This window comes from Manduca sexta, chromosome 26, assembly GCF_014839805.1.
Source record: "Manduca sexta isolate Smith_Timp_Sample1 chromosome 26, JHU_Msex_v1.0, whole genome shotgun sequence".
Classification (NCBI taxonomy): domain Eukaryota; kingdom Metazoa; phylum Arthropoda; class Insecta; order Lepidoptera; family Sphingidae; genus Manduca; species Manduca sexta.
The window spans coordinates 9,447,691-9,568,346 of NC_051140.1; the positions used below are offsets into that span (position 1 = coordinate 9,447,691).

Consider the following 120,656-nt stretch of genomic DNA (forward strand, 5'->3'; position numbering starts at 1 on the left):
AGGTATCTAATAATATTGTTAAGTTAGAATATATAAAAGTAACGATATGCCTGCTGATGTACTAACGAAGGCCCTCGGACCTCTAGCACACAAACGATGTGTAGTTAACTTAGGTTTAGAAACTTAATTATTTTGTTTCGTTTCTGTCACAACTGCGATTAAGGGCGGCTGTTGGAGATTGTAACCTTCGTCGTGACTTATTATTTTTTTTATATGTTCTATTTTTAGAACTAATTGTATTTTGTTTGCCATAGTTACTTCTCTTTAGTCCGAAATAAACACTCATGTCAATAACATCTTTTTACTAACTTTATTTAATTACTAAGAACATATACCATATTTACAACAGTTACGTTCCGTGGGAAGCTTTAGATGGCTACAACAGATGGCATAGGTATATAAATAAAAATATAAGTATTGTACATACATACTTTGTTATTTAAATTATACCATTAGCTTATTTTTTATCTATTTATGGCCGAATACCACATAAAAGATCATAACCGTATTCTTGGGAAAATTGACCAAACAGTTATTAGTTTTGTTATCAGAACAACTGACAGATGACTTACTGATTTAATTCCACTGATAAACAAGAAAGGTGCATTAAGAGTGCTTTCCGAGCAAACGGCCCTGAGCAATTCATCCAGTACTTGGCGACGCGCGAGATACAGGCGAGATATATAAAAATGAATCCCTATTTCCCTTGGTCACGCCATCGCGCGATGGGTGGACCGACTTCACTATCTTTTATTTGTTGTGTTTGTTATTGTCAGGAGAAGGTTCTTATGAAAGAAGAAATTCAATTTTTTGAGTTTCTTCTTTGCGCGGAAAATTAGAAAATTTTAGAAAACTCAACGACAATATTAATTTTACATAACTGTCAGTGGTTTGAAATAACTGTCAGCGATCGACAGAATGCGCGCGTGCATACATAGTTAAGACAGGACAACGTCTGTCGGGTCAGCTAGTTATTCAAAAAATACATTTTAGGTCTTTTTGAAATTTTTTATGAATGAATCGTATTGGTTGCAAATGGAAATCATGTGAATTAGGAGGAGTTTCATGGAGTCAACAATTTAAGTGGAATTTGCATTATGAAATTAACGAAATAATATCCGTTTTATAAAAATTTAAAAAATGAACGTAGAGATATTGAAGAAATTGTTTTTTTTTATTATACGTTTTTAATAGATTGCTTTAAAAATACTGTAGGCGCGTCATTTTTTCAGAGCTAGGACTTTAAGTAATGCGCTTTTTATATATTTTTGGAAACGTACGCATCAAAAATACAATAAACGCTTTCTAAAATTATGGAATTGAATAAACTTCTTTAATTCCTAATTATTAAAACTATTATTTGATAAGCATTGATTTATTTCAAGTTTAACAAACATATATACATATGCAGTATAAAGTTTTTATAATAAAAGAACATTTTCATATTTTATTTAAACCAATTTGCCTTTACATTTTAATTGAGTAGGTACTGACCAAATTGTCCTTAAAGCATCGCTTTCGACATTATTTTTGAGTTTTCACGCATATAGCCAAGCTCTTTTACGCCTATACTACAATACATATAATTATATTTGTATAAATGTTTTTCTATCCCTGAAAGTGCACCATTAATAAAATCAAATTATGTAACTCTTAGACTTTATATATTTTTAATAAACTTTTTATCTCTGATGGGTAAATGTTTCTCTAACAGACATCATATCTCCGCAAAATATATTTATTTCTGTAAAATATTGTTAACGGGAATGTTAACCGGTATTCTGTTAAGTGTAACAATATTATGCCGATGCCTCAAACATATTCTAATAAAATGTATAGTTTTAATCACAGGTAGTATATTTATGTAGGTTTTAATATTATATCGAAATATTACATTGTACGGTATGTCAGAAAAATCTATCAACCGTTTCAAAATAAGTTTATTGCGAGGCGATATAGTGCCTGGGGATGTAATTTTATAAACATACATTTATCGTAAAACTTTTTTACTATTTTTGAAGTATCACAATATAAAGTATCCTCAACGTACAGTTTTGAAAAAAAAATACTATTGGTATTCAAATTTAAATATTTCAATACTTTTTTTTATAAAAATCAATATAAGATAAAAAAAACATATGTTAATTGAATTTTAGTGGATTTTGTAAATTTTGTCTCCATGTTTTTTTATAATAAATAATATCTGAAAAAGGAAGTCACTTAAGTCATAATTGTTACAAATGCTTTTTAATTGCTACTTTATGACAGTACAGGGATGGCTCTACAAAAATAAATTTATCGACTTCTTTGAAAGCAGTGAAATTTTCGATTTGAAAAGTTTACGTAGTAGTCTAAATTACTACACAATATTTTTATATGATGCCATAAATTTCATCCATTCGGTGGTAATGTCGCACATGCGCAATAATATATGTTCACATATATGAGATGGATTGTATATTTAAGGCCTGCTTCACAGGTTTCAAGTAAATTTGTTGATAGTTATCGAATGAAACAGTTAATGTAGATAGTAGTCATTTTACTACTTTTTATTTCGAGTGACTTGTAATTAGTCGGCTTGACATTTACATGACAAGTAGCATTTACTCAACGCTGTGAAGCAGTCCCTTAATTTTATAAAAGCAATGCTCCATTAAACCTAATATTTCAAGCAGGATCACGTCCAGTCTGAAGCAACTCTAAGGCACTCCTCAGATTATTGATAGCCGTTTTAACATCGTCATAATTGAGAGCACTTCCAGCCCACTTGCAATACTTCTGGGCCTTCGCTATTTGATCTGGCGTCAGTTGCGGTAGATTCAACGAGCTGTCGCCGTAGAGTGTGGAAGGCTGCGGTGATTGCGGTTGTAGAGATGGATCGTAAGGCACGAAGCCACCCGGATTCGGATCGGGCGTGTATGGGACGGGTGGTAACTGAGAAGCAGCTCTCATAGCTGCATTTGGGTCTGGCAAGGAATTGTTGAAACTGCTAGGCGGAACAACTGGAAGTGTCGCTGGTGGAGTGGAGAACCCTGGAGCTTGAGGGATGTTCGCTGGAGCTGATTGGTCCTCGCTTGGTGCACCACCTTCACTTTGTTCCTCTTCTTCGGACTGCATTGGGCCTAAATATATCAACTATGTGATTTTTCACACTTTGGAAAATCAACAATAAACTGACACCCCTGGGTATAATTTTAAACAATTATAAACACTTATATGGACACTCACATCCTTTATAGGTAGACATAGGCGCAATTGGTGTACCCACTTTTCCGCCCTGTGTATTACGTCCTATTAGTAACGATGATAGGAGGCGGGGCATATTGACATATTGGGCACAAATTTCAAACTCCAGGCTGAAACTCAGTAGAAAAACCCAATATCATTTCCCCAACCCGGGAATTGAACCCGAGACTTTAAAACTGCAGTCATAGCGTATTACAATTACACCACCGAAAGCTTTATACTTATAGTAAATGCTATTTGACGAAAAATATTAAAACAAATATATACACGTATACAACAAATATATATAGGTAAGTGTCTTGATGTGTACCTGGTACTGGAGTTTCTCCATTTTTCAAGCAGTTGTGAATATACGCCGCCTTCCACTTGGCATATTTCCTATTTTGAGCAGCCTCCTCTGTTAATTCGCCGAATGTTGTCAGTACGTCGTAAATCATACCCGCAGTGTAAAAAGCCTTCACTATATTCCTGATAACAACAATTTCATTATATCTTTATAATTTTTTTTGTAATTAATATTATTAAAAATGTTAATCTATTTATTTTATTCGATTTTAAAATGCAATCTTATTTCTTACTTATATTCTAATTGCAGCAGTTTGGGAAAATATTTAAATGTTTGTATGTTTGTAACTTGTACTCGGCTGCTACAATGTCTGTCAAGCCTGCTAGTAGAAAGTAATTTTCAGAAACTGTGTACTTTTATATAATTGTGTACTTTAGTGTTCTTTCGCATACAAATAATTTGCAGAAATGGGACAGAGTATGCATATAATCACACTATATAAAAAACACTATTTGCAATAACTGCATAGCCTCATCATCATGATTATCATACACAACCTATAGAGACCCACTTCTGCGTATAGGCCTCTCTCATATCATGCCTCCTTTTTTGGTCTCGAGCCAATTGCATCCAGGTTTGACCTGCAATCCTTACAAAGTTGTCCACCCATCTTGCTGCTGGGCAGCCATTTATGCATAGCCTCATACACATTCTTCAATATAAATTTTAACATACTTACTTGCTATAATTCTGTTCACGATCTTGTTTGTCAGCAAATAAAAATAATCTCAAGGCATAATTTTCAAGATGAGCCTGTGCTGCCACCTCATTTGTTATGGCTTCATTATCCTTATGGGTTTTTTTTACTTCCTCCAACCAATCCATTAATGCTGAAAACCAAATATTTTATGCCTATAACATATTTATGTTCTATGTGACCATGTTCTTTAACTTACGTAACCTATTTAAAAAGACTGCATGTAGTAAAAAAATGCTTATACTAGTAGACTTATATCCAGCCACAAGCAGTTGGAATCATTAATGCCTAGCCCACAATTAGTATTTCATTACTTTCATTTGTATATATTTATTTGACTTCTAGAATTACCAAAATTAGTAAAATTTTAATTTCAATAGAGTTAATGTGTATTTTATATTTTGTATCAGGTACAGATCTACTTTCTTAGTTCCAAGGAGCTGATAAAACTATTAAAAAATCATTATTTATTTGCACTATCATTAGCAGTTTGAGTTGTAGTTAATACAGTAAAAGGTATAAGCATATAATCATCTTACCCATTAAAACTTTTGTTTCTTCTGGAGTTTTTTTACTAGTGAGCTTGAGGCCCACCTGTAAAGCGTGAAGCCTGCACCAATAAGCCACAACGGGATCTCTTGTGTCATGTTCCGTTGCTGTTTTTAAGTAATGCTGTATACTTTTCAAACTGGGTGGACACTCAGGGATATTTGCCATGGTTTACTGCAATACGTAATTATCGGTATTAGTTAATTTCGGGTCGATAACTTTACAAGTAACATTATTTTAAGTATTTGATTGCCGAATTAAGGTACCTTTAATGAACCTCAAGCACTTTGATTAATGTTAGAAGCAATTATCCTCAAAATTATTTGAGTGGATGAGTAATTCCGTAAAATATAAATATGCACACACAGTATCAACAAATGGCAGATTTCAGACCCCAGATGACAAGTGACAATATTTAAATGACAATTGACAGTTGACAGTAAAGGTGGTCGATACGCGTCTGAAAAACTCTGTCTCTGAACTAGGACCAAGAATCAAAGTCTAAGATGCACATACCTACCTATACTTGGTGAAATAAAAGATGAGCCCTGTTACAGCTGTCATAGAAATCTACAAAGAACATACCACTCATATAAAGCTTCATTTTCGGAGTTTGTTTTCGGACAGTACAATGGAGGTACTAGGTACTTACTCTAAGTACAATTACACGAAAAAATATCATACTTTATTGATGCAACTGCTGTCATAGTCACGCTCCTTATCAAGGAATATAATTTACCGATTTAGCACACAAAATAAATTGACAACAAATAATCATTTTAATAATTGATGTGTATAGCAAAAATTGTAACAAAAACGAAGCTATCATTCATTGCTCCTTAAAGAAGATGTCCCTTTGACAGTTGTCACAGGGCTCAAAATAAATTTTACAAAGTATACGCAATAGTTACCCATAATAAGTACCTAATGTAAATGGATTCAAAATTATGATATTTCTGCTAAGGATTGTTTGTCCGGTGTCATTGGTTACGTCTACGTTGCCCTCTGAAATATCTAAAAGCTTGTATATTTATTTAGCACTACTGTCACATTGCACAATGTGACAGTAGTGCTAAATATTGAAGGCTGAAATATTATTTTTGTCTGGAGTTTACTCCTCAATCAATGGTTTTCATTGTGGCGTTTGCTATACCAAGAATAAACCGTAAAAAGACTAATTGTAATCGTCATTTTAAGCTTTAAAAAATCAGCTAGGTTTCTCTACAGAATATAAACTAAATCTTAAAATTTTTAACAATTAATGTTCTTTAAAGTAGGTACCATCCCATTTTAGTCAAATATATTTAACAGGCGTTTACATGATAGGTAGGTAAATACTTTGCTCCCATGGAATCATTATATACTATGTAGTATTACTTAGTATTTAGCAAGTAGCAACATTCCTATAATTGTCATTTTGTCAGTTCAGAATTTGGAGTAAGCTGATGAATATTGGGCAATATTATTTTCTTTTTGTATATTATATAGTGTTATGAGACGTGACTTAAATCCGCTAAAAGATTCATTTTCATAAACACTTACAATATGTTCTAAAAATAATTATTGTTATGTGACGCGACGATACGTAAAAATATATTTTATTAGTATGTTTTTAATACAATTTGCATTGTCGTTTGCGAGCAAGAAAATAGTTTGTACAATATAAATATTACGTACATGTCGTTGTTATTCGAATTGTGTGAGACCACGATGCCTGTCCAACAAATAAATGTGAAGAACTCGTCTGATATAGAAAGTTGGGAATGGGGCGGAGGAGGCGGCAGAGAGACGATCCGAGCTGGGTCTGGGAGCAGTCAGACCTCGTGCAGTAACTCTAGCGGAGATATTTGCCGAATATGTCACTGTGAGAGCGAAGCTCACAACCCTTTGCTTGCGCCTTGTTATTGTTCAGGTGAGTTGTTTATAAATTGCACTTATTTTGTCAGAAATATAACTGATTCTTTTCCACAAACACAATTTCCTAGACACTTTTACATTATGCGTCTTGTTTGTAGTGACAGAAAATTATTATGCTATGTATTCTATAATTTCTAGGTATTAATTTATGATTTAGACAATAAAGACTTAGATATTAAAAAAAAAAAATATTGCCTTGAGTTAAAATTGATTGCTACAATGGCATGTTAGTGAATTACTAACTAAGCGGAAGTCATAAACTACTAAGTGTATTGTTCTTTTTCCTCCTGCCTTTATCTCTCTGTATTGAAAGTAGGTAAGCACTACTTAATTTTTATACATGTTGCAGAAACTATTTGGCTTGGTTGTATCACTAGTTGTTGTAAGATTCATTTAAATCCATGAAATATCCAAGATATATCATGATATGATAGATATTCCCTAAATCACATCATGTCCAAGTGAATATTATAGTATTTTAAAATGAAGAACTATTTTCATTTTATTTTTAATTTGGTGGCAGTTTTGCTTGTATGTATGTATTATGCCTCTGTAAATACATTTTCTAAATATTTTTACGAAACTTGAAACTCATAATGTTAAAAAAATGACACTAAATTAAATTATTCAATAATTTGCCACTAATACTTCGAAGCAGTAATAAAATTATGTGTGTTCAAACCTGATGCACTAAATTATTTTTTATTTGGGCCACGAGGTTGTCTTAGTAGTAAAGCCTTAGGCCCTAACATAAATTCATTGACTTAGTTCAGTGGCTAAAAAACAAAATTAAAAAGCAGTTTATTTATAAAGAAGAAGTATACACAAATAAGATAACGATTTTATTCTTGTCCTTGTTAAAAGAATAAGAAAAGAAAAGAAATAAATAGGGTTTCTCTTTTATAATTCAAATTAGTTAAAATAAATACATACGCATTATTTGAACTTCACTTATATATTATGTTTATATTAATAATTATTGTTAAACTACTTTTTCTTTACATGATTTAGAATAATAATTTAATATTACAATAATTATGTTATTTTATATCAGCTAAGAAATAGTAATGCATTAATATTTTTGAACAAAGGATCTATTTATTATATGTTTCTGTTTAAAAATGGCCTTTTTTACTATACCTGAGGGTAAGTGGAGTTGGGTCCAATAGAATGTTAACTGAAAAGAGATAGTTACCACGCAGCAGTGAACACAATCATGCCGACCTGTTGGAATCGGATATACACGGGCTGATCCTGGAAGATGAGACTTATATGTGGGCCACTTAATACTTTGTGTAGAGTGGTCATTTTACAGGTAGATGTTCAATATATCCAACCACCAGCACCATGATTGATGTAGATATACATTTATTCCTTGAAGTTGCTAGATGACGAGCATCACATCACAATGCCCTATACCTAAAAATTTAATATTTTTTTTAATAGAATCAACTTCATATACACAAGAAATAAAAAGTGTCACAAATTTTATTTACCTACACTATGCATAATATTATCATAATAAATGACATTGCCTAATTTTAGAATGAAATATTGTGAACTTTGTAACTACAAGAATAATTTTATTTATATATATATATATATATATATATATATATATATATATATATATATATATATATATATATATATATATATATATATATATATATATTAATAAAATTAATATACGATGTATCCATATTCAATGTATATGAATATGGATACATAATCATACATGCATATTGGACATATTCAAACACATGCCCTTGCTCAAACTATAGATTAGGCATCAACTAATTGTTTTTTACCACTACTCATGTATACTTACTATCTATACTATTATATAAAGCTGAAGAGTGTGTTTGTAAACGGTTAAATTTATGCAAAATTATGTATAATAAATATATTATAAATTTATAATACATCTGTCTGCCTGACTTAATGCGATAAACTCAAAAACAACCTAACGAATTTTGATAAAATTTGGTATGGAGATATTTTGAGACCTTAGGAAGAACATAGGCTACTTTCTATCCCGGAAAAATATATAGCGTGACTTTTATAACGGATAACTTTATCCCGGAAAATTTAATCGCGCGGGCGGAGCTGCGGGCAAAAGCTAGTTAATTATTTGTAAAAATGAGTTTCTTTATTCGAACGCGCTAATCTCGGTAACTACTGATTCAATTGGAAAAATATTTTAATGTTGGATAACCTATTTATAGAGGTAGACTATAGGCTATAACGCATATAACATAGCGCTATGACCAATAAGAGCAGAGCATCAATGAAGAATGTTACAAAAACTAGGAAAATTTATTCCTTGAGAGCTTCCGTTGCACACACGGCGTAAAAGGTTAAAATTACGCAACATGACGTTTACAACAACAATTCCGTCATACAAACATTTGTATGACGGAATTGTTCATCTTAAAAGTTCTAAAAAATATATTATAAAAAAATCCCGCGGCGCATCTGTCTGCCTGTCTGAACGCGATAAACTCAAAAACTATTTAACGGATATCGATGAAATTTGTTACAGAGATAATTTTAGACCCTGGAAAGGACATAGGCTACTTTCTATCCCTGGAAAATATATAGCGGGACTTTCATCCCGCGAAACTGTTTCACGTGGGCGAAACCGCGAGAATTAATATATAAAAATTTGTGTTAGACAAATAAAAAAAATATCAGTTGTTGCAGAAAATATCGTATTCGTTTTTATTCAAACTATTTAGTTAATTTATTTTGGGAAATACTCTTAATCTCTTATATTCGTTAACTCTTACGAATACTAGGTGGCAGTAGAATTTTGTGGACTTGATATTGTAGTGTGAAGTTCTTCTTTTGCATAATATCGAATTTACTTACGAAAATATTGGTTGGATTTTTATATCTTATTTGGAACAAGTATTTCAAGACGACTATAATAAAAGTAATTCTACTCAGGTGGCTGGATCTTTTTCTGGAATTAATGTCTACTGGATTTCTGTTTTTTTGCAGAATAAAAAGTAGCTTATTGACACTTACATGCTGACTTACGAGTTTAAATTTGATTCAAACCCATTCGTCGATTTATACGTGATCTATTTACATATACCGATCCAAGTATTATTACACAATTACAAGATTGTAATAAGTACATATTTTTAGGCAATTTTTGATTTGACAAAATAATTAGGTACGTAGACATTATTGTATACAGTTTTCTAAGCATAGACATTGTCTTACACGTGCCCTAGCTATAGCGTTATGATAAAGAAAAAATAAAATGTGTTAAGATGTTTATTTTCTCACAGCATTTTACTCAAATGTATGTAAATAAATAAAAGTTTACGTGTTGCAGGAAGCCTTAAGTACGTGCACCAGAGTTGTTTGCAGCAATGGTTGACCGCGTCGGAGACGAGATCGTGCGAACTATGCAAATTCAACTTTATCATGCATACAAAAATAAAGCCGTTCAACGAGGTATAGTCACGTTATGACATTCCTATCAATATAACTTATTATACATGTGTATATGCCTACACACACACAATGTTTTTACTGTGCAATTTGCGTCAATGCAGCGTCTCGCTACGTGACGATTATGTCATTTGGACAAGGTGACTGCTAAGATGTATAAAACATGATTTCTGCAAGTAAACATATTGTGCGAGGTATTTGTTGTAAATATGGATAAATGCGACAGTGGCGGCTGCTGGAGATGTCTGGCGTGGAGCGGCGGCGGCTGTGCTGCGCCGTGCTGTTCCACTGCGTGGCGGCGCTGTGCGTCATGTGGTCGTTGTTCGTACTTATCGAGCGCGCCGTGGAAGAGGTCAACCGCGGACTTATCGGTAACGACACATGTACATTGTACTGAAAAAATTCTTCACTCAAGATATATTGTTTGATTATAGATTTATTAAGAAGGAAATAATACCTATTCCAATATCTTGAAGTTATATGTTTTACGAAACTTATTTACCAGACAAGTATGACTAATTTATCCACGAATATTATTTAAGTACTTATTATATTATTTATTATTGAGATATTACTTCTACGAAAATGATAAGCTTGTCAAAAATAGTAGGTGTAGGCCTTTGTTGTGTATTTTATTATTGAAAACACGTGCTGATGTTTGGAGACGCGTGGGAGTATCAAGTGTGTAAGATTGTTAGAGATTAAAAAATAAACATTATTTAAATAACGTAACTTTTGTTACGAAATCCCAAAAAAATTGAATAGGAACTGTTAAATCAACCACTTACCTTGTGTAAACATCATTCGTTTAAGATACACAAAAATAAATAAGTTAATTACCCTACTAATATTATAAATGTGGAAGTTTGTAAGGATGGGTGTATGTATGTATGTTTGTTCCTCTTCCACGAAAAAACTACTTAACGGAATTGGATGAAACTTTACAGTAATATTGGTTATACACCAGAATAACACACAGGCTACAATTTATAAAGATGTTGGTAATTTGGTCATAATATAACGGTACATATCAAGTAAGTCGGCAAAAAATTATCTCGGAAAACTCCTTCACGCGGGCGAAGCCGCGAGCAAAAGCTAGCATATTATAAACTAGCTTCCGCCCGCAGCTTCGCCCGCGTGGATTTCGGACTTCAAAAATGGAGGAGGTGCTCAATTTGTCGGGATGTTTTTTTAATGTATGGTGGTATGCATTTTTATATAATTTTAAGGAGAACATTTCCGTCATACATGATTTCTGTGTAGCTTTAACCATTAAGGTTACACACGCGACGGAAGCTTAAAAAATGGAGTAACTTCTCCCGTTTTCCCAACATTTCCCTTCACTGCTCTGCTCCTATTAATTGTAGCGTGATGAAAAGTATACTATAATCAGCACAGGAGTATGAAAAATAATTGTACCAAGTTTCGTTAAAATCCGTCGAGTAGTTTTGGTTCTATAACGGTTAAACAGACGAGACAGATAGACAGACAGACAAAAATTTTACTAATTGCATTTTTGGCATCAGTATCGATCCCTAATCACCACCTGATAGTTATTTTGGAAATATATTTCATGTACAGAATTGACCTCTCTACAGATTTATTATAAGTATGGATGGATATATATTTTAGACGTAGTTAAATCGAAACAATACATAATTGAGGGGATTATAATCTAGTAGCGACATGTGCCGTACTTATTTCCTTGGGCAAGATATTTTTAGACCCATTGTCATTCCAATTACAATGAAAGTTAATGTTAATGGCTTCGTCGGACTCATAATTCTATACATAAACAATAATTACTAATCAATATTCCGAAAGGTTTAACAATAATAACATATTGTTAAGGAAACTCACTTACTGCATCTAGTTATAAATCAATCGTAACAAATAGTAATTCCTTTCTATTCGACAGCTAAAAGAAGTATAAAGAATTCCTTCTAATTACGTCATCGTCGTCTCCTCTACTGGTTAAAAATCATTGTTCGTATTCATGGGTGCATATGCCAGTTTCTATTCAAGAAAAAAAGCTTAAGAAAAGAGCTATGAACACTTGTTTTAGTTACAAGTCCAGTCTGCCTTCTTTCCTCATGTCACTATTTAGGAGAGCAGAAGTAGCTTAGTATTAACTACAATTATCCATCGAATGAGAGGCGCATAGGGCGCCTGCATAAAAAAAAGAAGCAAAAAAAAAATAGCAAGACATTAAATTATTATTTTAGAATAAAGAGGTAATTATATTCAAAAAAAATTCAATTTTTCCTTCGTAGGTAATTTGTTATATTTAGCCACCTTGGTTGTGCAAATTTGTCAGTTTTTATCTCCATGTAAGGTGTTGGTTAGGGTCTTATATCGTAAAGCACATTTTTATTTTTCAGCTTGGCCTTTTTGGACAAAGCTGGTGGTTGTGGCGGTGGGTTTCACCGGCGGCGCAGTTTTCATGTACATACAGTGCCGCCAATACTTACATCTCTGCAACCGCTGGAGAGCACACAACAGGTAACACTTTAACTCATTATATATTACTATTATAATCTGTATTTAAAAGTAGCTACATAATTATTTTCAAGGATATAAGCTTATAAAAAATCATGTATAAAATTCAGTACAATCTAGACGTATTGTATTGGTAGATTTTTCGTTTCCTCTTTTGTTCTCAAAATTTATATATGCCAAATACGTAAACTCGTTCAGGACAATGTGTGCCATGTTTTGTGCCGTTCCGAATGTTATCACCAATAAAAAGAACATTCTTAGCGTGCACTGATGTTTACGGTTTGTTCCGAACGGTAGTTGTAGTACAAATACGCATAATTGATATCCAAATCACCTTTACAAGGTAAGGCTAGATTAAATAAACGCTTTTTTTTTTATCGGATCTATGTACAATACGAATGGATTCAAGATGGCTACAATAACGTTTTGAGGCACTTTTAATGGTTTCTTGTCGGACAAATGTTCATAGTGTCGAAGTTAAGAACCATGATGCATGGTGTCAGATGTCAGTACAATGTGAATATTATTATTCGGCTCAGCGAACCAAAACGCATTTCTTTTTACAAATAACGAAATGTTTCAGCAATATTATAATATATGCCACGTAACATGACAAAGTTCTACGAATAAAAATCTTTTCATTTTGTAACATAAGTTCTATTGCCGGACTGTGTTTCTACGACAAGATATCGTTATTAAAGTAAATTTATCCTATTTCATGTAAAACTTTTAAATTTTACTCCACGAATGTTGGCTGTTATCAAAAGGCAAAGTTAGTGTTTAATGGTTGAAACTGAAACACTCATGTCATAAATTTTTAATTTCACGAAAACAACGTATAAAATATCTATTTCAAACGACTTAATTTCCGAAAGAAAGTGTTCATACTTGTATAGGATTAAACAAATTTCTTATTGTAAATATTTTCCCTATGGAAAATTCATAATTGACCATCGTTATTACAGCACGTCAAGGAGTAAGCTTTAGTATATTACAGGTGAGTTGTTTATTTTTTATGTAGAATTTTGCTGATACAAAACGCTCCGGAAAAGCTCCCCATATGCGGGTGTTCCCCGCCCGCGCGGCTCAAGCGGCGCGAGCGCAGTGCGCGCGGACAAGTCGTCGCCAACATCGAGCCGCCGCCCGCCCCGCCCGCCCCGCCCGCCCCGCCCGCGCTCTACCACGAGGAGGACGAGAGCGGCGGCTTCGAGACCTACCGCGCCAACCCGCGCCGCCGCCTCTCCACGCACGCGCCGCCGCCCACCGCCGCGCAGCCCGCGCCGCCGCCCGAGGACACGCGCCGCCACTCGGACTCGCAGCCCGCGAGCGCGGCGGCCGAGCCGAGCCACGTGTACCACATCGCGGTGGACCCGCTGGAGGCGGACATCCGGTCGCTGCTGGCGCTGGAGGCGCGGCGCGCGGCGCGGGCGGCGCGCTCGCTGCCGAACCTGCGCGCGAGCCGCGAGAGCCTGCTGCCGCCCGCCGCGCCCGCGCCGCCGCCCGCGCCCGCCGCCGACCCGCAGAGCTCCTGAGGCCGGGAGCCGGCGCCGCTGCTGCTCTACCCCGACGACACGGTGTACTAGGACACGTGTGGCGTCACGTGTGGCGATAGACCGGTGTGTTCGTGTAGCTCTGTGAAACCTGTAAATAGTTATTATAGTTCGGTGGTACTGTGCGAGTGTGAGACGTTGCGGAAGGTACGGTTGTGACGGCGTGACTCCGTAGTTTGTTGGATGTTGAATGGGTATAGTTGTGAGGAAAACGCCTGTAAAACTTCCTGAACTGTTTATTTGCAGTTAATGAAATTATTCAATACTGCCGCCCGTAATGCGTGTATATAATGTTGCAATTTTATCGTGAGTAATAATAGGAACTGCTCTCATTAAAGTAATTGATATCGACAGACGCAAATAAATAACGTGAACATGTGGCTCGGTTCGTGTCACTTGTCATTATGCATTATCACTCTAACATTAAACACATGACAACGTAATATACTAAAAAAAAGCCAAAAGTAAGGTAACAATGACGTCATTGTTATAGTATGTAGTTATATATTTCTTTTATATTCAAATAATTATGGTTTCCCATCATCGTATCTCATTATTTATTGTGATTAAAATATCGACTCAATCACTTTTGGATGGACAATCACGTGGAACTGTTAAGAACATACTTGAGCTGATTATTTTGGTATTTTAAAATATAATGGTATTTTAAAATACTTACATCATTTCGAACTTCACTTGTTAATTCTAATAAAACTGTTAATTTTGTTATTATCTTATGATCAAAAGGACCAAAAGATTTCGAGAAAATCGTCGTGATAGGTCGCAAATATTTGAAAGTGCTCCCAATGTCGGCTATAAACGATGCAAAGCAAGAGAGATCTTCGAATTCGAATTTTTAGGTAAGGTGCTATGTGTTAGTTCCACGGTGGTAATCTCAAAAAAAGGTCCTGCAGTTGCACCTTGACTTTGATAACGCACAGTGTGGGGCCAAATTTGTTCACTTCCTCAACCCCTTAAGGCGCCATTGAGTGCTCATATATATGGAGGATACTGTGTGGCATTAGTCCGCAAACGAGCTGTCAACTGCCACGTGACGTCATAGAATACTTTCGCAAAAACATTATGCAACACGATTCAATTCTTTTGTTTTTTTTTTTATCTCTGAGTAAAAGGTTATTAAAACTCGAATAGTGTGTTGGTAGTCTCGAATATTTACGCCGGCACCAAGATTGCTTTGCAACCATTGCTTTGAAATCTTATGGTTCTTTGTTACGATGTTATTTCTTTCATCACAATGAATGCGTGGTCGGTCAGATACCAAAATTTTGCAAATAACTTTACTAATGTAATGTTTTAAAGTTTCATTGTTATTTCAAAGTTTCTTAATAATTACTAAAGTTACAACTTATTCTGAGTGCTAAGTAAGCCATTTGATATGCCTACGTGGTCTAAGCAAAGTAAACATTTAAGGCACCGCATTATGTATGAACGAACTCTAAGTTAGCATTTTGGGCATGTCGCGTAATGTCCTTTGGTGTTATATTTGAAAGACGTAGATTTCGTATTGATGTTGTCAAAGAACTTGACTCTGTAGTCTGGACTAGAGCGAGGTGCAGGAGGCAAGTTGCTTGATTTACTAATAGTTCGGTCGATACGCCGTCTTTCCGCGAACATCTACAAGCGATAGGTCAAGTTGTTTGACTGCATCTATCCCTGTAGCGTTGTAATATATTTTAACCTGGTACAATTAACTGGAGAAATTCAACGTCCACCTTGTAAATGAAGGCAAAAATGCATTACATCATTATGACAATTCACAATAATAATAACTTATTTCGAAACTGTTTTATGATGTTCGGTTGGAATATAGCTATGCCTTGTGTGGTTATTTGTGTATATGCATTTCTTGTTATACAAATGTAAATGAATCATAATGCCAAGTAGACATCGAAATGATAGAAAAATAAATGAAATAATTTATTGATTACAATTCAATATGCCACTTCAATTTCATGTTAGGTTTCTTTGTTTTATTTATATCTTGGGCCTCTTCGTTAGTTTAGTAATCATCACATTTGGGCTAAAAATCAGTGCTATCATGTTTTTCTGTATCTCTTTGACCACCTCTTCGGGTATAGGGTTATGTAATGAATACATTTCCGTAGTTAGACATTCGGAAACCACACTGTGATTGTTTATATTCCCATTTGCGTATTGATTTCGCTGTGTCCACGCGAGCTAGGCGGCGCGGATGCTTCCTCTCGACCGCAGGAAATTAAAATCGCGCGGATCTCTTGCCGCGTCTAGAGTGTCGCGGTACATTCGCTTGGCGGAAATCGCACTTTCCTTACGTGTTGTATTAGTGTTGGATGGACTACATGTCTGCCATACTATGTGGGACATCATAATATCTATAACGAAAATAAGTACCAGGATTAAAAAAAACTACTCTGCCCCAAAATATCAAAACGCTTCATTAAAAATAAGAAATTTTCTCTTGGGTATACAGCGCGGAGACGTTAAGTGTTAACCATCGATTTTTTGCGTAATTTGTTCAAAACTAATAAATGAGTCATAAAGTAAGGCAAATAAATAAAATACAATGATTTCTTTCCATGTCATTAAATTTGTAATTACGTACACTCATGCCTTCTTATCACCAACTACTTCACATTAAACGATGTATAAACCTTTAGTAAATGAATAATTATAATCGGATATAATATATTGTATATTTTTGCTATTAAAAAAAACACATGTGAACACAAGTGGATGAAAGATAAATGTATGTAGGATTGTTTTGGATTTTGGATATAATTGTATATTATGTACATATCGTTTACCAGATTAACTTCAGTTCGTGGCTTTGTTTTATGTTAAGGTTATAGCTTAAGGTCCATTTTTCATACATTTTGTTTCACCTTTAATCTGGGTAACTAAACAAGTATTGACAAGTAAAGAATTTAAATTCACGTCTAGTTAGTGATTAGTTCTCGCAGTTGAAAGAAAAACGTAAAAATAATTAATATGCATGGATATTTCGGCCTTTAAAATTTTGTCATATTAAATTTCATTTCATTTCATTACACACTCGCATTCATAATATTGCGATTCGAGATAAGCGTAAACTCACTAATATTATAATCATATTTTCCTTTTCCTTGCTTTTTCGATTTACTCTACTCCTAGTTTTGATCTGAATATCTATAAGAGAAGAATCTGAAGGGAACCAGTGATGTTCCTTTTATAATGAGTTTACATGACAATTAAAAAACATAATTTATTTAATTTTTTTTCTGGAATAAAATTATTAAAATATAAATTTGTGAAATAAATATATATTTTATCTTTACAAACGCTTAAATTTTTTATTCATGTATTATTTGATGCTACTTTGCATTTTGCATTGCTGAGGGAATCCCACACATGTTCCACACATGAGCATAAATTTGGTTAGAAGGGGCCTATACAACAATAAAACTTACGTATTATAAGGGAGTAGGAACCGCCTGACCTTACTCTTAATTACATACACATTTGATTTTCGTAAATGTCGAACATTGTTTAATGTTCCTTGCTGTGCCAATTAAGTTCATTATTGTTTATCTATCGTTTCGTGTTGCGTGTAAATTACGCGATTTCGTTTTTATTAAAAGTCACGTTTTTTCTTAAAAATACCGGCACGTAGTTGATAAAGTGATTTATTTAAATAACTATTTTGCATAGCTGCTTCCGTATTTTATCATACAGTAATTCTACATTTATTAAGTCTCGCTTTTTTAATTTTTATAGTAAAATGAGAACAAACGAGCTGTTAGGCGCCGTAATATTATAGCAAGTTATCACCGACGGTAATGGGGGTCTTTAAGGCGTTGCCAGACAGTGCTCTTGGCATGCTAATTACTATAGCCCATATTTATAGCTGCAACTCAATTTCACTCTTAAGTTCGATATTAGTTGAGACGCTGTCAAAATAAAGTTAGTATTGTTGCTATTTAATGAACAGATAAACAACATCTGAAAAAATTCTTAGTTACAGCATATGAAGGATTTTGATAATTGGGTTTTGTTAATTAAATTCGCCCCCAAAACAGCTGAGAACAAGCTTCGTATTGACAACTTAGCATTGTTTATTCAACAGTTCAATGGATGAAATGTCTATTTGAGTTCCTACTCAAAGGTGAAATCGACTTAATATGGCTCCTAGACAATGTGTGGAAGACGCCAAACAGAAAGCAATACACGTAGCTTGTGGTGGTTTAAAAAGCACGTGTTCAATACGTGATGTGAATCTCACACTCAGCCACGCTCTCTATCTTGCAAGGCCTTAAGTGCTAGGGAAAATTCAATGGCTGCTGGAATGACTGTAAAAATATATTAAAGTTTTACAGATAGGGATTTTTGATCTCTAAAAATCCTAGTCGGTACGGAACGCACGAGCAATAAAAAAGTATTGAAATATTTTTGTAAGAAATCGACAATATCGTGGCGCGATAAAATCATTATGCCGCCGCGTTGAGAACAGCTGCGTTACGTAAACATTGGGCAATAATTTGAATATACGATTAGTTAAGTTTAATACAAAATACCTGCAAACCTGATTTGTATTGTTGCAGTCTATCAATTATTATTTTCCTGTCAATAATTAATGATTCCCAGAACTTGATCCATATTTAAAGACATCCTTATAGGTTATGTGAAATTAATTTTACATATACATATAAATCATGATGAAATTTTATTTTCGTTCTAATTTTCGTTCGCTACAATGAGTCTGTTTTATAAGCGTCGATTATATAGCATCAAGTTAACCACTAGTTCGTTTGTCACATTTACAAATACTGGCCACTGTTCTAAGAATGCATAATGGACATTTATATTAACAAAACATGGATAAAATCGCAGATCAGCTTTTAATGGCGAAAATGTATCCCTACTAAAACAGTATAGCCCCACAATAGTGTTTTCGAATGACTTCGATATGATATTCGAGTCTTGAAGATATTTTGCAAACATATACAATTACTGCAATTTCACATTTTTCACTAAGAGTAAAGTTCAGAGGCACACTAGTGATCAATGACAAACAGACCTTGCCTTGATGAATTCTATTTGGTTGAAAATTAATTTATGGTAAATATTGCGTACTACATACCCGTAACGTACGTTACTAAGATTCAAATATTGTATAGCACTGTGCAAAAAGTAGCACATAGTAATTATGTTATGTGACACTGATTAGCTATTATTATGTTTGTTTCTTCATATTGTTTTTAATTTTTTGTTAATTTCGCGCTAACAATGCTGTACAAAACCAAGTGCGTAGCTGACACGGATGACACCCGGAGCATGTTTACATGTTTAGCGTATGATTTTGCGAAGATAATTAGGAAATATCATTGTGTGCTGGTGAAATTGTAATTATTTTTATATAAAAGTTATATTATGTTAAAAACAATAGAATTAGACATCACAATCAGTAACCGCAAAAATCACATTTCTTGCTGTAAATATGATAATTAAATATCAGTATATTAACAAAGTGAATGAACGATGGATGGTTTATTAATTGGTGAGTCTGCATTTAGGTACAGCATTTTTTCATTCAGTTCAATCACATTTTTTTTTTCGATTGTTTACTGAGTTCGTAAACATTTTCTTGAGTATGATTCACACTCTATTAGTCGCCGGCGGACGGCGCAGTGAATTTTATAAAGTAATAAATGTAAGATAAAGGTTATATTTACTTGTGCCACATCGTCCACGTAGAGCGGAAATTAAATAACACGCATAAATAGGAAACTGAGAAATGGCAATGATATAAAATGTTAAATTATTCTTATTTGTTATACATGTTATAGCTATATCAAAAACTTGCCTAGTTTTTGTTTTATGAATTGAAAACACAAATTTGATTTAGATTATACAGCTTTTACGTCAAAATTGTCTAATACTGTAATATTATGTTGACCACGGATTTGAACTTTTCACACTATTCACAAGAACTTAAAACTGCTTAAATATGCCTTGAAGGCCTTTGTCTATATAAGGGCGATATATTCAAATATATATGTACCTATACAGTTGTGTTTACTGCACGGGTACGCCGATCCCCGAAGTGTAGTGTTCTAGAGATGTTTTTAGTATAATTTGTTTATTCATTTGTATTTATTCCTTTCAAATATTTTTTATGCCGTAAAACATTTAAGGTGAACTATAATCGATTTAAGAATTTTGGCCTTCATTTGCAGCTTCTCTTCGCCTAGGCGAAGTGTAACGCGAATGGTAACGCACTAGTGCGTTTCCATTTTTATTCTGTCCCGAATGCGATCGCACGCGGTAGCGCGAGCCCACATAGTGACCAAAAGGCAAGCATAGATTCAAGAATACTAAGTTCTGGGTGAAGAGGTGTGGTTCAAGCTTGCATTCAAAATATTTGGAAACTTTGCAAACCGTATCAATAATTTAATTATTTAGTTTACCATGAAACATATTTGAAATGTATTACACATATACGTTTTCATAATGCTTCATCGAATAAACATAAATACTACCCATATCAAACGTCAAACTTAAAAACATTTGATTTACTGATATTATAACAAAAAACTAATTGCACTAAATGAGTCTTTAGATTGTTTCATTTAGAGTTTCACAAGCCGTTCATAATTTTCATATTTATTGAGTATAATTAAAATTGTGTATTTGATGAAAAAAAAAACAGTAAATCATTTAGGTCAATTCCAATTGAATTTATGTTTATTTAACGAGAATTGGCCTTATTGAATTAAATGTATGTAGTTTAAATAAATAAATCAGAATTTTGGTGCTAAATGAAAAAGCTGATATCGTTCCAAAATCAAGTAACCACAAGATTTTTTTGTCATACAGAAAAAAGACGTCGATAACAACAATGTGATCTCCACCGTGTTGATAATGTGGATAAAATGTTTGGTCTGTGATAATTTTTATTTTGACCCATTCTTTAGTATTGGTTGTGTTCTATAACATTAATTTAAAACGTGTACAAGTATATCGTATTAACCTGATAATTCCAGAAAAGTAAATAATTTGTTTTACCTTACAGATATCTTGGCAACATATTAGCTACCTTGTCTTATAATGTCAGAATTAACAAGGACAAAACATTTTTGTGAGGTAGATCGGTATTTATTTACATTTGTGGAACTATCTGGAAAGTGTAATACTATGTATAGCATATGCTTGGTGTCCGAACTAATGGATAATGGAACACTCATTTTCGCTTTGACGATACGAAAATGGATGTTTCATTAGAAGATATTGTATTTTCCTTTAATAAAACATAGTTTTTCAACATATTCTTTAATAAATCAGATCTAAATTCTTTATAAATACAAGAGCTACGTTTACGTCTCATATCATTTAAGGCATTACGTTTCGTCGAAACTAACACTAATTGTACGATAATTTTATTCATCATAGAATTAAATAATAATTTTAGCTGTTCGCGGGTGCTTCGAGATGTTCTGGAGTTACACGCGCAATGAGCACTTAATGTTGTGTACTTATTTTGTGTATTTACATATCACGATGAACTATTTCGAATTTATGGAATATTACCGCTGTGTAAATTACGGCTTCGATGTTATCGGATATTCATTAGAGCGCGTGGTTACAGTCACTTCCTTCCTTGAGTCTTGTTCTGCCAAAATGATATGCCTGCTTGTTTAAATATCTGAGGCCGTTCTTGCATACGATACTCACAATATAATTTTACATCATGAGAGTCTCGGAGTACAAGAACGAGTTTAGGTAATCTGTAGAATAGTCTGACCAGGAAAATAGAAAACCTCGCCATGTTAAAAAGTATGGAAATAATTTCTTGTACTGACTATGTGAACTTTAAAATGAAAAGCAAAAGCGGCGACGATATAGCAGGTTTTTTATTTTGCTAGTCAGACTGTATTGATTATTGTTTTTATATTTATCCGTTTACAGGATTTAATTACTGGCTGATATGTTAATAACACACGGGCGCATATATTGAGATTCCATTTTTTTTTGCATATATTAAACCCGGTGTACCAGATTTTAGCTGGAATAGCCGCTATTTTAGTAAAGTTGTGTTTTATGTACAAATATACGTAAATGATGTACGCACTGGCGAATGTGAAAAGTAATTTCAGTACCTTGATGGCTTCCTCCCAATATATGCGCGCCTCGAAACCATTGCTATTTATAGAGAATTACTAATTTATATATTTTATTTTTAGGATTCAGTACCTTATTCTTGTATATTAATTTCTAGGACAAAACTGCAACCTTTGTTGCTTCCAATAAATTAAAGAATAGTGTATCATTTCTTATACACACGTAAGCCAGTCACAACATTATATAAGTAATTTTATGAGTGTTTGTCACCCACTGTAATGGCTGTTCAAGTAATACTACTTTGCTATTTTTAACTCAAAGCTTTTGACGGAAATGTAATAAAATTGTCGGTGTACGAGACGTTACCCATATTTGTATATTATGTGATGTGATACATAATTATTACTTATACCTAAGTTTTGTTCTCCTTTGCTCAAAATTATTTCCCCTTTCGATCTGCGTACTTATCATTCAAGAAATTTTCAAGACTGTTTTGTTGTGTAGCATTGTTTTCTCATCGGGTCATAAATATAGTTATTTTTAAAAATGTACACGTTTTTCATTTTAATTGTAATAAAACAACACAATAATTAAAAATAAATAATTTATTTAAGACACTGAACTTCATATTCTTGATTACGACCGGAGCTCTGGTCGAATTGACTAGACGGTACACTCAACTTTATTCTCATAGTATACATAAACAATTAATTATATTTCTGTATTTAACAGAAAATCAACACTTAGTAATAAATATTACACTTCTACTTAATGTAAATATAAATCATATAACTAATACTCGAGTATTAGAATTTAAATCCACCGAAAAATAATTATACACACTGTCAGGAAAAATATAGGTAGCTTCCTAAAATTATTTGTTAGTCTTATTCGTTGCTAACCCAACAAGTCGGTTTGTCTAAGATGTGGCGCCATCTAACCGCCTTAAAACATCCTAAATCAGTCGGGAGTGACCGTGGCACGGTGTGTGGTGTGTACACTGTACGCTGCATACTGTGTACTGCACGGGGCATGTCAGCTACAGGGCACGCGGCGTGCGCTGAGTGACCGCGGCTGGAGGCGTGCGGCGGGACTGCGGACGCGACTAGAACTCCGTGTCGCCGAGCACGTTGTACATGAGGCGCTTGAACGAGTTCGACTGCTGGATGTGCTCTTCGTGAAGAGAGTTTACCTGCAAACAACAGGAAATTCTAAACACTGCTTTCATATCAGACTATATTGGAATAACTCGAGGTTTGGCTGACACGAAGATGGACGCAACAATTGAATTATGTGGTAGATGTAGTGCTCGACTTAAATCTAGGATTGTATGACTTTCGGCTCGATGCGTAGGAGGATGCCGTCGATATCTTTTCACGCTTCCTCCCCTGTCACTGTATGTCATAGTACTTCAATGTAGTGAAGATTTGTCACCACACTTACAAGCTATAAGTTTCACGCGTGTTCAAAACTATCCGGATAAAACTTACAGCTTGCACGCATGTTTACATCTCCAATACTCAAGCTGTATGCAAATTACATCTTGCCTGCAGACTGCTTGCTTAATGGAAACGCGGCTTAATATAGCCTAAAGTATTGAACTTACGAAGGTCGTTTGTTTTCCGTGCGGCTTCGCGTCGAGGTTTTGTTTCGGAGGAGGCACCGGCCTCTGCAAACAATGCCAAGGTTTTTAACATAAATATTTGCTCATATTTGCGTTGTTCAAATGGAGAATTTTGAATTTGTTTACATTATAGTGTCAATAGAACAAGTAAATGGCGGCTAATTAAGTAATAGCTTAATAGGCTATGTTCCTACACCTAGGCTCTATGTATGCCTTTGTAAGTCATCGGCTTCGATTTATTTTTTGATAACAAACCATTTTATAGTCTTTATTAATTGTACGGGATTCGAACCTGTGCTTTCAGCGTAGTTGTAACAAGATTTGTTTATATTCAATGTCAGTACAAACGTTTGAGGTAAGAGCAAAGTGTGTACGAAGGAAGTATGTGTAAGTACCTTGTTGGCCGGCGCTTGGAAGACCTTGGTGGCGGGAGTGGGCACCTCTTGCGCGGGCTGGTCGCCGAGGCCGTCCTCCTGCAGCGCGCGGTACGTCTCCGACTTGGCGGGGTCGTACGCGCCGGGCTTGTTGCTGTAGTGGCGGACGGTGGCGCAGGGGGCGGGGCGTTAGTTTTTAGTCGGTTAGCGGGCGCAACACAATAATAGACAGAAACACATTAATCTCGATACCGTGGGGGCGTTAGGGGGCGCGGAAGCGGTTAGTGCGCGTACGGTCACGTTTAGTTGTGTTTGTGTTTCAGGAAGGAGAGGTCGATAAAAATACTAACATTAATCATGTAGAATAAGTTCATTATCTTAATTATTATTAAATAAGTATTTGATTACGTAAATATTAGATATATTACTCTTAACTACTACGGGTGTGAATAATGATCACCGCGGCTCAGAGGAGCGCGCGGCGACTGTTGGGCGTGTGAATGTTTTACGTTTAGATCGCAGATCGGTTGTCAACAACAACCAACAGGTCGACGACGTCACCATGCTCGACGATAAGTACAGAGCGTTGCATGATATAGACAGTTTGACAGACGAAAGGTAGCAAAATAATAATAAAATAAGCATTAATGCGTCATGAAGTTGGGCGTCGACTGTTGTATCGTGGTGTTTCTAGTAAAACACTTGCCTCTTGACAACGTGCGGCCGTCCGTAATGGCCGTTAGAGCTATGTAATTAAACAAATACTTTATTATTGGATTATATGTAGAGTGCACAAATATTAATAGAATATTTCTTTCGTGAAATACTTCCCTTTCTTAGTTTGTTTATCCTTTATCCGGTTTAGTAAATGCGATAAAGCGAAGGATACTTCCCTATACTTTTAAACTTATTTACACAAATATAATTCAGACGGTACTGTTGGGAAGGTTATTTTCTTAGATAACCGCTCGAATTGGCAATTAGCCATGTTGTTAACATTCAGTGCCAAGATATGTGCGGCCTTAGGATGAGTGACAAAAGTCGAAATATACTTGACATTGAAAATATGTAAAAAAACAGACTAATATTTCCAATTTTCAATTTATATGTCGAGATTAAAGTTGTAACTAAGTGAATTACTCTAGTGTAATACTCACGGCAGTGGCGATGTCTGTTGCCTGATCGAGTTGGCGATGTTTTGCTCAGAGTATAGGTTGATGGGCGAGTTGAACTGCTTGTGCACCATCTGAGGACACAAGTATCATAGTAAGGCACAGTATTCAATCCTATTGTCTTGAAACATCCAAAAATATAGAGAAAAACTACAACGATTACATTAAATGGCAAAGTTCTCAAAACAGGTAGATATATTATAACTTACAATTCAATTGGAGCAGAAAAATACATCAACTGATTGTTAAATTCGACACTATCCAGATACTAAAACAAAGTAAATAGTAGTTGTTCTTTATATTCAATCTTTAAAAAGTAGCGCAATGATTTCATGATATAAATATAAACCTTTCAACGTACGATATCGATGTACAACGATTCAAACGAGAAGCTCAAACAAGATGAATTATAGATACATGAGATGAGACTGGAAATATACTGCAATTCATGATATGTTTGGTGAGTTTCCTTCGAATTTCAAAGATTACCTATTGTCTTAATTATAATAATAATCGTTAGGTACCTTTATTTTCGTTAACATATCGATAGAAAAATGCTTACAAAGATACTGAAAAAAAATCGCGAGTACAGAGGATGGTTAGGATGTAATAAAACGTTCACGTATTATTGCAGTATATCACCAAAAGAAAAAGACAATGGCTTCGTATAAGAAGTTTGTGGCACGTCATGCTCAAAGCTGGCGTCATATAATCGCTTAGTAAACCACCTTAGGTCCCTCTTCGCCCACCACTCGCTGCAACACCGACTCGGCCACCTGAGTTTTCACCAAAAACATACTATTGTATATACCAATTTCATAACATATCTCATTCAATTAAAATTTAGACCTCCAGTGTAATTTGTAAGTCAATTAAAGGAAATTATTTGAATTTATACTCATAGTATTTGATCTCAAACACCTGAATAAATATTTTACCTAACAAATTTTGAAAAACTAGTTAGGTGATACTGAACAGTAGATTCATAGCCTTATTCAATATCAATTTTATGTACATATTTTTTTTATTTCATTATATTGGTAAGATTTATGATGAGTGTAGGTACTTGATTTGAGTGTGGTGTGTGTGTCCACATGTGTGCATGAGTATTGGTGGTTGAAGAACTTGGAGCAATGTTTCCACAGCATAGGGAGAAAGTAATCTTCTATACTTGGTTTTATACATTTTCTATAGAGCGATTTTATTCATATAAATGTCATTTAGATTCTTTAATTTTCGAACAGAGTCGAATGCAACCATAGAACTCAAGCATTAAAATAAAGTGTGCATTTATTAAGCTAAAATTGTATTAACCTTTGTGCTACATACAGTTATTATTGCTAAATTTTACTTATTATTACGATATAGGAGATTAAAATTATTTTTTTAAGCTAGCTTCGTGCATTTACGCTATGTGAATAGTATAGAATGAATAGTGTGCAATTTATAAAGCATACGTGTAACTGCTTAGTTTGTATGTACAGTTTAGTTTAATTTGGTGAAATTGCTACATTAATTCTTAATTATCTTAAAATTTTTGAAGACTCATATAATATGTGCATTACTTTTAAACCGTAAGGAAATTTAATTTAATGGGATTTAAGTACCTAATGAATCATTTAGGTAGGTACTGTAATTTTAAAAACATTAATAATTTTCTAAATCCAATATAGGTAACTAGTTAACCTGTTTCTTGACCTGTAGGTACTTACTTACTTACTTATATAAAATTTGAGCCTCAGAGAAGCACACATTACAAGTCCGTGTTTTTAATGGACACAGTATGTGCAATGATTTTTAATGTTTCTTTACACTGTTGTATTGCTTATGATTTATTTTATCTATAACAACACATCTAGACAAAATATTTACTCTACATTCTAACTTCTAAATGTCAAATTTTCACAAGGCGATAATGGATTGACAGATTCTAGAATATTCTACTTCTACATTATGTATACTGTGTTGTCCTACTGAAAAGGTAAGGGGGTTTGGTGTTACCTTCTGCCTCATAAGCGTATCGCGGTAGTCGTGGCTGGGGGGCGCGCGCATGGCGGGGTTGGGGTGGTGGCGCAGGTAGCTCTCCGTGGGGCCCGGCTCGCGGCGCACCTTCGCGCCCGGCAGCACCAGCGGCGTCGTGCGGTAAGGCTGTACAGACATGCCGTGTTACATTACTAACCTATATTAATAACTCTTCTAATAGTATAGCACTAGAAAAAGTAAATCCAATATTTTTATTAATTTCTTTACTATTCTAACCAATAAAGATAGCTAAGTATAAGTATTACCCATTCAGTAATTCATAGAAAGTACTAAGTACCTACTTTATAGGACGAGTGTCTTAAGTAAGCCAGTGGGAATCATATTAATTGAACCTTTCGTCATGATTATAATGTAGTTTCAAATAAAGGTGATGCAAGGTCGAAGTAAAGTAAATGTATTTCAGCATTAGCTATGTTTGCTTGCAACAATATGTATATAGTTGGCGAAATATTGGCACCGATACTCGAATCATAGCGAGTAATGTTTATTGAATGATACCAAATAATTCCAAGAAATTTAGTTCAATCTTTGCATAATCGTTGGCCGCCGGAAATAGGACTTGTGCGGTGTTGAGATTTTCTGTGGAAGTTTGGTTTCAATCCGGATTGACGTTGGCCTAAATCGTTTAATTAGTTTTATAATAACAGTTTAAGATAGACCAAAATTTAGGCAGAACAAGTTGTAGGCATAGCTAGTAAAAATACCTACACTTCAATACTTCGGATATATGTATAAGCCCATGCCAATGTCTAAGTCGGTAAAATTGCGTAATGCGTAAAATTTACTGTACAGTTGTTTAACTGCCGAGCTTTTAGAACCGTAGCGAGAATTTGCATTAGCCATTGATTCGGTTTTACTGAAACGTTCTAGAATAATGTTAGCTGACACCCACCGCATGTCGGGCGCGATAAAACAACGTTCACAATGTGCCTCGTAAAAAACACTGTAAACGTAGAGCTGCGATTTGATTTAGGTGTCTATTCATTTAGTATGTAGTCTGATTGTGAGTATATTTTTACGAATTAAAGACTTTATTCTTATTTATTCGTCTCCTTCAAAATCGTTTTTTTGTTAATTTTAGTATCAAAGCTTATGACGTTTCGATAAAATTATGGGGGCACCAAGTACTCTAGAATTATTTTGAAGATCACCAGGAATATACCTAGCTACTCACTCTTATTTGCATATGAGTTATGTATCTTATATAGACTACATATATTACATTAAGAAGTGTATATTAGAAAAGTTAATAAACGAAAGTTGAATTTGCACTTAACATGATCAAGATTGATATAAGCCAATCGTTTGAGCAGAGTTTCAGTGATTTTCCCTTGTTTATCCAGATCGTTTCATATACCTACTGATTTATATTTTAAGATCTGAAACATTTGTATAAGTCTTACAAATAATGTTCAGTAAGTGTCCGTTTTTAAGCTGAATTGCCTATAATAGCAATAAAATATTGCGGTTGGTGCATAGAATAACATAAACGCACACATTCTGTAGCACGGTTGATGTTCAATGATTAAGAAACATCTCCCTAGCGCGCTTTATGCGTCGCTTCTAATTATAACGCGAGGTTAATTCATGTGGGTTATGATTTCTGACCCTATTTCGTTATATTTATACTGTTCGCCATACGTTGGTCGCGAAAAACATCTTTATATTAAACTTCAAAGAAACAAATGGAAACCTATAACTAAACAGTTAATATGAAACATATTGTTTTTGGAAACCGTGGCAAGGACTCGATCGTATCGTAAATATGCCAAAGCACGAACAAGCTTGGTTTATTTGCGTCCATGTTTACAAGAGTCATAGCTTTCGTCACTGACGCAATGTTCTATGTTCGTCTATCTCATAATACACTGTAAATAAGAGTTTCCGTTCATTATTTAAATGTTATTGATAGATGGATTTTTCGCACGTTAAAAATATTTTAGCTTTAACTGATAAGTTGCATGGCTAACGTTAAATATATGTCCATACTAAGAAAATAACAATGGAGCCTTCGTCACATCAAAGGACTTCCAACATTAGTCATGACAGATGCTGTCATGACTAATAAATCAATCTTTCGATATGTCACCGATTCAATTGCAAATCGATAGCAATTTCTGGATGTAGCCAAATTGGCAATGTTGTTTGTTTTTGGCATGATCTATTACTAAGGAATTACGTACGTTCGCGTTAGACGCCCGCGCCGAAAGTTAAAAGTGGGTGTAAAAATGTTAGAGACGTGACATTGACGTTAAAATAGCAATACAGCTGACGATTTTATATCAAAAGGGGGTCGTATGATAAACTGCCAAAAGTCAAATATTCGAGGTAGGCTCCTCGCAATCAACTACATAGTAAAATCATAAATCATATTGTACCCACATGATGATATACAGATGCTTTCACAGTGATGTTATTAATTGCCGAACAAAGATTAATAGAACATTTAATGACTAGAAAAAAGTTGCTGAAGGCAGCCTTGGTACAATTCATGCTTATAGCGTTTTAGAATGAATATCTAGTATGTAGTATCTAATATGTACATGTTTTTTGTACTTCCTTTATAAATAATAGGTTAACAGCTAATAAACTGTAAAATATAGGTAGGTATTTTGTCCATTAAATTTATATTTTGCTAAGTAATCTTTGGTAGTTCTATACCCCGTTAGCAATTAGTGATGGTATATTGGTAAAAGACACTAATTGGGGTAATTTTCGTTTGAACATTTTCATATTTATTTATGTATAATCTGATTTCTGACGAAACTTTGAAACTTCGGTTAACTGTCCATCTGCTAGAGATGTCTCTACATAAATATGTATGAATATATTTATTAGATATTTTATAACTATTATCTCTGATGTTATAACATAATGTATAATCTTATCTTATCTTATTTTTATTATGGTTGTATTTATAACTTTTCCTTATTAATACATATAGTAAAACAGCAAAACCATTTGTGCCTGTACATTGAAAGAAAAGTAATAGGAAAGGACATGACTGAAGAAGTGTAATGTAGAACACAAATCAGTCGTTTTTAGAATTATTTTCTGTTTTTGTTTATTATCGCAACTACTGAAAGAATTTTCATGTACTTATCACTCCTTGACAGAGTTTAATTATAAGGAGAATATAGGCTTTCTTTCATTAGAATCGGATATCAGAAATATGTTAGAAAAGAGATGTGGGAAAAGACCTGGTCTATACATAAGGGATTGGATATTCAATTCTTCGATATACATATTACTCTAAAGGTACGCATTATGACATTTTTTTGCCGGGAAATATATTGTATATTCAGATCATAGGTAAATAAGATAAGATAAGTACTATCATCGTAGCAACTATAGGTATGAAAAAAACATTAATATATAACTTTTTCTCTACATTTGCATATGTATTTGATGCTATATTTATTTTTTTATAGTATTCATTAATATGAAAGAGAAAGCAAAATTAAATAATAGATACTTTTCGATGTTAATAAAAATTACCGCACAAAAAGTTAACGTACCTATGATTTAATCAGGGTTAGCATGTTGTCAAATGAACCATTTGGGAAAAAAATTACACCCACTCAAGAAACGACGTTGTTTGACACCTCTGTTCTGTGAACGTATTTCTGTTCCATGATGTCTACCATACTACATGTGTCTCTTTATAATTCACAAAATCCATGTGTGGGCAACTTAAATGTTTATCGAATAGTTGGCATAAAATTTTATTTCACGTATTCAGAATCGACTCTAACAATGTTGCCACTAAACCAACGAGAATTAATATTTTCTTTTGAACTAAGCACCGACATCCTGTTCCCCGAATCATAAAGAAAAATATAAATAATACTTATCATACGTTGAATAACTTTATAGGTAGATAATATTACTAAGGAATTATAATTTCTTTGACAATAATTTTAATGTTTCTTATATTATAGATCTACAATGTGGAGATTTTAAAAGTACACGTCGAATACATTTCTAGAGTACGTCGCATGTGCGTGCACGCCGAATCATCATAGAGATTATAGGAGATTTCAGAGGATTGCTCCGTTGACTATTGTGTTAGTGCAAGCTATCATTAAATGAATTATTTATTATATTTCTAAATTCTATCATTATTTATATAGACTTAATTATTTTATGTTTAAATAAAATATTGCAGACACGACGGTTATGACGACGAAATACCACCGAGAAAATATTGTCCTAAAACTAGCTCGCTATTACATCACATATTTTGTAACATTACGCGCTTGTCTCAAGTGTTCTAAAATTAGACAACGCCAGAATAACGTACCAGTTTAATATTCCCTCATTGATACACTGAATAAATCTCGATATGTGTGTTACTGAACCATCACGCGTTATATCATCATAAGGTTAAGAATAAGCGGCTGTCGCGGTTACAATAGTGCACGTGTGGCAGGTGTTTATAAACAATCGCACGCACCCAGTTGGTGACGACTTCTTCCTCAGGATGCTTGGGGTCCTGGTAACCGTTGGGGAAGAAGTTAGGGTTGACTGCCATTGTGGTATATGTGTACACGGCTCGGCACAGACGTGTGTCGTGCAACGGGTGATCGCGGACTGCCGCTCCAGCCGCTCCCTCACCAGTAAACAACCCGATCTCAATGCATTCTATTTTGGCAATATAGCAGGAAAATAAACGATGGCGTGGGCGACAGCCTCAAGCACGGGCGCAAAGCCTTGTGTCACATACTACGTCCATACTTTGTAAAAAATATTTGGATGCGTTACTCACGTCGCGTAAATCAGCTGTTTTATTTCTATATAAATCTAAAAGATCATGTATAATTATTGTTACGGCGCCATTAATTATTCATGTTCTAAAATTATAATTGAATGAAAGTAAAGTGTTGACCAGATCTGAGTCGGTGTTCATGGTATTTATACCTTCTAAGGTGTACCTTCTTAGCGGAAAATTTGTGACAACTTACAGATATCTACTAGAATTTAGTGACTAGATAGTGGAATTATAACATTGTTTTAATAAACGTTTTCCATGAATGTTAATATTATTAGTTTGTTATTTTACTAAAATAAACGAGCTCTCGGGGAATTGTAGGGTGTACCTAGACAATAATCATGTCTTATTATAAAGTTGGCTAGGAGAATCAATAATTGGAATTAACAAAGTAAAATATTGATCATCCTAGCTCACACGGAGTACTGGATCGGATAAGAAATACAGCCGCCGCAAACGACTATTATTGCGATTCGTGATTCAGAAAACAAATTTAGCCGCCGTCGAAACGTTCTAAAACTTCTATGAATTATAGCTACATTCCAGATTATTTAGCCTGCAACACGAAGGCTGCCTGAAGTATTTACGCAGTATCGTCTTCGTTCTAATTAATAAGTTAACATCATTATTAATATAAAGAAGCATTTTGGCGGGTGTCCAGATCGCATCAGGCGTCTGCTTAGTGTGGCTTAGTTAACCTACTTGGCTGAAGGCAGTGATAATTTTAAACCCATTCCACAGAAAAATTATAAAAATCAGTTGTACGATATCTTGTGTTATTTATTTCATATAGATTCTTCCAAGACTCTACCTAAAGTGGTTTCTAAAGATTATAAATTAAAATAAAAGATATTACGGTACCTACTGTAGTGCACTGTTACGGGAAATTCACAACTAAGGAAAATTTTAAAAAGAATTTTGGGCTTTCCATTTCATTCCAGATTGTATACTGAAAATAGTGCAAACATGATTTTCTGACTGTAGGTCAAACAAAACACATTGTGCGCAAGCGCAAGCGTCATTCCGTGCGACCGTGATGTTTGCTATGTTGCCACGTTGTCGTGATTTATTTGCTTCAGTAATGACAGATATTAGATAATATTTTGAAATAGTTGGAATGATTTTTTACGAGATTAAAGCCTTGTGCTAGAATTGTAATTCTGAATACCATCGCCTAATATAAATTTTGATGTAGTTGTTAATTTTACAAATTTTGCATATGAATCTATAGTCGCTATATTCGTTATAGTTACAGAATTTTTCGATAACTTACTAAAGTTTAAAATGAAATAACTTTTAGGTACAGTCTGTATAATTAGATAGAAATGTCTCATGGTAGTGTCTCATTTTGTTTTGTGAGATGGGGAATCAGTGACAAACGATGAATAGTGCCAATCTATTCTTTAACTAAATATATTTGAATTTTAAATTAAAGAGCATCTTATCTTTTTAATGGCTATATTAAACTATGATGTACGTTAAATTATTAGGTGAATGTACCTAACGAAACGAAAACACTACAAAACGTTACTGGCAAGAAACCAAATTAAATATGTGATCGAGCGCATGTGTGAAGATGGTCTGCATTAGTTTAAAGTGTGTAGTTAAAAGTCCATTAAATATATTCGTAATATCACGAACATAATATACTTTCTACACGTTTTATAGAAAAAATAAAAACGTATACGCTCCGCAGTAATTTGTTAATCCTTGGTTTTGTATTGTTAACGCGCATATTACAAACTAACGCCTTTGTCCGTAGGATAGGCAGAGATTTAGTAGTGCATCTATTCTTCATGGACTGTGGCGGTGTGGTTTATTTCTCAAGCCTTCATAAATCTAAGACATTCAATTCGTGTTCCATTCGTTTGTTCTACCTAAAGAACGAACCCCGATGCCAACTCCAACTACTAAGCTCATTTTTTTTAAATACATCATGTATTAGCAGTTCGTACGCAGATAGCACATCGCCTGTGAACAGTAACAAACTACTTTCTACTGTTCTTATTGTTATTTAGTTAGGTACCAAGAACTTTGTTTTAAGATTCATTCAATGGCATTGCACTGTGCTCATCTTTTTGGGATATAACACGACTCTCTTTATACATTTATCTAATCCCATATTCTTTGATACTTATAAGAATAAAAAATGTGACTAAATATTTTTCTAAATAACTAGATTTGTTGAAGTATCTAACGCTGCCCAACCCCACCGTGCCAAAATGCCAAGGCACATACCGCTCGATACGAATGACCACGGTCATTAGTCAGTTTTTGAGATCAACGTACACCATTCAGCACTACGGATAACGTCACGGGCAGAGAACAACGTGTTTACACGTGTTTCCATTACGTTCTGTTTCATCTAAAAATACCTTTCGAAAATTCTGTTTTTTTTAGCAAAATTTTATAAGTCGACTTTGAAAAGTTTTGTGCTTATGTTCTTAGTAGTAACGGTTTTACAAATAATACTGATAAAAATAAACTTATATTGCAATCCATCTCTTGCTCTGCCTTAGCTACACAAAAAACTGTTTTTAAGAAAAAACCTAATATCACGATAGATTATCACAATTAATAGGTATTAGACAGGTACCTATTACTATTTATGAGTCGGAACATGTATAACTATAGTCACCCAACAGCCTATAAGTACATAATAGTCATCATGTTTCAAGACAACATTCTATAGAAAAAGGGACCAACTAACAATAAGGTATTTACAGATGATATCAGTAACGATGACCACTAGGAGCTTACAAATATTTGTATAGGTGCGGGAATCGTATCCGCGGCCTCCCTTGGCATGGCTGCCAAGTAATCGCTCACTGCATTCATTATTCATACATTAGGCATGAGCGGCGGCTGGGGCAGACGAATCTGCGATATTGTGCATGAACTTCGACTTTTGAACATGTAAATTATATGTTTTGGCATTGAACTACATTAGTAGTCTTGAAATAGAAAATAGTTTTGTAATAATATAAATATAAACGAGCTTTGCACGCGGCTTTACTCACGTAAAGACAATAATTCATTCGCGTGAACTTTTACTCAAATATTCTCTCCGGGATAGTTATTTATTAAATTAAACAATATGTAAATATTTAATAACACACAATAAAATGTATCATGACTTACAAAATATAAAACACCAACAAGTCCATAATTCAGTTATTTATGAACTTATTATGAATATAAATTCATTGATTACGTTTTAAGCAAGAATACAGACGACTGATTAGCTAACTGAGGTTTTGAAATCGAAAATCTAGACCAACTAGTCTGGTCTTCATAATAAGGCAAGTTTTCTCACCGCGTATGAACATTAATTAAACTAGCATATAAATTCCGGAAAGACTGGTGGAAAGGCAATTTATTGAATCTCACAAACTACTAGATAAACTGGTATTGTATAATAGAGACACTTTTACTTTAGCCTGTGATAACAAAACAAAATTTCAACTGGTTCTTTTTTTATTGCTTTGAATGACGAGACGAGCTAGCCATTCGCCTGATGTTACAGATACGATCGCCCATAAACAGTAGAAACACTATCCAACACCTTGAATTACAAAGTATTGTTTGGTATTCCACTGCGCTCGTCATCCTGAGGCATCAGATGTTAAATTTCATTATGTCCTGTAGCCAATTGACTCTAATGTCTTGGCTACAATGTCCTTTAAACCGGAACACAAGAGTGATTACACACTGCTGCTTGGCGGCAGAAATAGACATTACGGTGGTACCTACCCAGGCGGACTCTCACATATGAGAGACCTACCACTAGTAAATGTATGTCTGCCAAGTAATATGTACACAATATACATTACAAACGTTTTTCATGTACATGACGGCCGGTCATATAAACTAAGCCAAATCCGTTCTGCCAAATGACGTGGCAAAAGCACTTTGCGCTGACTCCACGTTGGAATAGGTTGGAGGAGCATGAATCTATATTTAGTTCATTGAATAGAAATGAACACATTTTTTTTCTTTTAACGAACTATAAATAAATTATTGTTACTAACAAAAATTTTGCCAACTTACAATGGAAGTTACGTAAATTAACATTTTACGCATGTTTTGTCCCTTCGACACAAAATATCGTGATACGTAGTTTTTCTATGCAAGTAGGCAAAGAATCTCCGTAGACATAAGTCGGCCGTGGAATGATAACGCGGACAACTAGCCCCCTTTTTTATTCCCGGAAAATATTTACCTAACCGATAATTGAACCAGGGTTTACTAATCTACGGACAAATCACTAGACCAAAAGTATCTGGTAGGCCTTTATTTTTGTTTATATGCTAGAAAAACAAAAATAAAGTAGATCATCATTAGTTCATGTATATTCATGGTCCTTCGAGCTGGATATAATTCCGCGACCATTCTCTATGAACATTCAAATTAACATCAATATAAAAATGCAAGTGATGTCTCGAGGCTTCCGTAAGTATACCAAAAACTATGAGCAAAGGCCAAATGACAAGTTTCGAGGAACTATTAAATGAACTGTAAGGATAATCAAATCAAATGGATAATAGTTTATATTTTCTTACTATTATGTTGACCACTGTTATAAGACAGCGTTGCTTACTGTTAAATTACATGGTTATGAGGGAATGGATGTGTTATCAGTGTGGAATTTACGAAGGAAAGGGCCAAGACCGGTCACCCGCCCAGGCGCTAACTTCTAGGGGGCATCACAAGATCAGCTTAATGCATAATCACTTTGATTTAAACACCATCAATCAGTTAGACAGAAGAACGCGTTTTTCACTACGTAAAAAGGCAATATAGTTGTGAATAAAAAAAATGGCGCCTCTATACAATAAATGGCGTTAAAGTAACTAAGTAGCACTATTTCCTGAGGGTAGATGCATGACCAATTGACTCTAATGAGGTTTTATTAATGTTATTCCTACACTGCATCATAGCAGCTGCCGCTAGCGCCATCTTTGATCGGAATGGACTAGTCAAGCAGAATAGTTTTTCAGGCCCGGGTCGGCAAGCTGGTAGTTCTTACTAAATGTATACAATTTATTTATGTTTATATAATATTTCATGTTTATTGCAAGAATATTTTTTGTCTATCTCGGCTAATGCCTCAGAAGAGAGGGAACGATTGTCGGGCTGATTTGTTTGCTGATCCACAGTTAAACCTACCTCAAAAATCATTAAATATAAAAAAGTAATTTAACATTACCTACCTATATATATACTGTTTACCCTTTTGGGCTCGGTGCCGAATAAACCCAACGAATTAACCAAAAACACAACTGGAAAAGTCATAGGAAACAAAATTCGCAATTTCGTTTACTTGGACGACATATTTATTCTCGTTATTTTAGTTTGAAGCCAGATAATCTACTGAACTATCTATGAAAAAAAATATGTCTATGGGACCAAAGTGGAAGAATATTCTTTCAAATAAAAAAAATATTCCAAATCGGTTAATACTTACATGATTGAGATTTGACGTAACACACATTTTAAAAAATTCACGTCGCATTAAGAACCTCCTTTTTTTTAAATTGGTTAAAAATGTATACAAAGCGTAGCTATTAGAAAAAAATAGAGGTGGCCACGTGATTTCAGCGACGAAAGGCTTTTGAAAGGAAACATTATTGTTCAAGTATTCTCTCCATTATTATAAATCAGGATGTAGATTGTTCCAGAAAGATTTTAATTAGCTTAAAGTAAAAAAAGTTTTGGTGTGAAGTAAGTGGACCAGCCATTGCTGAAGTCTAATGGACATCATAGTTAAGAAAACTTCGATTAAAATGGTCTCGGAAAATCGACAATGGTCCGCTCTTATTATTACTAGTATGTATAGATAAAGACAAGAGTCATAAGTATACTCGTGATCGGTCAGTTTGATAACAACGCGTTAATGTTTCGCGTAATTGGTTCCATAGTTGATGCTCGTTGTCTATTGGCTTTCATGTGTGATGTGCCATGTGGCTACCATAGATTTTCGTCCTATTCATACATCCGCGAGCTAGCCTCCACCAATTTACTACTGTAGTCATGATTTGTACCGCTAACTGTATTATCTCTATTAAAATGAATATCATACCTGAGAGTGTATCGACTCATCGATAGTGTCGTCGGTGCGGTTGGAGGCGGGCGACAGCAGCATGTTGCGGTAGTCGTCGTGGTGCGTGGGGTAGGAGCCGGGCAGGCCGGGCGTGGCGGGCGGCACGGGCGTGCTGCGCGGCAGCGACTCCGGGCCGCGGAACGCCGGCGCCGGCGTCGGGCTCACCGTCCTAATAAAACATTATGGTGATCAAAAATCGTAACAGCTTTCAATGAAAGAAATAAGGAATGTTTTTGTGTTAAAATTAAAGTAAGAACATTCGTCATTTCAAACGGCAGCAATGTATCTTAAGCTAAGTTTGGACGAGTAAGTTTTCGCAGCAACATATTACACCAGAAGAATTTCCAGATACGTTTACACGGAAATCTAAATCCAATCTAAAAAATCTATGCACCTACGACTCGCCGCTAGCCCTGCAACCTTCAATATTTGCAGAAGTCAGTTAGCCGTTGTTGTTTACGCGGTAAAATCGCTTACGGAAGTTAATTTCTGTAAGTTTTCATAGTAATCTAAATCCAGTTTTAGAATACTCGTCGCGTTATTTTCACTGTATATTAGTAGAATAGGATTGATACAAGCTCAGACTACGAAATATCAGATTTATTGTTCACACGTTTACGACATGTTCTCCAGAATTGTGAAAATCCTACTCATATTATTCAGATTTTCTTCTAACTAAAAGGATATCAGATTGATACTAGTTTTACTTTTACGCAGGAGAAACTGCAAGCAAAAACTTTTAATCATTAAATTATTATTCGCTATTACAAACCCGTTTTTAAAAGCTAATTAACACCTGTTATTTTATATTAAAGCTAAAAATTATTTTCAAATTTAAAATGCGATTAACACCCATAACTTAAAAACTAGTTTCTAATAACAACCAGATGGTGGTATTATCGACGTGTTTGGGATATTCATCTAATCAACACTGTTGATTACTGTTTTTTATTTTTCTTTTCTTTTTGTATTACGAGATTCATACGGGGTAATCTCTAGAAAAGCTATGCTTAACAGTTTTTTATGCTAGCCACAAAGATATCTTAGTTTTGGTGCCTCGCGCCACAATGTAAATTCTTTGACCTACTTAAGTGTCTAAAAACGTAATAAAAATCATTTTTATTTATGTTAATAAAGGTATTCATAATAAACAACGATTTTATTCTTATAAGGTTAATATAGAGCTCAAGAGATTTTTTAAGTCAGGTGTGCCAGTTGACAAATTCTAGAGGCTCTTGCTGTTTCTTGACCTAAACTGTGATGCTTTCGAAGCTATTCGTTTAGGCATTTTGTACGTTATAATTTATTTTGTACAATGCTACATTCAACAAGCAGCTCTAAACGGACAGACAGCCAAGGAAATGTTCCCTTACAAAGGGGTTGTGAACTATAACAACCATCCACATTGTTCCCTTCAACTTATTCCGGTATAAAACACTACAACTTACACCTAAACAAAAAAAAAAAAATACATTACAGGAATTTTTTATATTATGTTTTATTTTTTACTATAGAAGTGTTTCGGAGGCCAAGACTCACTTTGGGTCGCCATCTACGGAGTAAATAAGTAAGTATAATAGTGTTTAAAACAATGTTACGTCAACTACAAATTACTTTTATTATCAGACTCGCGAGGCATGGTGGTTGATTGTCAATACAAAATGAAAACATTTATATACGTATTGGTGAATAGCAATTCTCATGTGGTTATAGTAAGTGAAATAGCTAGTCTAAACGCTAAGTGGGGACGACGCATTTTTCCTCGTCACTATGGTAGAGTGAATCAATGGAAGAGATGGGTAAATACCTCATTGATAACAGCACTTTCGCTATAATATTGTATGGGTTGGGGATAAAATATTATATATACGTACAGATAGAGACACGAATAGTGAGCATACTAGTGATTGGTCAGGTTGACGTCCAACGCGTCGGTGTTTTGCGCAATCCGTTCCTTAGTCGATGCTAGTTATCTATTGGCTTACATGGGCCATGCAGCTACCAAACAATTTTACCTAATTTGCATATACGCAAGCTCACCTTCACCACTGTTCATCTGTGCTCATGATTTGTGCCGTTTACTTTACTGTAGTTCTAATGGGTTGTGGGTTACCTGAAAGGCGTAGCCGTGGCGTTGGGGATGGGCGAGCGCGGCGCCATGGGAGTGCCGGCCGGTCTTGGAGGCTCACCGTCCACGTTCCTATACATGCCACATGAGTAAGTGCAGTGAACATGACATGCTCAATACGGTACAAAGTTATTGTCTTCTATTCTTGCATTGTAATCTAAACTAACTTAAATGAATTCCAGATAAATGGCTGTATATAAATAAAATATATTAATTTAATCCGTTAGTAGGTACACAGGAGGCTCAATTAAATTAGACTTAAAACTTTCCAGCCAATTGGACTTGAAATATTAAATGGATACAAAGAAGTGTCCAAGGATTAAAGAACAGAAGATAAAAATTCCTTGTACCATATTGATAAATTTGAATAAATTGAAACACGTATTTATGCAGGTTCTGAGAGATGCAGTGGTCTTCATTCATTCATTAATCTAAATACATATTACAACTACAAAATATGGCCTTGAAAGAAAAGATGGAAAACATTGAACATACAAGACATGTATTTTCATGCAAATAACATATAATGCGCGTGTCGTTCAAGATTCATTACCATTAACAGCTGTTTTAATAGAAAATATTTACCTACACGAGTTAATATAACTTACAATGACTGAGTATTATAATTTATAATATTAAATACCCGTTACATTAATCAATTTATTCATGCCAGATCTACGACGTTTTCATTCATATAGGTTGTTTAAAGTGGACCATAATAATATATTGGAATGCTAAATAGGTACGTTAAAACATCGAGATACGAAATCAAATCAACATTTCCATTATAAAAAATTCCAACAAAAATGTTGGTAATTAGAAGATGCCAATTAAGAATGTTTAGTTGATTTCGCACAACCAAGACGTAGATTCATTAGCACCTAGGCACAAGCCAACAAGGATGACACCTAGAATGCATGACGTCATCTTACTCCGCGAACTCGTGAAAGAATGTGGGCGTGGGGACGCGCCCTACAAAGCTGCCTGTGGTGCGGGGTACCGTGTACAGATGAGGACTGGAGCCGCCCCTGTGGTCACACTCATCAGTTACGCGCTGCTTCGTGTGCAAATATTGCTCATCGTATGAATCTCCGGTGAATGAAGCGATTACATCATTCTACAATTTCTAAGTCTATGCTGCAACATGTTCCTTATAATAATTCTGTCGTGTGGAGAAGAGTATTAAGAATATTTTTTTTTCTAGATTTTCTAGACTGTTTATTAGACAAACGCTTCAGCAAAATTTTTGCATTCGTTTTAAATAAGTATTAACCTATTTTGCTTTCCATTTCATTGGCCAAAGGTGCTAGAGTTTTTGGCACCATAAAATAAATAAAGTCAAGAGATCGCTCATCAAATAAACTCATCATATATATGGAAAGGTATAAGTCTCACCTTTGCACTACCAGCTTGATCTGCCTGGGCGCGTTCTTGAAGAGGTTTTGCGCGTCCTCGTGGCGCAGGTCGCGCGCGTCGTAGTCGTCGATCTTCGCGATGATGTCGCCGCGCACCAGCTCCTTCCCTGCAGGCGTGCCGGCTGTCACCTGGAAATTAATAATATATATCAGTCATGTTATATTCCGTATCTACTAGCATTTATATAAATTTCATAATTTTATCGTATACAGCTATTCAATATCACAGAATAATTATAATTTAATTAAATTAAATGTAGAACTGGACCCCAGGCTTGTGCAAGCTTTTACAACTATCTTTCCTATTGAAATTCGGATGTTTTTTAATTTCAATAGCCTTGCGAATTATCCTGGGCAGGAATCGGTGTTCTTCGGAAAAGATTTGTGGCTTGTTTAGTCGCAGATAATCATTGGAGCTTCCTTCAGAGTATTCAGCGATTTCGTGTCTGCCTAATATCAATATATCTAATCTAACAATTTTATAAAAACCTGATACAAAGTCTGTAGGACCGAAACCTGACTTGGACTTCAATTTTGGGGTTACGAGGTCTAGATATTATACTGCTATTTGACATCACAGTCACTTAAATGTTGACCTATGACAATAGTCATAGGTCAACATTTAAGTGACTATGGCTTATATGGGGCCGTTCAACTTTATAAAAAAAACCTGTTGCAAATATGAAATTTATGACCATCTTTGAATAATAAACTTCAATTAATGTAACTGTTTCCAAAACAGGTACGTTCATAAACTCGTTTTGGGTCTATTAATAAATAGTATAGTAAGTTCGTAAATATTTGTTACACAGACAAATGTATACTATCAACTAAATATATTATGTATTTCATTAGGTACTGATGTATAACATTTTATAATTATGAAGAACTTTAACTGATGTCAAATTATTTTAATTTGTTAGATGATTTTTTCTGCACAGATTAACCATTAATACCGAATATAGACATGACATTAGTGTTAACCCTTATCGAAGGCCTAGTACAAAGGGTAAACACTGCAGCGGTTTTGGTTCGACCTTGTATCTGGGATGAGGAGAAAAGCGCGAGACGTATGCACTGAATTTGGCTCGCGGCCAGTCTAAATGCGTCGCCGGCGTCGTCGCGCCAACCTGACATTTTTTATTGAAAACAACCGATGGATCGGATGGAGGTCGCCACCTCGACGACTCGACCTGCGCACATCCATCTTCCTCGAGTCAATGGCGAGGACATTTGACTATATTTATCCTTATCCATCAGCATTCGCTGAGTGGTGGTGGGCATCAGCAGTTTGTTTTCTGTCTTTAATTGATTGATTTTTGAAATGTAAGAGTTGGCGCTGGTCCATCCGCATTACATTCATACATGACGTGTAACGAGTTACGTCACACTTGTGGAATTACACGTAATCTTACAATGGACACTACATATCATACTACACGTGACCAAATAAACTAAAACACGCTGTGATAGTGAAAAGTTAGGCGAAATTTTAGTGCCAAATTTTAAGGCGAATAACCTTACACGATTGTGGAATTCTGATGGAGCGTTCTTACTTGGCCAGTATTCACGTTTCCTGAATGCCGTTATGGTCCTAGGTACCGCCGTGGTTGCTAAGCCAGGGGAACGCCTGTACCCCGTTCGCAGGGTAACCCGGTGATAACCACGGTAGCTCCCCAAAAATAATGCTGTTATGGTGGAAAAGTTACCAAAAATGTAATAAAATCAATAATAAGGTCATTTCTAAACTCAAAATAACAGCTTTTCATAAATTTATAAAATTATTTTTATGGCACATATATTAGAAAAGAAGTTTCATTGTTGTCCTTCCACCTGCCTCTTTCAACTAATCTCCATAACAGCTGCAGCGACTGTACAGGATTTTTATTTAAAGTCACTGTCTTTTAAGGACCGACTGAGTCTTTTAACTCCGAAAATATTAAAGTGCCGTGCACAACAAATACAATACAATTAAAATTTGTATCAAAATTCAATTGTGATGGAGCGATTGTTTTGGACTGCCTCGGTGGCGTAGTTGTACTGCATGCGCGGTGTGGCGCCCTGAGGTCCTGGATTCAAATCCCGGGACGGGCAAAGTGATATTTGGGTTTTTCTGCTCAGTATTAGCCCGGAATTTGCCCGTCTGCATACTCCTTCAGGGATAAATGCGTGATGTGTGTGTGTTTTTTTTGTAAATAAGAAGTTTAGTTTACAACTAGACTACAGACGTATAAAAGGGAGAACTGGAAAGTGTGATGATACCGGTTGCTTTTTATTCTGGATAAATACTCGTTTTATGCTGATTTTCGTTCCGAGAAAACACATTCGGAAGTCACGAGTAAATAGAGTACATATGTACCTGATAAATAGGTATTTAATATGAAAAGTCGCCATCCGCAAAGAAATGTACAGCGGTGATATCATCAGAAAAATATAGGTACTTCTTTTCTTACATATCATATTATTTATCGATATTTATGTTATGTAAATAAACTTTATTGGTTTTCTGTCGCTCTAGATAAATCCGTAGATCGTTTCTGTTTTAAGAAATGTTATTCAAAATACTTTGAATGATAGTTTACTCCGCAACGGGAAAGTAATGTAGCATATAATATATATAGTCGTATAGTAAATAAACTATTGCAGCGGAAAAACAGTGAACAGTAGAATATGTAGTTTCGTGTATTATTTATCGTAACAAAGATGACGTCAAATTGCATTCGACGTGGTGAAAAGGCGAGACTACCCTAATGATGTTCATAATTTAACAAAATTATTATCTAACCGTCATACAATGAATTTTAGGTGTCGATGTTGTTTCTATTCACGATACTGTTAAGATGGTAGTTAGAGGCTGGATGGAAGAAGAAATAACCCGGATACATGTGATGTAAGACTAGGTAGGAACAGCACTGAAGTGAAGACTCGAAATCGGTCATTGAAATAAAGAAACCGCTGATGAAATATGCCGCCAACTTGATAACGGTGGCTAATGCCTAATAAATTGTATGTAGGTATTGCACGTTTGTACAAACGTGCGTACGCTCATCATTGTTCATTGACCATATTATAATGGTACAAATAGGCTAAATAACAGACATTATTTTTAAAATCTTGCAACTATCATTTAAAATGTTTAAATTACATAATGCATTTCAGTGACACCTACAAGAACAAAGACTTGAACATTTCTGTAAGCAATAAATATTCTTCGAATGGAATGAGGTAAATTTACCAGCTGTGAAAAACGTTGCCAAAATTTTTCATTCTTATGATGTTAGTAATTATGTAAATAGTTAATGTTCGTCAAAGTAGAAAGAAATTGTTGCCATGAAAAATACATTTTTTAAATTTTTTTTTCCTTGTTGAAAAAGTATTTTGTGTTCCTGATTTATGAACTGTGAAGTATTTACATTTAATATTGACCTTGTTATCACCTTTTAATTGTGTATCCAATACTTTCTATAAAATAGTTTATTAAAGAGCTGTGACTGCATTAAATAATGAACATTGCAAGCTCTTGAAATGAAACATTGGATCCATTTCAGATGTTGTTCGCTTAGTGGCGGATTTATGATGCAACGAATGAATGATTTAAATATAAATCTAGAAATTGGAACATGTAATAATAGTATTGTATGTCAAGGAAACCACGTCATATTAAACATAACATATTTCATGAAAATTATCGGATCGATTGATTCATCCATCGACGCAGAGAGGAAGCAATGAAACCGTTCTAACCGTCAAAGAAAAATGAGATCAAGGCCGTGGTTAGCGTTCGCAAGATTTATGGCAACCAAGGTTAGATGAAAGAGAGCTGAGTGCAGATGTCTGAAGGAAAGCAGACGTTACGCATTAGAGAAATAATAACATCTCATTTCTTTGAAACAACGAGTCAGTCCAAAAGTATTTTGCTCTTAACATTATACTTTGTTTACAATAGTCGAAATGTAAAGTATTCATAAAAATACACTTAACATACGTCAGATATTACACTGGATTTTCCGAAGGATTCTTAAGAATTTCTTTAAATTTAAAATCGAGTGCTGATGAGGCATCTAGTATTATATGAATAGCCGATATATTAGGAGTATCATAGTCATTTTCTCAGGAAAATTATATAGGTATATAAACAAAATGCTACACGCAACTCAAGTCACGTACTTAGGTTTTAATTTGTTCGTGACCCAGCTTACACGCTTGACATCCAGTACTTATACATATTATTATAGAGACGAGTTTCGTTATAAATAAACTCAAATCTACGCCCGCGCTGCTGGCTTCAGCACATGAGCTGACTCATGATATCTTAAAAATTTGCTCTAGCTACGTATTTTACTGATAACACTAGTGAAATTTAAAATGTACTGACGTAAGTATACATTTAAAAGCCTCATAAAATTTTAAGGGCATCAAATTATATATCTACTCATATTGATTTATTAATACATAGGAATTGGTTTGGTTCGATCAGATCCAGTCATCTTTTCTATAAGGTATTAAAGAGAGATACCAAATAATACAATACTGGTACTATTTGTTTTACTTGGGTCCACGTAAGAGTCCTCTGTCGGTATTAAAGGTAACTTGTATAACACTGACAAATTTCCTACCTGTCACTACCACTCGAAGCACCCTAAAATCGGCCCAACGTTTTTTGTAAGTAACCCGGACAAAAACACAGGAAGAGACACAATATTGTGAACAATATGATTAGGTTTTGGTAATGTGCAATGTTTTTGTGGTTAGAAAGTAAATTTATTGCTAACTTGGAGACTGTCACTTTTATTTGATTTATCTGCATAAAATGGTTCCCAAATACTAGTAAAGGTAGATTAAAAACAAAATATGTAATGTTACGATATTGGATTGTGGCTCAGGTTACCGTGAAATTAAGCTTATAATTATTTAAATGGCAGAAAGCCTACAATTAAGGACTCTGATTTGAAAATAAATACCGCCCTTGCTAATGGTTAGGATGGCAAAATAATGCTGGTGTTTACTCACGACACCAGAGGAATCGTAAGGGAAGTTGAGGCAGGTATATATGTACCTATGACCTCACTTAATGCACGATACATATATCTTAACAAATCATTTGGCAGACATAGTCAATAAAAAGATTTTTTTTTTCGTAAGAACTTCAGTGGAATGTTGCGCTATTAGATTTTTCTGTAATTGCTACAGTGTTAAAAACAAGCGGCAAATAAATAACTCCAGAGCGTTATGGCAACGCAACAATGAGGCCAAGCGACGACTCTGTCCGCAGCTGTCGAACGAGTGCTGTTGTGACCGATACATGTCCAAGAATACATCAGTTATAAAGAGACATCTTTAACGTTCTAGATAATCTCATGTCGTTCAGCCTCTTCTATTAGCGTTGGCGCAGTTTATTGTATTCTTTAAAGCGGCTACTAACACTTTTAACACTAAATAATTATCTGTTTCGTTCTTTGTAATCGGCATGCGTGTGTATTTTTTTCTAACGTAAATTAAAATATATCCGTCATCGATATTGCATTCTAATAACCATGAGCTACGTATATAATGTTTTTCCCTTTAGTTTCTGATTTTGTTCGTTTAGGTTTAACTCTCGCAGTTTCCTCTGAATGTTCCAGTTGCGTAAAGCACAATGTATTAGATTGTAAATAGAGTTGGTGTCGGTTTGTTTACACCGGCGCGCCGGTGCGGCGGTGCGGCGGAGCGGTGATGGCGGCGCGTTTGTTTGTTGACGCGCGGGCGGCGTGGCGCGTGCCGGTGCGTGGTGCATACCCTGGTGACGATGAGCGGCGTGGCGAGGTCCGCGCCGCCGACGAGCCGCAGGCCCCAGTTGATGTCGCGCGAGTCGCGGTGCAGCGTCACCACGAAGGTGTGCAGACGGCCCATGGTGGTGCGCAGGAGCACGAAGCGCAGATGCACTGGTGTCCGCGTGTTACGCAAGCGCGGTGAGTCGCGGACGTGTGGCGATGCTGTGCGCCCGCGGCGGCAACACACGACGTTGTGCGCGCTAATTTCGCCTCACCGCAAATCGCACCTCCCCCTGCCCGTAACATTCGCGTAACCCTGCCAGTGCTTTACCCACCGACCCACTAATTCGCTTTACGCTAAATGTTTATCGATAGGTAGTTAATTATTTATTCGATACACCCAATAAACGCATCACGCGTGATTGTATAATTCCATACGCGTTACACAAACATGTGAATATATAGTGTGGGTAAAAATTTTACAATAATATTTTTATATTATTTTTTATAGTGATTATTTATAAATTGTAATTTGTTTAAAATAGTGAATACTTAGCTAAAATAATAAAATCAGGTTTTATAAATGTTAACCCTAATTATTTCATTCCAATATAATGTGTTCTAGATATAAATCAATACAATTGAAAAACAAGTATGAAATCAAATTATTTATTAAGATAACGCAAGCGGTGACTTCGGATTAATCGATTCTTTATATTTAGATCGTTAATGGCTGACAAATGACAAGTAACGACCATCGACTTTATTACGTTTCGGAGCAGCTGTTAGGTTTAAACTAGTCCAGTATTATATTTATTAAATTTCATCCATATAATATAAGACATTATATTGCAGATATAACGCTTATGTAGTGAAAACTGAGGCTAAAGCGAGTCAAATCAATAAGTATAATTCGAATATGTAGTCATTAAAGTGTAGAAAAATATCGACAGAGAAAAAGAAATCATAATTATATTATACAATACCACTACCATTGACATATATTCTATAGACACGAAAGTCCATATAAACTATTTTTTCAAAATCTGATCCAAAATGGCAACCAAAACGTCACTGTTATAACCTATTTATTCACTTGAACAACAAATAATTTTACTTATTTGACTAATATTTTTTATTCAAATCCAGGTTTACACTTAGACTCGAGTTTTTATATCATGAGCGCCACTCCGTACGCAACCAGAAGCTGTCAATATTGACCATACTAAAGTCAGTTGGAATGGATATCAATTCAAATCATCTGAACACAGTGAATGTTCGGAACGCTAAATCTAGTACGTTGTACTACATATGATAGCGATGACCACTACTTACATAATATTGAAAAAAACCTCAGTAAACAATTTTAAAAGTAAGTTATTGCAATGTGGTATCACATAATATTTCTCTTCATAATTATAAAAAAATCCTCATTTTTATACACGTTTTAACCTATTGTTCCGTATTAGTCTTAGTTTAAATTTAAAATTTCATCATGTAGGCTAATCCTAATAAATTACATTGACCTTTACGAAATCTTTAGCTCAATTTCGCATGCCGGTATATTTAGACTTAATTATAAAAAAAAAGTCACATTTGTAAATAGTCTAATTTTCTTAACATGACCAACTATCCAGTGCCATGCTGGATGCTATGTAGTTTTGGGAGTGTTCTTAGTTAAGGCAGAATACACTATTGAAAAGGCAATCGCGGCATTTAACATCTGTCAAGCAGATTTCCTTTCTCTTTATCTAGTTGTAATTTAACAAAACTTATATGACAACACTGCGGCTATATTTCTTCTTCTAAAAAAATATGGAAGTACTATTGCTTTATCCTAGTAGCACCTGAGATCCTGGCTCTCAGCAGTGAACTATTCTTTATTTTACTTAGTTTATGAATTGTGTTCGAATGGATTATCCACACCTAAGTTCATATTTCAACTGTAAACTTATTTAGATATAACTTATTAATTTAAAATTAATCAATAAAATCATAAACATAACTATAAAACAAAAGTAAAATCATACCTTCCCCCGTCCGTAGTACCTCGGCTCATCTTCAGGGTCGGTGCGCATGTGCGGCACTCTCCAAAATGGTGGCCTCTGGTACATCGGCATGTTCAAAATTTTTCAACACGTTTTGCAGGAAAACTACAACAATATTATTATATTCAACAAGTACGTCATCTACATATAAGAGATCAAATGCATGTACCGCTGACTGTTATTCCGATTCCAATGGTTCATCAATTTAATATAATAACCCACGTAGGTGTTTGGCATCAAACCCACGCAGTAAATCACCGGGCCCATGAACAAGGTCGGGCTCACGTGGAAAGTGTTAGACGCTACGGGGTAGTGGGGGGTCCGGGGACCCGGAGGAGGGACCGCAGGACCGGAGGGACTCACCAGATGGCGCGGAGTGGCGTCGTTACTTGGGCAGCGCAGCTCGCTCAGTGCGGTTTTGTATTATCTCGAATTATTCCCGGCAACATCAAACTATGTCTATTTTTTGCCTCGGAGATGTCTGCGCGCGGTGCGTCGGTGCGTCGGGACGAGCCGAGAGTGATTTACAAGGCGGTGCCGTCGCGCTGTTTCTGGGCCAATATAAAAATCCGCAACAATCCGTACGGGCCGGGACTCGCTCTCCTCACGGTTCGTTGATCCCGACATTGCGCCTGTTACACTCAACGCTTCTAGAAAACCGTCCACGTGGTACACAACTATGACCTCATTTCAGTTGTCTTAAAAAAATACGAATCATTGTACATTTCAGAGGGAATTGATAATTATGATCTAAAATTATATTATGGGCCATATTCTGTAGCCGCAATTTCAGAAACACTTTAGCCATTGATCGATTATAATACTATTCGCTATCGATAAATAACAACACTAGTTTAAAAACGTTATATCAAACATTTATTTTGATTAGAATTTTACAAGCTTCGATTAATATTAAAATAGGAAGAACATAATTATAAAATAAACATAATTGTTATTAAAAAACAAAAACCTTAAAAAATTTAAGAATTATTATTTTTTAATTGCTGAACACGTGAAGACGACGAAATTTGGTGTAAAATTGCAAATAATCCTAAAATGTATCATATAAATATTAACAACTTCTAAAGACAGTGATATAACATTGATAGAAATAAAATAGGGACGCGAATCTATGATATATGCTGTGATGTTAGTAACAAGTATAAACTAATTCAGTATACTATCTTTTGCTATTGTTATTTGCGAAAATAAAAGTCTCAGAGTACACTTTTCTACAATAAAATATGACATATACGTAATATTATATTAATACTTGTTTTATCTGTGTACCAACTGACAAATTTCATCGAAATCTATAAACTATAATGTCTAACACAAACATCCTAAGGGTACAAATCCGAGACGAGCCACAGATTGCAGCTGCAGGCGGTTTTTGCCTGCGGTTGCAGTCGACCGCATTATTATCTGCAGTCGGGGTCTTTTCCATTCCGAGATGGACTGCAAGCCACACATGCCAAGATTGCAAGTCTTAGGCATTTCCAGAGAGTTTTACATTACGTCAGTCACAATAGCAATCCAATTAAATTAAGTTGATGTCATATTTCGAAAAGTGACACGTAAAGATCGAAGATTTTTCATTTAGAGACATGATTTTAACAAATTTAATCGACATTGACGTTTCATCTGATGATTTTTTTTAACTAAATAAAAACTTTGAAGCATTTTTTCATCACTCACTCTCGTGTAAATGCTATATTGTATGATATTAATAAAATTGATGTTTTGTTGCTTTTATTTTAGTATGGATTCTACAGATAGTGTTCATGCCTTGTAGTCTATGTCACTGGTGCTGCGGTGGGCCGCAGGTACAATGTCGCTCGGAATCATTATCATAGAAGTTCATAGTGTATTCTAGCTTTTGCTCGCGGCTTTGCCCGCGTGAAAATAAAAATCGGTTTAGTAGATTTTGAGAAAATCGATAACATACAGACAAATAAAAGGGTACTTTGTTTTATTATATGTATAAATATATAAATAGTAGTTTTGCTTGCAGTTTGCGACATGCAGCTGCCGTCTGTGCTTCGTCTCGGACTTGATATTTTACATATATTTGCTTATATTATTTATAGGATTAAATAGATAATACTCCAACATTAAAAATTGATTTAAAATTAACAAATTGTCTTAAAGATATTGTGACAAAATATGTTTTTCAATAACATCATTAATTGCTTAAAATTACTTGCTTAAATTGCTATTAATAAAGTAAAATAAGTCTCATTAATTTGACTATAATGCACAAAAATATTGAATGACAAAAAATTTACAGACAATTTTTTTTATGTAACACAACGAAACAGCCCTCTTACGGACATAAAAAAACAATAAATCAGTATCAATAGAGTTGTTTTAACTATTCTTAGGTCTGAAGCATCACAAAATACGAAATGAGTTTAAATTAACTGTCATTGTAAAACTTAATACTTTATATGGCAAGACAGAGAGCTTAGTCGAACAATTATTAGAAATAAAAACATCTCACTTTTGATTTTCTTAATAAAGCCACTACTTAAACAAACTCCATATACATTAATCCTAAACAAAATTCTATAATATTTATTACATTAGTAGACTAAATGTAAATTCATAGCCAATTTTATAAAAAATGCGAAATTCGAAGACCAATTGTTTTATAACATATACAGTATAAAAAACACTTCAATGGTAACAATTTCAATAACATTCCACTAAAATTTTAACTGAGAAGTGTATATTACATGTCGAGGATTTTTATCTACTATATTTTTATCTAGAAATCTAAGATAGCCGGTTTTGTGTCTCTAGCGCATTTGATTAGTGAATGCATAAGTTTAACAAAACCTGTGTCCTTTGGCTTCTCCAGGCCGCGGAGCAGTCTGTTCTTCATCACCGCCACAAACTCACGGTTGCTGAGTTGACCATCCACTAAAAGAAAAAAAAAATATTAACAAATAACATAATGAATAACTATCCCTAATTTTGACTGCCCTGAAGTTAGTTTACCATCCCCTCTCTACCTCTGTTAAACATAAACAAATTAATAAGTGTTGATAAAATTTCGATAGTCGTCAGACCGCCTTGTAGTTAGTTTACCACATCCAGTCTTTACGCCTTCTGATGCTCTAAAAAGTTGGAAAACTATAATTGTCATGCAGGCCAAAACTAATTTCAACGCAGCCATAAATATTAGACATTATCCAGTCCCGAAACCATTAAAGCTATGAATGATTAAGGTATATTACACAGACTCATTCAGCACTATAAAAACAGAATTTACGTTATATACTTAATAAGAGCCGACACATATTTCGACTACATAATTGCTAGAAAATACACTAAATCAACCTATCAGCTAAGGGGCCGTTCAAGTATTACATAATGAAATTTTTGAGAACCCCCCCCCCTCCCCCAGGTAACGCTTCGTAACGTTTTTCTTTACCCCACTCCCTAAAAGTTACGTAACACTAAAGTGTCAATTATTATCTAACATTCACAATTATATTACGCTAAGTACCGGAGTGACGCTAAAATACCTTTATTATTGTTTTAAAATCGAATAACCAATGTTACGTAAGGAGTTGTACGAAATCCCCCTCCCTCCTCTATAACGTAACGTAACGTTCTACAAGATCCCCTAATTGCGTTACGTAATACTTGAACGGCCCCTAATGAAGCCACTATATACTGACTGTTCTCATCGAAGATAGTGAAGACGACGTTGATGACATGCGGGTGCAAGTCCACGTGCGCGACGGTGCGCGCCACGTGCCGCAGCGTGGGCTGGTCGATAGACGCGCCCGCGATGTGGTAGAACGTCAGCGCCGTGTCCACGTCGTTGATGTTGTTCAGCAGGTGGAAGAACTTCAGGTAGTCATCCTTCGTGATGCCGATGCCGTGGTCACGGAAACTGAATTTAACAATTATTTTTATACAAATGTATTGCGGAATGAGCAAGCCTTTCGGCTGATGGTAACTGTTCGTTGACAGTAGCAATACCTGCCGACCGTTGAAGTATAACGGCATTGCACTTCACTCGGCACACTAACACGTTAGATGTTAAGTGTCGTAATGATTTATTTTCATTTTTTATTCATTAGTAGTTAGTGATATTATATTGCAATAATTAATTGAAGCCAATTTTATGTGTGATATTATTCCTGGTTAAAGATAACGTTTCTATTTGTTTAACACGAATTTAATATTTAAGTTTTGTCGTCCGTGACTAACTTTACGCCACTTGTAAAGATTGGTGTCTATTTACAACAGTCTTATTCTTCGGGACATCTTAAAATATCAAAAGAAAATCTATTTGCCTCCCTTTATCCAACAAGAACATTGAATATTTGAACACTTATGTTACTATTACCAATATAAATTATGCAAGCGCAAAATTAAGAAACTAATTTTTTTTTATACAAACTATTAATAGTGTAGTGTGCAAGTGGCTAGCAAACTGTTTAAAAGAATACAGTTGTGGTTTTTGTACTTACGTCTTTTTGACTCGTTTCAGCATCCTCGCCTTTTTCTTGGCAGGGTAACCAGCGTATGCCAACAATAGCTCCGCGAAATCAGCCTCGGTGATGCGCCCATTTTCATCTGAAAATGTTTTTACAAATCAAAGCCGTAAAATTTTGCGTGAATCTATTTATATAACTTGGGGGTTTCAGAGGTACTTGATTCTCGAAAATACAAAAACGCAGTAACACAACGCGGAACTGTTATTTAATAACGTGATCTTCTATGATTAGTTTCATCGCTTAATTTTTTTATCGAACTGCCATGTGTGCATTCCAGTTCGTAGACCGTATTAAAAACTAGCATAAACGTATTTTAATGTTCTCACAGAGCTTCAGGACGTTCTCCAATTATATACATGTTGCTGGATCATTCCATAAACTTGACGTATAACAACGCCATACTAGACTTCATACTCATATAAGCGTTTTGGTGTACCTTCACTGTAAGCTTATATTCGATTTTAAATAATGAAATATTGTTTACGTAGTACTGCACTGCGTGTTACTATTAGATATTTATTTTAAAACTAATTTTTGTACAGCTTAAGAGTTGTGTAAGACAAAATCAAAAGATTTATTGTTTCATTACCTACAATCATACTCTGTGTAGAAATGCTAATGAATGTACACAAACCTGGTTGTTTCCTTTGGAATTCAAGCGAGAGTATTTCTTTTTGCAGTTGGTGTTGGAAGTCTAAAAACTTTTCGATCGTCAACTTCTGATTCAACTTCGGCCCGAAGAAGTAAGTTGTGAGAGCGGAGTTGATGCCCTGAAAGAGAGTAATTATAGACATTAATTGATATTCATTATATTTTTCTTCTTATTATATTTCCTATATTTCTTTCGATAGGGTTGGTCAGCGTTACCTATTTACAAGATAATCACAGACGTAGCGCTTAACTAAGAAGATTCCTACAATAATGGAGCTAATAAAGTAGTTTGATGAAACAACGCTCTGGGCCTGTCCGTGACGTCATTACACTATACATCTCTCTTGTAAAGCGCCCATACCTAACACAGGCCTACTTATTTGAATGTTAATGTTAAGTTGGTTTATGCTATTATGTATCGTAAGCTTTGATTGTGACATGTAAGTTACGGTTAACACAACCTCACCTCATTTCCCGCCTATCACCCTAGAATATATTTGATATCAGGAATGAAATCAAAACTGAAAATAATATATATTCAAAATCGCCCTTACGGCACAGACGTTCATGACATTACATTGTTTTTACCCAAATTTTTAAACGAATAATTTACAACTTTCGTAGTATTATTTAATAAAATTGAATGGTATACCTTGAAGGTGTTGCCAGTGTTGGCGTGGTCCCTGTGCCTGGACCCGATGCTGCTCTGCTGCCTGATGAGCGCGGCCACCTTCTCGAACTCTTCGCAGTCCACGTCACCGTCGCCGTTTAGATCGAACATTCGAAACGCTATCTCGAAATGTCTTCGTGACGCTGGAATGATAATGTCAAGGATTTGAGTAACGCAACCGATGTCTAAACGCCGTTCTCAGCAATCGATTTTAATAGCTTTATTGTATCTATCGAAAATGGGCCAATCGGAATAAAGATTTTTTGACATGCTTATACATTTACTAGCTTTTGCCCGCGGCTCCGCTCGCGTTATAAAGTTTTTCAGGCTAAAGTTTACCGTTATAAAAGTAGTAGTTTCCCGGGAGCCTATGTTCTTCCCAGGGTCCCAAACTGTCTCCATACCAAATTTCCTCTTAATACGTTGGGTAGTTTTTGAGTTTAACACGTTCAGGCAGACAGATGCAGCGGGGGACTTTTTTTTATAATATATTTTTTAGAACTTTTTAAGAGGAACAATCCCGTCATACATCATTGTTGCATAACTTTAACCGTTTACGCAGCGCACGCAACGGAAGCTTTCATAACTAATAAATTGTCCCCGTTTTTGCAACATGTTTCATTACTGCTCCGCTCCTATTGGTCATAGCGTGATGATATATAGCCTATATCACTCCACAAACAAAGGGCTATCCAACGCAAAAAGAATTTTTCAGTTTCGCCCGGTAGTTCCTGATATTAGCCATTACTGCTCCGCTCCTATTGGGTATAGCGTGATGATATATAGCCTATAGCACTCCACGAACAAAGGGCTATCCAACGCAAAAAAAATTTTCAGTTTGGACCGGTAGTTCCTGAGATTAGCCATTACTGCTCCGCTCCTATTGGAGTATAGCGTGATAATATATAGCCTATAGCACTCCACGAACAAAGGGCTATCCAACGCAAAAAGAATTTTTCAGTTTGGACCGGTAGTTCCTGAGATTAGCGCGTTCAAACAAACAAACAAACAAACAAACAAACAAACTCTTCAGCTTTATATAATAGTATAGAAGTATAGATAAGCATTTCAATATAACTTTATTCGCAAGTCATTAATTATTTTAATTTGTTTTATTCTCAGGGATGGATCGCAGATTGCGATTGGGATCGTTTATCGAAAACAGCCGTAAGTGGTTTAGCCAGTGTACTAAAATGAAATTGATGAAATTTGTTTTGGAGTATGTCTAACTGACTCCAGGAAAGCACAACGAAACATTTCATTGGGGATAGTGTAATAACAGATAAGTGACGAAAAACGCAAAATTCAGATTGATCCTTACCATGCTAAACTTGAGATTGATAATTCTAATCACTAAAGTCACTTACGTGGTATAGCAGTAACCCGGACGGTTTTTCACATACCGAATTCTAGGTGGACAAAGTATTGAGGAAACTGTAGTATTATGATAGTATTATTATATTTTTGTAAATTTTAAAACCTTGAGCGTATATTTGCTCAAACATAAACAAATTTGCGTAGCGGTTGATAAAATCGTTATACCTTTCCAAATAGTAGACAGCTTTAAAAAGGGTACTTAACCTGTTAAGTACATTACGTAGGAATATATCATGGTGCGTTTGTCAAACCTAGCTGTTAGCCCATCATGTGTTATACCGTGTATAAAAGCATCATGTTATTTTACTTTGATGAGTAATTCATGACGACAGTTACAATTGTTTTAAATTGTATCGTATGAGCACACGTCAATCGGAACTGACGCAGGCGGCAATTCCGTCTGTTTAGTTTTATTGATTACAGATAATTAACAAAATATGATGAATACAATCGTCACGAGGTACCTACACAACGCGAAGCTATACCACATGATAACATAATCATTTACACAGCGCGTAGTCACTAATTGTATATGGAAGTGTGAACGCGTTGTGAAAACAATGAATTTATTTATTATATATTTATTACTACTGTGTTCCTGTTTTACTGTGTTACAGTCAAAAGAGTCCTCGGAAGTGTATTTCAATCCAGATACATTGGCAGATGATATAGTCAAGCTTGTAGAGAAAAAATTGCGGGTGGCATTAGGTGCCCGCCCTACAACTAAACGGCATCGGAGAAGACATAGGCACAAACAAGAAAAACTGTGTCCTTCATCAACCGAAATACCTTCAAGTTTAGTCACAAACAGCCCAAAGCCACAACGTAATGAAGAACGCTCTGGAAAATATATTATAATCGGAGAGAAATGTCCTGAAGGACAAGTAAAACAATTTGGAATCTGTGTCCCGGAAGACTATGATTATTATTAATTTTGTCCAGAGTTGCGACTAACGAGAAGTATTAATAGGTGTATTTGTAGTATTTCATAATATTAGTACACAAAATATGAACGATTCAAAACAGAATCGAACATAAACCATATTTCCAGACGGTAATTTTCTTGACTGCGCTCGCAGATCAGAAGTACCTATACCGTCCAAACTTTTGAGGTCTTATAGATAGAAATACTATACATTAACAATTTTGGTGCAGCTCAAAAATTACCTTAGACATTTTGTGGAGAAGACGAAGAAGAAGTAGAGTGAAGAATACTCAATTATACCCGAGACGTTAATAGGGAATCGTAGTAATCGTAGACGTTTAGTCCCCTATTCACAAACATGACTTTGCAAAGTAGGCAAGAATGCTGTAATAAAAAGTCTGGTTCTCAGTGCTTTCGGCATGATAACCTTCATAGTGCGTTGGCATAATGGAGCTGTGATTAGCTAATATTGGCAATCAATATCTTTAGATCAGTTCGCTGTCAGATAACTGAAGAAAGCCAAAGAAAACTATAAAATGGCCGACTCGTTAGGGCGCACTATGCATCCTCATCTGTTTGTCAATACGGCTGTAACTATCAAGGTACTATCAAGTGCTTATTCCTAGGCTAAAACCTATTTGAGTCAACATATACCTCTACATATGCAATTTATATTAATAAAATTTGTAGTTTCGCTAGATAAGCTGCTTCTGTTATTTTACGTTTAAATAAAACTAAACTTGAAATGACCCTTAATATTGAACCATTAAAATTATAAGGTATAATAAGCATGAAATAATTATATTGATGTAGTTTTTTCTTATTTCGTAACTAATTACTTTCTTTTGACTATGGTGGCCAGTAACTTATGACAATACATTTGTTCTTTATATTTAATTTAATTTATCTATAATGGTTCTAAAATAAATAAATTCAAATAACAAATTATTTAAATACATTGTACCTTCTGCAGTGCTAAGTAATATAATAAATGTTAGAAGTTAAATAAATGTTTTATTTACTGACCTAGTTAGTTGAAATCACTGCTCTCGAAAACATAGTCTCTCAAAAATTTACCTACTTAATATTTTTTTTCATTATACTATAGTAAGAGTAACTACTTATTACTATAAAATGAGTAAGATAGTGGGCCTGTCGATCAACTCTACCATGGAAAATATGGCTTTTTTATATTAACGGAGTAGGCAAAATGCCTCAAGTTAAATACATAAAAAAATATTTTCTTAAAATTTATGCAATTACGACACACAACTATTTATAAGACGGCGCTACACACAAAGTTATAGGTATCTACTTACAATATATAAAAAATATCTGGAAATGTTGCCCAGTGTTATTAAAATATTAATCAGTAGGCACAAAATTGAAATTAAACATGATATTTTGTATAGCTACATGAAACGAATATAAATAAGCTTCTAACCTGCACTCAAGGTTCAAGAGTACAAAAATATGGATACGCTTATTAATAACTATTATTTATTAATGAATTGATACAAAACATCCAACGTATAAATTAATCCCGCGCGAAAAGGGGATGAGAAAATCATTAGATTCGCTCATGCTCCGTGCCGCGCACATTCCACCCCCGCCACAGCCGCCGCTCTCGGATGCTGCGAACGTCACACCTATTATCGAGATATAACAATAAGCTTGTCTAAGACATGTACGCCTGATCCCAACATTAAAAAAACGGACGCAAATACGCGCATTATTAAGTTGTTACAAGTGTTTAGACTTAATTTTAACACATGACGCCACAAAATGATATGCAATATGAGAAGATTCAGATCGAGAATAAAGACGAAAGCCATCCATTATTTGAAATGTGGCGTGAAGACGGCGACGTTTCTGTTTTGGGCGACACTCTACATGGTCGTTTTGAAGATGACACTGTTCAAGAGCAGCGGAAACACCCCCGTGAAAGATTGGTCTATAGTACCTGACAATTACACTAAGTGGCTGGTAAAATTGTTTACTAAAGTGAATGAATGCAACACGGATATAAAATTTAGTTCAAACAGTGTGAGAAGTAATATGAAATGAACAGTTGCAGGGTCCTGTCGTAGGCGACGAAGAGTCCGACTCGGAAGTGGATAAAATTCAATGGCTGGAGCCAGACAATGCGACGATATTTGAACTGGAGCAACGAGCGGCGAGGGTTCAGAATATTTGTCGCAAATACTCGCTTTACTCGCAGCCGGTCAACAGCAAGGAGTTTTTTGTGGATCATGCTCACAACATTGTGTGGTGCAATATATTCAAAGCTGCAAGCTCCTCTTGGTTGTATAAATTTAATATTATGGGTAAGTCAGAGCTCTTAAGAGTTTGTTGTTATGAATGTGATGTTTTCAAATTACAAAGAATAAAAAAAACTTTCAGGAGGGTACGATAAGAAATTTCTAGCACGCACTAGGCAGACGCCTCTGACGTTAGCTAGGAAGAAATTTCCGCGTCCCAGCGAGGAAGAAATACTAGATGCCGTCAACACACCTGGAGTAGTGTCGCTACTAATGGTACGCGAACCCTTCGTTAGGTTGCTTTCTGCTTATCGAGACAAACTGGAGAACATAACTCCACCTTACTACAGGAAGTTAGCAAAAGCTATTGTAACCGAACACAGAGAAAGGGCTACTCATGTTCTAGGTCCAATCAAAAGTTTTGGACCTACATTCTACGAATTTGTAGCATACTTAATACAGAAACATAACGACAAGTCTTTTAGTTTGGATGAACATTGGGCACCATATTACCAATTTTGTTCGCCATGTGCGATAAATTTTAGTGTTATTGGCAAAGTGGAATCGTTGGCCAAAGACTCTGCGTATGTGATACAGCAGTTGGGTCTCGGGCACCTCCTAGGGCGTACGGTCGGCGACAAAAGGACACGACTGCGTACCGTTATGAACAAGTCTAGGGACGGTAAAAATACTACGGCATTACTAAAATACTACTTTAGTCAACTTGACGAAAAAATGCTTGAAGGTTTGTTAAAAATATATGGAATAGATTTTGAAATGTTTGGATATGATATGAAAATTTATAAACGGTATGTAAGAAAATAAATATTTTTAATAATTAATTGACTTTTATTGACCTTGATGTGACACTTACTTGATAAGACCGTTAGGAGAAAGATGTAGTCACTGAAGGTGATGAGTCCAGAAGAGCCAAGTTTGTAAAATATTGAATCTTCGTCCAAGTCCAAATTGAGACGTTGACTAATGTTCTGTGTGAAAAAATAAACATAGTTATACAATAAATACTTTAAACTAGAGAGTTAATAGAAGAAGCAACACTAAAAATTTATATGCAAACGTGAAACTAATTAATAAAAATGATATGATTAGTACTTATAAGTACCCTACAGTTTTTTAACATTTCATGAACGACTCAATGCTTTAGGTTAAGTAAGTTTATATACAGGTAAGAAGGGATAAAGTAAATTTCTACCAACATATTTGATAAGCATCTAAGTACTACATAAAAAATTTACAATATGGTGTGTAATATAGTCATTGAGACTTTCCATGCTGCAGGGGTGAAGTTAAATTATATATAGCCGATAATAAGCGCACAGACGCTTTAGATGATTTGTTACAGCGTTTGAAAAAAATAACTAAAATTAATAGCGCCAAAAACTTAGTAAACGAATTAAAAATAATTTCAATAAAAGTGATTTTTCCTATAAACTAATTCAGTGTCGGCTAAACTAATTGACTTGTTTAGGCCTATGGCTATAGCATAGCACATAGAAGGAAGTAACCAATTTGTGCACATTAAATAAAAAAAGGTATTACAATTGGAGAGCAGTAGAGAAATAGGAAGAGAAGAGAAACAGTACCTCATCGATGTTCTGAAAAGACAAGAAAGTGATGTGAGTGGCAGAAATGATGGTGCCGACAGTGCAAGTGACTGCGATGTGTTTAGAATTTTTCGTAAATTTTGGCTTTATAGTTGTTCAATATGAGAATGAATAATTAATCATTTTAAACGCTAAGCATCGCGCTGTAAACCTATTTCTCAAAAATTGTAGTGTAAATATTTAATATTAGTGTAAATTTTTATGTGTACCCTAACTATAATACCTTATAATATGATGTGAAACAGTGCTAAGTAGAGAGCGTCATTTAGTATATTTACAGTCGATTCTGTTAAATGTCCAAGCTATAGTTAGTGTCGGAAGCATTACAAGATAGGTTGCGCGCAGCTTGACGTGTCATAAGCCCATTTAGATCTAAGATTACAAAAGAAGGAACAGTATTTTTTAGAAAGGCTTGCATTTACTAGGTAACATTTAATGTCAGCATGACGTGATTTTTGCCACGATAGCATATAATATAGGAAGAAATTAAAGGAAGTTTGACAGAATGGAGTGTTTAGTTACTGTACAATTTCCATCTAGTAAACTTTAGTATAGATGCTGTCTAAATACTTGACCAATTGCTTGTAGTGGGGGGCGATAGCGTATCAACTATCTAGCAACCGAAAGAGTGAGCATCCTTCTTAAGCCTCGCCTATTGGAGTAGTTATTTGACAGAATCTATAGATTGAGATAATAAGTGAAGATTTGCCTTATTGCTCCCCATTTTCCGCAACGTCAACAATCATCTATGCTTGTAATTCTGTTACGCGTATGCGTTTTAAATAGATACATTAATAAATTATTATAAATTCGCAATTTACTCGTAAGGTACAATTAATAGATCCGATGCCGATAGGCAAAATTGTAGTTTTTTTTATAAATGTCGCCCAGTGAATACAAAACCTCTGTCATATTTTTAAGCATTGATAATCGTTTTAATAAAATAAGGGATTTTAACATACGTTTTAGTACTATTTTTTTAAAACAAAAGAATATTTCACGAAACAAATGTATGAGAAAAAATATCTGAATAATTTATAATAAAATGAGGCAGTGATTTATTTTACATTTTCACGCAGATAATTTGTGACTTCATCTTAATGTAATACCCTTCCTAATTTGGTTTATTGCATTTTCTATGGGATTAAAAAACCTTATTTAATACAAAACTTTAGACATACTTTTTATTTGGAAATTATGGGGATGTAAAAATGGGGTCCAATACCATAAGATAAATAATAACGATTACAGAGATCAGACTAACGCTTACCTTGGGGTCGTATCTGCGATATTGATCTAAGCCCAAACCTGCCCAGAAAAATAAATAATAAATTTTAAACCAAAACCAAGTTATTAGTAATGTCATTGCATTTGTTGCAAACACAAAGTAAATTGTAGGGAAATTTATAATTGTATAAAAATGTGTTGACTTCAAGAACCTGTAGAACCAACAAGCATTTTCCTAAGATAACAAAATACAATTGGACTAATGGAAGTTGTTCACTAGGTTACTTATTTCCAAAGTTTATTATATTATAGTGGATTGGACAAAGCCCTTGAGGACCAGATATTTACTAGGTAATCCCGTAAAGCGATTGAATTTTTTGTGTATGGCATTAATTAAATTCTGAATACATATCCACATGATAAATATGTATGGGGCCGATTCTACAATCACAAGGAAAGTCGACATTAACAAAATTATTACAATACACTACATTTTCTTTAAATATTTATTATAAAATTATTTTACGCGAAATTAATAAGTCTTGCACACAAATCTATTTGATAAGTTTACTTGTTGCCATTTAATAATTTCGATATTCACCACACTGCTTATAAAGCTGCTCAAAGCTTATAAAGACAATGTATCAATTACATATAATAGACAAACGCAAAAATGCAGTATTAATGAATTACCATCGGGTTGTTTAACGCCCGGCGTCATGGAACGTAGGAAGTCATCAGGCGTCATGAACACCTCGTGCTGATCGTGGTGTTGCGCCTGTAGAGTGGCGAAGTACCGAAACACCTTGTCCGGTGTCGAATACTGACGCATACGGTTTTCATACTCGATGATCTATCCAGCAGCGTCCAGAGCGATAAATATTGATAAGCTCAAGTAACCTTATGTTTTTTTCATGATAGTCTAGGATACCTTACCAGAATATTCACATATAGTTTGACATACCAATCAACCTGATGATCTCTTCATTCATGGCTTACTCAGTGTGCTACTGCTGCTGTTAGCGTCACGACAGTAATGGTAAATACGATTGGGAAAAGTGCTGGAGTAATACTTAGTATGGTACAGTCAATGTACATCAGTATTGAAACAAATTGTGTAGAACGAAATGCCTTTTTACACGCATTCATAAGCTCTTAAAACTAGCCAAAAGTATTTTTCATGATTATATATGTGATAACAATAAAAAATACTGATTAATCTTCAAAAATAAATGAAAATTAAAAAAAATAGGAAAATAAAAAAATATATACCATCAGGTTGTTTCATGCCAGGAGTGATGGCCCGTAAAAAATCATCCGGAGTCATGTAAATTTCTGTATTCTCTCCAAATGTCAACTTCACAGTAGCAAAATATCTAAATATTTTATCAGGTGTGGAATAAGATCTCATACGGTTTTCATATTCAATAATCTGATAAAAAAGAAAAAGAAAGTAAACAAAAGTTATACTACCAAAAAAGCACTTAAAAAATAAATAAGCCATGCAAAGTAATAATACTTAAAATTAAAATAATTAACAATTCCCAAAGAAATCAGAATAAAAATTGCACATTTTCCAAGAAAGTCATGTCCATACATTTTGTATATGATTATGACATAAACTTTACTAAACCTTATATAATTGAACTTTATTATTTTGTTCAACTGAATGTCAGGAATTTTCCTCTTTACCTTGCGGTCTCTGAATCCAATTTTTTCTTTACGATATCGCTTCTTTTTTTGATCCACCTCACTGTCCGAGTCAGACTCTGCAATTTCTTCTGCAGCAGTAATTGATGGAAAAATATTGTATTTTATCCTGCAAAGTAAAAATGTCAATTGTATTGGTATCAAAAATTATTATAAAATCATTTTATTATTAATACATAATATTAATAAATAGGTTCATATTCTGTGTTAATTAATGTTTTTGGATACAAAAAGCCCTTCTGAAATTTTGTCATCAAACTCCACTATGCAAAAACTTTGCTATGCTATTTTAGCTTAGAGGTAACCAAATCCTGTGTACTGACTGATGACTGATGACCAGAGTTCAGACTTATATAACTGGTTTAAGCTAGTCAAAGAAACATAATGGTTTATAGTAGTGTTGGGTTGATCGGTTTGATTGTGGGTTCAACATATACCAATGATATGTATATTAGCCAAGGATATACACATTTTTCGTAAATTATCTTGAATATCACAATGGAAAGATAAATTTCTTTCCAATATTACAATCACCGTCTAAGTATAAATCATATGTGACGGCCAGCAATAGATACTTTATTTACAATTAGTTTTCCTATAAAATTAGTAGTATGCATAGGAACCTGTATGAGTTAGTGTATATGATGTAGGTGTTTACGTACCAGTATTTATAGGTAGTATATGCTGCTGCACCGAGGAGAACAGAATACAATAAGTATTTAATGGTTCGTGTTTGTTGTAGGTCCTTTTCATTATGTGTTTCAGTGTTATAGCTTCGGAAAAGAGGTTTGTTATAATTTGACGATATACTTCTTGGTATAGAAGTGACTGATATTTTTCGTAAAGCAATTAATTCTCTAGGAATATAACCAATTCTTGAAGTCAAATACATTATTTACTAGATAATGTTAAAGCGGTTATAACAAGTAGTCCCATAAACGTTAAGTATTTAAGAAATCACACAAATATTTCTGAATATTTCCTTGATTATTGTATTATTTGACTATGAAGTATTAGTGACATTGACATTTCTAATTTTTTCTATGATATCTTAGTGATGTTCTATCGATTACCAAAATTGTTTTCAGATGATTGAATTACGGCCGTTTCAATAAATAATCCCATTCTGCGATTCAATCCCGAGAATAAAGCAATTGCAAAGGCATATGTAGCATATATAATTACATTTTTTTTTATCCTTATTGTTCAATTTTATTAACGGATCGCGAAAGAGCGATTGAGATTTTTGTAATCGGCGGTGTAGTAGGAAATTACTTATTAAAAATATCTGAATTTAGTTAAGATTCTGAAAGTATTTAACACAGACTGTCATTTTTTCTTACATCTCATAGTATAATGTTTATTTTATATTACGCCCGCGCCGTAATTCCCGATGACGTCACAATCACTATTTTATCTCCTTTTTGGTATTTGGTACTATTGCCTCTTGAACCAGTTAGATTCTTTCCTATTATTGTGTGCAATGAAAAGGTTCAATTCGCAGATTTGCTAACACTTAATATACCGATCATTAATGTTTCGGTTCGTTTTTGTGTCGGATGAGAAAAGAGGAGTCAACCATTATGGCAACTGCCTAGAGGATATGCCCCAACATATGTGGTATACCCAGCCTGGGACAAAGAACACAGCGTTCTCAAAACAGTCATTGCCAGAGATCTCTCTGCCACCATGCCAGATAGTTTATATTAAATTTTTATCTAATTTAATTTTTCCATGGTACAAAGGGATTCGATTTAGACAAACGACCGTTTGAAAAATACATTAAATATTTGGGTAGATTGTTTTAGTAGTTGATAGTTTTGTTGATGGTAATAAATAAAGCGGCTGTAGGATTAAATTACTAATATTCGGGATCTGTGTATTGATTTAGGCGGGTTAGCATTATTGTAATATTATAATAAGTACATTTCTACGTTTTATGGCGGAAAAATACACAATGGGATTTATATACTAGTAAATGATCTTTACGTGGGTGAAGTCGCGAGCAATATCTAGTAATTTATAATACTTTCTAATCGATTATTGATGCTACGGACCGATAAGCAAAGATACGAAACGTAGCTGACATGTTTAATCTGTATTGATAACTTGACTTCGCAGTTCACTTGACATTGACAATTCGTGGCTTTCGAGAACGACGAGCGAATCAGCGCAAAGCATGAATTTCCTTTGAAAATATCCATCAAAATTGATTGCGCTTGCCAGAGATTACATTCGTATAGTGTCAAAGGTAAATATCGCTCAAGATAAAATTATTGTCGGAAAAAACCGAACGCAGAACGTAGTGAGATGTTGTAATATAATTTTACATCGCAATAGCTTTCGTGTAGAAACGCAGCATGAATTTGTTCTTTGGTAGAAAGGAGTGAGTTATATAACCTTGAATCACGGGACTTTAGTATTGATCAGTTAATAATTTGTTCTTAAAATATTTTGTTGTGTATCGAGCTTATCAGGTAGGTGTGTCTTTAATCTAATATTATTAGTTATTTGAAAAGTTCATGTGATGACGATGACTTAGAGGTTAGGTGTGCAGGAAGTCGCAAACACCATAAGATATTGTAATAGGTAAACAATTTTGTAATAAATTAAAAAGACTTAATAAACTGTGTAGACCTACAATGAGGTACATCACAGTATTAGAAAGGCGCAATCTCTGTACCATGACACGCTTTTAATAAATTGGTAAAGCTCCTTTCTAATTTTTAATAATAGTCGCTGCAAATTCTCTACCCTATATCGCTATGTTTAATCCTGCAGTAAAAACGGTGGTAATTATAGGAAAAAATCGCGTTCCATTTACGATCCTATGTTGCGAAGTTATTACATAGCTATTAATATTTTTTTTTATGATAAGACATATTTTTTTGGTTTAATTTGATTCCATTAAATTAAATTTTCATTTCCATAATGAAAACAAACGAAATTCTATGTGAATAAAATGTATTGTATAAAAATAGACATGGTATTGAACTTCTAAATGTGTTTATATGTGGCTGGTATTATATAAAGAGGCCAGAGACTGTGCCAGTTTCTCTGACATTGTGATCAATATCATGCCCTAAATTCTGGTTTTATGACATTTTTCCATGTTATATGTCTGTAATGTTGCTGTTAAAGAATGTGTATTGCATGATGTCTCTAATGGTTTTATTAGCTTCAAAGCATTATAAAAGTATTAGATTTTAATAAAAATAACTCAATATTCATTCCTTATCATTTATATGTAGTATTCTCTACAAATACATGGTTGAAATAACAGTCATAAAATTAGGCTACTACATTAAGTGTAATATATCAAAATTTTAATAGAAATATTGGTAAATTTTTGAGAAAGTAAATATTTTATTGCCAAGAGACATTTCTTTAATGTTAAAAAGTTTACCTTCTAATTCTAATTTTATGCAATATGTATATTAATAAGGATTTTTATGCCCTGTGAGTTCCTATGTAAATGCAACATTAAATTTGTTATTTGATATTTTTTTTTTATTTGCAGATCCGACACTTGTAGTTAGGGGTTGGCCACACAAAAACAAACATGCATCGTGCAAAGTTAATCCTACAGGTCTCCAAAGTTGGCAACAGTGAGAGATTTGCATCATGGCTCCTAAACAAACCACAGGTAAGTTGCACTCGCAACTTCATGTTTTTTGGTTGATAATTATCTTCTACTTTATGAAATTCTTAACATTGACTAAATTTAAAATTGAAATAGTTGATACTAGAATAGCAGAATATTGCGCAGGGGCTCTTTTAATGAAGGTGTTTGCTTAGAAAGAATTTTAAGAGTTACAACTCATAATGGGTAAAACTTGGCCCACAGTTAGTTGAACCGTAAAATAAAAACTATGAGGCGCGATCTAATAATTTATTACTGTCTCGTTTTTATTGGTTATAAATCTTCTTATAAATTAACTAAAATTGTTAGATAGTTTTTCTTCTAAATAAATATATTTTATTTCTATAATGCTTGACAATAACAAGAGTGGGAATCAAAACAAATCTCAAAATAAAGTATCTCATACTTATATAAAATTAGCATTAATTATTCTAGAAAGACATGGCCACTGAACTATCTAAGCTTATTTTTTGGCCTGCAATCGGATTTATTCTATGCTTTGCTAAGTAATTGTTCTACAGCTGGTGATATTATGCTTCACATACAATCATGTATAGGTTGCACGAAATATATTGATTTTACTTGATGATTTTAGTTTAAAATTCCATTTGTGTAATACAAAAACCATTAAAAGTGGTGTGAAGGAAATATAGTAATAACAGTATTGCAAACATTTGCATTATCAATTTATGCTTAGAATATCCAATTAGATGGTCACAGCTATGGACAACAAGTTCAAGGGCTTCATACTTGTGACTATTATAACCTTGCCCTGTAGATCTGCTGCTTGCGTAACCATGCGGCAAACGTAGCCTGTTCTCTTATGATCAATGGTCTATTCACTGCACGCCTCAAACTCCACGACCGTCAGGATGGCGTAGGCACAGTTATATATTCATGACGCTTAATGCGTGACTCATGGACCTTCAATAAATTTACCAGAACTATACTACAAAAAACCAGTTTGAGATATGTGACGATGTTTTATTACATACGTAAACGTCACAATTGGTGTATTTTTGGAACTACGCGAGAAATAAAATGAGCTTTTTTTTTAGTCATTTATTATTAATGTACTTAAATTCGGGTTAATAACATGGCTAAAATATATTTTAAAGTACTCGTATATTAAGTAAAAGACCTACTATACGCGGCGGTAATACTGTTGAACTATAGAGTTCAATGCGCGTGCCGCTGCGACCGAGTTGAATCCGCTTTGCTTCTGTGATGTAAGCTCCCAGTTGAGTCAACTTCTTTACGTCACTGCTGTTATAGTTTCGTTTGAAGTTCATAAAAGTATGTTAATATATCAAATATTCCGGCAAATGAGAACAACCTTAAATAATGATTAATTACAAACGATGTAACTGAGTTACCAATATATCATACTGTAAATAATTTATTCGTATGTTGAACGTGAAAATTCAGGTTCTCGGCATCGACTTTGACAATGTTTGTTATTAAAGATATTGCGGATAAAAATTGCGGGGCCTTATCGTATGTTTATCGTAAGGCCTCAACACAGAGTACCTGTGCCTGTCTTGCTGATAACATTAGAATATTATCTGTCTTTCATAAAACATAATCTATTTGTAGATTTCACCAAGGTCAGAGTGTCAAGATTCAAATAAATACCTATTATGTATTAAAAAAAATATATTGCATTAGACAGGTCAGGCTGGCGTTTAAAAAAAAATGGCCAGAGATTTCCTTAAAAGAATACTTATAAAAAGGTATGAACATATTTATAATTACTTACAGCTATTATAATTTATAATTAAGAAATATACATATAGCAACCCAAAATCTTATAGGTCTGTATTGAAAACTAACGTGGCTTCATATTTACAACTGAAAACATTTTAATCATTTTCCTTGTCAATAGGTATAATTAAATTTAAATGATTTACGATGAATCGAATTATGTTTTACAATGGCTGTTTAAATTTTCGAAATTTTAATTGACAATTAGAATAAATGTTTTGTCAACGAATTAACGATCAATAAATCAATATTTTTCGGAATATTATAAATACATACCTAGTTTAAGTTCCAGAAATCGTTATAATTTTTGATGACCAAATTACTAGCATTGATATTATGGATCATAACATGAATTTTTGTACTACTATAATATTATCATAAGTAATTAGCTTCATGTGACTTGGTAACCTTAAATAGTAATTTATTTTTATTGCCATTATCAATGGACTATATTCCTTTATATTTGTGTTCGCGACATATTGCTTTATAAGAAACGACGAGCCCCTATGTATGTACTAGGTATACAATGACGTGTTATCTCTGCAGATAAAGTCCTAGTAAATTGTTGCAACATTATTGTTGTATATTACACTGTGCCAATAAATTCAAAGCATTCATAAATTGATATATACCACAAAATTGTTGGCTTCAATGACGGAAAAAATATTGCGCATTAATATTGTATAAAAAATATGCAGTATATTTGTTTTCATTTTGTATCATTGATATTAAATGAGTCATATGAGAAAAGTTGAATTATCACTACTGGCTTCAAGGCAGGTTGTATAAACGTTATGATATTACTTATAATAATGTATTTTGTACTTAGGCTGCTGCTGTCACAGTAAACGCCAACAGGCTGAAGAGTTCGACAGCAGCGGAGCCCTTCCTAAATGGCTCAAGTTCGGCGTACGTTGAGACCATGTACAACGCATGGCTCACAGACCCCAACTCCGTACACGCGGTGAGTAAAACCTTAAGATTAAAAAAATATGACTAGTAAATAAGGTGATGTGTCTAGTTTAGAAACCGATGGATTTGAAATGTCTTGAGTTCGACTCCCAGATCAGTCTAAACTTACTATTTTCTACGATTTTTGATGCAAGATTACTCATCTTAATTTGTACGTATGAATGTCTCTGTTTTGTATATTGTATTGTGTCCTGTATTCAAATTGCATGAAAAATAAATTAGCCATCATTGCGACGAATTAGCATACATATAAATATTAAAGGAAAGCCATTAGTTCCGCATCACTTATTTCAATGTGATGAGATGACAACCATAAAATGAACATAACGTATGACATTAGTATAGTGTAGTGAATAGGTAGTTACTCGTCATTCGTGTCTTTTAAAACCTAAGACATTTTTTAAATCAGTGTTGTTTTCCTCAAGAATCTTTTGCAGAACACGACATTACATTCTTTATTTAATTCATACCACATTAATGAATATTAAAAAAGGCAGTTTTTGGTTTTGTCTCTATATACATGTTTTAAGGTAATGTTTAAATGCTATCAATCAATAACGGCACATGACCGCTTGATTACCGATAAAATACTTATCGTACCGTGCATGACGATTGGAAACATCGAGCCAATTGATTTCTTGTTATGTCTAGACATGTGTTAGACGGTTTTAATGAAGAAAATTAGATATTGCACGTTGATATCGATACTTATATAAGATCGAAAATGTAAATTATATATTTATTTTCAAACAGCAACCGCTCAGGATAATATAACATGAATTATTCAGGACAAACTTTTGTCATGTCAGACGTCGACATTCGCTCGGAAAAGTATAAATCACGAACCTCAACACGTTGCACGAAATTGTCACTGCGTGCATCGTTAATTCACGTGTGGTGTCTAATTCAATCCAGTTCATGCTCGCGCTCGACGCGGCATTATCTGGATGTGACCGTGAACGATGTGTCTTTGTGAAGGCTAGCAAGACGGATAAGAATTCTGAATTGTTTGTGTAAGCTGACGAAAATTTTCACTGGTGGCCTCCAGCGTGGCCAAAATAATTTATAAACAAACACACCCACTTGCGACAGTTGTGTTCGTCTCATGCGATGGTTCCTTGTCTGTTACAAATACAACATAATATTATGAGCGACGACGTTTTCATTGATATAATGTGATGGTGTACTTAAAAGTAATAATTACGAGTTTTTGTTACTATGTGCGATTTGATGTGTACGTATTAATATTTATGTAAAAATATTATGATGTGAACATTTTAATTACCCTATTCAAAGACGCTGAATTTAGTGTTGTAAAAACCGGTTTTGTTGTTTAATTTTTACAAATGTTTGCATATTAGACTGGATAATCTGAAATGATTTAAACAAATTAGATGCTCGCTAAGTAGATCTGCTTCTTATTCCTATGATTGCTATAATGACTTAACATATCCATGTAAATGTGGCAGCAAGATATTTGACGTTTCCGTCATATTATTATAAATGGTCTTTGTATTGACGTCACTATGCGTCTCGCCGCTCGCCTCTCATCTCATACGTCAACAGTAGATGTCTACTAACGCCCCGTATAGTATGTATGTCTAATATTATTACTGAGATTATTTTTTATCTCAAATTTACCTAAGCATTTGTTGTACTGCGTCGTAATTTTTTTTGGGACACGTCTTGGAGATACAGTGATGTTATCATTAAATCCGTACGTTAAGTTTGCGTAGTCATTAAAATATGTGTCACTCGAAATTTATGGACTGAGAGAGAATTTATCGTTTTATGCTCTTGGAACCGGTGACTTGACTATTATGTATGTGTACTAAATATAAATAGTTCAGGAGTAGATATTAAATAATTATTAGCTCGTATCAAAATATTTGTTAGGGATGTCGCTGAAGAGAATTAGATTTATATAATTTAGGAAATCAATACGGTGTGTAAGAGAGATAATGTGCTATTGCAGTCGTGGGATGCATTTTTCCGCAATGCGACAAACGGCGCCCAGCCTGGCGCCGCGTACACACCGCCGCCGAACCTGGCGCCATACAACAAAAATGAAGTGCCGCTCACATCGCTTGTGCCAACTAGCGGCGGGATGCCTTCCATTGCAGCAGGTTTGTATATCTTAAGTGTATATTCAGAAGTGCTAAATTTACTCTGTTCCGCTTGGGCCGAGAAAATTCTGCTCATCATTTCATGATGTTATCCATATGATATTTCTGCAGGGTCCCCAATCAACGAGAAAATAATCGATGACCATCTCGCGGTACAAGCTATCATCAGAAGTTATCAGGTGAAATATGTTCCTCGATTATAGATTTATTATTTGTTTTTGTTTGCACATTATGTTCAACACATGCACCACATTCGCTAAAGTGATGCTATTAGTTTCTTTATGTATTTTTCCCCATGAAATTTTAATTCTGAATAGTAGTATAGACAGTATTATAAAATATGTATAGGTATAATAATACACTATTAATTAGGACATAAAATGCATCAAATAAAGTAACAATTTACACTTTAATAAAAATACTGCAGTACATCAATACACTGATTTATTATTCGATGACTTGTATTATCTCATGTATAACTTGTCCGTTGCCTTCTAGTATACTACGAAGATAATTTTATCGAAGTAAAATAGGCTTTCAATTGGGACGTAAGCAATTATTGTATAGCAATCGACTGGTCATTGCAACTGCGTGTGTAACAATTGGCATTGCGGTTTCAATACTGTTATGAGAGTGACCAAATTGTATAACACGACCTAGTGGCAAAATTTGCCGATAACACGAGTTTTATGTGTTTACATGTTGGGTGCCAATACGTTAACGTTAATATTGGAGTCGAGCCCCGCGTCGGGTGCCACTCAAGCTCTAGCAGCGTGGATAACAGTCGGTACAGTCGGTAACGTCGCTAGGTCGTGAATGTTATGATTTGGGCTTAAACGATGACGTGGTGGCGGGTGCGTGACAGGCTCGCGGGCACCTGGCGGCCGATGTGGACCCGCTCGGCATCACGACGGCCAACCTGCCCCAACTGGGCATGCGCGCGCCCCGCTCCGAGCTCATCATGAGGAAATATTTCAATTTCGGTACGCAGGATACATGAAACGAGTCGTTGTCGATTACATTTGGAACCGATCACATTGTTCAATCTGTATCAGCATTGAGTTACGTGTCTTTGATTGTTGTGTTATTAGCAGCGACATTGTAACACACTTTTATGTATTAACACACTGCAACAATACTTGCGATTGATGTAGTCATAACTAATAGATCATTCACTATAAATACGTTTTCATCAATCGATTTGCTTAGTTTTGTATAGATACATCCATTTTAAATGCAATTAAATGTAGTACATATTAATATAATTATGTAGCATTAATTCGTTACATCGTAGATGCGTTTTTAATATTTGAAAAGCATAATAATATAAAAAGCTTTCGAAATTTTACCAGTGAATATGCATGTGTGTGAGAATCTTCGCTGTCTATCAAAATTTTATCAACAATATTTTTTTTGCCGTAGTTGATAAAAGCAAATTGAATACTATAACAAAATTTTCACTTTTAAAATTACTTTATAATTAAAACAGAAGGTGTGTTTTAAATGCCGTCCTCATGGATAGTTTTTGTAAATGTATTGATGTTCAGTTGAAATGTAAACATATTAAACCTCCATACTCTACTAACAGTGATCAGACCGACCAAGAAAATTGCTAGTCTCAAGCCGAATCGACGCTTTTGTATCGCAACGCCCCGCCTGAACAATATTTTGGTTTTGTTATTCAGTTTTATTGAGCATAATTATTTTCAAATCGGTTCTCGGGCGTCCTTTCGTTCTTTGATTAACAATTTAACTTTTTCCTATTACGTACCTACGTATGCCTATTACCTTGTATCTATCATAATGTTAATTAACAGCAAGTTTATTTTAATTTTATATGTTCCCTTTTGATGGTCACATAATGTATTGCTTACAACTGGAAGGTGCGACGAGTTTTGTAATGATCCTGTCAATATATTGTGGTTACTGTGATCTTTTTCCACATCCGACGTAGTCTCGAGGCCACCTGGTCGCCCAGCTCGATCCCTTGGGTATCTCGACGGGCGACCCAGTGTCGAGTGGTGATTGGCACGGCGGTATGCGAGCCTTCGCCAACGAGGCGGTCATTAGACAGCACGTACGATTCGGTATGAACGTCTTCTATGCGATGTATTGCTATTGGCGATTATTTGAATGTCGACCGGCGAAAGTTATTATATATCGTTAGTTAAGAGGCAGGTATCGTATCGTACCCGGCGGCATCATCAAAATTGCATGTCATTGAACGCTCGAGTTCGATTTACAATTAATTGTTTTGATAAGATATAAAGTATTATTCGGTTCTAATAGTTTGTTGTAAATATCGGCAATAATCGATGTTATCAGACATTCATTTAATTATCAATATGCAATATTTAATCCAAATTGGTTTAGGGTTCGTAGCTTCGGTCACAATGCAATCTCTAAGCACTTGAGCTCTACGCGGAATGTTGAAAATTTCGTCTTGTTACGTCTATAAGGGTCTTTTCACATTTTTATGTAATACAGATTGTAGACCTTGCGTTGGCTTTACCAGTGGTGCTTGGTCTGTAATTTATTATGATCCTGTAGTGTTTTGGTCTTTAGATATTTGGAACTTCGGTGCTTGGGTGTTCTGTTTATATTGAAATCTGCCTTTTATACAGCCTGCCTCTGTTTATTATTACTTTATACAATAATTATGTTGTAAAATATTGTATAATTCGATTTAGCTTTTGCGGCGTATATATATTTAAGTATATCTAATTGCAATTGATTGAACTCAACAATTGAATTGAGACTAGCTTTTTGATACAATCGGTCAACATAAGCATTACTAATTGAATAAAAAAATCGATAAATTTATTATTAACAAACATACATAAATATTTTTTTCTTTTTATAACTAACAATTGCAAATCATATTCCTTTACTAGAAGTGATAGCGTATTAGGGAATAAAATTACGTATGGGTAAACTTCTACGAAAATGAGTCATTTGGAGCGTACATTTAAAGATGTATACAAAGGTGCGTGGTGCAACACGTTTCAATCAAAACAAGGTAAAGTCCCCACACAATTTATACGAGTTGCAAAAAATCAGATTTATTAACACTAATGCCTGGTATTCATTACCATATATTGGCTGTATAGAGTACACACTAGCTTTGTATTTATTATGCAATAAAATGCTTTTCGAAGAAGCTGTGTGACGCTTTCACTACATTGTATTATATCAGTACGAGTATATACGCGTATTTAATGGTAATTACAAGGTATTATGGAATTTACTATCGAGGCTGCTTAAGTATGGTACTGATATTGCCTAAGTATGGTAAAAATGGGTGATCTTTATTTTGTATGTTATTGTAAAGGCGTAGTCACAGTGTAAATTTGTGGTCATAGTCATGGTCGAATAAGTATTTTTTCATATTAATTACAGGTATGACGTCAGAAATGTTTTAGGAATGTAGATCAGTCGTGTTGTTTTTAGTAAAATACACCTTTGTAGAAACCACTTGAATTCATTTGCTTATATGCTGAACAACATTGTACGATAACACGCTAAACCCGAGGTCATGACGTCTCACATATTTTGGGCTACGATTGTTGTATTCTATAAGATTGAGCAAGAATAACGTTGAAAAATGATGTATACAACATAATATTACACATCTATTGCGGCTTTGTGGTGTAAAGATTTTTCTGCATCAATCTTCAAAGTAATTATACAAGCGTATCTAATTAGTGTGGCCTGGGGTTTAGAATGGGAAACACAAGATCAATTGTCGCGGCTTGATAAGATAATAGTCTTAAGCTTGGCAATATTTATTGATATCTGATAGGTTGGAACGGCGTTCGGAAACATAGATAAGGTAAAATGTCAACGGCCCAGTCATTGGCTTTGCAACACTGCTTTATTCCTTTAGCACCGTGATATTTTCTAACCAACATACACAATACAAACTCCATAAATACAGCTGTATTAACAAGACTCAGAAAAATTATAAACGTCATAAGCTACAATTTCATCAGCATCGACAAAAAAACAATTCTATATCACGATACAAAATATTATTTATATATTGAATTTATTTTTTTGCTTGTTTTATTTTTATTTGTGTATTTAATAAAACTAACTTTAGGGTCTGCAGTACATATTCGCATACTAAACCGGTATGTTGTAAACTAAAAAACAGATCCGAGGACACCATATAGCGAAACTCGATCCGTTGGAGATAGCAAACTACGATTTGGCCGATAAAAATCCACGGGAGGTGATACACAACAGCTACAGGTTTGGTAAGATGTCAGAACCTGAATATAGAAAACACCAGGCCGCTCGATGTTGCCTCATCAAACTGAAGTGGTTATGGCGGCACAGTACGCGCGTTCCCGATTTTCCTGTTGCATTTCATGAGAAAATGTACTAGTAAACCGCCGCCATGTTTCGGTCAAACTGCAATGGGAGATTCGGGCTACTCACTGGGTGTATACTTTATGAACAGAATTGTATTTCACTGCAGATATCCTAAGGGGTTTTATTTTTTGTTTTGCATTATATTATTTATTATATGGTCCAATTTCTGTTCGTAAAATATTTTTCACGCTGTAAGCCATAACTGCGGAAGACCATCTTATATAATGTGGATTGCACGCGGATTCCGGCTCGCACGCTAATTGTACCCTCGTTATTGACGATTCATGGACTCATGGAAACAGCACCCTGTATGTCTGTATTTGTTTCGACACGTTGCATGCATTCAGATATGACGTTGCAATATTATATATAGCGTATTGCATGGGATTGCATGATATTTATTATCGACACACATACAAGTACTAAAGTAGAGTAAATCGTACATACAGTTTATATTTGTGCATTGGTGTAGCTATTGTTATGGAAAACGAAAGCAATTAGTTATTTGACATTGAACCGCTAAACGCGTAGAATGCCACGTACGTTTATCTATAGCACACATGTCTGGTTTGGAGCACAGCCAAAGAACTGTCCGCACACGTACCATCAAAATATAGCTGGGCGGGTATTTTATACGATATATGGATGTCGATGGAAGAAAATATTCAAACTGGTTCAATAATGTAATTATGGCACTAGGTCTAAAACAATTACGTACTAATATTCAATTTAAGTAGAGTAGATAATTAGTATTAATTATTAACTAAGGTTAGACAAAATGGTTTTTTTAATACGTAAACGTAGTCACATGTTTGGTTGTCGACGCGACGTCAATCATTTTCATACAAGGCTAGTAAAGGGATATGATGATTTTAAACGATCAATCTGCTTTTTATGTGCTTCTATTTTATTTCTTCATTGGATTGTTCATACTGTATTATATCACTGATATTCTTTTATAATTGTTTTTCATGGACTTTCCTACTCTCATGAGCATGTTTCTTATAGATGAAGCGGACATGGACAGGGTATTCAAACTACCCTCAACGACTTTTATCGGCGAGAAAGAGAAGGCATTACCCCTAAGGTAAATTGTTTGTTAAGCTATAAATATTTTAGCAGGAGTTGTTGCTCTTTATTGTAATTACCCATGTATTTAGAACATTGTATAATAGTTGAACAATTAGTTCGAAGTTCATTAGCATATTCCGAGTATTTACATTTCTCTTTGGTCGTCTGAAGTGAGATATGTCGTTAACAGCTAGCAGAAAACGTTTTCATTTCGTAACAGTAATTTGGACATTTTCCAAGCAACGTGTTTATTAATATTATGCACTATTGTTCCTAATTTGATTGTAGATATAATTATGGGGAAAGAATAAGTTCTTGAAGCTATATTTTTATCTCTGATTCAATATGTATGTGTTTAAAAACTGTTATCTTATTTTCATTTATTCAGACGTCAATCAACATTGATCGTTACATTATTGTTGTTAATTTAAAATTACCTATTTATATTATATATACGCATGTAGTAGATTGTAAATGTTTACGAGTATAACTTTCCATTACCCAAAAAAATCCAAGTAAATTATTACTTGGAAATTTTTTTGGAGAGAGATTACTCTTAGTTAATATCTATAGTCGTGCTGGTGGTAGGATATATTTTATATGCGACCACCGTCTTCAAGGTGTTAAAACCCGTCATAATGGCCTACGTAAGTGCGTTGCGTTCTGGGATCAGACTGTGTATATCCAGTTCCAACAGGCCAAGATGGGTATGATGGGGCTGGCATGGTGGAAATGTCACTAAAAGCCTCTAAAATACAAACGAATACAAAAAAAAAAGAAAAAAAAAGCAAGCCAAGATCATCGTGTCAGCTCCCGAGGGGTAATCATCTCTTGTCAGTCGGCATTCTATTGGAGCCCACTCCACTTCCATAAGGTACAGAGGGGTCACTTTGCTGTGCCCGTACAAAAAGTCATTTTTATTTATTTGCTAGATTAATGACTGATTAGAATTAGTGCGGCGATAGCCTAGTTGGTTGTGGAACGGACTGCTGAGACGAATGTCCGCAGGTTCAAATCCCAAGGGCACACACCTCTGATTTTTCTAATAAATTATGTGTGTATTCTTTGTGAATTATCGCTTGCTTGGAAGGAAAACATCGTGAGGAAACCTGCATACCTGAGAAGTTCTCTATAGGAATTTCGAGGGTGTGTGAAGTCTACCAATCCGCACTAGGCCAGCGTGGTGGACTAAGGCCTAATCCCTCTCAGTAGTAGAGGAGGCCCGTGCTCAGCAGTGGGCAAGTATATAATACAGGGCTGATATTATTATTATTATTATTATTAGAATAGTTTATGACTTACAATTCAATCACCTGCAAATTCATGTTTTAAAGGTTAGATGTCGTCAATTGTTACACATAATACTATAGCATTTAAAAGGAATTTTCAAAGGCTCGTATTCACAAACGTTTGTTAACTAAGTACTTAACTCTTAAGTATGTATGTATTGAAATTAAACTAATTTTCGGATTCTATCGCGGTTAGTATTTAATTTTTCTCCCGACGTTTCGAAGACTTTGCAGCCTTCATGGTCACGGGGGGGAAGTATGTATGTAGCTATCTTCTAAGTATGTAGCAGTGCCGTGATATCTGCTTCTCAGTGCTGACGGTACGTCAGCTTTCGTAATGCGTAGGCATAGGGGCGCTGTGATTGGTTAAATTGAGGTACAACTTTACTTGACTTGGCTGTCAGGTAAACAAATCGAATGAAGCCAAAGGAAATTATGAAATTGCCGACACTATGCGTTCGAGTGCACTATGTGTACTCATAGTATTGTTGTGTGTCTGTATGCTAAGATTTTTTTATCTTTGTAAAGTTGAAGGTCGCGTGCGCATATTATAATTTATAACCTTTCATAACTTTAGGGAGATCCTGAACCGTTTGGAGGATGCTTACTGCAACAACATCGGTATCGAGTTCATGTTCATCAACTCGCTGGAGCAATGTAACTGGATCAGGCAGCGCATGGAGCCCCCCAATGTCACCAAGATGAGTCCCGACCAGAAGAGGCTGGTCCTCGCGCGTCTCACCAGATCCACTGGGTAAGGGTTCATTCTGTATTAGTCGTTGGTTCATACAATTTTGTTTATTCCTAGTCACTAGTAATATTGATTATAAACATTATCACAAGTTTATTTTAAAGCGCAGATAATATTTTATGATTCTTTTATTGCCTTAAATTGACAATTGTCGGCAGCATGTATTGCGTCATTATCCTGCATTATTAATAATATGTAAAGTTTTGTATGCGAGACACGCCTATGGCATGAAAACGATAACATCAAATGCTTAAATTTTGTGCTGGTTTAACCCGTACATAAAATAACAAGCCTATCATATGTATATATTGTAATCTATTATAAAGGTATTAGGATTAACATCGGCTTCATAATTAATCATAGCTTCACATTTAATGGTTATCAAACTTTCACTATCAATTCGTAAAAATAAATAAAACGAGATTATTTTTAATCGCAATTTATATTATCATGTAGCTGTAGATTCTAGAAAGTGTGGCGTATTATTATAGATATTAATATGGCACTGACACCAAGCGTCGACGAATATTAGATAAATGAAGCCTCCAAACATCTTGGAGATGACAGCGCAGAACGTCAATACTTTTCATGCATGACAATATGACATGATTTTTATCGTTATGAATTACATTCTTGTCAATGATTGATAATTGAAAGAGTACTCACGCATTTCGCCGAAATGCCCTGTACCTTGCGTTGATTTAATGTCAAGATTATATTATTTGTTTCGTCTGTATTAGGGCTTATTGTGGTAATCTATAAATCTGTATTAATCTGATGATCCATTATGAAGACCTGATTGGTTTTTACATTTACAAGTATTAGTGTTAATTAACGAGATAACATAAAATGAGCAATTCGTGTAAATATTTTCACGTATTAGACCGTATTTAATTTCGTATAGAATCATAATAAATGTATACGAGACCAAAGATATTTGCCCAACACTTCTATACAAGTTTTTAGTGGATAGACGATTCGATAAAGTTCCCAGAAACACGCTGGATGCAAGCCGCTTTTGACAGGTCCGTGTAGAAATTAATAGGGGAAGCCTTTGTTCATCAGCGGCTTCCATGTGGCAGATAATGATGATAATTAAGAATTTTTGTAACGCAGTTATAAATTAAGGTAAACAAATTTTAAGTAACATCCGAGGTGTTTACTTTGTGAATATATACTTATCACATGCTACTGTTACGTAAAGCCTGTGGAAGTTATTCTGTCACTATTAACAAGATTCTGCGCAATAATAAGAAACTTGATAAGTAACATTATAGTATTAATTTCATACTTAATTGACTTGCTCTGTTCACTCACTTGCGCCTCGGGCGGGCCGTGTGCAATTATTTTGAAGTTTTGTGTGTTTATATATATGAGGGAAAATCATTTTAAGTTCACCAAAAGTCGTATCGAGTAGAGTGCGTTTGCCATAGCATAATGTTATTTCTCGTTTGATTCGTCTTATTGCCAATAAAACAAGAAAAAGTATCAAAATTAGTCCATTCGGTACTACAGACATACAAATACACATCTTAAATTAACACTCCTCTTTTTACGTCGGCGGTTAATTATTTCAAACATCGGAGTTACAGATTAAAAAACCTGTGTGAATTGATAATGTGGCTATTTCATGGCGCCGATAGGGTGACAAAAAACAGCTGGCACCCATTCGACATCGTTATATTTTTCACTTAATAGTACATCTACAAATATATCTAATATGTGAATTGTTCCCAACAGATTTGAGAACTTCTTGGCTAAGAAATGGTCGTCGGAGAAACGTTTCGGTCTGGAGGGCTGCGAGATCCTCATCCCGGCGATGAAGCAGGTCATCGACGTTTCTACAAAACTCGGTGTCGAGTCCATCATCATGGGCATGCCGCACAGAGGTAACAGAAATATGAATTATGTTTATTTGACATGACCGACTCGAGACTGAGACTGCCTCGGTGGCGTAGTTGTACTGTATGCGCGGTACGGCAGCGCTCTGAGGTCCTTAATCTGAATCCCGGGTCGGACAAAGTGATGTTTGTTTTTTTCTGCTCAGTATTAGCCCGGAGTTTTGAAATCGTGTCCGATATGGCGATAGGCTCGCCCTCTATCACATCATGGGACGGAACACACGTGGCGAAAATTGGATGCTATGGGTGTGCCTCTGCATACCCCTTCTGGGATAAATGCGTGATATTGTGTGTTTTTGTCTGTGTTTATTTGATATCACATATTATTACTACTGTCTTCTCGGAAACGTGTAAATTAAACGAATATAAGACAAAAAAAGCAAAACAAATTGTGACTCGTTAGGGATTTTGTCAACGAAGCATAAATAGTGCGTATAACGTCACTTATCTCTGACCTTTTGTAGGGTATTCCCTATTGCGAAGAGCTTTATTTATTCAGTTTCGAATAATTACAATGTAAACAAATTAAAGTGGTGATAAAAAGTTTAATGTATGAATCTGATTATTCACGATGTTCCTACGTACGATAAACTTGCAAAATATGACGTCATTAATGCGGTAGTTTATATATAGAATTTTAGACAACATTGTACGTCATAAGGATTTAATTGAAATAAACTATCACCGCGGTATCGAGGGATTGACGAGAGATATTCTTAGGGTTTATCATTTACCTCATGATAAGCTTTTCTACTGGATTTAAGATACTGAAAAGAAACAAATCAAATTGGCATTATGAGGCTTAATGTCTGATGTTGACAAGTATTATGTGGTATTGTTGATACACTTGGATGGTACGACGTGCAAACTACTTACCTGTAGTGCTATATACTCGCCCCTACATAGTGATACTATCGACAAGTTTGAAACACAAAGTACTGGGCGGCAATGCATAATACTATCGACAAGTTTGAAACACAGAGCACTGGGCTGCAATCCATTGTGTTGCTCAGACTGATACATAAAATGTTAAGTTTTAATATTACTCAATAGTTTTAATATAATACACTAGTAATGCGATATTTAATATATTGTACGGCCTTTCTGTATATGGACAGGTGGTAACACTTCCAATTAGTCAAAATACCTTCTCGTCACTTCATTCATTCCAGAAACACTCCGAAGTTATTTTAACAACAAAATACTTTTCGATTTCATTTGTGTAGACGGCCAATAAGGCCATTGGCAATTACGTCAAGGCTTTATGTATAAGTGTTCGACCGATTCGAGCTCATTGACCTTATTTGTCCTATCGTACGGAAGTGTCATTTTAATTTAAATGTATGTATATGTACTAGATACGGATGTATTACCAAATATAGTAATTAAATTGCTTACTATATAATTACAAAATGTTATGGTCGATTGCACTTTTATTTTTAGATACTTATATATATGTATAGTTACTATATAGTATAAAAAATCGGTTATTATTTATGTTGTGATATTTTTAGTACGGAAGTATAAAGATATCACGTAAGATTAATAAAAGATGAAGTCAAAATAGTGTATTTGGTGGTCAAATTGAAAATCTATATATATATAGGGTCATTTGGACATTGCGTTATTAAATTAAACCACATATGCTTACTGCTATGCAATGCGGCACTAATATTACGTATTTTGTAACGTTCTATAGTCCGTGTAAGACTCGAGTTTATTCATGACATAATTATTTCAAGAGCGTATAATTGTGTACTATTATTATGATAACTTCAGCAACCGCGACTAGAAACAAATTTCAAATATAGACAATATTTTAAACTAAGACCTGTTTAATGGAACACGTTAAACGCCAGCAACAGCTCATATTAACATTATGTAATTTTGTTCGTCCAGGTCGTTTGAACGTGCTGGCCAATGTTTGCCGCAAACCTCTCCACCAACTGTTCACACAATTCGCTGGACTCGAGGCCGAGGACGATGTGAGTATTGTCTTTATAATGTTCATTGCGACGTAACAAGGATAATATTAAAAAAGTTATATTTATATTTTATATTTTAGTTATAGTTTTAGTTATAGTTATATAAGTGTAATGGAATGATGGATATATATGTTGACACGTGTTGTTGGTTTCAGGTCTTTATTAGATTCTTCATTATACTGACTTATTACAATACGTTACATAGCTTATATACTAAGTACATAAGAATGTAAAATGTTTTTTTAAAACTAGGGTAAACATATTCAAAGTTGGCACCCCATCAATGTGGGACTTACACTTCAACTATAATAAGATAATACAAACCATGTATTTCTTTAAACAGAATTTTAAAATGCTTTGGACTTTGGATACTGAATATTATTATAGTTAAAAAAGTTAGAAATGCGAATTCATTGGTCGAGTGCCAACGTTAGGTTACTTTACCCTGTAACTGCGACGTAAAAGATAGTGCGCAAAAGAGTATTGAATGTCGTATTGAAAATTGAGTACATTTCTCACGTTACGGCCTCTGGAGTACTATGTAAAATGTAATATTATTCCATGAACTCAACCATAATGTAAAATTAAAGATGGTTTTAATCGCATAAAACCGCAGTATGACGTCACTGCACTGATATCTGTACTGTTAAGAAAGTAATTTATTGTATGTACTATGTTTGTCATTTTGATTATTGTAAATTATAATCAAATCTTATCATGTATTCCACATTATGTATTTTTGTATGCAAATCCTTTTTTTTTTTTTTTTTTTTATTTATTTATTATTCTGAACAACAAACAGTTACACAACACATCTTATATATAAAATGTAAATTAAATAGTCTAACTTATTGTTTAACCAACACCGTTGTCCCCAGATTAACTAATTATAATGATAATTTGTACCTACACCGCGAATTTTGTAATATTAGGACAAATAAACTAAAACTGCAGAACAAGAAATTATACATAAAAGCTAAAACAGATAAATCATTACAATTCTGTAGATATTTCTAATATTTTTTTTTTATACACTTGAGGTTTTAATGCGAACACATCTATATCAGAAAAGTATTCATTGTATGACTTCATAAGACGTCGTAAAGGTGCACGCTCACCAGCATTAGTCCGACAGAATTTAGTATGGAATACATCATTAGAATGGTTGTTACATAAACGGGGAATATGTGGGGGAACCGATACTGAGATCTCGTCGTTAATATTAATACAGTCAAATTTATTGTGGCAAATACCATATAGCAACATTTGATCTAGATAAAGCCTTCTGACTTTCAGTGACGTAAGTGAGAACTTTCCTAACAAATCTACATACGAGGACCTTGCACGGAAACATTTATAGTAAATTGCCCGCAAAAACTTACATTGAACCATTTCTATTTGGTTTACATATATATCGTAGTGGGGATTCCATATAGCTGTTGCGTACTCAAGTTGTGACCTTACTAATGATTTGAACAGTGACAAATAGCTTTCCGGCCGTTTGAACTCCTCACACGATCTCATAATAAATCCATAAAGTTGAAACGCTTTATTAGTTATATGATCTATGTGATTATCTAAATGTAATTTCGAGTCCAACAATATACCTAGGTCTCTAATAGTCGAAACATTACTTAAAGGAGAATTGTATAAATAATAGGTGTGCTTGGTGATAAATTTCTTTTTTGTGAAAGACATTGAACAGCATTTTGTTAAACTTAAATGAAGTTTATTATCTATACAATATTTGGCTAGTCGATCCAAATCATCTTGTAGCAGTAAGCAATCCTCACAGTTATTTATTGCACGATACACCTTAAGATCGTCGGCGTACAAAAGGAAGTTGCTATGTATGAAACATTTATCAATGTCATTCACAAAAAGAACAAATAATAAAGGCCCTAAAATTGAGCCCTGTGGTACACCCGATGTGACAACGAACAAACAAATCCTTATTTGTTTTCTTAGTTCCAAATTGAAATTAAAAAATCAATTAGGTTTTTCCTGAGACGTTGTTGCTACCCATGCCAAGCTGGCTCATACATGACTACAATAAAGCTCTAACAGTATATGTGTAGGTATTCCAAATAGTTTTAGTTTTAGTGTACTAATTTAATATAATTTATTTTCTATATGCAGGGTTCAGGTGACGTAAAATACCACTTGGGTACCTACATCGAGCGTTTGAACCGCGTCACCAACAAGAACATCCGGCTGGCGGTGTGCGCCAACCCCTCGCATCTCGAGGCCGTCGACCCCGTCGTGCAGGGCAAGACCAGGGCTGAGCAGTTCTACCGCGGAGACAATGAGGGCAAGAAGGTAAATTACTAACTAACGATAGAGGTGAATAGGGACATTAATGATTGCGTTTAATTAATTACACAGATGGACACACGTTAATGTAATTGAATAATTAATTTTGGTAAAATTTGGCAATAATAAAGTTTTCATTTCTGTCAGTTCATCAGTACTCCAACACTAGTTTATTTTATACATCCCTTCATGTCTATGTGACCTTGGTATAGTGTGTCTAGTTGCTGGGCATAGCTCCTTATTCTCTATAAACTGATTGCCATTTGTTACCCAGGTGATGTCGATCCTGCTGCACGGCGACGCTGCGTTCGCCGGGCAGGGCGTGGTGTTCGAGACGATGCACTTGTCGGACCTGCCCGCCTACACCACGCACGGCACCGTGCACATCGTCGTCAACAACCAGATCGGCTTCACCACCGACCCGCGACACTCGCGCTCCTCCGCCTACTGTACTGGTATGTCGCGTCATCATCGCATAAGCATTAGTAGTTGTGTCTTTTTAATATGTATTAAATATTATGATGATAGGATCTGTCAGTTTGAATACTATATGTATAATTCGATAAATTCACTTAGTATCGAGAATATTCATATCGATTGCGGATCTCATTTGTATTTTTATATCAGCCCAATTTTTCTTTTAAATTCAGTTTTGCCGATAGCTTCACAATACATTGAAAACTTGCTTTATAGTGTGGATAAAATTCAAATGTATATGTGTTTAACACAGATGTGGCGCGTGTGGTGAACGCGCCCATATTCCACGTGAACGGCGACAACCCTGAGGCGGTGATGCACGTGTGCAACGTGGCCGCCGAGTGGCGCGCCACCTTCCACAAGGACGTGGTCATCGACATCGTGTCGTACCGCCGCAACGGACACAACGAGGTCGACGAGCCCATGTTCACGCAGCCGCTCATGTACCAGAAGATCCGCAAGACCAAGCCAGGTTAATATTAGCTTTATAGCAATCAGATTTGAACGGCGCGACAACCACACATTTCTATTCTTTCGGAAATTCTCTTCTTTTTCAAGACATCTGGCTATCGCGTCAGCCAGACGCTCGTCTTCTTTCCTGTTCCCGTCCCCCGAAGTTCGTTTTAATATTTAAAAATTTAAATATGTTTGTCTGTAGTATAGCCATTGTGATATTGCAATAACTTCCTTTCATCATAATTTATAAATATATATTTATATATATATTTTACACCCAAAATTACTTTAATTTCTGATTTTTAACATAAAACATGTTTTTTTTTTACAGTACTGGAGAAATACGCTGACCAGCTGATTACTGAAGGAGTAGTGACGGCCGAAGAAGTCAAAGACGTCAGGGAGAAATACGAGAAGATCTGCGAAGACGCGTACAACCAGGCCAAGCAGGAGACACACATCAAGTACAAGGACTGGCTCGACTCGCCCTGGTCCGGATTCTTCGAGGGCAAGGACCCACTTAAGGTCAGTTCAGTTATGAGTTATATTAATCGAATGTAACGAATCATTATGGTAGGTAAATACGTAAAGTTCGTTGGGTGGAGATATTATCATTAAAATAGTTTTATTTTAACATTTAAAATTCGCATAAACATAAGAAATCAATATCTAAAATTTTAAATTTTATATGTATGCAATGAGTCACTGTTACAAACACAAGTATATTTTTTTATGTAATTACATGGCATGATGAGCACGCTGCTCACGTGATGGCAATCGACACAGCTCATAAAGAGTTTGAATACCAGCGAAATTTCTCCTGTCACGCAATGTCTAGTTTTTACATTGGAAACAATGCCTTTCAATCTGGATTTCAAGTCTTGCACAGTGCGCTTTGTCGGCTATAAAAGACAATGCTGTTGTATGTAGTTAGAAGACTGCACACATTCGAATACTGGTGTGACTAAGCAAAATATTTGTATAGTTTGATATTTTATGATACATTTTCTACCTATAGATGTCCCCAACCGGTGTAGTAGAGGAGACTCTGGTGCACATCGGCAGACGCTTCTCGTCGCCGCCACCCAACGCGGCCGAGTTTGAGATCCACAAGGGCTTGCTGCGTATCCTCAAGTCGCGCATGGAGATGGTCGACAACAGGACCGTGGACTGGGCGCTGGCGGAGGCGATGGCGTTCGGATCCCTGCTGAAGGAGGGTATCCACGTGCGCCTCTCCGGAGAGGACGTCGAGCGAGGAACTTTCTCGCACAGGTTAGTGACGAATTAAACAGTCCTAGAACATAAAAGAAGGTTACGATACGATCACATTAGTGGCAACATTTCCATAGTACCATACACATGTGACTCGCCGCAAGTTCCGCAACCTTCGTAATTGACAGGGGTCAGCTTGTCGTGATTGACACAGTAAAAATTGACACCAACTTCTGCAAGTTTTGTTTGATTGTCGATCGTTTAATAAATACAACGGATATCCGTGTCGTTTGTTGTGGCGAGTGTGATAGTACGAGAGACTATTGTGCGAGTCCCATGTTTGTTGACACCGGATTTTGTACACTTCGCCTTTACTTGATTGATCTATCTCGCTATGTTGCGTGTTCATTTATTTACTTCCTAGTATTTGCCTTTATCTCTATGTAATGTAGACAACTCTAATCTAACGGGGAAATAATCGCTAGACATTTTTACTATACCTACATGTTTACGTAGATCGCAAAATATATGCTATGACTAGTATTTTTCATATCATAGATTACGATGAAGTCACGAAATATTTAAAAATATTTCCTGGAACAAACAAGATAATAGCTAACTTTGGCATCATAGAACAAATAGTAATCAAATTCAGAATAATAACTATTCGATAAGTTGCTATATGCTACGTTATTATAGTTTATTTGTAATTAGGTATTGCTCGCGGCTTCGCCCGTGTTAATAGATTTTCCCAAGACAAAAGTCCCTAAATCACTGTACTGATTCATTACATAATCTATACGGCGCCTGCGCCATTTAATTAGACATATACAAAAAAGGAATGATTTCCTATTGGAGTAAGTTCTCGCGATAAAAAGTTCCCTATGTGGCAATTCAGGACCCAAATTATGTGTGTACTAACCTTCAACTAAATTCTTTCAGCTGTTTCAGATTTTACTTTTAACAAAAATTCAAAGAATTTCTCAAACTTTCGCATGATATATATATAGTCTATTATGGGCATGGATAAGGGCATTATAATCAATGTAGTTGTTTATATTTGCAGACATCACGTGCTTCACCATCAGAAGGTGGACAAGGCCACCTACTGCCCCCTCGCGCATCTGTACCCTGACCAGGCACCTTACACTGTCTGCAACAGCTCACTTTCTGAATATGGTAAGTGTGAATTGCAATATTATGCTTCAATTATTATCTTATAACATTTTCTTCTCAAGGTAGGCAAGAAATTAGTTGTTTCATGTCATTATAGAAAGCTAGTCTGTCGAGACATATGTCGACTATTTTTTCAAGTTAGGATTAGACGAGCAAGCCATTTGCCTGATGGCAAGTGCGGCCACCATTCATAAACAGGGCACAATATAAGAGGCAAAGTTTATATAAAATGGACGCACTGCTTCGGTTCTTCGAGATATCTCAGGCAATCTCCTGACAGACATAGATGTGAATTGAACATTGTATTTATAATATAAAATTATTGTAATATAAATTTATTTTCATGTTTTAGGTGTGCTCGGCTTCGAGGTCGGCTACTCGGTGACGAACCCGAACGCGCTGGTGCTGTGGGAGGCGCAGTTCGGTGACTTCAACAACGTGGCGCAGTGCATCATCGACCAGTTCATCTCGAGCGGGCAGGCCAAGTGGGTGCGCCAGTCCGGCATCGTGCTGCTGCAGCCACACGGCATGGAGGGCATGGTATGGACTAATGCGACTGTTTTTATTTAAGCCACTCGCTACCTTAACCTATAGACAGAAGCAACATTTTCTATAACTTTGTGTTAAGCAATGTGTTCCATTAAACCGAGATCGTCGTGCTGAGGGATGTCACCAAGATTTTAAGTGTCATAATTTTTTTATACGGGCCCGGTAGAGTAACCCCACTGCAGCCGATGGTGAGTAAAGTGGGGTGCAATAGAATGTCGATTGATGAGTGATGAATACCCCTCACAGTCTCCCTACAGTCGACACAATTATGCCGGACTGTTGGAACAATAAAGTCTAGTATACTGGTTGCAATTTCCTTCAAAGCAAACCACAACAATCCATGCATAATGCTGATGGCGGCAGAAGTAGTCATTGCGAGAACCTTACCCACAAACCCACGCAAAACATATAAAAGCTAACAAGAACGAACTGTGTGATGGAAGCGATTATTACTGTCTATTAAACTTATAATGTGATACTTATGCATTATGTTTTTGTTTCACAGGGTCCCGAACACTCCTCAGCTCGTTTGGAAAGATTCCTGCAAATGTGCTCCGACGATCCCGACTACATGCCACCAGAGAGTCCTGACTATGAAGGTTTGTATAGTATAAAAAAATGTGTAAATATATTTGTGTCAATGTGTATATAGTGAAGGTGTGTATAGTATCAAAAATATGTGTTCAATATATATATTTGTGAGAATGCTTCCATAAGCAATAACAAATTTACCTACACACACAGTCGCCTTTTATGGATGGATAAATAGAGACAAAATTAATGCACGTACTTTTCCGGCAAGTTCATTCCATCGCATGGTGTTTAGAGACGCGCGTGTCGCCAAATTGGACAATAAACTTAATTTTTTTATTAATTAATTTCATGCAATATACGTACGTCACTTGAGATAGTAAACATAATATATATTCGTCTGTTCAGTCCGTCAGCTGCACGACTGCAACTGGATCGTCGCGAACTGCTCGACGCCCGCGTCGTACTTCCATATCCTGCGGCGACAGATCGCGCTGCCGTTCCGCAAGCCGCTCATCATCATGACGCCCAAGTCTCTGCTGCGTCATCCTGAATGCAAGTCGTCCTTCGACGACATGAAGGAGGGCACCACTTTCAGAAGGTTTGTATTACTTTTTGCAGTTATTTGTAGGGTTAATAGTGTTTTAAATCAATATAGTGTTTGTAGTACATAATGTGCAATACATATTCCAAGTGAATGTAACAGCTGAACATAAAAAAAAATCTACCAATTAAAATCTGTCCTAATATTAGTAATTTTATGATACTAGTCCGTATACAGGGTCATTGAGATTATGCAAAGCAGATGTTTTATTTGATATTGTTTTTGAGTAACTCTTTGATCGATTATATGATGATAATTTATGCTGTAGAATGATTGTTGATTTTATTAATTTTGTTTACAGGGTGATCCCCGAAGAGGGTCCCGCATGTGAGAACCCGCAGAACGTGCGCAAGCTCGCGTTCTGCTCGGGCCGCGTCTACTACGACATGCTCAAGGAGAGGCGCGACAGGGGACTTGAAAAGGATATCGCTATTTGCAGGTAAGACGTCGATATATTCCATATTTATTGTAACAACTTTAAATGACTTCCCTTGAATGCACTTTTGTTATCTAGGGCTGTGGTTTACCATAAATATAGGTGTATCGCAATGTTGCGTTGAGATTTTGTGTCATAATCACTGGAATTTTCCCGTGCTTCTATTAATTTACTATAGTAAATCGGACAAATATTATATATTTTGAGTATAACTAACATTATATAATTGTTGCTAACAGATTGGAGCAGATCTCTCCCTTCCCGTACGATCAGGTGAAGGCGGAGGTGGCGAAGTACCCGAACGCTCAGCTCGTGTGGAGCCAGGAGGAGCACAAGAACATGGGCTCGTGGAGCTACATCGAGCCGCGCTTCCGCACGCTGCTGCAGAACCAGAAGCAAATCAGGTAGGTACATTACTTCACTAAGGAATGGGAAAATGAACTCTGTTTTATATAAAATAAGGAGATTATTGCATGACAAGACCGCTGGAGTTGATGCGAGTAGATGCGCACTCGTAGAGTTGGCTCCACTAGGATTGGATGAGCCGTGGTCTCCTGCGAATCAATTAACGGTTAAGTATTCTGCGTCTTGCCAAAATTTCTTTTTTTTTAACACTAGCTTCGACATAAAAATAATGAGACTATTCACCTTTTCCGTTTTTTTATTTGATTATAATTCGTACGCTTTAAAATAATAGGGGTGTACGTCGTAGTTATCGCGTTAAATGTTTGATCGTGTCTTTTATTGATTTTTATATTTATTTTCACTTAACTTGAAGTCTTATACTGCAACTAGACATCTTTAGGATCGTCGATTTAACAAAGTTCCATTATAAAACAAATATCTAATCAAGTGGTATGTATTCGCGCTGTAGATACTTTGTCTACTCTGTATCACGTACGGGTTATCCCTACAGGAGCGTGGTCACTGTTTTAAAATATTATTTCTTTTTAGTTTTGCTATAGCATTTTCAAAAGTAAGCTAGATTTCTGGAGGCTATATGAATCTCTAAAAATTCCTCATTAAATTGTCAGTCGCGCAAACTTGATGCTGGTATGCTCATGCTATGACCTCGAAGAATGATGGTGTTCTATTTATAAAAAAAAAAATATTTAGCCTGTGATTTAAATTTAGTCTAGGTGCATGGTTTTTGTGAAACGATTCAACATCAAATCATAAGCATTTAAAACATAGGCATATTTTGGCACCAGCATGCGTGCCACCCATAACATAATCGGCGTTTAGTTGCAGGGCAAAGTCCCAATCTCAAGGGGGTAGTTGGTTAAGCCAACTGTTCGGACGTGACGCGCGACCGCAACAGTCTGTCGAACCAGACACTGAGACAGTACAGCGCACCATTAGGTGAGCCACAGACTGAGATTATGCGCTGCAACCATCGCCTCTATCCCCATTACAATAAATGTTTATTTCGCTTCAATACCATTTTTTTTACGAATATTTGTTTTTTTTTTCACCATCTTTTGTTATTTTTTTTATTTTTAGCTTTGTATGTTTAGCATGGGCTGATGCTGTTTGTGACTTTACTGGTATTAGTGGCGCCATAAAATAGTGGTGAATACGAGTTAAAATAGTGTGCCGAATGCCAATTTCGCCCACTATATTATTACAAATAAATTTGATTCCCTTAATTGTATTCTCGCTGTGCCATGTCAGATATATAAGTTTATGAATAACAATATATTTGGCGTTATATTGATCACGATGTTTAAAAATGTCTAAAGGCTTTTATTTTTAATGATATACGGCTGTTTTGGGTTTTTGTTGACAGCGAGCAAGATAGTAGCAAGATAGTAGTATAAGAGATAGTTATCTCATACGTAATTCTCCCTATTAAAGCGACAGGCAAGATTAGGTAAATATATAAATTTAGGCGTAGTTAATTCAACAATTTGATTAGCCATAATGTTTGAGTGCGGTTCCATAATATATTGAGCGGTTTTATAGCGATCGTAAAAGCAACATTTTAAAACCGTAAAGTCGAATTTTGGATAAAAAGTGTTATTTCATCGCTCTTTATTTCTAATACTTGGGGGCTGATTTATGGTGGCAGAATTTTGTTTTTTATGTGTTTAAATCATGATTTGGTTTGACTTATTTTATATGCATGTTGTATTACAAGGTTTTTGTTAGTTGCCAAATGTTCGAACCCAGTTACTAAAATTATTTTCGTTCCCACTGTTTTTAATTTATATGATACTAGGACAGAAAGAGTTACATATTGAAGTAAGACAGTTTGTGTAAATATAGGCTACATCTAGAACTCTTTATAATTGTCAAAAATATTAAGCGACCATACCATGTCGACTTGTGCAAATTTCGAAGCTTGCAGAACTTGTGGCGAATCGCATGTGTATAAAAATATTGGAATATTGCCGCTAGTATACACGCAAATAGATGTTTCGCAATATATTGGTGTGAGAACTTGCTAGTCTAAATTAAGGTATTATGTAGTAAGTGTAGCGTTTGTTCCAGCTACAACGGCCGCGCGACCGCGGCGTCGCCCGCCACCGGCTCCAAGGCGGCGCACAACAAGGAGCTCAAGAATCTGCTCGACGAGTTCTGCGTCTTATAAACACGCCAACCCCCAACCACGTGTCAACTCTAAATCGAAAGTAGTAACGTTCACATCCGGAATGGCATTCACAAATAGCGCTTCGAACACAGCCCGTCTTTATTTATAGATAAAGCAACGTATAAGGTAGATGTTATTGCGACTGTTTCATGCCATTCACGGTTACACTAGGTAACAATATAATAGCAGTTATATATGAGAAATTATATGCCATATGTTATATCAAATTCGCCATTATATATTAATATACACGAAGTAATGCCATATGAAGGTAGTAGAAAAATAATAAAAATAATACCGAAACGAAAACCATGTTTGAATACATTTATTACTTTCGTCGATCGAATGAAGCTTCGCAACGCATTGTTGGTCGTTGTTGTCAGTATTGTGTTGTTACTAACGGCGCCACTAGGTAAGTTAGTTAGATAAATTCTTATTTATTTATTTAAACGTAGTTTAATCTGTGGCCTGTCATCTAAATTCAGTGTTATTTATTATGTTTTTAATGTAATTTAGTCTCATTTAGTCTCCACTTTTAAGGCCTCATATGATATTATGTAACTGCGGTAATCTAGTGTAAATAAAACTATATAATTCATTATTAAATAGATAATGCAACTGGCTTATATTTGTGTATATCATTTGAAGATTTACTAGTCTGAAGTTAACTTAAAATAATTATACGCACTCTGACTATCGCTTGTCTAAACAAATTAGACTAAGGTAAAGTCTTGGTAGAGTCGAAATATAACCAACATTCTTGTTTATTGTACCTCATTTATATAACGATAATTTGCATGTAATAAATGCACAATCTCCTATACTAAATTAGTATTCAGATATTTATAGTGTAGAATAAACATCAGCGTTTCTCTATTGTGAAAATTAGTGCGTAGCTATTGAGGGGCTTTTTGGAAAACATTCGACCTCTAAATTTAGATTTAATTATCTCGTAGTTACCTTTGTTACCAACAGCAATTGTAAGGAGTAACACCAACACGCTTTGTACAAATCTATGCGTACTATACTTATCTGTGTTAACAATCAGATTATATCGTCTATATGTGTATTAAATTATCGATAACTGTTTCAATCATTCGACGTAGAAATTATAAACGTATGAAACTAAGTTTCGTATGTATTCGAAATATTAGTGTCGATTGTCAGTGAAATAATATTGTAATGTTTAGTATAGCTTTTAACACATTTGCATGTATTTAATGCACTATTGTACACGTATAGTTATTTCATGTTTTGACATTGTAGAGTATTTCTAAATCACGCTCAGGCCGTCTGGAGATTTGTATGCAAAGTTGGATGATAGGTCTGGATCTGTGAGGAGCAACCTGAGCAGTTTATTGCTGTTAGCAACTTATTTTTAAAATAAATTTAATTTTAATATCTGTGCTTGTTTTTTTTATTATGTGCACTTTTCCTATTTCTTATAACTTCAACATAGTTACAAACAGGTACAACAGATAAGAATTTTGGCTTCGACTGCCTTCACTCACAGGGATTTGACAATTGGACCTAGTTTGGCAAAATATACCAAACCACAAATTATATAAAAAAAAATACTAATATTTAACACGCCATTATTCCAAGTGTTATACTTTACTGTTCAGCAAAACACGCCAAATCTATTTATGTCGAACAAAAAAAGTGTGTATGAACTAATCCAGATATTTCTTTCTGAACATAAAAATCCAGCTCTACTAAAAAACAATCCACAAATGTTATTTAAAAATAGTTGGAACATTTTGGCATAATTCGTTCTAATTTATGTTTAGGACATTCACTGATAAATGGTTTGTTAAATTCAATTTACCGCTAAATATATTGGTCACGGTCTACTTGGCACCACGAACAGCCTTGTGTTAGAAATATGTCAATCATTTAATGCCATTGTATTTTGTGTAATTCCGTAACATGATTTTATGATCAGATTTAGGCCGCCATACCTATGATGTATAAGTACGATCGTCTCAGATACAATGTCATAAGAAGGATTTTGGAAAGAAAAAAATGAACAATATTTTTAATATCTACAAGGCTGGTGAATGTAATGTATATTCATTAGATTATCTAATAAATATACATTACTTTTTATATTAATAAAAAGGTCCTCGATTTAGTTTTCCTCATTTTATGACAGTTCACAAACGGCGTAATTATATACAAAATCATACATCATATCTATTGACTAAACCCATTAGATACGCATCTATAGTTGCTGTATTCATTTGAACAGGTTTCCTTCATATAATTACGAAAGAAAAACAGAGAAAGGAATAAAAGGGAGCATAGCTGTTAAGAGTGGTGAGTTCTAATGAAAAGCGCAATAGATCGCGTCCTTGACGGCGCTCAGGTGGGCGTCAGCAGGCGGCACGAGACGAGATCTCAACACGGTGACGCTCGCCGTCGCCGCACACTTGGAGCACTTTCAAGATTGTTATCTGTCGCTAGTCTCATTTCAGCGCACAAAGCGGTGTTGGCTGCCTATTTATAAACCGCTTGGCTAGCGTCGAGCGCGGTACGAAAAGGTGCGAAGATTAAAGATGTTATCACTCACAAGTGCGTTTTGCACATGACGCGACCCACAGGTCAAAGACGCAGCAGTTTGAATGAACGCTGCGTATGGGGCCATACTATCCGAACTAAACGTTGTATGTATAAGTACTAGTTCAATAGGTAGATATCTCTGTACTTAATATACTTAGCCGATCGCGTCACTGGTTAGTGCGATTCTGAAATCGATCTTGATGTTAGGGAGACGAAATTCATTAATTCGTAGAAGGCATTAAACTGTCTGCTCAATTTGTTTCTATGGGAATGTAGGTCGGTAACTATTTTTTAATTTATCTTTACAAGTAGAGGCAGTATACAGCGTGTCGCTGCCTCTTAAAAATTTAATTGAAAAATCTTTAAGGGATAAAGACTTTGTGTATTTACTTTATACTGTGGTTTTGTCGCGAAAACAATTATTATAATCTGATAGAAACTACTCACTCACTCTAGGGACTCAAATGATAAATATTTTTCTCATTATTTTATAGAGTGCGAGCACTCGCTACTAACCACTCGGTTACAACATAATTTCTAAGTAGATACTTATTTTATGAAAAATGCAATATGTTTGATTTTTAATAGTTGATGTCCCATCCTTCTCCAGTGACCGTCCTGAGCAGAGGTTCGTAACCCATTTGTGGGTTGCCCTCAGCATGGTCGTTTAATTTTCAAGGGTTGCGAGCACCTAAAGCGTGTAAAAGTCCGGTGTGTTTGTATGAGCCGGTCCTTGTCAAAACAACAAACGTAGCGTCATGTAAAAAAAATCTTACAGAATACAATTTCTATTCTTGGTCATCATCTTAATTATAACTATTGTTTCGAAGTTTTGTTTGAGCAGTCACTCACCACGAGTCAAGCAATTTGCTCGACTTGTTATATTTTAATTGTAAAAAAACCTCTAAGCATTGTTCAAACAATGAAAACAGTATGGCTTCGGCGCTATTCCTAGTGCTATCGTGCAAACCTTATCCATTTTCCTACGGGTTTGTTGGATTTATGTGGGATATGGCGATAGTCTCGCCCCTATATCTTGCTGAGACCGATCAAGGAAATAAATTCGGTGAACATGCATTTAATCAAATGTTTCCAGCATAAGGAAAGAATATATCAGTAATCAGTATGAGTGTTTTATCATCAACTGTGGAGGCATACATGTCGCAACATAATCAATATTAGTTTATCCGTGATCTACTTAGTAATTTAAAAAATATACTTAAAACAACTAACTAAATAGGTTCGAGCACCAATTTTAGCTTAATGTTTTAGTGCGGCTTTCTTCTGCTTAGGACATATTTTCAACCACGAAGACGCGCTCTACCTTTGAGCAGTGTTCTAGGATGTCGCGGCGTAAGAGGATTGATCCAAACACTGCGACGCAATCCCTCGTAGTGTGTGTGCAGGCATATTGTAAACAAATAGGAAAAGTAGTGGGGTGCGTCTTCGTGCATGAAATAATCTATAGTAAGTAATTAATGAAACGCATACTTTATTTGTTTGTCATTCTGTTTGCAAAACAGTTAGTGTTTTTTTTAAAAAAATACTCACCTACATTATTTATTACTAAATAAGATAACTGTAAATGAGTTTACGACGTGACATTTAAGTTAGTGTCCTCTCTCCGCTCATCTGGTTCATACTGCAAGGGGAAACAAACTAGTGCAGACAGTTGACTACATACGGATTGCGGATAGCGGACACATTTCGATCTGAAGCAAATACACACAGCTAGGTGATACTAGATTTGTATTATAAATGACTTTTGAACTCTGCTTAGACTACATTATATATAATAATTACATGTTACGATTTTTTTTTGTATTTGTCAACTAGTACAAAGAAGTTTAAGTTAGATCAGGCGTATTCATATTTTTTTGTAATTATAAGCGTTCTAACTAAAGGACGATTTCGATGCCGTATAGTTAAAGAGCATCTTAGCTCTTGCTAAAAGCCGGATATGCGCGTTCCCTGTAAATGGAATAAGGCAAGGAGACATGATCTTACCTATAATTCAACGATTATGCAATAGAAAATTGGAAATGTTTGGTTAAGTGTATTATTATTATAATACACAACAGACGTTGTCCTTCGATAATCGAGTTAAAAAAAAAATTATAAAATATCATCGAAAGTGCAAATTTTTCGTGTCTTTTCCCGTTGATTTCTCAATTATTCTGATATAAAACTTGTCCTGATAATTAGGAACACAATAAAAATAGAATAAGTCAAGGTAGTGGAACCGTTCTCAAGTGATGCTCTTACATACATGCGGCAACCGATTTTTATTTATATAGGTTATATAAAAATGCAGACTGCGTTAGAAATAACACTATAATATAGTTTGCCAGCAAAGAGAACTCTAAACCAAAATATCATCTATGACGACTACCGCCGCAAAAGTATCAGAGCACTTTGTTGTTTCTCCCGGGCTTAGTCCTTTGTTTTCTAAAACCTTCCCGAGCTTCTCTAATACTTTGTAATGGCGGGACAAATTCTGTGTGTCTTGCTCTCTGTCTGTGTTGAGTGTGCTGAGATGAGCCTTCGTATACTGGATATGGCTGCTACGTTTTCTCGTTTACTTAACTATTGTTTACATAATGTTATAATTGGAATTAATATGAGGTATTGTTTTATTTTTTTTAATTAGTAGTAAGTACCTGAATAACTTCTGAGACACTGGTCGTAACATCTTTGTCTTTTACATTTTATGGTAAATCTTGAATTACTTTGAAATAAGTATTATTCGTAATATATACATATGTTAACAATATAACAGAACGACGTACAAACTGATAAAGCTTGTTCTTAAAAACTGACCGATAGAAAGTATAATATTCTAGTACGGCATAAATATTTTTAATACGAATTATAGTTTGATATAATAATAAACATATTACTCATAAAAATAAATATTCGCATCACATACTGATACGATTATATCCTAAGATTTTATTGTACAATCACATAAAACGCGATTTCAAATAATTATCCTTCATTCCCTAGAGTTTCTGAATGTAGAAAAAATAACTTAGATTATAATCTAGAAATACGATAAAACCAGACGTTTTTCTACGGCACTCTATGTAATTAATTTAAAAGACTTCTGTCAATATTAAGATTTTGTCAGATCTCCGCAAATAAATACAGGGAACCGAGCTTAAGTGCAGTGTAAATTATATTATAGCTCTAAATTTTTCGAAATATGTTTGAGTAAAATTTTAATCCGAGTGTTACTTGTTATTCACGGACGAAAAGTCAATTTAACTAAAGATATTCCTGATGACGCTCAACTGTCGTTAAATCCATACAATAGTTAGTTACTTATATATAACACGATGGTTTGTAAAAACAGTTGTACCAGTATACCATGCAAGTTTATGACTGTATAGTGTTCTTTATTGCGGCTGACATGTGCTTGGTGACAAGAAGGAAAGCCTTACGTGCGTGCGTGTCGCTCCCGTCCTTAGTGCCTACGATGGCATTTTTAATCTTTCCACCGTGAACAATTTGTCCATTAAAATGTTATTAGTTTTACAAAAGAAAAATAAAAAAAAAATCTAAGAGCAACAAGCAAAAGCATTATTTGCGGTTTCGTATTAAGAGTTAGCTGGGGAAATGTTTGAGGAATTCACAAAGAATAAATCCTGCGAAAGACAGTGTTGCTGATTATTTTTTGTCATTTACCTAAAGGAGGCATTATGACGCATTTATTTATAAGGACACGGTTGAAATAACAATATCTAATGTACTTTCACAGCAGAAACTATAAAAGCTTTATAAAAAGACTACCATAACGTTATCCTTTGTGAGCGCATTGAGGCATACGTATTAATCGCTTTTATGGTGGAAAATATAATGTGCACCTTGTGCACGCATTACATAATGCAACCACCCACTTGCTGGCTATGGAAAATTATACGCCTTTTTATAGCTTCTAACATATTTTCTGATGTTTAAGTAACAATTAACTTTTTTATTTATAAAACCAGCCCTGAATATAATATATGGCCTACTATTGAGAGGGTTACCGAACTAGCCTATCGCACACCATTACTTCTTTATTTATTATTTTATAAATTTTAAAATAAAATATATCCTTCATTCATACATAGACTGCTGGCATAACCACATTAAGATTTAAAATCTCGTCTCTGAAGTACCTGAAACAATGAAAGTCTTTCGTTCCTACAACAATGGAACTCAAAACAAATATTTCTGGATCATAGAAATATTGCTACAAAGATTGAATACACGCGCTTTTCAGCTAGCTCACCTACCTATATACGGCGCCACGTTGGGTGTTCATTTGCTTGTATTACCTATGGTCATTGGTAGTTGGTAACCATTACAAAACAATAAAGATATTTTGTTATCATTTTTTTCAGCCGTCAATTAAATAAGAGTTGAATCAGATTACAAAAGATTATAATTCAAAATTCATGAAACAGTGAAGATAATCTTTAGAGAGAAACTCGGAAACAATTAATCACAAATTACAGTAGATCCTACGACTTCACGATTCATTTTTCTTTTTGCATTAATAATTAATTAAGATCAGCGCGGTGTAAGTGAAGTAACGTAATGGCAGAGTTATAAGGTAAAAGTTCTAGTTTAAAATCGACTAGGTCGAATACGATGAATATGCTATCGGTGTTTGTATATATACAGAGTCGTTTAGTCGCATTACTTAACGGAACGACAAACTTAACCATATTTTAACCATATTTGTAAAATAATAAATTGTAAGTTACGAACAAAATAATACAATAAATAAAAAGTCATTTCAATTTAATGCGCCCTAATGCCAGTATTACTACTTTAAGAGACTTCGACACCGTGCAATGTCACATTTTCAATCTATATATATAAAAATCAATTGCTGTTCGTTAGTCTCGCTAAAACTCGAGAACGGCTGAACCGATTTGGCTAATTTTGGTTTTGAATTATTTGTGGAAGTCCAGGGATGGATTAAACGGTGACGAACATAAATAATAAATAACGGAAAATACTAAAAACGTCAATATAAGTTTTCAATACAAAATGTTCCTACCTGTCAAACATTTCATGTCATTTCTCTTTTTAGAAATAAAGAACTGTAACATATATATAGATGTATTCAGAAATAAGTCTGTTTCATAGTTGTAATATGAGGTCCGATTTCTTTGGTTTATTTTGTTCAAATACAAAACATTTCAGAAATAAATAAAGTGTAAAAGTGTCAGTGGGTTCTTAAAAATAGAAAATAAATAAATAAATTTCAAGACTATTATTAAAATCTATCATCAATTTGTCAGTGCGTGAGAACTTTATTTATTGTTATTGTCGCAAAATGCCACGGAGAAGATGACTTTGATCGTCGAAGTTAATCAAATGTGCGACAAGCTACCGCACGCGTAAACCGTACTCTCGACTAGCGAGAGACAGATAATGATAACATACGTATTGTATGGCAAAATTGCGTTCCACGATGAATAATAATAATAAATGTATGTAGGTGATACGAAGTTCACCGGGTCATCTAGTCAGAAATATATTCACGCACACACTATTTTGGCCCTAAACATTTTGGCGAAAATATTTGCTATTCATGAATGTTTTTTGGCACAATATTAGCAGACGTAAAGACGCGTATGTGGTTTCATTTATGAATGCAATGAAAAAAATGACCTTATATCATAACAGAGACTAACCGAAATGTTATTTATGGCCTGGTTTAATATCCTAACATTTCTGTATTATTTATCTCGTATACACTGTACCAAAGAGAATTACAATACTACGGTAACATTGTACCTACTCATTACTATTTCTATTCGGTGTTTATGTACGTGGATACTGGACATAGAATTCGTCCGCCAGTGAATGAATGCCGTTGACATTTATCCCTATAGTTTAACAACAAAGGAGTCAGATTTGTACGGTTATAATGTCGATGTTCCACAAAGGGCTGCTTTGTTTTACCGGCTGTTGCAGCGCGACACGCATGGAGCGAGTTTTGGCCTTTGATTTTATACCTATAGACTCAATTGAAATAACATTGCATATTTAAAAAGACAAATTTTTATTCAGTAGATTTTTGAACTTCCAATAATATAGTTCTTGATTTGAAATATGAGTTAATAAGATCAGCGGATTTTTCAAAACTAATTTTAAGCAACATTATAATTGTGGACCAAAGCATTATAACTATCTTCTAGGTATAATATACTTGTAACGATATTTTATTACGATAATACTATTTTAAAGACCATTTTTTCATTCTCGTCAACTGTTACGTAAATTTGGTTTCCTTTGTTAAAATTGAATAATAATGAAGGCTAATCTGAGTCATTGAAAATGTTTTTGAAATAACTGTAGATCGTTTACTTTCAGAGGGTAATGTCTTATCTAGGACGTAACTATATATTTATATTGTCTGGTCATTAAGGTAATTTCGTTTACTGAGCAGTTTGCGTGGGAGTTACAAGCACTCAGATAAGTATCCTTAATATACCGTCGTGGGAGTAGAACTATAATAAGTAATAAATCATATAATAACATTAAATACTTTAAGGATTTATTTACAGACCACTTTGCGACTAATGAAGTACATAAAGTCATTCTAATTGTTCTTCTAAAAATTTAAAAGACAATGTCTCGAATATGTAACAGACTGAAAATCCCCATTATCACGAGTTGCCTGCTTACTAACAGGCTTGCGTTTTATTCATGTTTTTCCCGCTAACAGCGTGACGTAGTCTTGATGTTGACATAAGAGCTGGTTTTGCTTTATGTCAAGCCGGGGCTGCTGTTTGCGAGTACAAAGACAGAGATTGCTTCTGCCGTCTCAACCCGTGCAGGTAGTTTAGCTGCGTTTCGACATTACTGAGGCTCAGGGATTTACCGTATTAAGCCTGAAACAGAGCATTTCGCATGAATAAGGTAGTGGGTTTGTAGTTTGTGTACAGTATCGTATTATTTTGTGTAGGTTCAACGGTTTATAAAGTTTCTTGATGTATTTTCAGTATTATCTTGCGTTTTTTTAGGAAGTTTATCGTCTTCTATATAATTAGGTCTGAAATATCGCAATTAAAATATCGAAAAGACTTTTAAACACTCGTAGTAATTTGACTGCATGTAGAAATAAGGGTAAAATAGAAGTTGTTGGAATTGTTTATTATTATAGCTTAATTGAATTTAGAGAATTATTACCAAAACCTAAATTTTGTTAAGCTAGGTATATATAATATAAATTAACATAACTGCCACTGTGCCATCTGTGGATAATTACCGAAATTGTAGACTTTTTCTAAAAGATTACATGGTTGCGAATTGCAATAGTTTATTAATCTCAGGAGGAGGTTCCTGGCAGATTTACATTCTAATAGCGTGGTTCTTTTAAAGTGAAACATCATCGCGTACAAAGAGTCTAATTAAAAGCAAGGAAGGCATTGTATTCTTTTGAAATAAGAAGAAATGACTACAAAGGTTGACGTCAAGAGCGATTTGATAAAAGTATTAAATTTCAGTTGCTTTTTATCTTTCCTTTTCGATCTTGATTTAACGTCCTTTGAGGTCATTACTGAGGCTCACCGGAATGGCTTCGCTTAATGAAGTCGTGAAAGAAAATTGAGTTTAGTTAAAGGGGCGAATTTAATTCGATTTCAAACTTTTTGAATGAATGTCGCAGTTTAAGAACGGCGGCATCATGAAGACCCCAAATAAGATGGAAACGAAAAATGGATCTCTGTCTTTCGTGGTTAATTAAAATAAATTATTCACTGGTCTTTTAAATAGATTGCTTGCCGTCTACATTACAAACTGTCCTAAGTTAATTTACGAAAGAGAACAACGACTAATGACTGTGATTTAGTTTTAAGATTAATGCGTCATCTGATTAAGATTTGGGATTAACGCTGATTAAATATTCATGTTTATTTATAGATTGTTTTCATATAATCGCATTTCTAATTATAAATTGTAAAAAAAAAATATTATTTTCTGTGGACTATTTTTATATCATAGACTCGAAAAAATTGTAATAACTATGCAATCATAAAGAGCTGCAGGGATTAAAGGAAAAAAATAGGAATTTCGAGTGGAGGAGAGTGTTAATAAGGTCCTCAGAAATGTCGCTCACGGTACTAAATAAAAACAAGCTTTCATTTGTACAATGGCTGAATTTGATTGCAATTTTATAAAGACAGATACAGAGAGGTTAATATATACAGAGATTTATACCTAGTCTTAATCATATTATAAATGCGAATGCTTGTAAAAATATTTGGAAGTTTGTAAGAACTAAACTACTAAACCACTGAATGGATTTGGATGAAATTTGGGACGCGGATAGGCTACATTTTATAGCGATAATTTGATCCTGCAGGAAATATTAGAGTTTTGTATCTATCACTATTTGTACTGTTATTGTATTCTTTTATTTGGTCCCTCTGTAAACCGCTGTTTTGTTTTCCTGATTTCTAATTCGTTTATATTGTTATGATGCATGTTGAAGTAAAATTTTAGATAAACGTTACCATCTGCTGTAATACTGTCAAATGTGAAAAGAATGTGTAATCTCTCGGTAAAATAAATAAATTTTATTTACTAAATAGATCACGCTAGTGTGAATATTGCGCAATGAATCGCTATAGTGATTTAGGGATTTCTGTAGTAGGAAAGGCATTTCAGGCGAGCGAAGCCGCAAGGAAGACCTAGTTTTAAATGCAGTGTATTTTGCCATGCACGAATAATGAAATAATATTGTCTTACATAGTGGCGCACAAACAGAGACTTAGTAGGTTTAACTGTTAAGAGGGAGGTGTTAATCGAAATTCAGTACTCTTGTCTAAAGAATGTGATCGTGACGCTTAAGCGGAACTACCGAGTGTATAAGTAAAGATATCGTTTTAATGTCTGTATAAGTGTACTGTTGTGGTACCATGCAGGTTTGCTTAACGTTTTTATTACTGCATTAGTGTGAAGTCCATACAAATAGTCCATAACTTTCAATAATGTTCATATAATGAAACACTAGTTTTAGTACTATTGGAGGTAATGTGGTAGTGTCAATGATGAGGAGTGTTTATAAACTTATCCTTAATAATAATCCTAGTAATATTCAACCAAAAGGAGGATAGAAGCTAGTTAAAATTCAAGTATTTATAAGAAATATAAGGATTAAAATGGCGAAATCTGAACACAATATGATATGAACTATATTGAAAATATTAGGTCAAATCGGCAATATCTAAAAGGTTGTACCATATTACACGCCATTATAATTTACGCTGTTCGCTAGTCCATTGTTCTAATGATCAATATTTATTGTAACCAGCTCCGCCCGTGTAGTTTGTTATCCTTTGGGAGCCGTCCTTTTTCGGAGACAAAAACTAACAATTGCGTCGTCCTTTTTTTCAAAGCTTCAGTTACTGATTTTATAACATTAACAAATCCTGTTGAATACTTCGCGAAGACTTAGATACAAAGTATAAATGCCAGCAAAGTTGGCTTTGCAATCCAATGCATTAATTAATCTAGAAATTCATATAAAGAATACTCATTATGACTTTATTTTAAAACTATGATTTTTACCGTACTTTACCGGCGACTAATTAACAGAAATTCAACGTAGGACTCAAACAAATAAAGTGTAAAGTTACATTTAGTTTGTGTGGAAAAGTTCGGCAGTATTTTAACATTCATCGATCCTACGAATACGAACTATTAGACTACTTTTAGTACCGTCTGTATCACTGCATTTAAGAGTTCGAAGCTATTCGATAAGTGTGTATATTGTTGTAAACTGATATGGGGGCGGTGGTGTTGTCGCGACGCGAAACAGGTGGCAGCGGTGTCATAGCAAGCTATAAACTGTACTCCTTGCGCCGCTGCAACCGACACATTTTACTCTCTTTATCGTCTGATAAACTCCGCCGGTCCTTTGTTCTCGTGGACGGTCTTGAAAATTTAAAAGCGGTCCTTGCAGTAAATTTACGTTCGGCGCGGTCTCCGCACCGAGATACCGTCCGATGAATAAATTATTTCCACACACACGTAACTGTGCCCGCCGGACTTGATTGTAACTCTGAAATTTAATATAATATGCTTTTTTGATTGAAAATGTCCATTGATGATTCCACAAAATAGGAATTCAGCGATATTCGTGGGATTTTTGATTACCGAATTAAAATAACAAAAGCCAGAGAAATTCCTCGTTTTGGTTAATCAAGTTGTGGATAAATTTATATGCATAAGCACACTTCATTCTTATAGTAATAAAATACTAGATTATATTATTCAAAAACCTCGCGCTCATTTCTTTGTAATGAATCCTTTATGGAGTTTATGCATGAAATAGTAAATCAAACAGGTTGCCATAACAATGGAGAGGGTTTACTATTCAAAATGACTATTCTACTTTTACGATTTTATAGCATTTGAGGACAAAGAAAGGCTTTTCATTGTAGCAAATATATTAAATAAATCCTGGTATAATGTCATATCGATTCGTAGATTTAAAAAATCTTGATAAAATAAAACGTTTCTTGGTTATAGGAAGTGAACATGATAAAACAAGTAATATTTTGATTCCAAGTTTATTGTTGCAGTTGATAGATTTATTCAAAGAATGTTTTTTTTTACATCAACTATAATTATATTTAATTTAGTAATATAATAGTGTAGAAAATTAAAAATAGCTACTGTGAGTAACTTATTATATTTAGTAACTAGTTGTTAATTAAAGAAAACCTGGGCATTTATTTAAGATCTGCATAATAAATTAAACATATGTTTTCAATTTTTTGAAATTGTTAAGAATTTTGCAGAATACATTTGGCTTATATATACGACCAGCCACCTGCTTGGCGTCAGCTTTTTACGCGGAACCAGCCCCAAGAAAATTGTGTTACATAAATCTACATAAATATTCACCAATTAATATGTTGTGAAAGAAAATTCTGTACTTAACTTTATTTACAACAAACTCTTTTCTATAATCATGTACGTACCTACTCATTTTCAATGTAAAAATTTATCTAGATATAATAAATATAATTTATAATTTATCTAAATTTTAGTTTTTAAATAAAGTGGGAAATTGTCTAGTGGCACGACAGTCTCATACCATCGCGACGCGCGTTTTGTGTTACGTATCAACGTATAGTGACGGATTTATACGCGGGCGGAGCTGCGGGCTCTTTTAAATAAAATTATTTACAAGTTCTGTCGACCATTCCCGTTTCCTAACCGGTCCCTACAACAGTTGGCGAGCGAAAACAACAAACAACATACCTGTTGGATGTCGTTTCATAATACAAAGGACTAATGCGTTCCCTAAATACACAAAGAATTTCCCTGACTGTATATTTTTTTACAACTTACTCGTTACCTTTTTATTAAATTACTCTTGTAATAAGTTCTACGTACACACAACTTGATTATGCAAACAAAAAGTTAATATATTCGATGGTAGTATTTAGCATATTTCATGTTTATTTTTCTTATTGTACAAGACTGTTCCAGTTGTGTATGACTGCGTTTTGCTTTGCATAATAATATTATGTAGCATAAGGCACTGGTTTATCGTCTTAAGAGTATTCTAGTTTTTACACGCGACTATGCCCTCGTGAAGTTTTGTATGGAATAAGAATCTTTGAGAATACGTTGAGTTACATCTTGTTCTAGGGTAATATTTTGTAGATCTTTTATCTTCAATATATTTTTGCATATTTTAGCATCAGCATAACGCAATAAAAAACAAAATGAAAGAGTATCGCATAAACTAAATTAAAAGCATATCTATTAATATTGATTATGTTAGCTTTGGATCGCATCCAGAACCGCGTAGCTCTAGTTTGTTATAACACAAACACACTACATTTATTAAATACTAGCTTTTGCTCGCGGCTCCCCCTGCCTAAATAAGTTTTGTCGGAGTATAAGGTTCGCCATATATCTTCTCGGTATAAATTTCATACCAAATTTCATCGTAATCAGTTCAGTTCACTCGTGAAAGCGTAACAGACAAAGTTTCGTTTAGTACGGAAGTATTGATATCATCACCACATTTCTTTTGTTATTTAAAATCATAATTATATTATATAGGTATACAAAATGATATAGAAGCCTAGAATAGAATGTTTCTATAAAGCACGTGCAAGAGGCAAGAGTAATTGCTCTAGAAGATAGAATTATTATGTAGCGTTGCAGCTGTACAGGATGTTAGCTTAGCGTAAATTGTTATGGTATATTTACTTCCAGTTTATATAGAAATATATAGCTCAGCCATGTCATATACAACAATAAACATTATGAGTAGATCTAAATATCTGAGAATTCTGCATTAGAATTTCGAGGATATGTGAAGTCCGCCAACTCGCACTAGGCTAGCGGGTGGACTAAAGCCTAATAGAGGATTATAATATTTTCGTATTATTATAATATTTTCTTCGTTTATTCACCATTAGACATCTTCGTTATCCAGTAGCAAAACTAAACTCGATTTAAATTCTTTACAATCGCTGTAAGTTGTCCCGGTTAGACTCGGAATGAGCCGAGGATCGGGTAACTGTTTAAGTTTATTACATAAGTTTGTCCAAGTAAATTCGTGGATCGAATACACTGTGCAGTAATTAATAGCTTAAAGAAAATGAACTTTTGAGTAAAATATTTAAAAATATATTTTTCTAAATGCAATTACGGTTTTATTTTGACTTACAAATATGAATATTATTCAAATTACTATTTTAATTGACACTACTATTTAAATGACTGTAGAGCATTCCATTCCGAACTACAAATTCAAAAAGGAGAAATATTTTCATATTTTATGATTTTACCGTTGTGGGTTTTAATATTTTTATTTTATAGTGTAGGGGGCCTTATTCTGTCTGCGGGGGCATATTCGTCATATAGCCAAAATGCAGTGAAAATAATACTATAAGTGAGATGAAAATACGGATAAATTAAGAGAATGTTATTTATCGTTGAGCACTTGTTTTACGACTTGATCCAAGATATTTTAATTTTTAAATTATATTATAACTATGAGGTTCTACAACACAAAAGAGTAAAAAAATCCCCTACTTGCATATTATAGACTATCAAAGCTGTCCTTCGGTAAGAACGCCCGTAATTTGAAAAAGACGAATATGCCCGCCTAAGTGGAATAGGGCCCCAGACTATAATAAACATTTTATATAAATTAAGTCATTAAAGCTATTCAATAAAACAAGTTCCTAGCGAAGGAATTTCGAATTAAGTAATTTTACTTGGGACGTAGCCATGGAATGTTCCTAATATAAAGTGGTTTAGCTTTGGTTACTATAGCATCTAATAAACTCATAGACGATTGATTTTACTACATTCTAAACTAAGTTTTATAGTTGTGGTATAGTTAGCCGTTTATTTACAGCATGTATGGTGTAGTAGTAACTAATTTGCCGGGTTATAGATAGGTCATCGATAGGAATAAATAATGTGGGCGTCTTGTAGCTTTTGACCTTAGCTCCATTAAGTTTAATGGAGGTCTGAGAGGCTGTATCAAGATGGAGCGCCACTGACCTGTGTTAGAAGCGGTTCTGTGCTATCGATTCCAACTTCTAATAATTTCTTTTACGTACTTTACTTTGTTAGTTGACGTTGAAATTAGATTTGTAGTTTTGATTTATTTATATCGACGCTTGAAAGGCAATATCGAAGCGACAAATATACCGAAAATGAGCTGTATAAATATTTGGATTCGGCAGGTTATTGTCCGGAGTTTGATACAGGTTTTGTAGCTCTAGGAGAATTTTAATATTATATTTTAACATTAGATAAAAGGTTTATAAAGTACCTAAATAGTTTAATTACTATAAATTTTCTTATTAAAATCAAAAGTTTAAATCGGTTTACTCAAAAGTTTACGGATTGTTGCTTAGATATCATTACCTTTCAAATGTCGATATGCATTATGTATAGTCATTGTGCTTGGTTGTTAGCAATTTTATTTTTGGTCGTTTTGAAAATAGTTACGAGCGAAAGGCAGCTAATGTTTTTAAGTAATAAAGGGTGACAGCAGTCGGATAGGGTGAAAGTGGCAGCTATTTTAAGCCGGTTAAAAAGATTAGGGTTGGTGATATTTGATATTTATGATTCTTAAATTTAGTTTCTCGGATAAATACTTAGAAAGTATTCTTAGAATGGATTTTGGCCACAAACTATAGAGGAAAACATGACGGTGTGTAAATATTAAGTTTACTCTATATTCATGATTATGAACTGCAAATTAGAGAAAGCAGTTCATAATCATGAATATAGAGATATCTATAGGTGAATTTAAGTCTCCTGTAGATTTAATCCTATTTGAAAGGTCCTTTATAATTCAATAAAACAAAAGTTAACACTTTGATTGAATTTAAATATGCATGAATTATAGCATTTATTGAAATCTTCATCAACCATTGAACAAGATAGAGATTGGGTGTTAGTATTTTACAAAAAGAGATATAATAAATCTAAGAAACAAGTGTACACAAATCTAGGTACCTATATATGTACATTTAAACATATACATTCTTAAAAAAATAAATAAATACGTACATAAAAAGTCCCACATAATCCTAACCACACGTGATATATTTTGAACATAAACTTGCTAATACGTCAGGATTATGAGCTTGGATGTTTATGCAGATTTATCGGCGATTTGTAAAGATCATTGAAACCGGCGTGTATTTTGCGGTGATAGGTAAGCGAGATTACAGTCGTGCAGCACATAAATTGTACGCGTTAGTTACGACCTGACCCACTCACGGGGAAAATTCTAGTAAAATTCAATTTAAACCACGTATGGCTTGGGTTAGGAGAGATAGTAATTAAATTGTAATTTTTATTTCGTTTCTAAGTTAACTGCGAGCATGTCGAATTTACAGTTTCGCAGTTACTACTTAAACAATGGAAAATGCAATTATAATGTATGGCTTAGGTTTGGCATATGTAGCGTTTTTAATTTAAGTAATAAACAATTCTGTCGATATTCAATTTACGCACATTTTTATGGAAATAATGATTTTGATGTTTGGGGTGATCTCTGACCGATAAAACCATAATATTTGAATGATGCCAAATTTGATGGGGTAAGTCTGAACGTTTTAAATCTCGTTTTTTATTTAAGAAGCTTTTAAAATTAATTCTCCATTTATTACGTCTTTTTATTGCGGATATAAAGTTGTTCATACATGTACGAGTGTAGTTCCTGAATAAAGTAATTGCAATATATACGATCTTTCGTCGAACGTAAAGAAAATACAGGGTTGCTTTGCTTTGGTCCGGTACGCTAAAAGACCTTCACAAAGTTTTCGACAGTTTCGACTATCTTCCCGCTGCATGACAGGGCAAGTAGATAAAATATTGTTTTATGGATACGAAGCTTCCGAAATCGGATCTCATAATAAACTAAAATAAAAACATTGACGGGGGAAATAGTAAACATAATGGTATTTCTATGTTGATTAATGATAACGATCAAAGATAGTGAACAAAATTTCATTTAGCAACAAATATTAGCAACACGACGAGAGTCATCGCGTATTTATTAAACTGTCGAGGGTGCATGAGGCCGGAAGTCGACTGCAGTGCAGTCGGTGCCTTGGCAGGATTTATGGACTGGCCTGGAGGCCGGGGACACAGAGTGATCGCGTCGACTGCCTCGATCCCCAATAAATAACTGTAGCCAACTTTCGCAATGCAAGCGACATACAGCTAGTTTTTTGCGGACTTGCCACATGCACTGACATTCAGTTGAGTTGGCAGCTAACAGAATTTACTGTATTCTGAATCGTGTCTGAGACTGGGAAATGTTTAATGGCGTGTGTATAGTGTATTTATAGCTTGACGTTGCCGTTTTATTTACTTATGTAACGTGTACAAAACTTGCGATACGTCAGTATCGTTGATACATTTCTAGCGCTTTTTTTGATTATTGAGGTATCTACCTAATAATACTTTAGTATTCCTTCATAATTTTTTTATAGTGACCTACATCATATCAATTTTACACTTTATAATATTGATGCATGAGACTAATAGGGACCTGAATTACCTAAAAAGATAATAATTTAATCGCATTGGAAGTTTCTGTTGTAAGTTTAAGTGGACTAAGAGACACGAGTCGGGTGAGACAATTTAATCCTGTCGGCTTCACGTTGCCTCGGATCCTGGGACAGTTTTTTAAACGTTTAGTTTCTTTGTCATCTATCTCGCACAAGTCTAATTCATTTTTAAAAACTTTTAACTAGATTGCGGACGGTTGATTAAAACTATTTTACGGCGCAGTTATGGCTTCTTTTTACGTCTCGGTATAAAATGTAGCGGCATTCTTCATTCACAATAAAGAGTCGTATTGACTTCCCTTATTTTCCGGCGGTATCTGAAGTCAAGACAGATTTATTTTTAAAACATAAATAAAATATGAAAATTGAAACGTAGTTGATATTTCATATTTTAGGAATGTTTGTAAAATCCATTAACTAACTTTAGTCTGTTAATAAAGAGCAAAGAATATGTTGTGACCATTTTAATAGAATAATTACGGATCAAAGCGGTTTTCTTTTATAATTTTGTAGAGTTTCTGTCAACAAATACTTACCAACATTGAAAAAGTTTAATACCCCTTTGAGAAACATGCATTTTATTATCATTAGTACGTTGTTTAGTAATGACCATATAAAATATATATAGGTACTTTATTTGCACTTTATTAAAATTAAATACTAAGATATCCTAAAAGAAAATGTTTAATATTATAGCTAGCCTGGTATATGTTGCCGAAGTGGTGGCCATTTTGCGTAATTGTAAATTAGTTAAGTTGTCAATGCCTTATTAGTTAACTAGCTCTGGTCGCGGCTCCAACCTCGTGAAAAAACCACTTTATATTTTCCTAGGGTAAAATGGAAACTGCATCCCGTTCCATTCAGTAGTATTGCGTTATGCTTGTACAAACATACATATAAAAAAAACTGAAAAACTGTTGTCTTGGCTGCGGGTTACTTTTAGATTTCCGATAAATATCTATAATATACAGATATCGGCCTGTTACAATTTTATTATATGTAAAGATTACTTTATCCGATTGTGTCATCAAATCGGCGGACATAGTTCATTTATTAATTGAAAGGTTCAAAATAATGAAATTGATGTAACATTTCTGTGTGCGATATTTGACATATACGGTATTAAATATTTTCCATTTTATAAAATAATTATATATTTTTTTTGTATCATAAGTAATTGAAAAACCATTACAGCCTAAATATTCTCAAAAGGTTAATTTTTTATAATAGAATGGTTTATTGAATAAATCGAAGCAAGCTATTATAATAAGAAATAATCCACTAGAAAACTCTACGAAGGATAGTCGAAGCGTTTACTGGAATTCAATTTATATTGAAACTATCTAGATGTTTGTTTTATTAAATATACAAGTATTAGTATTTGCATAGCGCAAGTTAGTCAAAATATCAATGATAAATTACGTTAAATAAGTAAAGAGGGGCAATTATTCTATCATTAAACTAATGGTTCAATAATATGTTGTAATACTCGATACTTTTAGATACTCGAGTACAGACGAATAGTTACGAATACAATAATATAAATATCTTAGTCGTATGTATTCATTACTTATACTTATTCATAGTCATATTCGTGCACGAAATATTCTTCAAGTCATTCGGCAAATAATTTGCCAATAGTCTAAGCATATAAGTTCATTGCAAATTGGTACGAAATACTCTAATTTACATTGTCACATCGAAGCAGTTAAAATTATTCATAACCTTAAACAAGGGCAAGGTAAATGTGCGGTGATAGTTATCAAACATACTTATGTACGTACAAATGAATATTGTCGGTCGTCTCAGGTGCATTAGGGCGGCGCGCAGGGTTAGCCTTCAGGGAATCTGATTAATTAGGCTTTCGCTCAACCCTTTGAATTATTTCGACCTTCTACAAACGTGCCAAAGCTTCTTAAGATTGTGTTTCACGGATGCTAAGATTTTCCTGGTAAATATGACCCTTAAGTTTATTGATGTAATTAATTAGTGACCGGAGAATAAAACCGCTCCCGAGGACTTATTTTCCACTATTTATGAAAGGCAGTAGTTTGTGTTATGAATGCTTATGCTACGACATTTTAAGACACGTACCAGTATTATTCAGTTTTGAAAACTTTCTCAATGTGAATTTGATGTACTATTCGACATAATATCAAATTCTTTTTTACAAATTTAACTTTATTCGGAAATGTATTTTGTTCATAATATAATAGCTATGAATTAACAATTTGAAAACATTTCTGAATGAACGAGGTGTTTATCCGTTACAAAATAGTGTCAATTTACATAATATATTTTTAATTATAATTAATATAATATTTTCAGGAAGCGTGTACATGAAATGTGGTGAAAAAGGCCGGTGCCAATATAGTTCACCCTTTACAGACCGTGTCGGCTTGGTTTCTGATATTCACTAAAATTTCAACCTTTATGAACTTTAAAGAGCCACTGGTCGCTTTGAACTCTTGTGCAATAACAGCCATCATAGGCTGCTGTTGACGGCTAGGCTTGCCGCCTCTAGTTTCTTACGTCTTTGATATTATGCTCCTGGTGGAACAATTAAAAGCCCGGGGCAAAATTCCCTTAGCATTGTTATTACATGATTATCAGGGTTGTCAAATTCTTTTTATTTATTAGAAATCGAATAAGATTATCCTTATAGACTAAATACATATATTTGAGAATATGTCAACGAGTAAGATGTACTATGCCCAAAGAAAACATCGCAGGTACTCAAAATGTTTCATTTTTACTTAAACATTAAATTTTTCGTTTTATAATATCACAATGGGGAATAAAATTAACATCCATTTTAACTATAATATTAAGATTAACAAAACGCTAAGTAAATTTGAATGAAGTCTTTATTACTGAATTTGTAGCCTTAATGCGTGTATTCTGAACATAGAAGTTAAATTTAATTCTGATAACAATCGGCGAATAAAAAATAAAAATCATTTGTTAACAAATAACCATACTTTAAATATTATTGTACATGTAACGACCTAAATGGAAATGTTTTTTTTATCATGATTCGTTAAGTGGCGTTATTCATAGCCCAATGGAATTGGCAAAATATTCCCGTCAGTTGATTTGCCTAATTTAAAAGCGAGGAATTGGTATCCATATAAAAAACCTTAGTTCATTATCGTCAGTTGGTTTCGCTCTCAATCCGACTCGTTACGGAGACACCGACTTCATGAATAATGTACTACGAATAATGGGAGTAGCGCGAAATATCTACCTGCATGTTTTAATGCTGCGAAATTCTTCTTTGATATCCTCTACTTCCTATCTCGAATGGAGTTCGATTTGAATATTTTGAGGTTAAGTAATGCCTCCAGCCGATCGCTCTTGTTTAGCATACTTTATAGAAGTCAAATAAATACGGTATTTTAAACAAAACGGGTAAATTTTATTTGAAGTAGCACGCTATGGTTTAAAATTAGATAAATTTAAATTTATTTTTGTAATAATTTTTATTGAAAATATCTATTCATACTATAGTTTGCGGTGAATTCCAGTCATTCAATATTCTTTCGAATCACTTAGTCGGTTTGTTGATATCATTGACACTTATAGCGAAGAAACTGTAAATATAGTTAGACAATAAATTAGTAAGGCTCTCTGTCTATTCGTGGATTGTTTTCGATGCAGAAATTATTCTATATAAATCATGGTTCCTAATAAAATATTACTGAATTATCTCAAAAGCAATATAAAAACAATCTTCGTAAATCTTAAACAAACGGACTGAAGGGTTTGCTAACGATATCAAACCATATACAAGGATTTAGGTGTAAGCTCCAAATAAAATGTATGAAATAAGTATGGGCTATAACACGTAAACACAGGGTTAAACCGGCCCGCGGAGGACATCTACAGCACTGCCCCGGGGAGGGCGCAAGTCGTTTGTTTCAATAAGACAAGCTTACCTGTCAACTCGCACGACCCTTTTCCTGGTGACGTGTCGGAGTGAGTTATGAGCCTTATTTATATTAATTAACGGTCGAAAATATCTTGTACAATATAAGCGAGTATGGTATATATATAATATTCAGTAACCACGTTGTATTATGAAACGTTTTGTATTTCACCACTAGCTGTTCACTTAGTTTGCGTAGACTAAGATCTATTTGAGCCTGAAAGTTACAAAGCAAATTCCTTAAATAGACGATATTTTTTTCTGATATCCGATTTAATAAAAAGCGGTGATAGCCTAGTTGGGTGTGGAACGGACTGCCGAGATGAATGTCCGCATGTTCAAAACCAAAGGGTTACACACCTCTGAGTTTTCTAAAAAAATTATGTGTGTATTCTTTGTGAATTATCGCTTGCTTTAACGGTGAAGGAAAACATCGCAAGGAAATCTGCATACCTGAGAAATTCTCTATAGGAATTTTGAGGGTGTGTGAAGTCTACCAATCCGCACTAGGTCAGCGTGGTGGCCTAATCCCTCTCAGTAGTAGAGGAGGCCCGTGCCCAGCAGTGGGACAGTATGTAATACAGGGCTGATGATGATGATGATCCGATTTAATGAAACAAAGCCTACATCTTGCTACTAATTATACTCTGTCCACCTGTGAAAACTACATTTAAATTCGTTCAGTAGTTTTGAAGATGTAAAACAACAGAATAACAGACAGAAAATAATTTGAAGTCACTGATGTGTGTAATGATTTTTTGTGTTTGCACAAATGTTAGACATTGACAATAATAAATTTTTTTTATTGTAAAATGTAGGTAGATATTGTAAATTTGCGGATGACCAATACCTCAGTCCGCCCCGTAACCATGAAGGCTGCAAAGTCTTCATAACGTTGGGAGAAAATGATAATATAAACAACCGCGATAAAAACCGTAAATTTTTCTTACTTTTTTTCAATGTACAGACACTCCGATATCTCCTGTTTTATTATATGTATATCTAGGTTGGAGTGATTTAATTTCAATCTGAAGAACCATTTGGCGTATGATTGTTGTTTCTGTCTGCTTAACTTAACGACGCTGCTTATGGATGAATAATTATTAATTAATTTTGCAGAGTGTATGTGCTTTTACTTTGGAATAATTTTGTGGCTTCTTTGATATTTGAGAAAATTTCGTATGAAAGTAGCTTCTTTAATCTATACTGATAATATATTAAATTGAAAAGTTTTTGTTTATACGGTTAATTTCAAGGACTACTAAACCGATTTCGAAAATGTTTACACTAATAGGAAGCTACATAATCCTAAGTGCTACAGGTCACTTTTATCCCGGGAAACTATTTGTCGCGCGGGCGGAGCCGCAGGCAAAACCTATTTATAAATAAACGTATTTGGATTTTATTTTACAATTATTGTCTGCTTAAAATTTGCAGCATAATATACTAATTTGTTGTTCCGTTTTCACACAGGCCAAACACTTTTAGTTAATTTGGCATTATAGTGAAAAGCTTTACATAATAATTAGAGTTAATTATTGTTAAACACTTTAAAGCGCAGATAATTACTTCAGAGCTGGATAGACATGTAAAGAAGGAAAGGGGTCAACAAAATTTGTTTGCGAAGCAATTTCTCGATCAATGTCCTCACCTCCATAAAAAGTAGCGTAAACACTGGAGCTGTAATCGATTTAATGAAAGGGGAATCGAAGAGTTCCGTAGGTTTGACTCTCAAAATTTACGAGCAGTACCTTTAGCGTTTAATTGGAAATTCGTACCGTAATAAAATGAATTGATGGCAGACACAAAACTCGCGTTTTAAAAATGTGTCCAGCTAATTATGAATAAAAATCATTTAAATCTTTATACACAACGTTATTGTGGGGGAATACGAAACGCTCAGATAAAAAGAAAACGGCTTTCAAGTTTAGAGCGAACCTGCAATTAAAATTCCATTATATTGTTTCCTTCATAATGTTCGTGCCAACGAAACAAAACAAAATAAAATACCTACTAAGGGATTTTAAAAAATCTGTCCGTGCGTAATACGTAGCAATTTTAATTTTATGGAATGAGATGAGCATTCACCACAAAGAGCCGGATAATAAAATAAAGGTTTTCCTTCACGCATAAATCTTTGTAACTGACTAGAATAGGGAAAGAAAATGGTTGATTCTTTAACTTTCTGACAGTTTAATAAGATAATAAAAATAAGTCCAACAATGGATTTTTTCACCTTTAATAAAGTTTACCGCTTGAATACGACTTATGTTTCAGTATGAATGTCATCATTGCTTTACATTGCGTTTCATTCACTTTGTGTGGTGCACACGCCACATGCTGTTCCATTCACGCACTAATCAGACATCAGTAGCCTGTTTAATAATCAAATGTAGGCATTAAATGTTAATTTAGCTTATAATTGTGAGTAGTAAAATGTTAAAGCGCGCGTCGGCGGCGGTGGCGGCGGTGCGCAACTCTGGCTGGGCGGTCGGGCGGCCGAGTGGGCGGGCGAGTGGAGTGACCAGCGGCTGGTCCGGCGCGATAGGTCACTTTAATCGGATTCTTTATTCATGAGACCACTGCACTGTCACAGCTCGCCTCCAAATTACTACACTCCATTTATTAACTGAAACTTAAACAAGAGTAAATAATATTGACGTGCTGATATTATTTCACTTTTATAAAATAAATGTCGAATTTATTATTCAACAATGCAGTGAATCGTACGTATTGGTGGCGGCAATTGGGTTAACGGCAATATTGTTGATAAAACAGACGTATTCGCTTCGTGGTTGAATCGGAAATTGTACAGTAAGCTGAATAAATTGCATTTAAGAACATTTCAAAACTCAATTTCGCTTTGGAGTATTGAATATTCCATTCTAAATTTCATATTAAGTTTTGCGTCAACATACATAATCAAAAATAAATTGTAGTAGCTTTTTAACATATTCGAATTAAAATTAAAATAAACATTTTAAATCACATGCACATTATTAGATGTTATGAAAGTGAACAACACTGTGAATCAACACTTACCTACTGTATAATTATTCGAAATATCCTGAGAGATAAACAATTTTTTTAAAACTTAATATCGG

General features: G+C 34.6%; 6 protein-coding genes across 21 annotated transcripts; 3 read left to right on the forward strand and 3 right to left on the reverse strand.

The window, feature by feature from the left end:
- Nucleotides 1-1,359: 1,359 nt before the first annotated feature.
- Nucleotides 1,360-5,895, reverse strand: LOC115447504 (vacuolar protein sorting-associated protein VTA1 homolog). Of its 4 annotated transcripts, none has more exons than XM_030174599.2 (5): nt 5,763-5,895; nt 4,829-5,012; nt 4,272-4,422; nt 3,557-3,714; nt 1,360-3,122 (listed from the first exon to the last, which is right to left on the reverse strand). In XM_030174599.2, exons 2-5 carry the CDS (start codon nt 5,004-5,006, stop codon nt 2,668-2,670), a joined length of 942 nt encoding a protein of 313 aa, XP_030030459.1. In that variant the 5' UTR covers nt 5,007-5,012; nt 5,763-5,895; the 3' UTR covers nt 1,360-2,667. The 4 variants fall into 4 exon arrangements, with proteins under 4 accessions (XP_030030459.1, XP_030030458.1, XP_030030460.1 ...); XM_030174598.2 differs by having other exon boundaries at nt 5,750-5,895; XM_030174600.2 differs by lacking the exon at nt 5,763-5,895 and adding an exon at nt 5,424-5,442.
- Nucleotides 5,896-6,260: 365 nt separating this feature from the next.
- On the forward strand, nt 6,261-22,915 carry LOC115447519 (E3 ubiquitin-protein ligase MARCHF8). Its single transcript, XM_037443587.1, has 5 exons — nt 6,261-6,750; nt 10,105-10,226; nt 10,450-10,594; nt 12,605-12,725; nt 13,744-22,915. Exons 1-5 carry the CDS (start codon nt 6,516-6,518, stop codon nt 14,252-14,254), a joined length of 1,134 nt encoding a protein of 377 aa, XP_037299484.1. The 5' UTR covers nt 6,261-6,515; the 3' UTR covers nt 14,255-22,915.
- A 38-nt stretch (nt 22,916-22,953) lies between these two features.
- On the reverse strand, nt 22,954-50,329 carry LOC115447513 (PDZ and LIM domain protein 3). Of its 6 annotated transcripts, XM_037443583.1 has the most exons (12): nt 50,158-50,329; nt 49,777-49,899; nt 41,977-42,125; nt 41,514-41,609; nt 40,567-40,653; nt 38,433-38,622; nt 27,538-27,684; nt 26,265-26,312; nt 25,522-25,610; nt 24,386-24,518; nt 23,973-24,035; nt 22,954-23,558 (listed from the first exon to the last, which is right to left on the reverse strand). In XM_037443583.1, the coding sequence occupies exons 2-12, from the start codon at nt 49,864-49,866 to the stop codon at nt 23,472-23,474; spliced, it is 1,179 nt and encodes a 392-aa protein (XP_037299480.1). In that variant the 5' UTR covers nt 49,867-49,899; nt 50,158-50,329; the 3' UTR covers nt 22,954-23,471. The 6 variants fall into 6 exon arrangements, 5 of the variants coding, with proteins under 5 accessions (XP_037299480.1, XP_037299483.1, XP_037299479.1 ...); XR_005113094.1 differs by lacking the exons at nt 49,777-49,899; nt 50,158-50,329 and adding an exon at nt 47,772-48,014 and having other exon boundaries at nt 24,386-25,109; XM_037443586.1 differs by lacking the exon at nt 41,514-41,609 and having other exon boundaries at nt 50,158-50,322.
- A 650-nt stretch (nt 50,330-50,979) lies between these two features.
- On the reverse strand, nt 50,980-65,796 carry LOC115447511 (calcium uptake protein 1 homolog, mitochondrial). The gene is made up of 10 exons (XM_037443581.1): nt 65,420-65,796; nt 64,740-64,866; nt 64,320-64,479; nt 63,091-63,128; nt 61,070-61,184; nt 55,615-55,775; nt 54,946-55,081; nt 54,285-54,390; nt 53,484-53,701; nt 50,980-52,719 (listed from the first exon to the last, which is right to left on the reverse strand). Exons 1-10 carry the CDS (start codon nt 65,647-65,649, stop codon nt 52,565-52,567), a joined length of 1,446 nt encoding a protein of 481 aa, XP_037299478.1. The 5' UTR covers nt 65,650-65,796; the 3' UTR covers nt 50,980-52,564.
- Nucleotides 59,649-61,020, forward strand: LOC115447512 (carbohydrate sulfotransferase 11). The gene is made up of 3 exons (XM_030174612.2): nt 59,649-59,920; nt 60,006-60,261; nt 60,338-61,020. The coding sequence occupies exons 1-3, from the start codon at nt 59,720-59,722 to the stop codon at nt 61,018-61,020; spliced, it is 1,140 nt and encodes a 379-aa protein (XP_030030472.1). The 5' UTR covers nt 59,649-59,719.
- A 1,056-nt stretch (nt 65,797-66,852) lies between the features above and the next one.
- On the forward strand, nt 66,853-96,386 carry LOC115452603 (2-oxoglutarate dehydrogenase, mitochondrial). 8 transcript variants are annotated; one of them, XM_037443577.1, is made up of 23 exons: nt 66,853-67,008; nt 68,278-68,403; nt 70,994-71,128; nt 73,112-73,262; nt 73,374-73,441; nt 74,128-74,245; nt 78,648-78,726; nt 80,577-80,753; nt 82,491-82,639; nt 84,551-84,636; nt 86,776-86,955; nt 87,224-87,404; nt 87,680-87,898; nt 88,214-88,407; nt 88,901-89,154; nt 90,161-90,273; nt 90,623-90,810; nt 91,325-91,418; nt 91,759-91,951; nt 92,256-92,393; nt 92,630-92,794; nt 93,636-93,752; nt 94,884-96,386. In XM_037443577.1, exons 2-23 carry the CDS (start codon nt 68,320-68,322, stop codon nt 94,981-94,983), a joined length of 3,183 nt encoding a protein of 1,060 aa, XP_037299474.1. In that variant the 5' UTR covers nt 66,853-67,008; nt 68,278-68,319; the 3' UTR covers nt 94,984-96,386. The 8 variants fall into 8 exon arrangements, with proteins under 8 accessions (XP_037299474.1, XP_037299470.1, XP_037299473.1 ...); XM_037443573.1 differs by lacking the exon at nt 74,128-74,245 and adding an exon at nt 75,217-75,349; XM_037443576.1 differs by lacking the exon at nt 74,128-74,245 and adding an exon at nt 75,217-75,349 and having other exon boundaries at nt 93,642-93,752.
- The last annotated feature ends 24,270 nt before the right edge of the window (nt 96,387-120,656 follow it).

Bases quoted from the DNA above. Each gene is read 5' to 3' on its own strand.
- LOC115447504 (XM_030174599.2), bottom strand. From the start codon at position 5,006: ATGGCAAATATCCCTGAGTGTCCACCCAGTTTGAAAAGTATACAGCAT. The intron at 4,423-4,828 runs GTAAGATGATTA...TTTGGTTTTCAG, and splicing joins AGAAACAAAAGTTTTAATGG to CATTAATGGATTGGTTGGAG. The intron at 3,123-3,556 runs GTACACATCAAG...TGATATATTTAG, and splicing joins TGGAGAAACTCCAGTACCAG to GCCCAATGCAGTCCGAAGAA.
- LOC115447519 (XM_037443587.1), top strand. From the start codon at position 6,516: ATGTCGTTGTTATTCGAATTGTGTGAGACCACGATGCCTGTCCAACAA. The intron at 10,227-10,449 runs GTATAGTCACGT...TAAATGCGACAG, and splicing joins AAATAAAGCCGTTCAACGAG to TGGCGGCTGCTGGAGATGTC. The intron at 12,726-13,743 runs GTAACACTTTAA...TTTTTTATGTAG, and splicing joins CGCTGGAGAGCACACAACAG to AATTTTGCTGATACAAAACG.
- LOC115447513 (XM_037443582.1), bottom strand. From the start codon at position 47,885: ATGGGCCGTCTGCACACCTTCGTGGTGACGCTGCACCGCGACTCGCGC. The intron at 26,313-27,537 runs GTAACACCAAAC...GTGAAAACTCAG, and splicing joins ATACGCTTATGAGGCAGAAG to GTGGCCGAGTCGGTGTTGCA. The intron at 25,611-26,264 runs GTGGTTTACTAA...TTGTGTCCTCAG, and splicing joins TGGGCGAAGAGGGACCTAAG to ATGGTGCACAAGCAGTTCAA.
- LOC115447512 (XM_030174612.2), top strand. From the start codon at position 59,720: ATGATATGCAATATGAGAAGATTCAGATCGAGAATAAAGACGAAAGCC. The intron at 59,921-60,005 runs GTAAAATTGTTT...TGAAATGAACAG, and splicing joins ACAATTACACTAAGTGGCTG to TTGCAGGGTCCTGTCGTAGG. The intron at 60,262-60,337 runs GTAAGTCAGAGC...AAAAACTTTCAG, and splicing joins GTATAAATTTAATATTATGG to GAGGGTACGATAAGAAATTT.
- LOC115447511 (XM_037443581.1), bottom strand. From the start codon at position 65,649: ATGTATTTGACTTCAAGAATTGGTTATATTCCTAGAGAATTAATTGCT. The intron at 64,867-65,419 runs GTACGTAAACAC...TTTACTTTGCAG, and splicing joins TATACTACCTATAAATACTG to GATAAAATACAATATTTTTC. The intron at 53,702-54,284 runs GTAAGTACAAAA...TGTTAAATTCAG, and splicing joins CTGAAACGAGTCAAAAAGAC to TTTCCGTGACCACGGCATCG.
- LOC115452603 (XM_037443573.1), top strand. From the start codon at position 68,320: ATGCATCGTGCAAAGTTAATCCTACAGGTCTCCAAAGTTGGCAACAGT. The intron at 68,404-70,993 runs GTAAGTTGCACT...TTTTGTACTTAG, and splicing joins GGCTCCTAAACAAACCACAG to GCTGCTGCTGTCACAGTAAA. The intron at 88,408-88,900 runs GTCAGTTCAGTT...TTCTACCTATAG, and splicing joins AGGGCAAGGACCCACTTAAG to ATGTCCCCAACCGGTGTAGT.